Source organism: Phalacrocorax aristotelis, chromosome 1 (assembly GCF_949628215.1).
Source record: "Phalacrocorax aristotelis chromosome 1, bGulAri2.1, whole genome shotgun sequence".
Lineage (NCBI taxonomy): Eukaryota > Metazoa > Chordata > Aves > Suliformes > Phalacrocoracidae > Phalacrocorax > Phalacrocorax aristotelis.
In genome coordinates, this window is record NC_134276.1 from 69,517,183 (window position 1) to 69,661,361 (window position 144,179).

The following is a 144,179-nucleotide window of genomic DNA, read 5'->3' on the forward strand; positions in this document are numbered from 1 at the left end:
AAACCATGCTGTCAGTATGAAAAATGAAACTGCAACGTAACGAAGAATGAATACCCACTTTTGTGCAAAAAATGCAATCCTAGAAAGCTATAAAAACATTCGGAAACAACAGCTCTTTTATTTGGCCATAATACTGCCCTCATGTTTAGTCCAGTTCACCAAATAAGACAACCCTGTATCACTAGAGATGATCTCATCGAAAAGCAGCTCCTAGGAAGTTTTCTTGCATAGGAAGCTTTAAAAGCCAGCCCTGATGCAGCCTGGCTAGCAGCGGTGTTTGCTCAGCACATTCTGGTGGTTTCGGAGACAAAGCCAGCATTCCCAAGGCTCGAGATAATCAAGCAGATGAAGTCATGCACTCTGGGTGCTCCAGAAAGAGAAATGGATCTGGGGGGGTTGGGGGTGGATGGGGGACCACATTGAGCGTTACCACACAGAAAGGGAGGGGGAAAAAATGTTCACCTTTTAATGATTTTATACATGAACGACATGCTGGCACTGCCATTAAATAGTATTTGAAGGGATGGACCATTTAACCCCAGGAAAAGTAAGACACACACACAGCCCATCTAAACACGGGCAGTGCAATGGAGCATCCAGGCCTACGTGCTCTTCATAAGGGACAAAGATCTTTGGTGGCTACACAGGGAGCTTAAAGCGAGTAGCTTCTTATTTTAGGGATCTCAGTTAGTGTCACCTTATCATCCCCATCTCTTTCGAGGGAGGTACTGCTAATACCAGCTGACAACATGCAGAAATAAAAGATTAATTCCACACTTACAACAAACCCATCCATTTTGGAACCTGCTTAGGGAGGAGGCTAGGGCAGAGCAGGAGCGCAGAACAGCTCTCGGTAGCAATACTTCAAAGGCAGCTCAAAGTTGGGAAGAAGGCCAGGATTAGATATTGATAACCACAAACGTTTCTGAAAGCAACTGGGGCTTCAAAAGCCCGTGGGTTTCAGAGTTCAACTCCAACTGCTTAAAGGAAATAGATTTTCAGCCCCTTCTAGAAAATCCTGTACTAGTTGTTTAAAAACTGAAATCATTGTATTGACCTACCCCTGAACTCCTGTGCCTTCTTTTTATATTCCTTTCTGCCTTTAAGCCCTCCAGGGAGGGATCTGGCCTCACACTACAGCATATTCCTGGGGTTTACATTGCAGTTATTATAATGGACAGCTTTCTTTTCAGATTGGGGGAGAGTCTGGTGACAATCTTTTCCATTCGCATGTGTTTTCAATCATTTTTTCCTCCTTACACACACATCTCCTTCCAATTCAAAAATACATCATTTCCCTGCAGATAGCACAGCTGGATGGGTACAGCTCAATACTTTCTTAGGAGCTTCTTTTCTTCCAAATTCCTTATTTTTATTTTAGCTCTTGCTTTATCCTTTCTTCCACCTGGCTACGCATTATGGGCATGGTCTTTGCTGCTGGATGGAAGTGTACTATATTCCAGTTATCCGCTGCATGTTAGACACAGCCACCTCTGGATAAACTGGAAAACTCCCAAGGGGGCATTTGTGGAAGGAAAGCCCATACCCGGTGCCATGCCAGGAAAGCCCATACCCGGTGCCATGCCAGGATTTTTCTCTGTACAAGCCAGGCAGCTGCGGTCGGGCTCAATTCACTCCTGTTGCCACTGAAATGGCAGCACGAAACGTTAACAGCGAAAATAGTTTACGCTTAGGCATTCCAGCCATGGAAAAACATAGCTAGCATCCCTGTTGTCAAACATCCTGCCGCCTCTCACCGCATTGATTTCACTTCACGCTGAGTCTAGTGGCAAAATCCCAGCACTAATGAAGTTAATGGGAGTTTCACCGTTGGATTCAAGAGGATTGGGATTTCACACAGACTCTTCAGTCATAAAATTCCTCCTGCTCGCCTCTGAGCTTAAAGGCTGTGCCCGTTACACCCAGCACGGAGGATCTGGGGCTGATCCAATATCCTTTTAAGTTAATGGAAAGGCTCCCACTAACTTTAATGAGGACTGAGATAGATGGTTAGTGGATGAGAGCATTTGATTTGAGAGAAGATGTTGTTCTACAGCCACTCACATTGTCTTTTTAACCCCTCATGTACTTTATTTGTGCTTCTTTAATCGCCCATGTTGATCTCAGTTGTTGCCAATAACGATTTTTCAGGAGGTGGGGAAAATGAGCCTCCCATTGTCATCACTCAGGTTTTTAGCCTTCCCTCCTTCTACCATTTAATGTGAGCAGTAACTATTGAGGAAGTCTGAATATCAACAGAAGCATTCAGGAGAGAAAAATATAAAGACATAAAAACACACTAGGAAAAAAAAAATCTGCATAACCGTGGTTGAGAATATGGCACAGCCTCAGTTATGCCTGCAGCTTACAGCAACCTCCCTGCATTAAGGTAATGTCTTTTGTTAGGAGGAGACATTAGTAACCAAACAGCTGTGACAGCAGAGTTGTGCTTAAGGGAAAAGTATTACTTTTGTACCGATGCCAATCAATAGATCTGAGTTAATGCTCTTCCCTTTCTGTGTGAGTATCGGTGGTGACTCATTCCTCCTCCAGATCTTCCCCATCACCTCCCCATCCTTCTTGCTGAATCAAATGCTCAACTCCTGGGTACCTCGGCTTTCTCGTGTTCTACCGCATGCTCAGTTTTTCTCCAGATACCATTCTAACGGGCAGCTCCTTAACAAGGGCTTACTTACAACTCTTACTACTGCCCATTTGTTTTAAATCCCAATCCTATACCTGGGAGGCAATTTCTTTTATTCTGGATGAAGCATGACATGAGAAAAGAGATTGTGCTGATAATCCAGGTAAACTAGGTCTGATCCAAGTCTCCAAGCCTGTAGGAGGACTCTGGACGTCAGCGAGAGCTGGATGACACCAAAGCCCCTGTGAGCATTGTACAGACCTTCACTGTGTTTCCCCCCGCCCCCAGCCATGGGCAAGAAATAGGGCTTTTTCTTAATATTTCACACCTATTATTTTTTCTGCTCTCTTTAAGCCTTGTCCCCTGTACATGTCCCCTGCATGCTTGAAAACAGAGCAGCCGGTTGCAGGGCCACATGCAGGGCTGAAATGACAGTCAGTTACCTGAAGCATCAGGCCAGGGGTTTTAATTCCATGACTCTGGAGGGAAACGGATTTCAGTGCTCATCTTCCCACCTTCAAGCCCCCACATCCCCAGTTTTTTTCTTTTTTTTTTTGGATCCCGAGAGTACTCTCAGAGCAATGTATTCAAATGGAAATGAATAATCACTAACTTAACAAAAGTCATTAATCCCCTGTAAGCGTGCTTCTGCACGAATCTATTAATTCTAATTTCCAAGTCTTCAGAATTAAAGTATTTGATATAGCACGTGCTACCTGTTCTCTTTAATTAAAAGCCTCCCACTGTTGAAGTGGGTGAAATATTTCATCAGTCAACAGCACGCAGAGCCCTCATGGAGAAAGTTTCCGGGCTTGCCTGACACACAATAAACCACCGAACATCAGCTGAAGTTTCTCAGCTCACATTAAATCCCATTTGTGGCAGAAGCAGCGAGGGAATTAATTCCCTGGCATCTTTATGACATGTACCTTAAGAGAGAATTGCACAGTTCAGATTTATATTGAATACCCTCTGCACCCTTCTTCACAGACTAAAAAGTGCTCAGATCCAGAGAAAAAATAAATTATTAACAACATCGCTGATCACCTGAATGACAGCAAATCAGTGATTAAAGGAAACAGTTTTGCAGCACCAATGCCATTTCAAGTGAATGAATGTCCATTCACTAGCGTGATTTGCCACACGGCAACGCTGGCAAGGAATCTGAGTTGCAGAGGGACGCACTCTCTAAGCACTGCTGAAAAAGGAAGAGACTAGCTGTGTTTATACTTTCCAGTACTGCAAAGCATGTGGAAGAAGTGGGAGCTTTAACAAGCAGGTGGCAGAAAACACACAGCACCGTTTATTTTTCTAATTCTCTTTTTAGTCCATGTCTATTTTTTGGAGTATCCACAAAGAGTGTGTGCAGTGTACAGAAGTCATCTGGATATTTTGTGATTTGTTCTCATTCTCATAAACAGAGAATGGAAACGGCACTGTCAAGAAGGTGGACTTTCATACATTTGACACAAGCAGAAGTCTGTAGAGCTTTTTTTAATGGTGCCTCATAAACAGGCCCCAAGGTTGTGCTTTTAGTTCTACGCGTGATCGAGAAATCTCACATACTAAGCACACAGATACAAGAGAAGGCCACAACAGTGAAAGCTCTGGGGCACTATAGATATTGGGGGTTGTCTGACACGGGTGCCCCATGCACATGCAGGATCGTGACCCTGCTTGCACAGAGAGGAGCTCTAAGACTAGAGGAAAGGTGAGCAGGAGAGCTGAGCAGGGAGCAAGGGGACTCACCCTAAAGAGCTCAGGCACTTAAGTAACTCAGTTTTGGGGCCCAGAGCTCAAAACTGGTGATTGCTTTGAGACTTTTAAGCTTTTAGGTCACTCTGAACAAGCTTCCCTTCAAGTGTGTGCAACTCAAGCCATTCCCGAAAGTCCCAGAGGCTTGACACCATCCCCTTGATGGAATCAGATTACAAGGAAAACTTGGGTCATCCAAGAAATATCATCTAACAACAAAGTCATCTCTGGCAGTCCCAGTGGACCGCAGTGTAGGAGGCTGTGAATCACTGCAGACGTGGGAAAATGGCAGCAAGAGAAAAAAAAAAAAAGACCAGCTTGTAGCATATAAACAGGTGTAACCTCGCTAAATCCTTCTTGTAAGTAGTTGTCAGAACCTGATCGCTGCTGGGAAACTCTCTGCTCTTTTCTGTAAGTAGCCAAGCTCTGATACTAAACATCTTATAATGAATTCCAGAATAATTACTGCAATATTAAGCCTGTGAATCCAGCCAGCTCCAGCCAGTAGAGCAGAAAGGAACACCACTAAACAGCAAGGACTGAGAAGCTGAAACAAAGAGAACCCAAGTGGAACAAGCTGCCAAACGTTAGCTAAGGTTTATGTTATATCACTGTCCCATCGCAAAGACAGACATCAAAACCCATGAGATGAACGATCTGAAAACAACCATTCATAATTTACCCTTTGAGCTCATTCACATATTGATAAAGTTTTCACTACAGTGATGCAACAAGTGACTATCTGGAAAACAACATCCAAAACTGGGAGTATGCCCAGGCACTGTCTGCTTTTAATTCCAGAAGACCGAGGGAAAGTATGTTTCTACACCCAGAGTTTATTTTTTAATGCTGGCTTATTACATATGAACAAAACATGCAGAATCGCTGTGGCATGGGAACATAAGGTCCAAGAGCACAGGCACAATAATACCGTAGAGCTTCCTGGTGAGCTGGAACATTATTCAAAAGGTGAAATAACACAACAAGAAGGCAATAGCATGCTTTTCGTTTCCAACCAGGTTTCTAAGTCCAGAAGTCGTCTAATATTCTTTAAATTCTTAATAGTAAGAAGGTTTTGTCCACAAAGAAATATATCACTTAAACCACTTTCCTCTAACTAGGATAAAGCAACATTAGGAAATGGACCTTTGGAGTTGGAGGGCTGAATTTTAGTAAGCAGAAAATCTGGGAAAAGCCATAATGAGTCTGCAGCAGAAAAAGTTGGCAGGCAGGTTCAGTTAAAGAACAGTGCAATAGCTGACACCAAAGCAAGCATGAAATCCTCTTTCATATGACATTTTCTTTGCAGATTTGGCACCATCTCCACTTTTTATCCTTTTTGCAAGACTGGTAAAGTAAATATGCTTTGCCTATTGATGGTATAGAAAACACAGATGTATAATTCAGCCAGCTGCTCTGGAACAGAAGTTAACATTTCTGATCCCTTCTATCCTCTAAACTTAGGCCTCTTAAAATCATAAGGGTACGTGCCTTAATACTTTGATATTAAAAAAAAGTCTGTAGGAAATGAATTGTATTAGAGTTTGATCCAAAGCCAAGTGTAGTCACTTTGATCTTTCCATTAAATTTCAGCCTGACTTGGTATAAGTCCTTAGAAAACATGCAAAGTAAATGTTGATGCTCTTTGTGGTTATTGCATAATGTTGCAAGGCTCTTTCAAACGATTCTTCCCTTTCTGTGTCTCAGTTCATGGCCACTGCCCATTAAAACCTAAAGCATTATCAATGTAACAATCAGGGTGGCAGATACAGGATATGAATCTGCATGCCGCATCTAGTTATGGAAAGCAGCCATGTACACAAAGGACCAGCTAGAAGTCTGCAAAAATATGTTAAAAGTATTTAAAATATATATATGTAGAGGTACATGTGCGCTTACCAGTACAGACAGCATCACTGAGGGTCAGTGATTTTGTGCCTGTGCTTGCATAAGTATACAAGAATTTTGCTTAAGTATGTTGACAAATCTGTACATTCAACATGTGGCAAGTATAAACTGTAAGCATTTACCAGAAGGCAGCAGCAAGACTGGCCAGTTTCCTGAGTTTTAGGGCAAGAAACTAGTAAGGGAGGAATCATTGTCAAACTTCCCTATGGGCTGGAAAGGCCAAGCCTTACAGGAAGGGTGAATGACATTCAGAGAAAGAAGCATCTTCATTAACTCTTCCTATTTTTGCAGCAACTGGCAATCTGTCATCTTAGATGAGCATGAAAATCTCTAGCTGTCTAGATCACAATTTATCATAGCTTAATTTCAAAATACTGTTCTTTTTTATTTCTGCTGACACAGATCCAAGCTTTTGGGAAAATAACTCCACTTTCTTTTGCAGGCCAATAAAAGATGGATGTGGTTTTCCTCACCAGGAAGCTCAGCAGTCTAAAGCCCAGGGAAGAATTAGTTCAGATCACCATGCTAAAAGTTCATAACTCACTTCTACCCATCCCACCTGGGAGGAGATGGGCCCCATCCAGAAGTCAGAAGGCCCCAAAAGAACTGATGGGGAACCAGCAAAGAGACTGGGTCAGCCAATACCACTAACAAGAAGGGTGTATTTTAGTCCAGATTCACTGCTTTTGCAACAGTTATGTTCTCCTGCTTTAGAAATAGAAACACCACTGTGAACTTCAGTGCTTTTCAGGCCTTGCATCACCCTAACATATGCGTACTGGTAAGCCTACTAGTATGACTGTACAGTTATAAGAGGACCAGCACAGCCATTTAAGACCACTGCATTTAAAAAAGCCAATTCAGAATGGACACACACCACATTACACCTCTTCTCATCAAGTTTCACACATTGTCAGCTCCCGATCCAACTCATATCTATGTGGATGGGGAATGACATAGGCTCGACATAGAGCCTCATACTGCTTTTCCACTGGTGATGGAGCAATCCTTTATTTTCTGGATGCTGCTGGCAGGCAACATGTTCATCTGGTTATGGCAGTGGACAACCAGGTTCCCTGGCTGGCATGTGTACTACTACACAAGTGCAGCAGTTCTCTCATGTTCAGTGGGAAAGGCTGATGTGAGGACAAGCACGCTTGAAGGTGGTTTTTTTTTTTCCAAGTATCAGACTTAAAGTTGGAATAAATTTGAACAAGTATCAGGGCTGCAAAACAGATTGCAGAAACCAAAGGGGTACGTGTCCCCAAACAATCAGTGTGGTAGGGAAGGTGGAAGAGGACTTTTCATGCAATCATGGGCACAACTGCAATTGTTCAAATACTGTCTTTCCCTTCAGAAAGCACTGAGCTCATCCAGGATTAGTCACCCATGTGCAGTCTAGAGCAAGCCTACACACATGTTCAAACGTAACCAAACCTTTCCCCAGCAATCGACCAGCTCCAGAAAGGTGCACAGCGATTCTGAAACGATAAGCAGTTAGCCTGGGAACAATTCAAATTTGAAGAAATCTTTTCAATGGAGGGAAAGTAAACACATGCACACACGCTTCTATTCAGGACAAAGGGGGTTTCTTAGATGTCTTCATTTCCTGCTGCAGAAGCGGAGGCTGACTGCTTATTCAAGCCCACTGCTGTTTATACTCAGTCTCTGCATCTTGAGAGAAAAAAAGCAAGATCTGCTTCAGAACAAAACTGAAGTTCCTCTCCAGCCTGGCCCCGCGGAGCCTGGTCCCTCAGCAAGCGCCTTGTGCAATCATTTCGAACTTCCCTCCTGCTCACTGGTGCCAACATATGTATCATCGCATTCGTGTGGGTGAGCGCACTCCTAATAGCGTTATCTGTCACCAGGCCTTTTATGATGCTTCATTTCCATGGCTCCTCAGTGTATGATCTTTGTCTGCTCTCCATCATCATTGTACAGTGCACATCAATTATTTTGGCTGCTCTCTTTAGTTGGAGCTGTTCCTTCCTTTTGTACGTGGGCTGGGGGGTATTTTATTTTCTTTTTTAATTAAAAGGCTTTGTTTGCAGTATCAGGTTTTTGAATGAAGATTTATAGTAGACTCCATAATTATAATAGTCCCAATAAACAGCATGAACTGTCATTTACAGCTACAACTGTGTTATAGTTATATGCCAGCATAACATCTCCACTGTGTCAGCCTAACTATGCATCGGTGCACTTTAAGCAAACCAGATCTCACAAAAACTGCCACTGCTGAATCGCAGCTCTCTTGGAGGAATCCTTGGTATTTTCTCTCTTCATTACTGGAAAATACCACCCAGTAGGTCAGGGAAAAGAAATTTAGGCAAGCAGGAAAGGAGGGGCGGACAACCACCCCCAAATACCAACATAACTTAAGAATTTCACTGCCACTGTTTTGATGAGCATGCTGTATGACATTTGGGGTAAATATGCAGAAATAGTGCCCATGGCATTTTCCTCTCCCTATTTCAGAGTTGCAGCTCCTTAGCCTGTTTGAGCACCAAGGCTTCAACAGTGAGAACACATGCACTGAAGCCCTGAAGTCAAGCTGCTGATTTAGGCTGGGGTTTTATCGTCCAACAAATCACCTCTGTGAATGATAAGAACAGGTTTGCTCAAGCAATAGTCGTTTGATGGTCTATTCCTTGGTGTACCCACAGCACAAATACAGCTCCACCCAGGGAAGTGGGCCTGCTTCTCTGCAACGCGGACGCGTATGGGAGAAGCCTGGAGTACAGCAATTTTTCCTGACCATTAGGTAGGCTCTAAATATTAAAGGTTTATAATGGAGGGAGAAGGGAGACAACTGAAGAAAGGACGGAGGAGCTGAAAAACTTGAGCAGCTTTAGGGCGCAAGAGAGAAAACAGAGAAGGGAAGTAGAAAAGGCAGGGTAGGAGACCAAGTGCAAATGGGGGAGGAAAGCAGTGCAGGAAGAAGCACAGGACAAGCAGGATTCCTGGAAACTCCACCAGCTCAAATGGAAGCAATGCCAGACCACACGCAATTCACTAGAAAACATACAAGAAAAATTCTTTCATTTGAGTCATCATAAAAGTAAAATCATTGCAGTTAACAGAAAAATAACAAAAATTCAAGCTAGATGAGTGCCTGGTGCCCTATCCTCAAAGGTTCAGAACTATATTTAGCGTGCGCAGCTTGTGTTTCAATATGTTTCTGAAGGTGGTTGGGTTTGTTTTTCAAAAATTCTACTAATATTGCAGAATTAACATTCTGCTAATGCTGGGGAAAGCCATCTCGTCCTTCCATCTGTAACTGAAGTAGTTCCTGACATTGCACTATATAATGAGCTTCTCCTTTCTTACAGTTTTAAAATGGCTCACAAGCATTTACAAAGTGATTTGATTTAAAGCAGAACTCTAACCTGTTCCTTTTTTTTCCTAAAGAGCAGCCAGAGTTCATTCCATGAGCATGAAGTGCTCCCAAGAACTAGCATAATTTAGGAAAGCACCTTCAATTCTTACTTCTCCCACCACAGGATCATGCAGTTCATCAAGAAGGGTGTTATTTCCCATTAAACCAACGTTGGATGGAAATGCCATTGTTCCAAGCAGTCCACAAAGTTTCTAATGGCCAAGGAGACTTTCTGGGAAGTAACAGGACTGCCAAAGACAGATGCATGTGCATTTTTGAGGAAAAGGGGGAGGAAAAAAAAAAAAAACAGAAAGAAAAAAAAAGTGTGTGTTTGTGCGTGTAAGACAAATCTGATGTTAATTTTGGAGACCAGTCTCAAAGACCACAGCTAAAAAGCATGAGATACTGCCATCGAGGGGTCCATGACTGGTAATCTAACACTCACCACAGGGCAAAGGACTGAGCTGAGATGGCTAACTTTTGAAATGTTCAGACTTCTCATTGTTGCAGAAGACGTTACACTAAAGAGCATCATAAGGCTGACAATGTAGGTGTGCTATATACCGCATCAGAAATGCCAGCTAAAAAGAAAGGACATAATTTCTCTTAAACCATCCTGAATTTCACAGCAGAATGATTTCACAGAGACAAGCCAGAGAAGTGGCACACCTGATCAAAGTTACCTGTTAGCACAAGAAAAACTGTGCTTTACTAACACAGAACATCAAACACTGATAATGTCAGCACACACTGTTAAATTGGTAAGGGAAAAGGACAAAAATAACTGGATTAAAAGAATTCTCTGTGGCACCCATCCATTACTGGTGAACACTCATTCAACAACTTGCTCTTCGCCTTGAACTCTGTGCTTAGCCCAAGCACAAGAGCCTTGACTACATTATGGAAATCTCTTCTAACAACATCAGTTACCTCGTCTTCAGTGGACACAGGTTATGCCAGCACAAAGTCGGGCCAACACTGGTTCAAAACCAAGTAAAAGAGAGTATCCTACTTCTCATTGGGATATAAACCTGTAAGGATTTGCAGCAGGAAAGCAGCCACAAACACCAGTACCCTTCACTTTTAAGGACTCAACATCCACTTTCTCTTCTATAATGCTAATTCCTGGAATTTTTCTTTTGAATAACAGACTGTACGCAAAAAAAAGGTTAAGTTTTAGTTTTACAATTTAGCTGTGCATATTCAAATGAAAATAAACATCCTAATTCTCCAAAGAGAAACCATCAGATACTTGCTTCATGATCCCAGGAACCTGCGCTCTCTGTCTGTCTGCTGGTGCCCTTACCCGCGACTCTGTATGGCTGTATTATCATCATCTATGGATTTATATTCCAAACATACCAGCCACCCACAACTGAAGGGCTTCTCTGCATTACAAATTATAATTACACTGAATGCACTACTGGTTCTGTGACATAAAAAGGAACAAAAAAAAGCCAAACAAACAAACAAACAAATCATCAACCTTATTTTAACTCAACAGAGTTGAACCCAGGTGAAAAGCTAAGTCAGTAACCCTGGGAACCTACTCATTAATTACCATATAGATGTATGTATCCAATCTAACAGAGATCAAAATTAAAAAAAAAAGTAACCCATTATTCACCACCACAGTTTCAATTACAGCTGGGAGAATAATTCCAGTTAACCTATTCTCTGTGGCCTGGCTCATACCCAGAGAGACACTCAGAAGCAAAACTTGGCTTGAAAACTGGAGCAAGACATCTCTTTTGACATCTTCCCTCAAAAATCAAAACAAAAAAACCCACTACCAACAAAAAAGTCCCCAAAATCAGTTCTCCCCTTTTGAAGATTACTACTGTTTTCTACAGTAGAACATTGAGAGTAACAATTTTATCCACCCATTCCTTTATTAAGCTGGACCAAGTCAGCATTAATTTGTTAACCTGTGTGATACTTCATGCCCTATTGGCAAATGATGTCAAGCTAAATTCCAAACAAAATCCACTTAAGAAAATAACACTTTCTTAAGGTAAGAAAAGAACATTTCTTACCCGTTACCTTTTCCTCATAACTGTGGACTCCCACTGCTGAAGATAATCTGTCAAGGTCAAGAGTCTTCTTTTCCTTTTTCTTTTTTTTTTTTTTTTTAAAAACATCCCACTCCTAAAACATTTAGTATTACCACATATTAAAGAAAATGCAAGGAAAACTTGTCTAATCTGTCAATGGTTACATGCCGCTTCTGTTAGTCAGCTCCCATATGAGCTTAGATAGATATTTCAAATAACAGGAAGGGAAACAATCTATTTTATAACAAGAAAAGAAACACCAAGAATATGCCAGAGAAACTTGCATTTTAAAGTACAAAATTAGCATGGAGTTCCAGAGGCATGCAAAGGACCAGAAAATGTTATTAAGTATGTTATAGATAGGTTTTATTTCATCTTAAGTCAGTTTAGGTCAAAAAACATTCTGCATGTTGGATTTTCCAACAAACTAACTATAGCCAACAGCTATAGATATGAATACCCACCTAAAACAGAGAAAAAGACAGTAAGGTATTGCTTTCCCAAGACACCAGCACAAGAACATACACATATTAGGCATTGTTATCATATACTAAAATTAGCGCACATTTGGGTTGCAACTGCAGTATGCTTTCCGGAATAGTATTGCACAACCGACTCACTTGTTACTTAAAAGCTTATTCCACCTAGGAGCAGCTAGTGAACGAACTGCAACATTTGCCTGCACCCCCCTTTTACTCTGAAACCTTTCATTTATGCAGTCCAGGCAATCTATGACACTACTGAGGACTGCGCACCCTGTACTCTTGCTGGTTTACACTTTTCAACTTCTTAAAAAAGGCACTGAATTTTGCATGTACTAAAGAGAAAGGAATAGAACGATTCAGAGTCCCTTGTGCCTTTTAAGAGCTGAGAGTTACTTTAGCAATACACCTTCCACAGTTTATCAGTATAAATATGTTAACAAGTTTCCATTTAAAAATGAGCCATCCCATCCCACTGGATTAAGAACACAGAACTCATCAGGTTCAGATTCTGGAGACTGCACAGGTTTCATTTACCTCTAAACCACTTAACTAGTTTAAGACCAAGAAGGGATGAAAGCCCTCACAGTTATTTAGTAGCTTTTGCCAAGTAAATTGCCAGACTTAATTCAAAAGAAGTGCGATCCCTTTTCTAGCTTTTGATTTATAATTTATGCAAATCTGACTCATTTTTATACATAAAATTGTATAGTGGTCTTTTAAAAGTACTTCAACTTTGTGTTATTACAAAAGTTACCGTTCTAAGTGTGGAAGATGTCTATTTAGCCTTAGTGAAATCATTAAACCAGGCAGCAAACTTTACAGCATAGAAAAGCTACAGTAAAGACTTGGAAGAACAGCTGTAAACTTTATGATTTCATATAAATTTATGAGACAAAAATATGTGAGTAGAGAACACTGAACAGAATCATTCAAGAGTGGGACTTCACAGGCCATTCATATAGTCCATATCGACGTTAATAACCCAACTGCGCCTCTTCATTGCCTCTTCTCTCCTCTCCCCAAAAGCAAAGACTAAGCAAGCCCTTTGCTTTTATAATACAGTTGATCCATGTGGGTCTACCTATCTCTCCATTCACTCTTAGATTAATCCTTTAATAATTTGTCCCCACCTAATACGTGACCACCCTCAACACTAAAACATGTCAGCCATGGCTACCTGGTACCCGACTGTGATGTATTTTGCTGACTGACACTGCAAGCCAGCTGAACACCGCACAGCTGTATTAAGTGTTTCTGCTGTATTTCTTTGCAAGACACTCAGGCTGAGACTCAGCACCATGCCATGGGTTCACGCTTCTTCCAGTTTGGATCTGGCTAGCAGCTGCCTGGCTTGGGACTGTGCAGAACCTTGCACGCATTTGTCTGCAAACCAGTGTAAACCTCAAAGCTCTACAATGTTTTTGGCTGAATACCACCACCAGTAGCAGTAGCGCGGCAGTGTAGGCGCTTGTGCAAACAGCAGCGTCTCCCAGTTGGTGCGGGGCTATACACCACTAGAGTGACTGGTGTAACACTAGTTTCCCCACCCTTTGAAAAATGTCTGACACGCATACTTTTGTATAACTGAACATCATAAAATCTGGGACCAAGGACTATGCCGTAGATATTTACTAAGAAAAGCCACCACAGCATCTTTTAAATAAAACATCCTCAGAAAAGAAGCACTACAGAGCAGATGGGCTATGATGCCTAAGTTCAGAAGTGACAGGATTTTGACTGTCTTTTTGTGCCTACTCAAGGTAGGGCTATTCGGTGACACCACAAATGGCTGAGATAACTGGAAGAGGGAGCTCATCAACAAGCTCCCAGAGCTGAAAGTGAAAACATGGATCTCAGGTTTTTGCCGTTGCATGGAAAGTATAGCACCTGCTACTCATTCACATTCCTATGTAAACACCAGCAAGGCAAGAAAACATTGACAGCTGTACAGGAATAATACTTAAAGTACAACTTGTGCACCCATACAAGCCAGGTATGATGAAAAGCCAGACTGAATTCCATAAAGAAAAATCACCACTTCCACTGCATCAGAAATTATTTGAGCCTTTAATGAAAACTGCAGGTGAAGAAACCCAGGTTACCACAATTCCTCTCATCTTAAACAAAAAAAAACCAAAAAACCACACCCCCAACCCCAAGCTTTGACAAAGAGGCTTTAAAGTAGTCAAAAAATAAGGGTGAAGTTTTGCCAAACAATAGAAAGATATGTATAAAATAGGAAAATGAAAATAAAATCCATGTCTGTTGCCCCTTTATTAAGCAGTTAGTAGTCAAGATTGTTAATGCTTAGGCTCATTCCAGCAAATGAGGTCAAAAAGGCAGCAAAATTTGCAGAAATTTATCTCAATTAGTAAAGACGGGAACAACTGAAGAGCTATTAATGACCCTGTTGATTAAATACAGCATGGGCAAAACCAAAATGAGGCTTGTTTCAAAAACAAACAAACAAAAAAAGGCAAAAAACACCCTGAAAAAAACCCCAAACACCCCTCAAGCTAGTCATTCACATTGACGGGTCATAAATTCCAAAACAAAATACTTTAACAATTCACACCTCAATACACAAAGGCTATTTACAGAGGATAAGGTAACAAAAAAAATTTGATCAATCCATTAAAATATAAAGCATATGGTAAAAACTTCACTTGTATGTCTATTTGATTTAGTTCTAAGCTACTAGGACTAGAAAAGGGTTAGGAGCTAACAGAGGTTGTAAAAAGGAACTATAAAAAATAAAAGTGGAAAAAAGGATCGCAAGACGCACACAAAGGCTCCTGGAAGATAAAACACTGAGAACATTTCAGGAAAACGAACGAGTGGCATGAAAGAGTAATTGCAGTAATCAGTTTACTGAAAAGAAAAACCATTCCCATATATCATTTTTCCAAATACAAAGGGTCAACAAGACTGAAAAGCAATTCACTCAAACCTGAAAATGCTCATGCAACATATAGCTGACTTTCTTAACATCACTGCCATACTCAGCACATGCTTAGATTCACCTAAAGAAAGAACTAGGTATCAGAAGGCAAAAACCTACATCCTCTGCGGAATTCACTTACGAAGTTTAAGCAGCAGCCCACTGTGGAGTCCTTCTGTAGGTAGACAGTAAACAACTGATACTTCTCACCAACTTCCTAAGGAAAGCTTTTATATTCTTAGAAGCCAGTCACAGGTAGATGTTCTTCAGGATAATGAATGCATGACCATTCTGGATTGCTCTGAATCACTGCTTTCCTTCATTAAGCTGGACCAAGCAGAAGTGTCACTGCCCAGTTTTTTAGTTAATGCACGTACAGAAAAATACAGTTGTCAATTCAGATAACCTTACAGAAATAAGGTTTCAATAGTGGTGGGAAAATAGTATGCCTGTAGAACTTCAAAAACTGTACTTGCCTCCCGGGTCTGAGCAAGACTGCAATTCATGTGTGGATGTACCAGTGCAGTCTCCTGGCAGTGGTATGATTTACACCAAAGCAAGTCAGACAGCTTTGGTGTCTGCTTAACCTACACTGGAGTTATGCGTAGAGGTAGTTGTACTACCACTGGCTGAAATACAGACTAGGCAAGGAACATGTTTTAATAGCAAAAAAAGTACCAGGAAACAGCTTCACCTTGCAGTTTTCATTAAAGTTATGAAAGGACTTACTTATCACAGAAACAAGTAACACGGAGCTCATTAGACACTGCCTCATATCAAACTGTCCTCTGCTGTCACAGAAATTTTCTTTTTAGGCCACACAAATTCCAGGACAAACAAATTCATTATTCACTCTATTTCACCTTGCTAAAGCAACACCAGGACTACCACCCAAGGATGAATCCAGTACTCCATCATGACATAATACCTTTTTTATTACAATATCCAAAAAACCAAGTATGCAAGATTTTGAGATCTCACGATCCCTTCTTCAATCTCAGGAATGTGCCATCTAAAGACTGTATATTTAAACCATAAAGGAGTTTAAATGTAAAGAAAAGAGGAAAAATGCATTTTCTTCATAAACATTCTCTGTGTGTCTTCCTACCAACCACACCATCCTCTGTAAAACCCGAAGATTTCTTTCTGTAAAGCAAATATATATATAGTGTTGGTAGCCCGCCCCACCCTGTCCCAAGATCAGTTTTTATTAATCTTCCGTATTAGTGTCAACAATCAGCTACAGATACATATTACTTTGAGAATTAAATACATAATTGTTTAATTCAAACAAGCAGAAGGGCAAGAGGAAAAAGCATTATGTGGATGGCACATTTGGTTGTAGATTACCAAAACATTCAGCCTTTACAATTCAATGATTCTTTCTCTAGTAATCAACTTTCAAATAAAATTTCTCTTTGTTGCAATTACAGACCAAAATACACTAGATAGTTTTCTTTTACTACAATCTTACCATAGTAGTTTAAGAAGTACTATTACAAAATGCTTTTAATTAGTGTACTCTTTACAAAGAGTCGGAGAGGCAATGTAATAGCAGAGTACAGTGTAAAGAGTGCTTCTAGGAACTAGGAGGTTTTGTAATATACTACTCGGTAAGCGATATACCTACAGAACTCACAGCCACAACTGTTATGTCTACTCTCTCTCACTTAAGTAGCTGCAGCTTCAGTGCATTCAAACTGTGCCCGATGTCTCTGAACGGAGAGTTCTGCTTGCGTGAGCAATCTGAACAGATTAACACTGGTTTGAATTGAAAACACCCCTCCTTGATCTGAGCTAACTATGTAAACGTACACAGGAGAGGGGAGTTTTGAACTCAGCTGGGAAGGTGAGTGCTCACCACGGCCACCCAAGGGAAACTCTCAACCTGAAGAGAGGTGGTCGGAGATTAACAGAACTGGAACACAAAGAGGCAAACAGAAAAAAAAAAAAAAAAAAAAGGACAAATAGCAACTGACAGAGCAAACACTTTAGAAAGAGCTATTCCTTAAGCCTGCTTCAGATATTGCTCTGCTCTATAAAAGTGAATTTAGGACCTAAGGCTTGTAAGTTATAAGAGACCCAGGCGGCCAAGTCCATCTTCAACGTCACTGAAGTGCTTTCACAAGATATAGCTTTTCCCCGTGTTCACTGGTGAAGATGGGAGCCTTTTTGTAGTGTTCCACCAACTCATCCATCGTATTAAAGCGACGCTGCCCAATGCAATAGACATTGTCCACGAGCTGCACCTTGAAATGTTTGTTCTTCCCCGATGCCTTTAGAGATACTGAGAAGTCACTGGGCTGTTGAGAAGAATTTAAAAAGAAAAAAAAAAGAATTACATAAAAGTGAACAAAATAAAGGCGTAATTTTGCGGTTTCAGGAACAAACTGTGTCATACAGTTGATGGTAATTTATGCTAGTCTTTGTTCCACAGCTCGGTGCTTTAGCTACTTAAGAAACCCAATAGTCTATTATTCAATAAATAATTGCCATCATTATTAACATCCACAGTTAAGTCAGTTAAGTGAAAGCTCCCCAGATGCACAGTCTGAAGTTGCCAATTACATGACTAAATTGCAAATATTATCTTAGTTACTCAGTCTAGAAGCATGAGAATTTCAAGGAGAAGGGAAAAACTTTCATCATGTATGGCTTCCTTGCTAGAGAGTTCTGGAGAAAGCAATTATTGCAGTATTGCTTGGGTGAGATAAAGAAAATTCCCCATATTGCTTCTTTTAGAGTCATGACCACTAGAGGGCCATTCTCGCTTTGCATTGCAGAAGGCAAAAATACATTCACCTTTTATCTTCGTTACCACATGTATGGGGAATAATTTCTCCTATTGAACACACCTTTTTTGTAAAAAAACAAAAACACAGATAAAGCCATACAATAAAAACACAGTACAAATCTCACCATCAAACCACTGCCCACGAAAGACAATTTAAGCACTAATTAAGTTACTCAGGATAGAATAATTTCATATGATAAATCTCTTCGTCTGGGCAATTGGTTGCTTTAATGAAGACGGCACTGTCATCCAAACAGCAGGGATGAGACCATTCTGCTTTTTGTGCCACATGCTGCTGTAGGAGGGTAGAAAGGACACACTGTCCCTCGCTTCCAGCCAAACTCCATCTCTAGTCATCGACCGCTGCTGGCTGGCTGTAAAGATGGGAGTATGGGCTTTGCCCGGCGAGAGGTGGCTGGAGGCAGGTGTCACCAGCCAGCAGGAAAACAGAATACTAAAAAATACAAAGCACACACCAGAGTTTGCAGCAAGCACTTAATGGAGACAATTAACGCCTGACTCAACTCTGGAGGTGCCGCTGCAGGGTCTCTGCCCGCTGAAGGCATGGCTTCAGGCAGAAACCGTTGAAGGCGCCACTTGCCAGACTTCAGGTGCAGCCTTCCTGCGGTCCCTCCATCCTCCCCCTACCACGCTGCTGCTTTGGTCAGGCCAGTGCTGTAAAACTGAACTCGTCCAGGCTAAACAAAACCCACAAGGGACTATCTGGTTCACAGCGTATCTTTACAAACAACCCTGAGCGCAGCTGCGGCACAGCAGAAGACCAAGCAGGGGGAGCCCTCAGACGTTACTGTCATCACCAGACTTCGGGTTCACGAAACTACAGCCTGCTGAGCCCTCTACACTCTGGGGGGTCAGATACACACTGAGTACATACCCAAGTAAGCTGAAGAACAGCACTTTCTCAGGCATACTTTTTTTTTCTTGCAATGATGTGGGTCTCTGCCCCACACATCCCCCATGTTCTGCCTATCCCAAAATCTCATCCCTTGCATCTCCCCCTCACCTGTTTTAATACTGATGCCTTCTCTGCCTTGCCTTCTGACTCCATCTGCCCTGCCCAGAGCAAACAAATCTCCTGCTGCACCTGTTGACCTTGCTCTGGCCCAACTCCCCAGGCTCACACCTTGACTTTGGCCAGCAGCTAGCTCCCCACACCTCCGGACTAACCCTCTTCTACCTGGAGCCACGACGTTCCAGTTCCACAAGCATCACTTCTTTAAAAATTATTTTACAAAACACCCATAGGAGAATTACTACTTCTTCTGAGCCTTCACAAGGCCCAGTGTCACTGGGCCTTGGCTGGGTCAGTGAAGGCTGCCTTAGGCATTGAGCAGGTCCAAAGCCACCAGCTTAAGATACATGCAAGACACCCATGACTGCCAAGAGGAGAGGAATGGGGAGGGCAGGGGAAATGGATGGAAAGAAATGTGCATAAAAGCATATCCTTGGGATTTCCAGTGCTCCACCCAAGACACATTTCATGCCCTGTCATCCATGCCTAGCTCCAAGTTCAAAAACTGCTATTTTAAGCCAGGTGATATTAAACCCCTGCCTCAGGAGCATTGCAAACAAGGCTGCACAGAACTCGCACCAAAACTGACCTATTTTCAACACCGACCTTACTGGGTTACAGCTAACATGGTTGTACCAACACTGCGCTGTGGTTAAGACCCTGAACACCGTATGGACAAACACTCCGACAGCCACAACCACACAGGCCTAGGACCCGTTTCAATGGACATCTCCATAGCCCTAAGAAGCAGCAGCCATTAAACAGTAACAAAGCACAGGCTGCACAAACGAAGCTCTGCAGAAGCTCTGGGACCCTGGGCTCATGGAGGAGAAATTTAGGGGACGGGTTCTGGGTAGCGAGCTGATCGCTGTGTTCTAAACACAGGCTACCAGGCAGGTCGACAGGGTCTCTTCAAGGACAGCACTGAGGGGATTACTTATGGACTACCTGCTTTGGGTTCAAAAAACAAGATCAAGTCTTGCTAAGTTCTGCTGCTTCCATGGGCGATGCCTACGCCAAATGGAAACCAGTAGCCAAAAGGCCCTCATTTAAAATAGAAGAGCTTACAAACAGGGAAGTTCATAATCTGAACCAAACACCTTTTTTTTTTGTTTTAGGAACAGGAAAAGATGTTTTGACAAAGGTTTAAGAATAAGTGAAATAATCACTTCGCGCTCAGTGAAGTTTTACTGTGTTCTGACATAGCGCAGTTGTTTTCAGCATGTCAAAATTATGAATTTTCAAAGCTCCTTGTATCTGCTAAGAATCATTATCTTTAGACCAGAAAGGATATGCTAATGACACAGAGAGGGGCTGGAATAGGTCTTAGACATCTGATCTGCTATCCTATGTCCCAGGTGCTGGCCAGACTTATATCTTTCTGAGGTGATCTACACAATACATTAAATACTTTTCCTGCCATTTTAATTATAACTTTAATGAATGAACATTCTCCTGAACTATTGTCCATTCTTCCCAGCCTTCGAGCTGCTAATTAGATTGATGCATAAGTAGAAGACATTATTATCGCTTATTTTCTCCAGAATATGTTACAAAGTTTATTCTTTTCGTGACCCAATTAAAAAAATATAAAAAGGCGGAAAGGCCAATCTAACTCTTTTGAGAGCCATCATCCGGTGCAAAGAGAAAGAAAAGCTTGAACAGCTGTTGCAAAAATCCTCAAACCCTTTATTGGCCTCAGTGTAGTAACTTGTACAGGATTCAAGAACAACCAGCAAAAGCAACTGGACTTGCATTTGTTTTTATTTTGGTTCTTACCCACTCTTAAGAAACGTGCAAAATGGTTAAAAAGAGTATTTAAAAAAAACCCTCTAGATAAACTACTGCTCTTAACATTACCATTTCAAAGTATGCTGGTTCGATGCAGCTTGAATTGGTTCCCTGCTGTCCTCCTTGGATTTGCTCCAAGCCTGTTTATTTTATTTACTGTTTAAGCTATTTTGTTTCAACTGCTGGCCAATTTTTCTCCCTTCTCCCTCTTAAATTAATTGCTACATTTGGATGTTTGCACACTAACTTTTCCAGGAATAAAAGTCTCACATACACCAAATAAAGGCACATCAGAAATAAGCTTTAATCCCTTAAATCTACAGAGGAGCTGATTCCACAAGAGAATTACAGAGCATAGCTTTGTGGCAGGGAACCTGTGAATATTTCTGTACCGTCATAATTGGTAAGACTAAAACCTGAAGTTAAATCAATTCCTAAACCAGAAAATGGAAGATTAGCTGTTATGCATTGGCAGCATTTCAGTCCAAATGTAGCAGTACTTTGAATTGTTTCAGATACTTTTATTTTAACTCCTGCTTATGACTGAGATGACCATAAGCTAGCTGGTGCCTACAGCATGTGGAAGACAACAGGTAGGAAGATCTTCCTTCAATTCTACTTCTTTGGTTAGGAACTTCATTGTTTTTTTCAAAAAAGATGGAAAACTTTATCATGAGGACAACTTATAAAGTGATATAAAGGAAAACAAGTGAAACCAAACAAGAAGGTTCCCTCTTTACAATCTCCATTTGAAAATGAAAAGACAATTTTATCATAAATAGCAATGTTGGGAAAAATAATTCCTTCTGAAAGCCTTTTACTGATCCTGTAACTTTTTTTTTTTTTCTTTCGATCCAGTTCCACTTGGCAATGTCCCTCCTCTATGGAAGATGTTCTAATGCATTAATTCTTCAGACTATTCTAGACCCTTTGAGCTCCCATCTGTGAGCCTGGAGCTCCCCAACTCCTTCCACTTCCATTCCCACATTTTTCCTCACTCCTCCTACTCAGTCACCCAGCCAAAAAAAACAAGTCAGAGGTCTAAGGTCAGACTGGACAGCACCATCCGGGAGAGTTAACAATTCCTTTTTCCACCCCTTCCACCTCGTTTAGACATAAACGAATACCCTTCCTTTCTATGTAATGTTCACCATGTTCCAAAATCAACAGTACACACGTCAAAAACATGAATTGGCTCCATTGATCTTCAAATACAGCTCTAATAAGATTTCTATTCTTCAATTTAAAATAAACCACTAGGATATTTCCTTACGGCTGTTTTTAAAGATAAACTTTCTCCTCCTCTCTGCTGTACTCATCAATCACAGCATGTCACAGAACATGACAAATGCCTCAGTTTTTGAACAGTTGCCACGTTTCATTGCTTCTATCCAACACTTGCAGGATGAAAACCCCAGGAAAATATGGGACACCCTAAGCACTACATAATCAGCACCTCAAAAAGCATACAAACTCTCAACCTGTGCCTCCTCCCTCTGCTGTCGCTGTTGCTGGACAAAGAGCACAGAAGCTAAATGCGATCTCAAAGGACTGACGCAAATCCAGTTGTACCTACAATCCTCAGTATCACCTTAACAGATCTACAGTCGTCAGTATCATCTTAACATTATGCCCTGCAACCCCACATAGGACTGGTTACTATAATCTGATAGCTGTGACACTATTGACAGAAGGTAGCCATTACTTCCTAACGAATAATTGCTTCTGAAATTGTCCAAAAAATTGCAAAGCTCATGCATGCTAGTAAACAGAAGTGGTCTGAGAAAAATAACATCTTCCCTGCTTCATGGGAAGACATCACAGGGCTAGGAAGTAGTGGTATTTGCCTAATCACCAGTTTCGCACCCACTCACAGCAGAGTGCAAGGGGACTGTGAGTCCTAACAGAGGCTCCCTTTGAAATCTAAGGGTGTCCGCAGCAGAGGGTCTGCTCAGAAGCTAGAGGTGTGGGGTGGTTGCCCTCCCTCATCACCGGCCACAACCTATTACTGCTTCCTGTTAGCTACAGCGCTAGCAAGTACACTTGTTTCCCAGGGTGAATCTGAACAAAACCCCCTCTTCCTTCCAAATTTCCTTCTCTCCCCAGAGGAATCTTAGATCTTCAAAGCATGACAATCACCTACCCAACCCAGGCCAACAGTGTCAGCCAAGACTTGTTTGTCTTGTGTTAGGTGCTACGCAGACAGAACAAAAATCTGACCACCGAAGAGCCTGCAATTCAAAGAGGGTAAGAAGTGGTTGTACAGAGACCGCATAGATTAAATCTGCATCATTTGTTCAGGAGCGCTACTTAAACGAGACAACCAACTTCATTTTTTACCAACTGAGCAGCCTGCAACAGAAAGAACAAATCAAGCAGTACTTCCAACTTGGTATGTTGCACTTCAGTCTCCTCCTTTACATCTCCAAAATTAAGGTGACATTACCTAGGTATAACAGAGTTGGCAAAAGTGTTATCAGGAGGTAACCGTGCCTGTTACATAAACTATAGGCTTAAACAATTCAAACAAGTTTATGGTTCTAAAAATAGTATTTCATAATTAAGATAATCAGGCCTCTAGCTACCCGACAGAGTTTCGCCTAGGATATTCTCCACTATGGCAGCATCCCTTAGATCTAAGTGTAACTGAGGACAGTATTTTTGGCTAAAGGAGTCTAATCGTGAGACAAACATCTCGTAAGCTGAATCTAGAGACACATTGTAAAATCTTGCAACTACTAAAATTTGAACTGGAAAAACACGACACATCAAGTGAATGCAGAATAATACAAACCTTCATCTAGTCAAGGAGAGCTTTTCATAGCTCAGTAATAAGAATGAAACTCAAAGAGATCGAAGGAAAACTTTTATACAGATGAGTTTTTGTAACTATGGTGATGCTATAGAAATGGGAAGGCTATAGAAAATCCTAAAACAGGTCAAAAATCAGGCACAGAACTAGCAGGATGACTCATGGTTTTATCTATGGGCCTTTTCAGAAAGGAATAACCCTTGCATCCATGGATTTAATAGGTGGGTTCATAACACAGTGTAATGGGAAGTGCTGGTCTGGTGGAAAGATGAGCAAACCGGAGAGCTGACAACTTTGGTCTGTTCAGTCCGGTCTCTCTAATCGAGGTCTTTTGTTCTGATCATGCCGACACTCCTAGTGACTTTTAGCCACAGCACGAACAGCCTCTGTAGTCACACGTGAAATATGACAACCATCAAGAATTTAAGAGTTATTTCTAAAATCTTTCTTTGTTCCATACATAATAAGCTTGAAATATATATTTTATGATCTTTTTCCCAATACTATCAAGTATGCCGAATCGCTTATTATATCATTCCTGTGCTTCAGGAAAAAAAAACACACAACAAACTAGCAGTCCCCAATGCTTTTATAATTCGCATACATAAACAAATTATATGATGGTATGATACATAAAGATTGGGGAAGACAAAAGTTTGAGATGCAGTAAAATATTTCTTTAAACTTAATAAAAAATAAAACTATCAAGCAGTACTACAACAAAGGAGGCATTTATATGCATAACTACAGTTTTTCTCATTGCTCAAAGAACACCCCAAACACAGGATCTGCAAGACCAGATCAAGATTACAAAAAGGAAAAAAAAAAAAGGTAAGTTCCTCTTATCTTCAGCACATTTTTTGTTTGTGTGTGCGTGCAAAAAGCTTGCTGTAATATGAATTGAGTAAGTTTTCTGGGATTCCAGTAAGTATTAGATACTGGAAACAACTTGAGGACCTCATTCTGAATGAAAATTTTGGTGCTCCACAAGCAACAACTTCCCCAGCAGCAATGCAGGCAGCAAATTTGAAGCTGCTTTGAATAAAGTGCATTTAGTGGTAGGATGTCGTATTAAATTAAAAGGTTACTGCTGTGTCCTTTCAAGGAAATTTGTCTACTCCGAGGTAATGTACATTCTTAAGAGCAAAACAACAAGCCGTAACATGGCGGTCACTATGACATGGCATGCGCTGAGAAATGGCTGCGTATTTTTGTATATTAACTAATTTATTAATTTTCAAGCTGTCCTTCTGGCACTTTCCCAGAAGACAGAAGCAATTTGATAGCTCCTGTCTTGTGATAACCCAAAATGCAGCATCCAGGTCTGAAAGTGAGCTCCTATATGCTGGACGGACACACACCAAGGGTACACCATATCCAGTATACCCGCCTGCTCCTGCCAGACAGGTGCTACCTTGAAGAGACAGCTGAACTACTTAATTTAATGATTACCATAACCCTCCAGTGGCTTTCTACATTTTAGAAGACTGTATGCAACACCTCAGCCTTTTCTTCTGTTGACTAAACAACCTCGATTTTGCTCAGCCTCTATCACTCAGCCATGTTTCCTACATTTCTATTTTTCTTCCCGTTCTCCTCTGGTTTATTTTTTATTTATTTGCACTTGACTGCATTTAGTGATTGCAGTTAACTAAGAGCAGAAATAGGAAGTCAACAGCACAGAGCTTCAAAGAAAGGATAGTTTGACAGCTATCACATCTTCTGCAGAGCAAATTCATCAAGGAAAGATGTCTGAAATTTAATCAGGCAATACTGTATCCAGGAAAAAAAATTTTAAAAATATTCGGGACTATTACAGAACTATGTTTTATCAATATTACACGAGGTAAAAATTTCAGGGAATAGCAAGAGTCATAACTTCAATAATGATACTAAAGTAGTAACGTTTTCCAAAAATTAGAATGCAAAGCTTTATTTGGATTTAGAAAATCCTAGAGTTCACAATTTCCTTGTCTTTCAGCTGTTGTTCCGCTGTCACTACAAGCCTCTGTTCATCTCCCTTGCCAAGAGCCCACACACGCCAGCCAATCCCAAATCTTATTATTGCATACGAGTAACACGTGAAGAGTCAGACTGAAGCCTGAAATATTTAGTTGCTTATCCACTAAAGACTATCCTTTACACTACCTAATGGATCTGCCTCAGTACCACCTCAGATTTTGACTTCGTTCTGGGACCTCTTCTGAGTAGCTGAAATTGTAACTTAGGAAGAACAGAATCAGAAAATGAAATGCAAAACATTCTTCCAAAAAGTATCGGGAGCTAAAACGATCTTTACTTCCAGATTTGAGCTCAGGGTTAATTCTCCCCCTTACTTAAAGCAAATTCTTTCTTTTCCAGCATGCAGTCATGCCAAGACCTACTACTGACTAGTTACTGAGATAATTTACACAAGGAATAGTATATGGGAACAGTTTTCCCCCAATTTATAGACATTTATGATAAAGACTATCACAAGTTCTAACCAGAAGTGATATATACAATCAATACAGCCTTCTGAAGACATTAGAGTCAGGAAATATTTTATAAACCATATTATGCCTCAAACTATGTGCAGTTGACACTGCTTAAGTTTTTATTTGCAATCTATGTTGTAAAGCAGGATAGCCCACAATATAGGCACAGTGAAATCTGATACAAATATGGCATACAGACATCTGTAGCTGTAGGAGGTATACTTATTTTAGTAGTACCATACCGTCAAATTAGAAGACTGAGCTAGTATAGCTACATTAACTTTGAATTTTTATACACGAAGCAGCAAAATACTTAATGAAAACATCTCCTAAACAACAATTTGCCCTACAATTGAAACTTGAAATTGAAATGCAGAAAAAATTCAGGTTTGATTTTTTTTCCTTTTTGGTAGCTTTTGAAAGATGTATTAGGGAATTATTAAAATCTGTCACCTTTTCAAAATCACAATCAAGGAATAATTAAATTTTGAGTGCTTTAACTATAAATTCGCTGGCCTCAGCATACATGAAAGGCCTTTCAGTGTAATTTTAAATTTGAACTTTTAGAATCCCTCTGATGCCATCAAGGCTCAATTTACAAAGCATATGTGCTGCTGACTTGACTCTTTCTGTTGTGCACCATAATCTTAACAATTAGATAAAATAACTACTTTACTGTATTACAACCTCAATAATTTAAGTAGAGCAGAAATACATTAAAGTGGAATTTTAAGCAATAGTTTAAAGAACCTATGTTATTATTCAATTAAAAGCAGAACAAAACTGACCAATGCAAAGATTCCATTTGAAATTAGCTTTAAAATCAGATTAATGACTGGATTTGCAAGTCACAAGAATTTTTCTACCTCCTAGCGTCATAAATTTGAGGAGGATCGCATATGAGGAGCACAACAAAAGTCAAATTGAAGCCTGAAACATTTACTTGCTTGCCCACTAATTAAAACCCCTGGATAATACAGACCATGGCTGTTAAATTTCAGTGTAAATGTCACTGCATTTCAGTAACAGACCGAGTCTCACAAGCAGAAAGCATATCAATAGGTAATGCTGAAGTATTGCTTGCTTGTTTAAGGGTGAAAAACCCTTTACTACAGATAGGGAAGCTATTAACTGTCATGCTTGCTAACCCAAGCATCGGGTATTACAAAGCCTGCACGGCTGAGTACCACTTACCGAAGATTCACTATCTCTAACAAGGAAGTCTCCTTCCACTCCCCTTTCGTTCAGGGCACATTCTGCTTGGTGTCGGGTAACATTCCCGTAATACCACTCTCTTCCAGCAAACCGACCTGTAGAAGATGGTCCCGTGTAGCTTATCTGAGGCGGATGGGAAGTGTTAATGGTAGGACCATCGCTAATGATTACTACATAGTTTTTAGGAACAAGACCAATTTGACCTCTGGAATTTTTACATTTCCACCATTCTGGGTCATTTTCTGGCTTTTCAATGACTTCCATCGTTTCCCCTTTTTCAAAATTGAGCTCTTCTTCTGTGACGGAGCTGAACGGATACAGTGTCTGAACAACGTGGAGTACTTTGGTGCCCTGGCCGTTACTCATGGAAGCGCCTTTCCTTAAGCTGAGAAAGCTGGGTGAATCTGCAGTTGCCTCCTCAACCTCCTCTACCACATAGTTCGAAGGAAACCAGCCAATCTGTCCATTGTAGCTACCTCTCCACCAGCCGTCACTGCACTTTTCCATGACAATCACTCGGGATCCTTTAACAAGGGACAGTTCATCCTCCCTCTCTGCGACATAGGCAAACTTCACATAAGCTGGAATGTTGAGATCGTAAATCCGGTCAGCGCTGCTGCCGTTGGATGGGTATTCTGCATCTGTGCTAGGAGTGGGTGAGGCGTCTCGCGCACTCGTCTTTCTCTTGGTTTTTCCCAGACCTGTTAAAGAGAGAAAACATGAAGTGGTCACTCAGAATGCTTGCTCCCAGACTGCAAACGTTGGATTTGGTGATGTGCTACCTCCGTCTTTGATAACACTACTAAATGGAGATCTCTTCTGTAACACTACATAGTCAGGAAACAGTAACATGTTCAAGAGATTATCTTTTAACATCCAGCTGATGCACCATTAAGTAAGGTGCAATTTGCATTATAATGTCTCTCTTCCCTTCCCAGAAGCACCAGTTTTAACACACTTAAAAACAGTAGTTTCTTCACTACAAGAACAGCTAATCACTGGGACGGCTGCACAGCTTGCTGTTATGTCTCTTAAAATTCCAGCCAAATGATCATGCCTTTTAATTTTAGTGATGACTTTAATTTGGCTCAAGCAAAACATGAAAGAAAATCTACAAAAATAAACTAGCACAGTGATAAAAGCTTTGCAGATTACATTTTGCCTTCTTCATTCTTCAGTCTCTCCCCAGGCAGCTACAGCTCTGACTCCTTCCAACTGCAAGCCCCCTTTTAAAATCCACACCCCTCTCATCTACATTTCATCACGTACTACAAATGCGTAAACCTGATGGTGAGGAAGACCATTTGCATATGCTCCCCTATAATCTGTAAATTCTCAGGTACTGTCATGGCTTTAATTATAGCATGAAATACAACATACAGAAGAAATAACAACATCAAATAGATTTTTTTTTTTTCTTAATTAGAGGAACCCCGCTAATGTCTGTTTAAATATGGAAGAAAAACTGCACACACAACACACTTGCTGTACTTTTCAAACTTTTCTAGCAAGGACTGCTTAAGCTTATATATAAACAGAAAGATAAAGTGAACAAGTAGCCCTCTCTTGTGAAATTCACTTATGAAAGTTCTGAAAAGAAACCAAAAGATGAAGTCTCACTATAGCACAAACCAAGCAACAGCCAAAATATCATGCAGGGCACAGAAAGCAAAAACCAACACAGAAACAGGAGCTTTTGTACATTTCTCCATGCTCCTAGAGCCTTGTTGGCAGGCGAGATATTTACTTGAGACACAAAGAGTACATGCTGATTGTAGCAGACTGAATAGAAAAAAAAATAGGACTTTGCTTTTGTTTCCTCAAATAATCTGATAGAAGGAGATGCATGCTATTTCATTTTTAACAATTCAAGACTATTTAATCTGGCTACTCCACTGCTGAAAAGTGTGTTCATTTTTTAAAATAAATACACGATTAATATCTTCAGAGCTGTTTGTTCAGTGCAGAACTACCTGGTTTATTTCACAGGGTTAGCTGTACGGCACAAACAGCGCCACACAGCCACGCAGAGATTGCTAACTAGAAGGGTTAAATACATTAATTAATACCGCCTGGAGGTCTCAGAAGACAGCAGAAAATTCCAATGATCCTGAAGTGTTTCCTGACCTTCCCCAGCAGCTCCTTGCTTCCTGTCAGAGCCTGCTTACATCCTAATGTCATTCTAACTACATCATTTCAGCCAAGAGCCAGTGGCTGCACTTTCAGGCAAAATGAGGGAGAGCAGCTTATTGTACTGGGTGAGACAATCGCAGGAAAAGAGTGTCCAAGCAAGCACTAATGAGAAGCTGGCCAGGTTCTGATCTCTGCCAAGGCTGGAAATTTTCATCAGTTTAAAGATAATTTTCAACCAAAAGACAAGGATGTATGAGAACCAAGGAGCATTAAGTTAGGGAGATATAAACAAATACAACTTAAGGGTCGTTCTGTTCGGAAAGGGGGGAAATTACTTGTTATAACTTCATGGAAAACAACCAACCATAGTTCAGTAGATTCACCTATATAAAGCCCTACACTGAGACTGAACCTTCCAGATTAAAAGCTTAGGTTTTGATGTGCTTTGTAATGGAGATACGCAGCACCACTTCTTGGAATTACAGCAGAAGAACTAATAAAATAAAAAAGCCCAGCAGATGATGAAGTAGCCGGCCAGGAGAAACTAGTTGAAAATCAGAGCACAGACATAACTGTGAGATATGGGGATGTAGTGTGATATGAGAATGCCGTAAACTGAAGTATCCAGAGAAAAAATTGCTGGCAAACAGGTGAAAGAAACAATTTTCTAAAAAAAAATATAAGACTTTAAAGTTTGATAAAGGTATCTAAACATTTAGTAAAATGTTATCATCTAAGCACTTTCTTTCACTTAGAATTTCATAAATTGCGCCTTTTTCCACACACCTTCTGATGTTTTAAATGTTCCTTTTTATCCTCCCCATTCAAGCCAAACCACAGCAACAGAGGAAAACAGATCATAAAGAAAAAAAGTTTATCAGTAAAGGCTGTTGGAACTCTTCAGTTTTAGCTTAACATTTAACATAACTGAACTTTTTAAGGCTGATAGTGTGGTAATGATTAGCCTCTTGCAATAGCAGCGATGTGCACCAAAGATTGTGTTTCCAGCTGGTTTGACCAAGGTAACTAACTATGCAGAGACCCGTCTGCAACCAAGCACAGCGAAGTGCACGCACAACATTAGCTAACGCTCTTTTTTCCTGTGAAGTTACAACATTCATAACTGCAGCTATGATAGAAGAGGAAACAAGTTGTTCCATGAGCAGAATGAAGGAAATCTGTTCCTGTTTTTCTCCTTACACCTCCTGCCGCACTACTCCTCCCCTGCCTCCCCCATATCCTGCAGGATCCACAGTAAGCCCCCTTACCATATGACTGACTTCACATCCCCAGGTCCTTCTCATAACTCCAGCTCCCCACTGTATACTCCATCTCCCCTGGTGTTGCCCTCCCTACCTTTGTTGGGCTGGCCAGCCAAGCACGATGCCCGGCGCCCTGCTGCCTTTCAGCCCTGCCTGGACTGAGCAGAGAGCTGGGATTGCTCTGGCTTCTTCTCCAGTGAGGGAGACCAGCAATGACCCTCCCAGGCACTGAGCTGGGGAAAACTAGTTAGTTTATCTCTGACAGTCTGTCAAGTTTGCTTAAAATTGGCTGAGTTATCGAGGGTGGACAGATGGACGGACGATGACAGCTGACTCTGACAGCATGACTAGTGTAAGCTTCATTTCCTTAGGAAGCAAGTCTAAAAATACCATTTAGCAGGATAGCTGGTCTTAGCTAAGCAAGAGTAAAGTTAGGACCATTATAAACTTCATATACATCTATGACAAAAACTGTAACTCCATTAAAATAAAGTGCAATCTACGAGTCACCTCTGGAAGAGTAAACACTGCCATTACTTGTTACTAGCAGAAATGTTCTCTTATGATGATTTGTAAGGGTATCCCCATTCTTATGTCTGAATAGAATGGAACCTGTCTAAGGAATTCCATGGAAAACACCACATTCAAGCACTTTGGGAGTAACATTTCAAAGAGTCAAATATACTTGTGATTGCAGTCATAATTTTGGCATTTTCATTGTCTTTGCTTTAATGAAAAACTTATCTACTAGTGAAATACAGCTGTATTTTCCCATTCTGACTCACTGGTTACAGTTCAACTACAACTAGTTGTTGTAAGGAGAAACCTAAAGCAATGGATTAGCTTTCAAGTGAGGGGAAAAAGAGTGGGAGCAAAAGCACTGCAAAGGAGCAGAAAGCCTGTTTTATGTTATGGTGTCTAGCAGGAAGTAACACTGTTCACAATCTACAGTTGACCCGTGCTAAACTAGTTCATTTTCATTCTTAGAAGTGAGTTGCCAAGTAATGTGAGTAGGTTTAAATTTCAGGCGGATATATTGCTGAGAAAAAAGAATTGTTAGCATCATTCCCACAGAAGGGATCCACTGCAAATCCTCCTCCTCTCTGCAGTGAAAGAAACCCTCTGGCCCCAAGGTCAGTCCTAGGGAGACTTGAAATGTGCCTCCCACATTACTTCGTGCCCTCTTCCTTTCCTCGCTCAGTTGCAGCTCTAAAGAATGGCTTGTTTTGCAAGCAGCAGGCCGAAGGAAGACCAGTTTCCTATGACTTTGCTTCCTGTCTCTTAAGTCCCCATTGTGCAAACCCCAGCTTTGCACCCTTTCGTTACCAGCTTGTCCCCGTGAGGGCCTTCCCATCGTACCCATAAGTCCACCAGTTCGCTCCTCTAATGCCCTCTCCCTACAGGACTTCCAGCCTTCCCACCTCAGGCTCCTTAAGCTCCCTCAGGAAATTACTTTAGTTCCCCCAACCCCAAACCTCAAAGTGGTGGAATTTCCTTCTGATCACTCCCCTTGGGCTCAACACTTCGATCCTGCCAGCTCCCCTACTCTTACCTACGCCTTCTGCCGTGCTGGCCATGCTCCTGGCCCAGAGCTTGGCCGTCTGTCAGACAGCACACCCGCCCCGACTGCCCAGCCTTCTGCTAAAACCGAAAGAAGGGTTTTTCTCTCCTCCTGCCTCCAGTGAAGGCACTGAAACAAGGCTGTGTAGCAATGATCTTTAAGAAAATTGGTGCTTAGGATAAAGAAGTTTAATAGTCTTTAAAACTTTATTCTAATACATACCTTATCAAATACATACATAACACTTGCACAGAAAGGGATTTTGTTGCCACTAGTAAAAATTCATATTCCATTTTTCTAATTATGGTTTGTACTACATACTAGCTTTACTAGAAAAAGCCCATTTACAAAACAAATATCTTTTTCTAATTTTAGGAAGACTTCCTTGATGAGTCTCTCCATGTTTCTGGGAGCTGCTGTCCTTGCCTGAAACTGATGAGCGACCACATTTTGTATTTTAACCGCTTTTGCTCATCCCCAGAGGTATAAAAACAGACTCATTGACGTGGCTGTATAATGCTTCTCCGTAGGCTTATCCATACTTACATTTATTTTACTAAGTTCTATTTAAGAATAACATGCACTAAACACTGAAGATATTTGCAGTCAAGTTGTCTAGCATCCCCAAGACTGCTCCCTAAATTTATCACATCTCGTACGTAGGTTAAATAGATTAAATACAGTTGCACTTCTTTTCTAAAGACATTTTAAGTTTATTTGATACCTCAGATTACCGACTGTTCCATTCTCCCATGTTCTGCATACAAAAAAATAGGCAGTGAATACCCAAAGCCAGTTTCTGAAAAATAGTTGGCAAGTGAAACTAGAGTTATCTGAATTCTCCCAACCTATCTTTTCTAAAGCCTCCTCTGATTTTAATACAAAAGTCATGAGCAAAACTATTTTCTGTAGCTTACCTGTGCATCAGTTCGAGTACAAAGGTCAAAAAAAGGCCTTTCAGAAAAAAAGGTGCAATACAAGAAAACTGTATTGCTTTGAAAAATCATAGAGGCAACACTAAATTTCCAAAACACAATTCCTCAATCCAGAACTCAATGAATGAGACCATGACACTAAATAAGCCAGATACAACTGCTTGAAGCATCTCCAACAACTTCTAATGTCCACTTGGAAAGGGAGGCAGGGTTAGTGAGGACCCCTGCCTTCCTACCTCCTGGCTCCCCGACAGCCCCCAAGTTGCCCAAATCAGCCATGCCTTCCCCAAAGAGACTTGCTCTGCAATCAGGTTAGTACCCCCCCAAAAAAAAAGAATCAGCCCGTGATGCACTGTTCTGTCGAAAGCTGACTAACTGGTGTGATTTTAGTGAGACAAACACAATGGTGGGCTGATTTTGATGCATCAGCAGGAGCACCACGGTGCCCCTCGGCACCTGGCCGCAGCACTGGGGTTTGCGGGGCTGAGGGCCTCCTTCCTTGCAAGTGGTAACGCCCTTGCCCAGCTTCCCAGTTTGCGGTGGATGGCAACACCTTTCAGCACGATGCTCAACTTCAGCACTTGAGTTCACAGCTACTCGGTGTCAAACTGGCTAATATATATAAACAAAGGTATTGAAAAGAGGAGGAAAAAGGGAGAATATTCTGGAAGACAGTTCCTTCAGCTTCTGCCTTAAATCCTATCCACACTACCACAAGTCTCATGCAGGCTGTCAAAGCATGGGTTTTAAACATAACATGAATGAGTATTTGAAAATTTATTTATGGGAAAAAAATAATTTAAAGCCAGGATCTTTCACTTGTGTTACAAATTACCCAGTAACTGAAATTTTTTTTACATTACTATCCATTCTTCTCTGAATAAAAAAAACCCAAACACCCCCCCAAAAAAACCACCCAAAACCCCCACAAACAAAACAAAGCAGTTACTTGTAAAATTTTTCATACAAATTTTAATGCATCTCAATTTGTCTACCCTCCTTCTAGAGTAAAATGCTTTAAACAGTACTACTAGCTTCATGGTTAAAAAAAAAGATCATAGAAGCCACCTCGAAGAACCTAAGTACAGTATGTTTATTATGAAAATTTTAACTGGATTTTTAAAATAATGTTTTTCTTCTCTAAAAATAAACCTATTACAATTCAAATTGAAACAAGGCACTCCAGAGCTGAAAAATTGAACATTACTATAATCTATTAAGACAACTTCTATTAAACAGCTGAAACATTCAAGCAAAACAAGTGTGAGGCTGACAAACTTAGGGAAGTCAAACAAATGACCTAGGAGAAATCCCAGTATAAATACCTAGAGCAAGAGCTCGTTAAAATACTGAATAAGAGTCATCTTTGAAAGGGTTAGAAAAACATTTTTTAAATAATTTCTGTTAAGTTTTGTGATACAAAAAGTTAAGAAATTTATTTCAGCTGAGATGGAAATACTTCTTAGTTCCCCCAAATCTAAAACCAAAATTGAGAAAACAGCTCTCCAAGTTCTAAAAATCTTCAAAGACAAGGTAAGCAGAAAATCCCACTCAATTTACTAATCAAGTGTTTTATGTTAGATTCAGCAGAAACAGCAAGTTTATCAAAACCCATTTTTATTTAGAGGAAACATTTATTTAATGTTTTAGCCAATTTTTATTTAAGATACTTAAAATCATTATTTTTCTTGTGCATTATCCCACTCTACTCAGCACTTGTCAGGCCACACCTGGAGTACTGTGTACAGTTCTGGTCCCCACTATACAAAAAGGATGCGGACAGGCTGGAAGGGTCCAGAGAAGGGCCACCAAGATGATCAGAGGACAGGGAAGCTGCCATGTGAGGACAGGCTGGGAGAACTGGGTTTGTTCAGCCTTGAGAAAAGGAGGCTCAGAGGGGATCTCATCCCCATGTACCAGTACTTCAGGGGTAGCTACAAAGAAGACTGAGACTCCCGTTTTACATGGTGTCCCATGGAGAGGACAAGGGGGAATGGACACAAGTTGCTCTTGGGGAGATTCCGATTAGACACGGGAGGGAAATTTTTCACAGTGAGGACAGTCACCATTGGAATAATCTCCCCAGGGAAGTGGTTGACTCGGCCACGTTGGACACCTTCAAGAGTCGTTTGGACAGGGTGCTGGGCCATCTCGTCTAGACTCTGCTCTTCCCAGAAAGGTTGGACTGGATGATCCCTGAGGTCCCTTCCAACCTGTGATTTTAATAGAACCGCAATTTCATCTGGCTTTGCACATATGCAGTTAAAAAAATTGATCCTTTTCTGTTTACCAAATAAGTTACTCATTTCCTAATACTAAGGGTCTGAATTATATTGCATATTAATGCATACAGTTAATAAGTATGCAACATTTACAGTGTCTTTTTTAAAAACAAAAAATGTATTAAGAAAGAAGTAATTAACTTTTCAGGAAAATTCTTAAGAAAAACCATAAAATTATGTAAATTAAGTAATTCATTCCCCCAATATAGAGATAAACACATGACTTCTTGACAGCTAGAATGTCCAGATCAGACATTCATTTAGCTTTATGCTGTTTATCATTATTATTTTTATAATTTTAAAATAACTTGGGGTTGCTGCTTTATTAAAAAGGAATTCAGCAGACTTAAGTTTCTTCTGTTACAGAGAAAGAAAAACCTAATGTTTCTGCACATTTTCAGTCTGCAACCTCCCACCCTTCCTTCTCCCCTCCACCAGCACGTCCAGTTTCCAAGCAAACATTCAAAGGCCAAGATCCATACAGGATAGTTGGTTTTAGAAGCAACCTCTCCATCAACAGAACTCTTTGCTATAAATTCCAGACATCTTCAGCTGCATTTATGATACACAAATGAAGCCTTACAGCTCTATTAATGACTTTTTGTATCTTCTTTAAGACGCTCAATATCAAAAAAAGCCACACTAGAACAAATCAGAAAATGGAAACTCTTCTTTAAATGTCAAAGTGAAATTCTGACATTTCAACGACCAGGCTGCTTTATCACTATGTTTTTCAAACACAGGAAAAAGTAGCGTCAAAGTTTCCCATACATCAAACACTATTTGGTCTGGAAGCTTCCATAAAGAAATCAATTCACCAACCCTACTAAAAACAAATACTGCATTAACTCTTGTAATTTAGACTGCGTTCAACATGCCTATCTATTAGCAGGAAAGGTACATTCAAATTCCAGTACCAGATAATGGATTTCCTGTACCCAGAGCATTTTAGAGCAAGAGGTTAAAATGAAAGATTTTACTACAGGGATGTATGTGGACAGAGTTTCCAAAGGCATCAAACACACAACCCAAAGGCTTCCACCAACCACCTCATGTATGTTCTTACTCCAATGGAAAAGTGAAGTAGATAAAGTCTTACGAGGCAAATTTAAGACGGCCTTGGGATTCTCAATACTCTATGGAATAGGCAAACAGCTGTCTCGGTCTCAAATAGAAGGCGTATAAAATGCATGGGGCTTCTCAAGATCTATGGTTTCAATTTCTGTCTACAAATTTAAATTGAAGACAGCTTACTTGAAATACACAGTCTTTGCTTTCAAAGAGACATAATTTAAAGATATTTCCACCTACTTTGTAATCTTATTAATGATGCTCTCTTGATTTTGTAGGATAACCTGATAAGAAAAATTAACCAGGAATACCTTAAACCTAGGCTAGCCCTGTCATTCTAAGAACAGATTTGTAAGGTATGGGGAGAAAGCACAGTAGCTCTGTAGGACTTCACAGTGCCTTCTGTTCCCTTCATGTAGAGAAGGAAAGCTACACCATTTTGCATCTCCTTCACAAACACTAACAGAATATTAACAAAGAAATCCTTAATACGCATGAGGTACCCCAAACTACCTACCACAATACATGCTCCTGTTCCTCAGTAATATATAGCAGCTTATGTTCATCCTCCTCCTCCAGCATTTGATGGAAATATGATTTATATTTAGCTATCTCGCATTTATATGAATTAAGAGAGGTGCAAAGGACAGCTTTGGATACAAATACAGCTTGTAAACATGAACCCACTCAATTTCTACTTTTTTAAATTCAGTACAAAGTAGACTACCATGAATGTAAGATGATGACCCTCCAACTTTAAGACTCTTCTAGATAACTGAGACGGAATCATTCTATTCTGGATACGGGTGATTATAGCACTACCGTGGTCTTTTCATTTCTTGCTTTCTCAAATTTGCCCTCAATTCTGTGCATGAAAATGAAATGCTTAATAGCTGTTAACAAACACAGACTGAAGTTCAGATCGTTAAGCAGATAAATTACCGAGCAGTAATTAGACAGTCCCTCAACATGAAGAAATGCATTAGAAGACAATGATGCAAACACTGACTAAAGAAGGGCAATCTCTCAGCATCAAAAAGCTCAAGATAGTCCTTCCTGAATGTCACATGGTCAGCTACCTTTTGAGGTTATAGCATTTTATTATAGTTGGCCCACACCAACAAGAAGCATGATGTAAAGCCTTAGTAATTCTACTGTAAGGTCAGAATGACAACGCTATACCATACTAACATTTTGAAACATGAAATACCATGTTACAAGAAAACCCAAGGTGTTTATTACTTTTTTCTGTGGAAACCTCAGGACTCCTCAGAAGCCTGTCATAGATATGGCAATTTTATTCAAAGCTCCTTTTAGGAAAGGAAAGAAAAGTAAATACCACCTTTTCTTTACTAAGTTCCTCTCTGAATTGCAATGCCCGTAGCTTCGTTAATCAAGAGCTCTCAGGTTATTTGCAACTACATACACAAAACCAGACGTCGCCGTCACTGAAGGGGAAGTAACGGGAAAATGGCTCACTTAACAAAACAGCCTGTCTCCGCTGAGGTTTGGCCCTCACAGCCAAAACACAAAACCCCACAACTCTCACACAAACTAAAACAATTTCTTCTGTAGATTATAACTCAATAATGAATTAGTAAGTAATATAGTAATAAATTTAGCTCCTGTTCCAGAGAACAACTTCCTGAATGAGCAATTAAAAAACATCTTACAGGTTTGTCAATTGATAGAGCCCGTGTACAAGAACAACAGTGTTTTCACTACATCAAAATACTTTTTCCCTTTCTTTTTCTTTCATTTTCCTTTTTGTTTTGCTTACAGTCCCACAGACTCCTAAACAGGAGCAATGGCAATGACCACATATAGTTTAGATGGTCTACAGCCAAAGTCCTAAATTACTTTTCTGGTGCAATACACAGCTACAGTCATCTAGTAGAAACAGCACCCCTGAATGTCCACCTGGCCAACCTGACCACCCATTCACATTAAGAACGGTGTCTGTCCCAATCTGTTTGCTGAGACCACAGTAACTACTTGTCAGTAAACAATCATGTTTACCATTGAAGTGACTCTCAGAGAAAGCCATCTCTGCCACTGGAACCCAACTCCTTAGAAACAACACAGGTGGACATTTTCTCTCACATAGCAGGTTTATGCTGGGTGTTTGCATACATTGCATGCATCTTAACTCCTGTTTTATGGACGCATTCCACAAAACAAAACATTTTTCAGACTCAGAAAAAGGAAGGAAATATTCACCTGTACATTCAAGACAAAGCCCTTTTTTTTTTGCATGAATGCTAATTTAGAAATTTTGTTTGTGTGGTATGAAAACATATCACAGAATGGCCACCTGTGGTTCAGATCTTCAAAAAAACTGAGGAACAGAAAGCAATGGAACCCAAGTGGGACCACACAGAGAAAAACAAATAAATTAATACCCCAAAAGACGACCCTGGAAGATCAAATGTTAAGACAGCCCAAGGCCTCAAAAAGAGAAACACAGTAATATTAGAAGAATTATTTAGGGATGTGTATTGGAGGAAATATCCACGTCCAAATGAGAAGAAATCCCCTGATGATGCCAGGATGGTAGGAAGAACAGCCACTGTCACTTCAATATAGAAAAATTGCTTGGTCCTTTGAGTCACTGGAATTCTTTGGAAAACGGTGTCCCCGAGAGCACATACACAGGCTATTGATTTTTGCCAGCCATCTTAGATTGGTCTTTATACGGGTGAGCCAGGTATACACACCAAACATTGTATATGGAAGATCTCAAAATCAGCTACTGTTGACTGTTTCTTCTCTGCTACCGCCTTCATGCGCTAGGACGTGAAGCTGAAGGACAGGACAGTACGCAGAGCGCAGAGAGACCACATTTTTCTGAAGAGCTGTGGTCACTACATCCACATGCTTACAGGAAGGGCCCAACTCAGGCAGCAGGGTGCAATGCGGTGACCCACACCGCAGCCCTAGTTCTGCTGCCTCGGCAGACTTGGGTCCTCCCAGGGAGCTGGGGAAAGGGAGGACAGAAGGGAACACAATGCAAGAAGTCCAGTACAAGATACTAGGAAAAAAAAAACGTATTCTATTTTCACTGTCTCAGAAGAGGAGACATGATTAGCAGATTGCTTACAGGGTTTTATTCTATGGAAAAAATGAAATGTCAAAAAAGCTGAGGGTTCAGACACAATCCTTTAACACTAAGAGAGCAAAAGGCTCTGCCTCCGTGGCTGGGACTGGGTGTAGGAAGAGCTACAGGCAGTGGGGTGACTCTCTTTAATAGGTAACGATGAAAATACCTTGGGAGCTAGTTGATGGGTTGCCCTAAGGCAAAACATGATTACATGTTGAAACGTAACTGGCTCAGAGAGGGCCAAAACCAAGGGTCCTCAAAGGTGACAGCTTGGGGAAGTAACACTACCAAAGACATCAGTGCACACAGCCACGTTGAGTTAAGGCGATCCTTTTATCTTTTTGAAACATAATTATGACTAAAATAAAGGCTCATTCTGTCATCTGTAAACGTCAAATTGTACCTCCAAGCACACACACACACTGCATGGGGAGGGAGGAGAGAAGTACCCATTACACAAAGCTTCTAATACAATAATACAAAGAACAAATTTATTCACTCCACGTGGAACCCAGCAAGATTTCTTTATGCCTTCAGCCTTGCAACATTTTACTGCAACCGTCGTATTAGAAAAATCTGCTGAAAGGTAGGACACATCACAGTTTCCATTATATGTTTGTTTCAAACTCTTGAAGCAGCAAATCCTTTAAATAATCCGCCCAAACAAATAATTCACAGAAGACAAACGTTCAGCAGAATATAACGCATGCAACTGTAAATTGAAAAAAAAAGAATAAACTTCTGCTCCCATTGCCAGACAGCACTGGAGCTGAGGGGCATTGCAACAAGCTGCAGGTTCTGCTTTTGCTGCTGCTTTTGGCTTTTTGCCTCGGATCAGATAAAAGACCTGATGTATATATCCGGCAGAGAAAGTCTTTTATCAGGCTGTAAAAGAAGCGTTGTTCTGTACCTTGAGTTCTCCAGAATATCTACCAATTTTCTTTGCTTTCAAGTCTTTCTGCTGCAGGTAACAAAAAAGCATTAAGGTTGTGTTTTATTTTGTTTTGGGGTTGGGTGTTGGGGTTTTTTCTTCTTTTTTTCCTCCTCCTTTTTTTTCCTCCGTTACTCTGCTCTGTATTTTCAGGTTTTTTTCCTTCTTAATCACACATTCCTTTAGTAATTATAACACGGTATTTTTTCGAAAGTCTGATTTTAGTTCCACGAAGCAGAGACTTCAATTCCTTTAATACTACTTTCACTGGACATAGTTGATATGCATAAAGTTAATTTAAATTTTTATAGGCGTACAACAGGTCCATAACCATAAATTTGTGAGTTTGTTTTGCATTTTGGGTAAATATTTTATATGCATAACAGTAACACTAATTCAAAATTAATATATTCTTCTGCCATTAAGTACCTATCAAATTAGCAGACCCTACCATGTCAGCAATATCTTCTTGTGTCATTTTCCATATACAGAGCTACTGCTATTGAAGATGTCTCTAGATCTTCGGAGATCATCAGTGAACTGAAACCAGCTGTTTAAGCAAAGTCTAGGTTTTGATGATGATCATGAGGCAGATACACTTCCAGGAAGTAGCAAAGCATTTGAATTCCTTATACAAATCCTCTGTTACCACCCCAGTGGTATCAGCACTGCCAGCTCCTAACTCCACATGCTCTAGATGGGAATGAAAGAAATCTCTTCCCTGTGTTCTGAAATCATTGTGAGCATCTCCCATTTAGCCTTTCTCTGCATCTAGTGACAGTAGCCCATGCAACCAGGCTGATCTGTTATTATTGTGAAGATGGAAGAAAAGCAACAATTGCACCAAAGACACCATACGTAAATAGAGTTCACATCAGCTTCTCTCGTTACCACAAACCCATGTTCCTCCATTTCATCACTGGTGAAGAGTCACCACTGTTGCTACCCTGCCCCACAAACAAACATGCTTTGAGCAATATAACTAAAAAGCAGGATGAAGCGCAGCAGAGAAAGTGCTTTTGCTGAACAAATTCAACCATGGAATAAGCTATTTTAATACACAGATTCTAGGAAACTGAGTAAGAATGTGCTGTACATAAAAACTTCAACTACTTCCTCTCTGTAAAGATGAGCTTAAATTCCTGTATATCGACTGCTTAAAAGTGCCAATACAGATGACTTACCCTCATCCAGTCCACCAACAGATGTGCCACTACTGCCATGCCCACATTTGCTGACAAGCTAGAAAGCTTCAAAGCAACATAAAGTAACAAAGGAAAGACACTTTTATTTGTGTGGAATTCCTACAAGGGGATTTTACCGATAATTTCAACTAGAGATGTTTGACTAAACAAAAGACTTCATATCATTCCTTCTTAGAAATTTTCATACATTATAAATAATCTGACAAGTTGCTACTCAGTGTAGAAAGTTCTGAAGGTTGGTAGTTTTTGTTTGTTGTTTTTTTTTTTTTCAAATCAAATTTATCAAATGCCTGCTCTTGAGTGGAAAGACTAACATTTCTTATAGGTCTGTGACAAGGAAGTCCAACAACATCAGGAACTCAAAGTTCTAAAGAGATTAAAATAACTTCTGTTTGCCTTATAAGGTAGCTCTTTTTATTTACATGAGCTCTACAAGGCTTAAGAGGTTATGCTATACAACAGTGTACTTATAAAATTACACCATATTTATTCTTATTTCCACCATTCTTTCATTCTGTAGTAAATTTTACACCCACATGGTGCCCATAAAGTAGTAAAAAAGAAAACAACTAATTAAGAACTAATAGAAATATTTTCAAACTAGTACTCGTTCCTATTACCAACTTAATGTGTTTTCTGTGATCTTGTAGCTCATAAGGCTACGGCAGTTCGCTGATAAACAAACACAATTCCTCAAGCAAAGAGTATGGAAGGCTCAATTTATAGCTATAACTGTGCCAGAAATACTGTGTACACTTCTCATGATTACACTTTTAAAAACTAGCACTGAAGAACTGGAAGAAATTCAATTAAAACCCACAACAATTAGAGTCACAGAAGCAGCTTTCACCAGTGAGAGACTTAAGTAGTCACCAAATTTCAACGCAAAGACCTGATGAATGTCAAAATACCACCTTGTACAATTAAATCTACTAGACATACCATGTCAGAACTACCAGAATTGGGCCACAGGTATTTAGAATAAAAACTCCTCAAAACCAAAACAAAGATAAATAAAGACCACTAACCCACACACCAGAAGTTAAAGGTTAATTACTTATTTGGAGAATAAGATTTCATGACCGTGTTATACAGAACTATGGTGGTAATAGTGTAAGTTTGAGTTGAAATATTTGTATCTAAAAAGGAAGTACACCAAACCCCTTAACCAACAGTATTTTCCAACATTAAAGAAAACGTTGCATTGTGAAATGACCTATTCCACATTTCTGCTTGTTACTAAGCAGTGGCTGTCTAAAGAAAAAAGAGCTCACTTCCCCAGCAATTTCCAGAAAGGCACAGTGAAGGGGTATTAAGTAGCTCTCAAACGGGAAAATGTGAAGTTATAAATGTGAAAAAACCCTTTTCATATAAATAAAATAACCACAGGAGAACGGGAGAGGTGTAAAACTTGGTTCCTGGAAGTGACAGTGTACGCAGCACTCAGGAACTGCTGCACAGGTCTACAAGATTGACCCAGGTAGACACCGCGGAGGTTGACAAACACAGGAAACACTCCTGGATGTTCACGACACTTCTGAAATAACGTGCTAAGAACAGAGATTCAAGTAAGGACTGCTTTCTGTACTTTACATCTCACTTGGCAATTCTTACTTTCCACATGAAAATCTGGCACACTGAATGAATCAAAACTGAAAACCTACTGAAATGTTTTGCTGACTTACAGAAGCTTAATAAAGAAGTCATTTGAAGAGTCTCTTGTGAAACTTAAACACCTCTGTGAAATGTTACTGAGATTACTGTTATTTCCCATCATTGCCAGCACTCATCTCTACCGTTTCTATTGTTCCTACGCATTTTGCAAACCCATCTCCTGCATTCTTGGTGTCCGATCTCTCTTTCAATACTTTTTAATAAACCTTTGTTTTGCTGGGCATCTGTTCAAAAACTCACACCAAGAACTGAGTGGAAATGTCTTCAAGGTTTTTTATGTGGTTGTTCACTAAAGGGAGCAAGACTGAACACCTTTAAGAAATCCCTATTATCCAGTGCTGGTTGTGAAGCAAAAGCAGTAACATTTAGAAAATTGTGGATTCTCATGAAAACGGCACCCTGCTGCTGGATCACACTCGTCAGTCACCCGTGGCACGCTGCTGCCTGGGGACTTGTGCTGTTGCCAGGAAAATGACTTGCAGAGGGATGGAAAAAATGCACAAGTTTTATTTTGCTTACACAAACAACTGACTTCTTAATTATTTTTGCTTCCTTCAGATAAGGTTTCTGTTCGATGTGACAGAGATGAGCCAGCATGAGTAGAGATCATCTTTGCTGCAGAAGGGGAAAGCCGCGGAGCCACACTCAGAGGCAGCTCTGGGGGTGGTGCTGGCAAACACCCACTCCATACAAATGAGTATGGGAATTCCTTCCCACCCCCAGTGCATGGGAAGAATTATATTACAGAAGATTACAGTTTAGAAGATGCATGCTGGAGGTCTCTTGCTTAGTAAGACTTAATCAAAATGTATAAAAAATACCCTCGCCACAAAAGAAATACTGTACAAGGAAACTATTTTAAAATTCATTATAATGAATGAAGATGAAATTTTAATCACTGGCCTGGAAGCTGGCTTTTGCCTTAAGAATAGTAATAATTACCAGGTTTCATTCAATATGAGCAAACAGAAGGCAGTAATTTGAAATGCCTAAATTGCCATTAACTTCTTACTTGGAGTAACATCCAGTTAAGACAAAAAAGGGAACAGGAAGATGAATCATTTAAAATATGTAGTAAGTGGCCTATACACTACATTTCCATAATTAAAACCGGACTGTTGTAGCTATGTATCCATTAGAGTTTACTCCAGAAAGAGATTTAAGAACATAGAAGTAATGTATATCAAAAGGAAATATCATAAAAACAGACAGCCATCAATAGCAAAATTACAAACCTCAAAATGTCTCCAAGTCACTTAAGGAAAGCTAAAAGTTTTGGGAAAATTCCCTGATGACAGGACTCCAAGAAGTATAACACAGTAAGCCCTTAGAAGGTGAAAGACAAAGTGAATGGTGCAGAAAAGGTTATTGTTCTGTAAAAAGATGCAGGATGATCCAAAAGTATCTCTTCAGAAATTACTGGCGGTATTTGAGATTTGAGGTGAGCCCTTTTTCAGTCCACACGTAACTGATTTAATGAACATATGCTAAATAAGCGTTAATCAGCATTTTAATACGCATCCAACACATTTAACAGAGCTGGCTCTGAACACGTTATATTAACTGATGTTCTTTTCCAAAAATGCTGAAATACAATGGAAATTCCAGAAGACTTAAGAGACTGCCAAAACCAGGCTGATGTTTTAAACCATCAAGCTGCATGTTCTCAATACCCACATGCCCATTAACCTTCCACCAACCCCAAGCCAAACAACAGTAAAGCTGATGGGATTCTATTAAGAAAGTATTCAAGGGATGAGATTCGATTAATGACAGTCAACAGAGTTCCAGAAAAAAATAGGCATGACTTCATTCTCTGAAGAGATTAAAAGTTTTCCCGATAAAGACAGCTTCATAAAGGTACTAAACTTTCATGGTGTATTTGGCTTTTTATGTATGAGACACCGATGTATTAACTGGTGCCATAAACCTTCTTTAGAACACAGACGACACGGATTAAGAACTATTTAGATGATGTATCTTCAACAGCCGACTATGGCGACCATTAATTAAATAGTAACAGCTTTTATGGGGTCTGCCACAATCTGAACTATGGCTGGCACTTTTCATGTTTACTGAACATCTGGAAGTAGAGTATAAATCATCCACTGCTGTGGATAAGCAGAAGAGTGGCAGATAGCTATGGGCAGTCACACAGACAACACACTACATCATTTGTGAGATAACAATCCTTTCAGATGAAATCTGTTTGAATACAAGGAAAAGTAACTGATTAAGGAAGAGGTAGAAAAGAGTGCATCTCCATGGAAGCAACATTTGCTGGAGTGCTGCAAGTGTGAGAGGCGGGTCCAGGTGCGTCAGAGGATGCCTGTCTTTAAAGCCCACTAGCCTCATCACTGGAAGTGGCTAAGAGCCTGCTGTTTCTCTCCTGGGATTTCACAAGACTTATGATTAATTACTGACTGATTACTAAATTACTACTTTTTGTTCGTTTGTTTAGTACCTGATATTTTGGTAGTAGCTTCAACATCAAAGTTGGAAACAGGTTTGGTTTAAGGACTAATACTCATGACTGCCATCCCCATCTGTGCTGGGTTAGCGGGTATTTTAATGTGAATTTTCTTGTGATCTTAGGAGAGGCATGTTTGATGAGACATTAGACGTATTTCTATAAAGAGAAATTAAGAACTTGTTTCACTGGGCGCAGCAAAACTCTCAAAAGCTGTTTCACTAGATCAAGCATCGGCCTTGCAATTTGTAAGCCTTTGTTTAAAAAAAGAAGAGAGTGCATTCTTGATGGCCGCACGGAACAAAGGATTCTCTAAGGAAGGACACATGGTCTCCTTGTTCTGAAAGGGAAATTACTGTGCCGCAAGAAAAGCAAGGCTTAAAGACTATAGTTTAGTTGAGGACTCCGATTCAGGAAAGGTTAAAAGAAAATTGTACAGATACGTGGTGCATATCATAGACATAAGTTTCATTCTGCTAAGCAGTTCGCAGCCCTTAAAACGATAAAAAAAGAATACCATCAAGCATCAACTTTTTTTGGAGGGGTGTTAAGAATATCCTGAGCTAATTTGTGGGTTAGGTATGGCTCAGGCAGTTTCTTACTGTCACAGGATGTATGAGAATAAAAGAGCACGAGGTGCTTTGCACTCTGCGTGCTTCGCAGGTACATGTGGTCACCACAAAAAAAAAAAACTAGGCTCCACTATGTGGTATTTTCTGCCTCAGCCGAACAAAAACCACACCCAGAAAACTTTTAGAAAAGGTACAAGAGCATCAGTAGATTGTAATAACGGTCCTTTAGAACTTAAAAAACTATGTGCGTGCAAAATGCTGAGGTTTGGAAGATGTGACACCAGCCACAGCTCAGCTGTGAAACCATCGAGCTTTGTTCAACTGTTTCGTTGGTCACCACCATAGTTAAGTGAAACACCCTGCAGCATGCACCCTTGTTAAGATCAAGGAGGTAAACATGCGTATGTGCTAGGATGTGCCTCTGTTCCTTCACTTAAACACATTTCTATTGGCTATAAATAAAAATATGTGTGTTTACATCAAGTAAAGAGTGTCCGGATTTTACATGAACACTTGATATGTTTTGGCAACAGAAACACAATCCTTTCATCAAGTAGGATATATATATTTTAAAAATATATATCCAAATATTTAAAATATGTATTTTAAACATCATAAATCCATATAAAAGGAGCTTAAAATCACAACCGGGATTTTGATTTTAACCGGTTAATTGATGTTGGAGCTTATTCTTTATACAAATCTTTGAAAAGGCATAATCACATTTGCTGGCACTGTAATGAGTATATTCTAAGAGTATCTGTAGAAATGCCTACGGTTTTAAATATCACCATCGTAAATCTTGTGATAACCTTGTTTGCCTGCCACCTGTCCTGTATTCCTCAATTTCCACATACTACATGGCAGCTCAGGAATGGAGGACACGGTAATGAAGAAGTGACCAAGACACCTAACATGTTAGACACAACACTAGCACATGACACCTGCGATAAACTTAAAAATAACATAGCAATAGCTTGTGTAAGTGAACCTTTTTATTTTCTAACAAGTCCAATCCCAAATTCTGGTTTTTCTGTTAAGAGTCAGTATTTTCTACAGCAAACTGCAACAGAGTAAGTTTTCCCTATGTAAGGCTTCACAAAGCACAGGCAAAAAACAGAACACAAGCCAAAAAAAAAAGCAACCTCAAAACACCTCCAGGTGCATATCTGTTTCTGTTTTATTCATTACATCCTATAATACCACTAGTAGAGTTTTTCTGGCCTCTAAGTAAAATGATCACTTACTGCTGTGCTTAACCTTTTCCAGCCATAAGCAAAGCCTTTTTTTTTTTTTTTTAATTTCATCTGTCATTAAAAATCACTGCAAAAATGAAGAAAAAAATCATTTAACCTGACTTCCAAATCATTTCTTCAAAATACACTCAAAATTTTTCAAAGGTATATTATTTTATATGTATGGTACACTGTTGTGAAGAATTCATGTGCAAGTATAAAACAGAGTACATATTAAGGACTTGGAAGCAGAAGGAACATCTTGGACCACAGAAACTTAACCCCTGACCTTGCACATGGCCACATCACATAATCCCATTCATAAAGTGATTTAGCTTTGCTATGATAGCTAGGCCGAACAATCCAGTTTACATCCTTCTATTTCAGAGTGAGAGGACTTGGCATGAGAGGAGAGGATCTCAATGAAAACAGAATTCTTAAGCCACTAAAAATACACAACCTCTGACAAACTGGACCAAAAATAACATCTTATTCTCCTGGATGTGAGGCAAGAAAACCTGTTACAGATTTTTCCACATGATTCTCCCCACACCCCGACTCCCTCCCTCCCTCCCTTAATCATCCACCATGTCACCTCAAACTAAAGTTTAAGAAAATCCAAACAAGGATGTTAAAAAAAATATTTATATGCACATTACATTCCCAAACTGAAATCCATCAAATCTACTAAACTTCTTCCAAAATACAAAAGGACTTACCCAACGTGTCTTTCAGATTTTTAACCAGAGAACCTTTCTTCAAGCTGTTTTTTCGCTCCACATAGTTTGATGGCACATATCCCGTTTTGTTGGCCGCGTTTCTTACCCTCCACCATGTCTTGGAATCATCTAATAGCCAAAGACGCTCATTTTTCTTGATGTCAAGTTCTTGGTCCTGCTGTGCAGTGTAATCCCACTTTGCAATAACAATAACTTCTTCTGTCATCTTTCATGGAGTCCTTCTGCAACAAAATATTTAGACATGTTCATCAGTGAATTATATCACGCAACTCTTACTCAACTTTTTCTTTCAGTTCTTCTGAAATAAGCAAGAAAAGGGTAGGGGAAAAAATGAGAAAGCCATACAGAGAAAAACCCCACAGATTGGAACTCCTTTTTTAAAAAATAAGAAGTTGTATTGACCTTTCTTGCTTTTTCTGCCACTAAAATATGACAACACCTTGATAGTAAATTCTAGTCATTAATGTACTACATTCACTTCCTCTGAACATATATAAAATATTATTCAGATATATATTAACAAAGGCTAATTTATAAAACCCATTTAGTTTCTGCATACAGCATTATAAAACTATCCCACACCTGGTATTCAAAGTTCTGATCTGAGGAAAAAAAAAAAATAGCAGCATCCCAAAAATCTATTTTCCTTCTGCCCTAGTTCCTTATCCTCATACTAACATATTATTTATAACTTTGTTTAAAGTTATCTGTCTTTTTTTAGTTGGAAGTTAAAAATATTTCAAGAAGTAACGAAACGGAGCAGGGAAATCTGCCATCAAGAAGATGGTACTGTCTTTAGTAAGCCTTTATTCACAATGTTTTGTGCAGGCAGCCCGAGACTGCATTTTAGGAGAAGCCTTTGCTCCTCCTCTGCTCCCAGGAAGGTCCCAGCTCACCACAGTCCTGTGCCGGGCACAAGTCAGCCAGGTGGAGAAGGGTATCCACTGCGCCTCCCCCGATTGCATTTAATTTCTTCCCTAACTGAAACTTACGCAGAGTTCTGTTACGACTGAATAAGTTGTCTTTTTTGCTTACCTTTAATAAGAACAATCTTTTCCAAAGCTGTGTCAGCTGCACAAAAGGCAGCTGCATGCCTCCACGTTTTCCTACGCATCCCAGTAATTACTGGGAACAATGTGAGGGAGCATAAAAGTGTGTGAGGAAGAGAAGTCCTATGCCAGCACCAGTGACATTCACACATATTATATTGCCAAGCAAAACATGTTGATCTTATTCTCTAAATTCTGAGAAGTTACCTAAAATTTTCTTATCACTGCTGGGGGTTTCTGGGGGAGAGGAAAGTGGAGGAGGACAGGAGAGAGTAGGAGGTGAGAGTATATTTGCAAATTGATGTAGCAGATTTTTTTTTTTAGTAAAAGCTGTGGATTTCCTTTAAATTACAGATTAGTAGAAACAGGTCCCAGAGTACTTCAAACTATTGATGTCCAAGGTTCTTTTGAAAATGATTTGACTTTGTTGCCTAGTTCTCAGCAGTCTACAACCCTATGAACTCCAATACCTGATCGTTTACGTGACAGAAAGGTAATTTTAAAAACCCAAAACCTCATTCAGAAATTCTGTTCAGCATGTAAGTTACATCACCTATATTCAGAAGCAGTTCCTTCTGCAGTCTGTAAACACACACACACACACACTTTCTCCCCTGAGCTACAGTACAAGCTGTGAAAACTACATGCCAGACAGCCCAGCAGCCTGCTCTTAGAAAGAAGTAGTGTTCACCTTACCTAAAAAGTTAACCCATAATCATAAGACACCGTAGTGGACTCTATCATTTAATAGCCTTCTCTTATAATAATTTTTGTTTCCAGGAGAGCATCATATAGGCTTGAGCTACGGTTGCTGAACTGTTTGACAGCAAAGCTCCTGAAAGCACCAGCAACGTCACCCCTCGCGGCCAAGGCAGGACAACGTTTTTGAAAGTCAGAAGCTGAAATCAACAGGCTTAAGTTCTCGTTTTCCAATTAGAAAACACAAAGGAACAAATGACAATTAAAACATTATTCAAATGTGAGTTTGCACAGCTGAGAGCCCCAAGATGAATTAAAAAAAGAAGTTACGATGTTTTGAACCATTGAGAAGAAACACAACCCTTCCAGTTCAAACACACTGTGATTTATGCAGGTGGAATTGATGGTTTTACAAGACATAAGTCACTATACCCTTCAACAGTTTTTTTCCCCTAAAATAATAATCCTGTCTGACAGTGACATAGGAGAGCCTGAGCTTTGGACCGCAGACTCCAATAAACTGCCCTGGTTTCTGACTCACATAAAACGGACAGATAGCCTACAGGTCGATAAGCTGATGTAGCCACAGGGGGACAGCAATCAAACATGTTCTGGAGGCCAGCGTTGCCAATATCATCTCCCTCTCCAATTTAGATCAGTTTATTTTGTCTCAGCAATTGTAAAATGGTCAATTCTTACTATTCCTGGGGACATGGAGAACATGAAGAAATAGGCCACCGTCCGTGCAGTTGGATGATGTTGCCACTACACAGGCTCCACTCCTAAAAAAGGTTATTTCCACAGCACAAGCAAGTTAAAATTATCTATCAATATTATAGCTTATTAATAATAAAAACCCACATTGACTAGTGGCTGTCGGAAAACTATTAAACTCTTCCTATGCCCCTGAAGGGGGGCGGATTTAATTGGCCCCTGTTGTAAGAGTTGCCAAGTGTTTGCCCGAGGTGCTGGGCAAGGACGGAAGCCCAGGAAGAGACCACACATCAGGGCTGACCGTATCAACTATACAGTTGCCTGACATTCACACAGGAAGGGGAGCCCCAAGCTACCAGACTTCTACAATTCCAGTTATTGTCGACATGTAAAACCGCTGCCTTAGAAACAATGTCATTTCACAAGCAGACCCCTTGCCATGATGCAATTTTGGCACAAGTGCAGAGAAGCCAATGTTCTCAAGTAGCATGCTCACGCACAACCCGAGTCAGTAAAGTACTCCAGGTTTTGCTGAATGTTTAACAGCACAAGCGTTCTTACCCAAGTGGGGACAGGATTTATAATGAGTCAAAATACATCATATAATTGTAGCTAAGCACTTGTCCATTTAAAGTCGTATGCATGTGTGTGGAGTGTGGTCGTGCTGATCTTTTAGTTTGGGGTTTTTTGTTTGTTTTGTTTTTTTTGGGGGGGGGGAGAGTTTTTTGTTCTGTTTTTTTGGGGAGTCTTGTTTGGTTGTTTTGTTTGTTGTTTTGTTCAGGTTTTTTTCCAAATACGGGGAACTAGTATTAAAGTTCTTTAAATTACCTTCTTCTGGTTACATCATTAAACTGGCTCCGTCAAGAACAATAAGGTTTTTCCTGTGACATTTGCAGAGCTAAGATTTCCTCATATGTGAATAAGGACACATTTGTTCCCCAGAAGGGGGGCTGTTGTATAGTATAGTTCAGTAGTATAGTATAGTAGTATAGTTTTAAAATGCTTCTGCAACACAGCTGTGTGCCAAAGAAAAGATTATAAGCAAACGACATAGCTAGATTTGGGGAAAAACATAAGAAAAACCCAATAATACAACCTTCCAAAGCATCCGGGTGCCCCATAAAAACTTGACATGCACTCAAAATGTGAAGTCTCTGCTTACAGTGCTTACAGACCGCACAAAACACACCAGAGTCCCCATACATTCTAATGCTGACACAAGACTCCTTCACATCAAGGAAATGAAAATCCATTACTGCTAAGAGTGTACAACCTTCTGGAACATCCCTCCTCGAAGAGCTCAAAAGTCTTAGCACTGAAATAGAGTCTTCTCATACCCGACAGGATAACACCACCCACTTTAAAAAGCAGCAGTGAAAAGCTTTGAAATACCTATGCAAGGAACTGTAAATATATGAAATTCAACACAGCCATTTCTCAGCACAAGATTGTTTCGCTTTAAAAAGTGTATGTATGGCCTTGGTTTTTAGCTTACTCTATCAAGCAGTCACTTGCTTTACTTTTATGGCAATCCATATTGCAATTTCCAACTGCAGTTTTTAAAACAAACAAAAGAAAAAAAAAACCAAAAAACCTTCTCCAACCCCAAAAACAAAGACACCACACTAAACAAGCAAGCAAGCAAGCTCCACAATCCAGACCTTCAAAAAGTAATTCTTATATTAACTACGTGACCAATGCACACTTCTGACCCCTTTTAAGCCAGCATTTCCTTCATTGCTAGCAGTGGTAATAAGCTAATTTATTTTACCAATATTGTATTTTTGCCAATATTGTTTTGCTGAAATGTTACAACTAGTTAGTTTAGATTGAGCTCAGGTATTTTCAGCCACTTTGTTTCTTCCCTCCAATTTAGGTTTTGTTAGGAGAGAAGCCTGCCTTCAGTAGCAGCTGCCCTTCTGAGGAAGCACACGTGAAAATGTTGTAACACAAAAAACATGCTTGAGAGAGAGGGAAAAACTGAAAAATCTGCCAGGCTAGGAAGGTAGTAAACAAAAACCCAGCCAAGGTAAAGTCAGTCGTAAGAAGACTGCACCAAAAGCCTGCTCAGACAGGTGAGGAACATTAGCTAACCCTAAGGCAGAGCAAAAGCAGACATCAGTGGAATATCTAGTACTGTAGCTCCTCTATAGACTTTATCAGAAGAAAGTCCAAAAAGGAAACATTTAAGTCTAATAAACTATCCAATGATTCAAGAATTTATCAATGGCAGGAAAAAACCCAAAGACAACCAGCCACTTACCAGCCATTTTGAACCAATGCTTAAAACTGAACCATGCAAACAATATTTGAGATTATGAAAACTTAAATGTAAAATAAGAGAATTTCCTCCCACAAACTTGTAAATCTGCCAGTGATTTTTCACGTGAAAAAATTTGCTCAGTTTATGTTATTTTGAATATCAAACTATATATGAATGTTACACAGACCTCATTTTACTGGGCCCAGATTATTCCCCCTCTCCCTCTCCCCATATGCATTTCTCACACAATGATAAATGAGAAAGGATCCGTTCCAGGATGCCACCCGAACCGGAATCTTCTCCTGTAGACTGACATAAGTTAGCACTCCCACTGGTTTAATGCCCTGACCCGATGGGCAGAAAAGCAGCATCTCTTCTTGCCTTCAGGAGGACGTTTCAGGGTTGTGTCAGGGATACAGTTACTTAGGATAGTTCAAACAGGGGATATGGTCGAGCTTTAAAGATGCGGTGAGAAAAGAAGCAGTTGCTCTCCCTGTTCATAATTTATTTTGCAAAAAGGAAACATGGTTTAAAAATGACTGACTGTAATGCTTGTAATTTAATCCTTCACCAAGGGAACAAGCAAGAATTCTATTAATAGGAAGTGCCAATTGATATAACAGACTGTTCTGGAATTGGATGTCCTCCTAAGACACACTGAAAGAAAGGTACTAAATTGATACGGAGGCTTTTACATGACACTGATGTGCATAAAACACAATTGCTAAACGGTGTTACGTAAGACATAATTACCATACAATATTTAGTTCATTGTCTTGGGAGAATGAAAAGATAACTAATGACATATCACGGTTTCCTCTGAGATTTGAAGGCTGAACAACCTCTCCTTCTGCCCTCAAACTCTGAAAATCAAAATGGGTTTTGAACCCCATAGCATCTGGTTTCTGGTATCTGGTGTCCACCTGGTTAATCTTTCATAAGATATAGCAAACAGGCAATATTTGGTTCTCTAAGGTAACTCAGTTGTGGAAAATTTAAAAAAAAGTCTCTTTCTATCAAGGCCTCTTTCATAGTAAGCAGATGTGCTTACTGTATTCTGTAGTTAATAACTTGTATTAGATCACTTAATCTGAACTACACTCTAAATCTGAAGCTTTGTTATTTATGAAGATGCAATCTACGTGTACTGTTTCAGGAGGTTTGAAGCTTTGTTTTCACTTACACAGTTGCCTTCTTTGTTGCATGCGTGGGTGTGGTTAGTTTTTTGGTTTTTTTTTTTTTTTTTTTTAAATCAGCCTGGATGAATAGTTTTGACATATAGAAAGGTTTTTTAAAAGTGCATCTCTACCTTTGAGATTGTTTCACTTGATTCTTGGGGATCAGTAAAGCACCAAACTCAAAGACAGAATTCATAAGGCATTAAAAAGAACAGAAATGTGAACTCAAATTAAAACCTGTGAAAAAGAATATACTTTTTGGACACATTTTTAGCTATTTCCAGTAGAACACAGCATTTTTGACATTTAGAGTATGTATGTTTGAAAAAACAGGAAAATACCATCATCTTCATGCAAAGGCCAAAGTTAACCTAAACCAAGCAAAATATTGTATTTCTAATGACAGCTGCATGAAAATCTCAAAACACAGAGTTAAAAAGAGTAAACAAGCTGACCCAAATTATGGCAAATCGTTGCCCTGTGTTAAAACTAGTAAAACCCCTTCCATGCTTTGTTACATGGGCTTTTTGTGGTCCCCAGACAAATGGAGATGGATCACATAAAGGCCACCTTGGCTAACTGCTTCTGCAGTTTAACACTTTAATGCTGCATATAATACGTATCAATCTACCCCAAGGGACACATTTCTTTGGAAAGAGGTCACTGCACCAAAATTATTGTAAGATATCCTCCCCCGCCCCCCTTTAAAGAAAATTAACTAAATAGTCACCAAACATTCATCATCTGTCTTACAGTTCTGAAGTGTCAAACCGATACCTGTGCAGAAAAAAACCCCACGTACCTGGCTGCCTAAAATTGCTGTCTGTTTTATCACAAACTTGACAATTAATTTGGGGTGTTTCGCTATTAGGTCTCATTAGGATGCATTGGCTGCTGAACTAGAAGTGAGAGCTGAGTAAGTGCAAGTGATTTTTACCTAATTCACTTTGATGTGCAAACTGAAGACACAGTCACAATCAATAGAAGCTGCTGTCGGTACTTTAGGAGGGTCAGTTTTCCAAAGTTGAAAACAAGGATGAGTGGAAGCTGTACAGATGTGAACAAAGATGGAAATAAATGGATCCACTGCAAAGGAGGAATGTTTTATCACATTTCCCAACATACTCTCACAATTTAGCATTTATGAAAGAAGTACTACATGGTTAAAAGAATATCCTGTTTAAAAAGTGAGGTAAAAAGCTCTAGAGGTTTTCTCTGTCCCCTCTCCCTAGTAATTTATTTGAAAAGGAAAACTGACAAGCAACAAGCTCGAGTCAGGAAATGCAAACTGAAGGTATCAAAAGAAGTGCAGTTCAGCTCATTAAGAACTATAAAAAGTTAATAAACTGCATCTAGAATAAATTAAATATTAGCAATAGAATAAGTACAGAATTAGACAGAACATTAAGTTTCCTGCATGTGATGTAAGAAAAAATGTTGAATACTATTTCTATGCTGGAGGATTATTTTACAGTGACAACCATCATCATCTCTGTCATTAACCCCAGGGTATAAAAATAATAAGAAAAATTAAACACTTTTAATCTTCAAATGCACTCCAAGACAGCAGAACCGTCCACAAAAGCTTTTACAGTTTTAGCATCAACTCTGAGGAAACTTTAGAGCAACAAAGTAGTTCTGGAGAGTTTACAGTTGTGCCGCTCATTTGAAAGCTTAAACTGGATGTCCTTGATAACACCACCACGTAGTCAGATGACGTCTAATCCTAAAGAAAAATAAAGGAAGGAGACAAAGGACCCCTCCAAAAACCCACATACCATACCAGTGGATTATGGATGTGCAATTAGTACTTATTAAAATAGCTTTAAGGAAGATAGGCACGAACAATTTTTTTCTGTACATTTTTCACTTCTTTTGAGCTCCTAATTTAGGTCTATCCACCTACCCAAGCCCACACCCATGCTGGACAGACTAACAACCAGCTGCCAAGCAGGTGCAGCTGCAGGGGCGACTTCAAAGGCAGGCTCAGCAGACACCACCAGCCTTTCTGGCAGGTCCCAAAACATGTATTCTTAGGTGCAAAAGTACTTGGTTTCCTTATGAGTCACTTAGGGAAAGAAAAAAAAAAAACACCCAATAAAAATGTGAGGGTGATACAGGCCGGTGGAACGGTTAATCACATCAGAGGCGCTGCAGCCTGTGCGCCACAGGTGGGACTGCCCTGCCACAGCCCACTTCTACAGGCGCTGCAAGCGTGGTGGTTTTAGATGATACTCCTTGCTAAAATACAAGCGGGTGGTATATCTTCAAAAAAAAAAAAAGTGAAGGATTGCTCTTAATAAACCAGCAATTTAGAACTGTCCTAGCTAAGTAACTTCATCTTGACGCTACCCAACAGCCTGCCCCCGCACACCTCAAACCCTCTTCCCCTCCATGTCGGCTGTCATTGTTTCGCAGCTGCGAGGTTTGGGGTTTTGTTTCTTCAACTGGATGCCTCTGACAGCTTCTAAGCAGTGTTTGCTTCTCTTGGCCCCACAACATATCTGATATCCCAATCTCTAATACAACAGCAGCTATACTCCGGCGCCTTGTATCCTGCATTACAGAACAACTGCAAACAGGAAACCTCAAGACTAGTTTAGTGGTAACGAATTTCTGCGTAGCTCCAATAGAGCACAAAAGTTTGTTTTCTGTATTATAAGTGGCTTAGAAGTCTTTTTTAAAAGACACACAAAGAAATAAAGGAGAATACAGATTAGAAACACCCAGAAATACACGCTTCCTGCTGAGGAGTCGGTACAACACTTTACCATTCGACAAAAAAGAAATTTCATTTTCTATATAACAATATATAAAAGGGCATCGGTAAAAAAATTTTCCACCCAACATTTTCATGAAGCCTATCACACGAGTCAGTCTGCCCAGACGAAATAAGCAGGGACTGCTTCAAATGATCTTTTAAAATATAAACTCGCCATTTAAGGAAAAGGAGTAGTTTTAATCACAAAGCATGCATCTCCTTGGCGAGACTCACGTATGTTTTGCATGCAGCCCCAGAGTCTTAGTGATGACCATCTCTGATGGCTGTAGGTGATGGCAAGGCCCTTTCCAGCTCTCCAAGCCCACTCCAGCAGGAAGCACCTGTGTAGCACAGGTGTAGCACCAGCGTCGACCAGGCAAGAGCAGCGGGGATGCCCTCAAAGGTAGAGACTGCAAGGCCAACGAACGCAGTGAGAGCAATTCCCCAGCTCACATCTTTCCGCCTTTCTTGTAAACCAAGGTCACCTCACAGCCATGGCTGCCCATTATTCAGGCTAATACAGCTTCGTAATATGAGGCATACAGTTCCAGAAAAAGTTGAAGTTGCAAGAAAAGGACGCAATGCTGTCACAACAGTAAGAGTCTGGAAAATGTTATTAGATAAGAATAAAATTGCTAACATTTATTTGAGAAGGTAGCAGATACTTTAGCCTTCTACATCTCTGGTGGTAGAAAGAGAAAGACATCAGGGCTGTTGCAAGGTAGGCTGCTGCAGCACTAAAACACACAAATCTGAGTTCTGGCATTCTATTAATTCATGCGATACCAACCTAATTTTATATGACGTTCATTCTGTTTCATGTTGTGACCTTCACACAAGCTAACCTTCCCAATTTCATGTTTTTTAAAATTTCATTAGTAATACTGCTGTGCCACAAAATTTCCTGGTCTGGGGCAGTTCAAAATACAAATGCTTAATCAGTGTGACAGTCTAAAACACATAATACTATCTTCCCTATTTATGTGATAAGCACTCTGATGTTTCAGGAAGCTAAGTTTGTAAAAATCTTTTGATGTCTTACTTAAAAAGAAAAGGATATTTCTATGCCATTTCTGGAAAGGCATGCCTATTATAAAGTTGGTAGTGTTCTTAGCTTCTGACAGATGATTTAAAATTCTATTTCAAAGGACAAAAAGCTGGTATTCTACAGGAACAAGCTGGTATTATATTAACATATGTTAAAGTTTAGCAGTACTAGTTAGGAGCCTTATAACTCACCCGTGCTTAAGAGAGATAATGATAACAGAAGTCACAGAGAAAACACTCTAATAGGTCTTTAGCTAAGCTGAAATTGAGCATGGTCACCAACATGCAGGGCAAAGCACTTATAATAAAAACCTGGAAACCTGGATCAAGTCTTTCCATAAATATGGGATGACTATTAAGAAATCTCTTAAGGACAACCTTAAGGGATTTTTAAAAACCAAGCAAACATATCTCAAGGGGGGGGGGGGCGCCAGGGCAGGTGGGTTAAGAAATTTGCATTTTTATTTGGTTCACAAAGCAGGACAAAGACTAACAAACAGTACTGGAAACCTTCTAGATACCAGACAGAAAACTGAGGGAGGATTTTTGTAGTTGGATGATTCTATTAGTGCTTTGCCCAACCCAGATGGTATTTTTGGGAAAAATGTATCTCCCCATATCTGTGAGACTATACAAAATTCCATCTTTTCATGCCCTTTTATTATACACTTATCAGAAAACACAAGGAGTGTGAATTATTAATTTATCATCGCTGGTTTCAGTCTGCTGAAAGAAGAGAAAATAAAAGAAGTCTGCGTATAAAGCAACTCCAACCACAGACAGCTAGCTAACATCCCTTCCTACCAACCCCTTCCTCCAGCCTCTAGGCCCCACACGCTCATGCCATCTGCCCTCAACCTCCTTTTCCTGCATCTGTTGCTGCAAGCTCCACCAGTAGGCAAGATTCAGTCAAGTGCCAGCAGCGGCTGTAGATTCTCATTCTGCCTCCATCAGCAGCCTTCGCAGATGCAGTTACTGCCGATGACCCAATCCATGGTGACTTTTTCCACTATTAGGGCAAAAAGCTGCATCTTGCTTTATTTTGAAGGCACTACCATCAAGAGCAGTGCTCTTCCACGTTCTAGACAGCAATGGTAAAGCCCAGGCAGGGAGGACATCTTCAGACCCTTCAGCTGCAGAGAGACAAACAGGGATGAGGCAGCTTTTTTGGCTTGTTTCCTGGCTGCAGAGAAAACACACAGAACCCCAAATGCTGCCCCACATTTAGACAAACAGAGTGAGAGGGTCAGAAAAGAGTATTGGCTCACCTTTTCCTGAATTCTTTTAAAAGCCGTTTCAGAAAAGCCACCCAGTGAATAACCAGCTCAACTTTGCTAAAGCAAACTTTTGGGAAAAGAGACCTCATCTCACGTCTAAAACAGCAGCAATGATTAACGGCCACATCTCCGCACGGTTTATAGGTGTTTCTACTAAGTCAGAGACACAGATAAGCTTAGTGTTTGTTGGTGTTGCTCTGGGCTGTTATCTCTCCATTCCTCCCAGCAGACAACATTTAAGCTTACCTATACATTTGGAAATACATGACAGCAACAAACAAACAAAAAAGACAGAAGAGAGGGGAAAGTCCAGGAACAATTCAACGTACATTAGGTGTCCAGACAAGACAAAGTTAGAAATCGTTTTACACCTACCAGCCTCTCCACAGTCCCTTACAAAAAAGAGGTAGGAGGGAGCCAAGCACGCAAGATCACAGAAAAAAAACCCAGACACCCTACTGAGAGGACATTTAGGTAATATTAGCTATATGATAGACTGGTGAAACATGCTCCACAGAAGAACAAATTAAGTCTACCACTGTGCATGCACTTTCATCCTCACAATAAACTTTCCTTCTTGCCGTGAAATTAAAACAGCCAGCCAACTCAGGATATGGTGAACACCACGAAATTTTATGAAGGAGACATCCTTGAATTTCTTTCAAGATTCAAACAGGAAAAAAAAAAAAAGCACATTTGAATTGTTCGCTTCCATTGCTGCTTCTTTTCCCCTAGCTCAAACATTCAATAGTCTGCAGGTATTATACTTCACTGGAACTGTTAGTACGTTTATGTATTGTATAAACAAAGAACAGTCCTCAGACATAAGAAGTTTAACCTTGATCTTGCACAGAAGGACAAAGCTCAGAATCAGTGTGGATTGCTATGTTTTACTGCTAATCCCTTGAAACACTGCTACCTACTTTTCAAGGTATTTCACTTTAGACTGTCTACAAAATTCTGAAAATAAAATTGAACTGCTGACCTTCTGTTCCCCAATAGAAAAATCATATATTCACTTTTTAACTAGAAAGAGGAAGAGATGTTTGTTCAGTTCAAAAACGCATTTATTCCCAAAGCTGTTTTAAGAAAGGAGAAAAAAAAAAAAATAGAGTACATTGTCCGTTTCTCGACAATGTTCACTTTATAGTCTTAAGCAATTTGTCAATTGCTTTACAAAAAACCCCATTCAATCTACCTCATGACAGTAGGAAATGTGAACAATATGTATATTAAAACAATTTTTAACTTTCTAGCCCACAGAGCACTAAGTATTTTAAGGGCCCTATTCAGATTCTGTCCCTGTGAGCTTTCTAGTTTACTGTCATTTCAAATACTGAATAAATTCTTTGACTTCTGGGGTTTTTTTACCAGGTCATCTGGACCAGGATTTTCATCCAACATAAAAAGGTACATATGGGCAGCATAAAAGAAAACCACCCAAAAAACCAAAAAAACACCATTAAGATACTTCTCAATTTAAATCTCAAGGCAAAGTTCCACAAATTTTTACCTAAACTTGGGGTTACTGAATACCTATTTCTAGTATATAGGAGACTGCCTCAGCCAAAAAGCTACTTTATAGAAGCAGGGTCTTTGAATAGTACAGGTAAAAATAATCACCAGATGCAAGATATCGTTCTTCATTCTGTGCTTATGTACATATCCAAAGAGGCAGCTTGAAAGATACAGTATTAGATTTTCATTAAGAAACAGTTAATACCATTACATTTATTCCTGTATGAATTTGTACATCTTCCTGAAGACTGGATCACGACAAGTACTCAGAAAGCTATCCTTTTAACTTTCTTATGGGGCACGTACGAAGAGAAAGCACAGTTTAAATGAAGAGACACTCTTGGATCTTGTAGGAGGTTTGAGTGAATGCTGCAGCTTCCCAAGTCTCCTGTCGGTCAGACTGACTGCTGTGCTAATGCTACACAACCAGGAAAGTATCAGCCCAGGCAAGAAAGAGCCATCCCAGTCTCCTCCCTAAAGTTCTCTGTTCTCTTTCTATCTAACAGCTCTTCAGAGTCAAGACTGAAATCCTCTCTTACTGCTCCCAAAACACATGTGCAGAGGAAACTCTATCCCTCATACTTTTCCAAATAAAACAGGTTTGAAAACAACCTGTCCTATAGCTCTTAAAAATATTTAAATTTTAAGTCAGGACTGCATTTTTGGTCTGGAATATTGGCAATATTATTTTCTTTCAATCAAATTATTTCTTACATACCCTCCTCCAGTTCAAACGAGGTTCTCTTCTAAAAAGTAGTACTGTGAGTGCTCTGCCACACGATTACAGCAGCAAGCCATTGTTAATTCCTCAGCCAAAGGGGAGGGACACAAAACCAAGAGAGAAACAGCATTCACCGAAGGGGGAAAAGGATGAAAGGGGGTTACAGAAATGCTTCTGCCAGGTACGCTCCAGAGAACAGAGGCTGCTGTCAGGACGTTAGGAAGATGCTCCTTATTCTGAACTCCTACCTTGCAGTTCAGGTGTCAGCTGCTTTAAGATGCCTTACGCAGACAACCTAAGAAGTTGTTCCACTACTATTACCCCAACATAATTTTCCACTGCACCAGAACTGCTGCTTAAAAAGATAAGCTTCTGAAAGTAAGCTTTTACTGGATAAAGACTAGGAATATCCGACTTTTTTCCATAGAAACAGTTACCCAAAACCAAGAATAGCAGTTATAAGAGTCTATACGTCTATGAGCAAAATACATTCAATAGAGACCAGTTGTCCTCTTTTATTCCCACTCTCAGCTCCAGTGCTTGAACAAAACTGAATCTTTCCAAACTCCTAAATCTTCTCCTACTCTTTTTATCTTCTGCCAGACATTTCTCCACAGCTAACTTCTCTGAATAAAATCTCCCTGCAATAAACAAATCGGTTTGAAATTAAACATTTGGCTTTGGCTGCTATACTACATTCCCTTTGTTCCAGAAATGTTATGTACTCTTACACTGATGAGACGTTCTATCCTCACACGCTCACGGACACATTTTCTTCCTCAGTCTCACAAGATAAGAATAAAATGCATCAACAGATATGAAAGGGACATAATAGTAGCCAAATAATTTCCAAGCATGGAGAGATACTATGGGGATTAATACCTGTACTGGAATCAAGATTTAATAAAGGAAAAATAGGTTCAAAACTACAGGTCTGAAATTTGGAAGTTTAGCCACAGAGTTCCCATTACTTCTAGATTAATACAAATTTTAAAATTTATATTGCTACAGAGTTTCAATAAAAATGACTATGCCATCATAGTTTCATATGCTAGTTGAGAGCCACACAAAATACTTAGCTTCTTGTAGTACCTTAGTACTACTTGTAGTCAAAATTCAAGGGTGACATGCCACAACTCTGTTATAATATTACAACAGAAGTAGACAGTATCTTCATCATCTAAATCAGGCCTTACTAAGAGAAGCCAATAGTGTTACCAAATCTGCATCAGGCCTCAATGATAATTCATACACAAATACTGGGAGCCCTTCACCATCAAAAGTAGGAGCAAGTATACAAAAATTCACAAATTACCTCAAGGTGGGGAAGAGAATAGGGAGAGGGGGGAAAACACATGCATCCCCTCTCTCCCTGGACCTCAGGGAGAACTTCCAGAAGAGAGATCCCTTTTCCTTTCCTGCATCACAGAATCTCTGAATCCCTCAAGAGACTAATACCAAGCATTTTTATTTTATTTATTCTTGTTCTTAAGCTCCCTGTTGAAAATTAAGTTCTAAGGAACAGGTCTTGGACTGAAGTGTTACTTGACACCTTGCTGCTGCTCCTCTAGTGTGGTGTACATTGAGGTTCAAAACCTCAAACCTGAAACCAAGCTTTAGTTCCAAAAAGGTAAGAATCACTGTGTCATTGCCTCAGATGCTGCCCTAAGTTTTTGTTACTCTTATTTTTAAGGATTCTACAGAATTAGTCAGGGTACTGATTCAGGATACAGAGATGCCCAGCCACCATTTACAGGCCAAAATCCTTAGTCCGACCAGTGGCCTGCTTTGTGATGTCATTTTCCTCTGCTCCTCCTGAACCACAGCCAGCGAGCAACCTACTGATCCCTCTGCCACCACCTTTTTTCCCCCCCCAAAGAATACACAGCAGCAGCCACTCCTCACACAGCTGGCATAAGCCCAGCACACATGGGACACCTCCGTTTTGGCCACATGATGTTGTGTTACCAGTTAAAAGATTACAGCTCACAGGTCAAGACTTCCTGAAGTTTCAGTAACTTACTGCAGTCAGAAAGTATGTTATAGCAGCCATGCATCCAAAGAGTGCCTGAAGTGCAAGGCAACGGTTGAGAATGCGAGATTCCATTATCCCTCTGATGGTAAATTCAATTTCTAAAGAGCACAACTGTCAAAACATTGCTTACAAGCTAGTTCCAAAACCAGTTTTATAAACATACGTACACACACCAGGTTTGCAGTTCTAGTCAAAACATTTACGTAAACCCAAGGATGTCACACCCTTTTCTTTTGAGATAAATGCTTTAGCTTACCAAACACCCTGATCATCTTCATCATAAACCAGCAATCTCTCTAGCAATAACAGAACAGACCTTTCCAGATCCTATACAAATCCAGAGCGGGTAGAAAATGCCATTCTTTAGTCCTGAGGGAGAACTAAGAAAGGAAAAGTAATTCTCAGACTGTTTAATCTTGAAAGACAAATTCAGAGATCAAATATAAAGAGAGGTCTAACCCTCATTCAACAGCATTTTTGGGGCTGGTATGTGATAACTTGAGAACTAATGGTATGAGACAACCCTGCTTATCAGCAAATGTGCTAAGCACTGAAGGACGAAAAACTACTGATTTTGGGGCAGGATAAAGAATTAAAAATCAGCCTCTTGTGAAAATCTGGATTCTCCAAAATACCTGCTGCTTCAGGCAAAGGATCTCTCTGACATCACCTGCGATAGCTTGCTTGCATCAGAGGCAGATACTTAACTTGCATATAGGAACACTCTGTTAAGATGTCAGTATTTCACATTAAAAAAAAATATCAGGCTACAGGTAAATTTTATAGAATAGCAGGAAGAGGTAGAACAAGTGGTCACAGGGAAAAGAGCAGCTAAGAAGAAATGCAAGGACTTAGACTAATGAGGAAAAAAATCTGTGAGTCGCAATGACAGCATCAGGGATTTGCTGGAAGGATTTCACGTACAGCTGCTGAATCAAAACACAGGATTAGGTTCATTTAAAAGGGGCGGGGGGGGGAAGAGGGTGATAGAGAAGGTAGAAAATAAGCTGCACAGAGGTTCTATTATGGGGAACAACTAAGCGCAGCTGACACAGACAACAGCCTCCAAAATAAGGAGGTATAAGATGAGAGCTGCAGGGGATCCCTGAAACAAAAGGGTGTGAAGAGAGAGCACCAAAAAAAAGCAGGGGTTAAAACCAGGAGAGCTCAAACAAGCCTGAAGTCTTAAAATGAGACTCTCAAAATCAGGGAAAGAAAAACAGACTGTAAAAGGTTTGTACCTGTATGCATGGTATTCTATGCTTCATGTTCAAAAAATAAACACGACAACCTCATTTTCTCAGTCCTCTCTGCTTAGTACAATGCAAGCTTTGTTGCTACAGTGCAAACACTAATACTAATCCAAGATTAATTAACAAAGTCATTAGAAACAGAATTCCACAGCAAATATACCGCACTAACCTTTAAATATTTTCTGTTCTGTGAAATCCACCAATTTCAGCAGTTATCAAGAACGCCTCTGGGTAACACACACAAAATCATTTGCCAGATATGAAATGAGACAAGCTGCATATAGTCTCTTCCCATTCATTAAAAGGCAGTATTTTAGCAAGCCAAACTGTTGTTTAGTATCATATTTGCTGTAAAATATACCATTTGAATATGATGTTATATGGAATAAGTTAAGAGCACTACTGAAAATACACACGGTTACAGTTTTAGCTATATTTCTACTACACACCAATTCTAACATGAGCAATGCATCATTTAAAGTTCCCTCAAAGCCTCCACACCAGACAAACCACCTTCCAGCCATTATGAAATGGAGGAACAGGCCTTCAACTGATTTTATAAGTGACATACGCCAATGCGCCAGCTGCATCCTACAAAGCACCAGCTCAAGCAGTCAGCCCTAGAGAGCTACAAAACAGGCACGGCACTCCTCAGAAACCTGAAGGAAGGGTATCTCCAGGAGGCATTTGCAAGCAGGGTATGACAACAGCTCCTTTACAGGGCAGTTAGGTCTTGGAGTAACTTGGTGACCTCAGCTGCTAATCTGCTTCCTCCTTAAGGAGGGTTTGCGATCACTGCCCTGCCCTGTGCCGATACAGCCCTATTGCACAGTCCCCACATCCCGAAAGCCTCGAGCTGACTTTCCCTGACTTATGCCTCTGCGTATAGCACCCAGCTAAGCCACAAACGCTTTCAGCATCCCAGGGAGATACACCCTCCCTGTGATGTAGCTCAACTGCATAAGCTATCTTGAAGAGTTTCTCAAGATCCTATCTCAAAGCCTCATCACTCATCCCTCAAAAGTGCAGGACATATTGAAATCTTCTAACTGAACCTGGTGTAACACAGGATTATGTTTACTTAGAAACCACAGAAACAGGGGCTCAGTAACCAGTCCTGCCAGTGGCATTTCTCTGAACACTGGTCAAGTCACTAAGATTGGCCACTGAGTGTTTTGTGCTCAGTTCACAGATATACTCGGGCACAAGCTTAAGATTAACTTACTCATATGTATATATTTTATATATATATGGCTTAACTCATATCAGTATGAGCAACATGCCAGATCCTTTTCAGCAGGCAAAGCGCTTTTTGGCTCAGAAAAAGTGACATGCTGGATGAGAAGACAGCCAAAGTCCATACTGGCTATCAAACCACACAAGTACTTCCACCAGGAAAAACGTGGTCATTGTTTTATTTTTACTGAGCTGAATTTTCATGTGTCGATGAAAGCTGTACAGTGTTCTCTGATGAGGAATCCACACGGACCGCAGTTAAAGTATACTGCAAAGGCCATTTCCAGGCTGTAACAGGTACCATTGATATCTACAAACTTGAGTTGCACTTGAAGCTACCAAAGCTGGAAAAAAATTGTAGACAAGCGATTCTTAGTAATCTATTTTGATATTATTAGTAATTAAAACCATGCCTGTATTTTCATGCAGAGAAATACAATTACTACAAAGAGAAACAACAAAAATGTAATTAAAAAAAAATCTAAGAAAGGGATGTACTAAAGTTACATAATTCAGGGAAGATCAATTTATTTGGGGGGGTATACCTGTGGTTATGGGGGCGTAGGAGTGGGATGAAACTGTTCTTCCCTACTGTCCACAATTACAGCTTAGAAAGTATTATGACACTAGCATAACATAATAGGCAGTAATCTATAAATTCATTTATTATACTAAATGTCTGTAAATATATTTAAGTAATGCTAAAGTTGCATTCACTTTCAGCTTAAAATTAACACTTCAAGCATCTAGGATAATTGAAGTAATTACAGGAACTTTGGGGTTGTTTTTTTTCTTTGTTTTTTTTTGTTTTGTTTTGTTTAAGGGAAAGGAATCCAGACATCCACTCAGTACATACCTTTCATTCTCTTAATTACTGTCAGAATAAAAGTTTTCCATAAATAACTCCTACGAAATACTAAGAATAGGTACTGTTTTCCTTCAAAAATCAACAACTACAAACATGCTAATCCACTGAAAAATACCAAAAAAAATATTCTGATAAGGCATCACAGACAATTCCATCAAGTTGAAATGTCTGCGGTGCTTTTCCCTCTTTAAAGAAGGAGGAGAACCAGTCTTTCAGAAGCTGGGAACAGGTCTCGCCACATGTGTAGCACACTTGGGTCGTGGTTGTTCTGAGTACCTTTACAGACTAGGCTCTCCACCAAATGTTGTGGTACTGTAGCCATTGACATCTGACCACAGTTTGGCAAATCTGCTGAGTATTAAGACAGTGATAACTTTGCTTGCACCTGTTTGCTTCTGATCTCATCCATCTCCCTTCTGTGTACAGAGGTATCCCTCAAGAACCAAAGAGTACACTCCATAAAGGTGTATGGAGTCTCAAAAAATTATACTATTAAAGAACATTTCCCAGAAGATTTTATCTAAAATCCATAAAAGAATTGCTCAAGGCATATTAATATTGCCATCACTTTTCAAAATATTCTATTGTGAAAATACAAGATGCAATTTATTTTTTGATTCAAAGATTGTACATGAATGATGAACAAGTTCAAAAGTACGGAATACCACTACATACAATATGATGTTCTAAAATAGGTTAAATGCTTTTCGTGTAGTTTCAGATTTGCAACAACTGAATGACTGCAATAAGTTGCCAGAACATTAGACTTCGTCTGTAACTTCATACTAATTTAACTGCAGAAATGGGGGGGGGGGGGGGAGCGGAGCACGAGCACGCCAGCTTGCCCAGGTAGATAAAAGATGAGCTGGCAGATCTTGACAACCATATGCTAATTACACTGTAGTTCTGACTCAACAAAATCCTATAAGGACACATTATTGTCTGCAGTTCAGTGAAGTTTAAGAACATTTTGAGTGTAATTTGTGAATATTTACTCTGTTGCCAATTGCATTTCCTTTTCAAAGGGCAGAAGGTTTACTACGTTCTCGTTCAACACAGCATTTCAAGCGAGGCTTTATTGAACCTATGCCTACACATTTGCCTACTTCCTCTCAGGAAAGGCATTAGAATGCTCTGTGTTTTGCAGAATAACATCTTTACCAAGTTGAATATAGTCCACCAGAAACATGCACACAAAGGATAGGAAAGACAATATATTAATAAAGAAGTTGGATTTAATTTTATTACTGAAAGTGTTGTCTAATAAGACACCCCTACACCCCCGCCAGCTGAGATGTCCAAATAGTTCTTCCTCTCCCTTTTCAGTGAGCTATTATCTATTTATTGCCTTTCTGGGAAGTATATAAAGCCTTCACCTGCTGTAAACACCTTCACTTTGGGCATGTTTTGGTCCCTTCCCCCATTCTTGTCTTAAAGGGTAGAAGAAAAAAATTACTCAATAAGCCAAATATCACAGAAGTTCAATAAATAAAGATGACACTAAATCCATAACCCAGATTCCAAACAACTATTTCCTTGAACAAAGCAGTGGATTTTTCATTAATTATTTTCACTGAAGAGTTCACTAAACAGTTTTATACTACACATTTGAAATAAATACAAAGTCTGTGCCATAGTCAGTAAAAGGCAAGCTTTATTTTGAGTAGAAATTTTAGGAGAAAAATTAGAATAATTTTACTATGATTAAGCCTACAGTTTGATGAATCACTGGCTTTAGGATTGTGTGTTTGTTTTGTTTTTACATTAACAGCCCTTTCAAGAACATTTTAATTTCGCTACCTACATGACACACAAAATCAGAGAATCACAGGTTGGAAGGGATCTCAGGGATCATCTAGTCCAACCTTTATAAAGAAAACCTACTGCAGTTTCCACTCCAGAAAATTATTGCAAAAGATTTCTCATTATTAGTCTTTAAACACAAATACAAAATGTTCAAGGCTATACTCTGATCTGTTGGAAAGGCCAGGGTTATAAATTTGTCCATTACATTTAAGAGACATACATCAGATGACTTTAAATTTTGTAGTGCAAAAGCAAATTGTAGTATCTCAGAGTTTCTATCCTGGTACTTCAGATTTTTCTTTTCAGTTTGAAAGAAACGGAATCATTTGCAAAAACATATGTAGATGTTACACTTAAGATTGGATTGCATTTATAATACTAACTGGTTCACCTGCACTTTATTAAACAAATTAAGTCTAATTTCAACATCTGATAACACTTCATTGAACAAGTATTTAACAGAACTCACAACAAATATCAAGGCACACAAGGACTTCAAACATTGCTTTCCATTTGAAGGCTCAAAATGTCAATAATTAGCCATCAGAGCTTCCTTCTGAAGAGGTAACATTATTTTTACTTTATAAACAGAGAATTTGAGTAAGAAGTAATAAATCCACCTGGTGAAGTAACGAATGAAACTAAGTTTCCCAGCTTTCTGCTCTGTGCTACAGCGACTACAATGCTGAATTCAGTGTTTGCCTTTTTACTTTTATTTTTTGGTACAGTTGTAATGAAGTTTCATTTTATTATAAGTTTCTGTTAATAAATCTTCTACTAAGCCACAGAAATCAACTACAGTTACTAGAAACAGACAACAGGGTACATGAATCAACAGCAAGAAGACAGCCAGACTCCACCACAAAATGGATCCTATGGAAAACATCAGCTTCATTAGGTTACTTCAGGTCTTCATAGCCAGGCCAGGAAGATATTCTACATATACTGAATGCAATGCTGTTCTGCTTTCACAGAAAACCCACGTACCTTCTTTCCTCTCAATACTTTATAAGCTATTACTTAACTTTTTAGAACCCGGTCAAAGAATCATGAAAGCCTGCTCCACCACAGGCTATGGATGGCCGCTACTCGTCTATACCTCCCACGCCACCATGTCCTGCCTAGAGCACCTTCAGGGGAAAATGCAGCAAGTCAAAGCAGTAGGTAATAGGAGACAGGAGCCAAAACACAGTGGTAGCAATATCTAGTGCTTAATTAATAGTCTGAGCCTATCCTTTTTTTTTTTTTTTCTTAAAGAGCTAATACTGCTTTGTCTCAGATCACTGAGGGAAAAGACTTGCTATTTAATCATCCATTCAGCAGTTTAAAAAAAAACATAAAACAAAAGCCAAACCCACAAGTACTACACTACGTAAAGCAAAAACCAAGGAATACATCCAGTTCACTCGTTATCTTTAGTTATGAAAATAACCACTGAACTTGAACCACTCACCTTTGGCACACTGTTAAAAGGATCCAGGCAGTGAAAGGCAGGACTCTCCAATGAAGTTATGTACACCACTATCTGAAACAACAAACAACACGTCCTTTAGTTTTAACTCTAAACTTGGAAGACCTTTAGCTAGGTAATTTAGTTTTCGTACTATCAAAACGCCCTAAGAGATCCTGAAGAGCAGGAAGAATGGCTCTAACTTGATCTACCTGTTTAGCATAAATAGGATCCATCTTTATATTTAACTTTTTTCAATGAATACAAGGTCAATTTAACCACAATCCAAACCATGTAGGTAAGAAGGTGACTACAAACCCAGTCATCATAATACAGAGAAAAATCAGTCAAGAAATGGAATTAAAAATTTGGCCCAGTTTTATAAAGATTACATTTCACAAAGCACTATTATTTACTGTTTCCTTCACTTTTACATTACTCAGTTTAACTTGCCCATACTTCCCAAGAAAAGGGAAATGCTGTTACATGTGGAAAACTGAGGTACATCAGCAAAAGCACAGCCAGCAGTTGTGGGACATGACTATTTCCACCCAGGAGGCACTCACACAGATTTGGATGTGTAATCCAGCTGGATTACTACCGCGTGTGGTTTGGGCCAACACAAGTGAGCTCTGACCGAGGGTGTGAAGCGGGTCGTAGGGCTGCAGAACTCTGTTAAGGAAAATTCTGACTGGATGTAAAGAAGCCAGGAGGGTGTCTAAGCACAGCCACATGCCCCCTGAGAAGACCTTCTTCCTGGAAGAGTCTCATATTCTCCTGGACATGGCCCCAGCTGTGGCCTTAGCCCTGCCAGGAGCTGGATGGCACAAGCCTCCTGAGTTCCCTCCCAGTCTCCATTGTTCTGTTAAGTATTTCTAGCCACAAAAGTAACCTTTCAGAAGCTACTTCAAAGTATTTAGACATTTGTTTCTGTTTTCTAATGATGCTTCTAACTGCCTGACAAATTCAGACAGTGTAAACCCATTAAGATCCAATTCAAAGACAACGGAAAAATTCTGAGCGTCTTCCTGTCCCGCAGTCCCTAGCTCATAAGGACAATCAATATATAACAGCTCCCACTCAACCTGAGGCCACTCGCACACAAACGTTTCTGTTCAAAGTCTTCTCTGAACAGATTCCAACCACTTGCCACTCTACAAAAGCATCCAATAAAGAAAATCAATTAAAAAGAGCAATTCAACTGACGATCCCAAGCATCATAATGAAGGGGAAGAAAAAAAAAATATTGACAAAGGTATTACAAAGACCATACATACATGCTTAAAAGTGAGATTTAGACTTCCACCCATTAATAAGTGGAGTAACAGAAACTAAAACTACAGTTTGACAAACATTCAAGCATAAACATATTGTTAGAGGGTAAAGCACGAGAGAGTCCCTACTTCTCTGCTCCCTGGCGGATTAACCCTTGCTCCCCAGCAGCTGCAAGGGGAGCCAGAGCATTGCTAGCCCTCCCCAAAAAACACACAAGAAAAAAAAAAACACCACACAATGGAGGAGGGAAAACCGTGAGATGTTATCCAAAAAGAGCAGCCTCCCGATCCAGTCCAGCGCCTGAATGAAGATATGCCTGTGACAGCAGAGAGCAGATGGGACTAGAGGGTGACCTACCCCCTCCTCCTCTGCCAGGGTGCTGGCTGGAATGCCTGCTGCCCCACCACCCAACCTGGGTTTTGAGCTTTCTGCAGACACAGACCATGAGCAACCACACCTTCCTATATCAATTTTGATACCCAGTTACAGACCTTAACTGTGTTCTCACTGAAAACTGCTCTATATTTGAAATTACAGGACAGATACCAAGTAAATGGGAAAGATATTTTAATAAATGAAGTAACATTTAAACCCTGAGGCAGGGCAGATCTATTTTCCTGCTGGCTGAATGTTTTGTAGTACGTGCTCTTCTCCTGCCAATAATGCAAGAACATTAACATTAAGGGGAAAATGAAAGTCACTTCATTTTTTGTTACAAGATCTTCTGAACAGTACCATCTTCCCCCTTCCTACCTCACAAGTCATCTATTGTCCATTACCATCCACCACTGATGTACTGTACCAAGCTTCTGATTTTTTAATTTTTTTTATTCCTTAAAGAAAAACTCAACACCTCTCTCAATTATTGCTTCCACTTTTGCAAATGCACATTTGCATATAGAACTTGTATTTGACAATGAGCTAAAAACAATACTGTTAATCATCAATGCCTGAAAAACTAACCTTATATTTATTAGTCAACTGGAAAGGAAGTACAGTTGGGGAAAATTAGAGTTCAAATTCCATCTAAACACATAAGAAAAAATGAGTCATGTGTTTATTTCAATATAACAATGCTAACTTCCTTCTATACAGCAAGAATGGTTTTATTTTCGTGGCTCAATTAATATAGATTAAAAGTAGCCCAGAATATTAAAGGTGATAGTGCAAAGAGTCAAGGGAAGAAGATGCACTAGAAAACCTCATTCCTACCAACACTTTGAAATAACACTTGTTTATCTAATAGGCACACGAGCACAAGATGCAGACTGGGGTCTGTCCTCTCTGGACTCAATTCCGTTCCAATGTGACCTGCTTTTCTATTTTTCTGTTGGTAAAAATCTTCACTTTGCTGTGGAAAAGCCAGAGGAAGTTTTCTGCTACCAGTCATACTAAGAGTCACTTCCCCAGAAGAGTAACCTGTTTCCATCACACACCCCCGCAGCCCAAAGCTTCACCTGCAACGTTGTGACTTGCAGAGCAACTCAAACTCAGGATGGAAACCTGGACCGCAAATAATTCACTTATACTTTAAATATGTTCCTTGAAACAATCTTTCAGTTACAGAAGTTCAAGAACTTTTTTCTCAAAGGGCAGTAAATGGAAACAGAAACAGTGTTTAGGGTTTGGGACTATCTGCCCCCAGGCAAAGGGTTTGCACTGGATGTGAGGCTTTCTAGTTCTGCTGCTGCAACCTTCCACCCAGGCAGGACTCCAGACAGCTGTATTTGATAGCAAAGCCAGGCTGGGGAATGAATAGTTGAAATAATGTCCATCAACCTTCAAAAGTCTTGGAGCACACATGGCAAATGTTTACTGCCCACTCAAAGGACAAATTGGCACAACATTAGAAAACTTGGGAAATTAAGCCAACAACGTTTTTGAAAGGCAGCAAGGCAAACGGAGGCACAGAGCTGGGCAGTCACATCCCTCGGTATCACCAGCGCCTATCACTTCTGTACCATCTAATGTGACGTCCATTTGCCATACCTCAATCCTAATACCAATATTACCGCAGTAATGCCAGCCCCGCTCAATGCAAAATGCCACTGTTCCTTACCACTCATGACTGCCTTTATATCCCACGCTAACCATGAGGCCCAGAGCAGAGGAACAGAAAACAACAAGGAACAGGAATGGCTGAGTACAGGAATTGGACGAACACATGATTACAAACACGCGATGTAGAAAGACAAATTTGTCTGTCTGAACAGCAACCTCACTCATCTGTCTTCTAGAGCAAGGTCCTCTGAACACAAGGACTATGCAAGCCCCACTGTAAAATGCACTTCTGAATAGTCAGGGTAAAAGTTTGAACTTGATACTTGCCAACAAGCACCAGAAGATAAATATCAGTAACATCTAATATAATAAGCACCTTATATTTAACTGTGTAATCTTTAAAGACTACAACCTTAAGAATAAATTAGAGCTTTTGTAATGATTAGATTACAAGTAACATCCGAAGTTATTAACCACCTTTCCTTTCACTAACAGCTCTAATGTGCCTCATTTTCTTTACCCTCATGGCTAAAATCCAGATTCAGCTTTCCAATGACTATTTCAATGACAATTCTCTCAGGCTCTCTTCCCAACACCCAACCACCTCCTATTTAAATTCTGACAGGAAACAGCTAAAATAATCTCTTTGATACTTAATATGCTAATACACAAGAATGACCTGACCATAAACCTGTATTCCACAGAGTGGGAATTTTAACTCCAATGGTAAGGCATTCAAGTGACTCTGATAACTACGATAAAATTCAACAATTGACATATTACTGGTGACCTTCTGAAGAACAAATGAAAAGCATCACATTAACACAAATTCTCCTGTGGAGAAGATCATGCTGGCAATCTGCCAGTTCATTACACCATCTAGCTCCACTCCAACCTTAAATATTGCCTTCCTTTGTAATTGACTGAAATACGCTGGAGCAATTGCAGGTAACCACTTCAGGCTATTAAAGTACTCCATTAAGACTTCTCCATTAGGCAGATATTTCAAATGAAGTTACATCAAAATAGGCAATGTTCAAAATATTTTAACTATGCAGACAATTGGGCAAGCACATTCCAGTTCCACTGAGCAGGAGACAGATCAGCCTAAGCACTCAAAAGCTGAATGCCTGAATTTGTTTAAAGGGAAAAGAAACCTACCAAGTATATTCAAGACTCTAGTATATGTTTAGTATTTTTACCTCCTAGTCATATACATCATCCCAAAACTCACTTAATATTACCTTCTTCTAAAGCAAAGAAAATGGTAATATTAAAACACACAACCATTCTTTAACTCAGATAAGCCACAGCATTCATTGAATACTATATTTTAAAACCAAGTATGAAACACAGGGAGTAAACAAAGCAAGACTGGATTCACATTGTATTTAAGATTTCAAAAAGGCAGCAAATTGCAACATTGCATTACAATGTGTATAACATTCTGGGGGAAAAAAAACCACAACAAAAAAATAAATCCTTTCATACTACATACTCTACACAACAAAGCTTTTCCTTCTTAAGACTGCAGCTCCTTAACAGCAAGGAAGCAAGTGAAATGGGGCACAAGAACAGGTTCACCTCCTTGCATGCAGGAAAGACTGCTAGATACTTAAAACACTGGAAAAGATCTAAGCCTGTATGCCAGCTGTGAAAGCGAGACTAAAGAAAAGACAAACTTCTGTGTTTAAATGGGCATTTTTTTAAGAGGTCCAGGTTTGGAGCCATCACCAGAGGCTGTAAGGGTTAGCCTAAGAAATTTGGGTCTCTTCTGAACAGCGCACGGGCAGGAGGTTGAGTATCTTCTCTGCGCTCCTATCTGGCATGCAAGAGCTCTAGTACACCTCCCGGCAAAGCTGCCTGGATCAAAGAGGAAGCGATTAAACATGTATCATTGGTCACTCAAACAACTTCTTATTTAAACAAACAAACAAAAAAAGATATACTTAGCAGGGGGCACAGAGAGGCGAGTGCAGCTAGAGAAAGCGTGCAATGGCTCACAGTTTAACCATATGCAATCAAAGCGGCTACATTGACTGATATTCCTGCAGTCAAATGCACATCATCTGCAGACTCTGGTGTATACGTGATACATTTTCAGAAAAAAAAAAAAAAAAAATGTTTTTTACATCTACTTGCACAACCACCAACTCCCAATCTACTCATGAAACACAAGCAGTTGATCTTCTAAATAATAAACACTCACAATAAATACTGCATTTCAGAAACCAACTTCCACTGCCAGCTTCCTCTGTAGTTGTAATCCAAATACGTGTATGACTACCATCTTTTTAAATTGGAAAGAAATGAGGAGGGTTACATCTGCTAGTGACTGCATCTGTAAGAATTCTACAATATATATTGTACAGATTCACATTATTTTATTAAAAGGAATCACATGCTTCTTACATTCTCTCAGGTAGAAGTTTCCCCAAAAAGTCTGAGCTATAAAAACCCAATACTGATACCAAGTTACTACGTAAACTCTTTGTACTATGCAAATTTTTTTAATTCCTGGCTTAAGCAGGATTTTCCACCTTGATACTTACTGACACTGACCTAATTCAAATTTGATTAGCTGAGCTGTAAACTTCCAGGGCAGTCCCTGCATGAGAAGGAGAAAAAACCCACAACGCAGAGTGGAGAAATCACAAATGGGAGGCCAGGAAGCCTCCCCCAGCAAGGCTACAAAATCTTTGAGAGGACATGTAATATTGCAGTCTCAAAAACAAACAAAACCACCACGACCAACCACCACCACCACCACCACCTGTCTTTGCAAGCTGTGTCCAGACACCCTCTGCAAGCTGAAGGAGGGTCGCAACAAAGGTACCACACCACCAAAATAGCCCCAGGCTTTTTTAAGCACTCCTATTCAAGAGCCATCTGTGAAAGGTGAAGTATTCAAACTCCATTTTATCTCAATTTCTCTGTTTTTTCTTTTCTATTTACAATAAGGAATAGGAACTCACAACTTTTCTAAGTTTCCTTATTTAAGGGTTTACAAGCTGGCTAGGTAAGCACATGTATAACTAACCCTAAAGCTCACATAGGAGAAGCAACAAAGGTCTTGATTTATGCTTAGGAGAGCTCTAAGCACCTCAAGAACCCTTACAAATGTATGTTGAAAAACCTGAATTACCAATTATAATTGCAGACAGACAAGCAGAAACAGAACTATATGTACCAAGACTGTTCTTAAACTGTTTCAGAGTATCTTTAAGGAAGGGAAAGGACTAGACTTCCACCTTAGGTAGTGCTTAACTAAGCAAGCTTCTCAGGCCATGGTTTGAACATGAGATAATTATTTTGGTTTCCTTAATAGGATACCTCATTATTCAAATTACAGATTTCATTTTTAGAAACATCTTAGCATTTATAGTTAGATAACATTCTTTAGCACTTTGGAAATTAATGTTTTGTATATATAGTTTAATAATTCATTCCAGTGGAACTTCAGCCTTTTTCTGATTGATACTCTAATTTTTTGTTTGTAAAAACTGCACAAAGACAGTCTTTTCCATTAAGTAAAAGCAGCTCAGAATCTTTGAGGACCTGAGTGGTTAACAACTCATCAGCCCAAGCAGCTCCTTCACAAATCTGTTTCTCCTTTGCCATTAAAATGTTTTACATGAAGGCATATAGGACTCACTGAATCATACCAGTTCTTCCACAACTCTCTACTAGAGTCAGAGCTTTTAATTCAATACTTGTGGATTTCAGGGCTGTGAAAGATTACTACAAACAGCATATTAATATACTCTTTACAGTAATCTAGCAATCTGCACATGTAAATTACCGAAAATGCACACCTCCGCTGGAAAAAGGCATTCACAGATGCCTTCTGGAGAAGTGAAAGCCACAGATTCCGATGAATTAGCTACCACAGAAGGATGCAACATTAACTCACTATCAGAGAAACACTAGGCAGAGGCACCTGGTTACCACTCTTGGCTAGGGAGACTAATGTTTAAAATAAGCAAATAACTCTCACATCTACACAGAGAAGATTTGCTTTGGGGTGAGATGTTACAGAAAATGGACTGTAACAGGAACTACAGAGAGACTACAGGTCACTAACAGAGTCAAGTAAGGCAGACTTAGCCCACTGGCAATGCAAAGTTAAAGGCTGACTGCAATCCTGATTAGCGTTCCTGTTCTGGTAAATTATTCACTCTTTCTTAGTCTTAAGAAAGTCTTTCCTATGCATACGTTCAACACAGCACTGTCTGAATTGAAATAATAGTGCCACTACTGTCTCGGTGCTAAAATATATGGATATGGTGATGTTAAGAGGGATAGGTCAAAGTCAGTGGTTGTCTTTGAAACTACCAGGCAGACAGAGCAGATCCTGACTGATGTCTTCAAGAAAAATTTGTCAGAAACTTCTTGATAACTCTCAAACTGCCAAGTGGCAACATGATACGATACACGGGTAGAACAAGGTCTGGTCTGGGCACTCCCCACCTGCTGTAAAAGCTGTCATCACCAACCGCTGCAGCAATCACTCACTCCCTGCGCCTGAGCCCATTTGCTGAGGGTGTTTGGGTTTTACCCTTCCTCCAGGTGCACAGCCACCGGGTATATAAGGATGCTGTAGGCATTACTGTCCAAGCAGAATATATTATCCTGAAGAGTATGTAAGCTCTGCCCTGTTCTGTTCAGGCAAACTGCATCTGAAGTACTGTCAGCATAAACGAGAGCCATTTCATTTTGAAGGGATGCATCTTGGCCCTCAGGTGAAGAAATACGTAATGACTTCAGCTGAGGGAGCACATTGAAGAAATCTCTCAACCACCACCACCAGAAAGAGTAGAAAGATCTATTGTTTACTCAAACTTGCTATTTCATTTATAATGTTGAAAAGCACAGGGCTGTAGAACTCACATAAACAGACATTAAACTGGAACCCATTAGTAAAATTGAGGGAGGGGGAAAAAAAAAACCCAAGGAACACAACACAAAATCCCTTACTGAAACTGGAATACATTCAAGTAATACCTGGAGTTAAAATTCAGCAATGCACTGATGAAAATGATCTTCCTCGGGAAGAGCAAGACATATTTCTCCCAGTATATTTGTATATCAAAGACTGGGAAAAACTTGCATTCCAGATTTAAAGCTTTTCTGAGTCTCCTCTGATGATCCAACTGAAGAAAAACAACAAACTTCATGCAGTTCAAGTACAAAACTACCGTAACAAGGGGTTCATAACTAAGAGCCGAAAGTGGAAGACAAACACTTGGAAGTTTGAAACGACTTTGGTTCCTACACGACTTTGTAGGTGGTACATGCTAGTCAGTGACGTATGGTACCCTGACCACCCTCTTTGGACATGGCAGAACAGCAGTCCCCAAAGTCAGCACCTTCAATGGGCAAGTCAAAACAAAACCACCAGGTTCCTCAGATCCACAAAAACGATTCAATCCCTTAGTTGCTAGGATCACTGCTTCCCAAGAACAGAGCCCCTCAAAACACCTCATTTTTCTTCCCAGTTAATCATCAGAACCTGCCTGAACTGCCCCAGAAACTTTGCTTTAGGTTGACTACAAGAAGAGAAATGTTAACACAGCTTTGGTTCCGCCACAGCATACAGCAGCCCTAGCCGCAGGCGCTGCTATTATTGCTATTTGAAAGATAACTAGATATTCCAAAATCTCATAATACCCAAATAAAATTTGGCAACAGCCTACCTTCTGAGGTTTTCAGCACTGATTTTATCCCTTTCATGTCTTGTACACATTCAATGGTTTCTTATTCTACCCATTTTAATCACGTCAATTCAGTGGCAGACTACAAATGAAAATGCAATAGAAACATTGCAGGCCCTGTAACAACAGTCAAAACAAAGATTTCCTATGGCAGCTGTCAAATTAATGACATCTCCAAAGCTATCTAAATACAGTATCTGGGCAGAAATCCAATTATGTCAATTCTGTCTGAATACCCCAAAAGAGAGTCCTACTGGGGTTAGAAGTGGAAATAATTTTAAGCGCAGATTAGCTACATAAGCAGCTCCACACTTGAAACCAGAACAAGGGAACAAAAACCTAAAGGCATGACATTTATCTGGACACAAGGGAGAGGGGAAAAAGAACTGTTAGACATCTGGCAAAAGGTCAAAGCCAATTACCTTGTCCAAATTTGCCCCCCAAGGTAATAGCTTCCAGGTTCACTTCTTCAAAAAAAGATGTATTGACTCCAGTAATTAAAAGTTCTGCCTACCTCTACAACTTCTACTACTGCTTTGGCTTTTCCAAACCTTCTTTTTCCCAACAAAATATTAACAGCAGTAGTAGAACATGCCAACTTCCCAGAAGTACTAACTAAATTTATCTAAAACCTACAAAAAAAAAAAATTCTCCCTCACTTAAATACTAGGCAGCAGTGACAAATGGTATTCACAGCTTTTAATTCAAGAGTATGATTTCTTGCTGCTTTTACTGCTTTCTGTAAACCACTGTAACCACTGATCTCCCTTTTGCCTTGGAAGTGTCTCTGTTACTGCTTAATTATGTGGCAAATTCAGTTTGCTGAACCTTGCCACAGGATTCTGTTTATTTGTGGTTTTAAGGCAGACAACAATCAAGATGGGGAGAAAATAGCTTTTTAATTCAACAAAGAAAAAATACAAGGATTTTTGTTTTCTTTCTTTGCAGGAATATTAAAATAACTGCTTTTGAAACCACGGATAAATATAAGTTTATCTGTTTTTTAACTAAAACTATCCAAGAGACTGCTACAAAACTGAAGAAAAAAACCCATATGTGCCAAATAACTGAAGCATTATATATTGGTTAGTAACTATATTCAAACAAGAAACCTTTATCTCTATTATGAATGGATAAATAAAACTTGAAATAAATATACATGAACGATGATGAAAAATAGCAGACTGATTCAGATAAAGTGTCTAACCCTGATCTGTCCATACGCTGGAGAAAACACTTTCAAAGGTAAGGATATAACTCACTGCACATATATTGTGAGTGCTTCTGCTATCAACAGGCTATCAAATTCAGGAGAGAGTAAAGCATTCATTATGAATGGGCCTATATTTAGGATTGCACATTCCAGGCTGCGCTTCTTACAAGACTCATACAGTCAGAGGCGGGGGGGAGGGGGGGGTTGTTGCTGTTGGATTGTTTTGGTTTTTTTGTTTTTTTTTTTTTTCCTCCTGAGCACAGTCATTAGGGATATTCAGAAAAGTCTGAAAATAAGAAGCTTTTTTGGTCAAAATCTAGTAAGTTCTAAAGCATACAGCTAATTCAAAAAGAAATTAAAAGAAATGGATAATACACAAATGCAGGGTTATACTCCAGAACTTGAGATGGCCTCAATGCAAAGCAGTGCCATGAAGACCAGCTACTGTATTCATCCACTCAGGGCATATAACCTCAAAATCATTTTTAGAGGCATGCAGAGAGATCCCTTTGTAAGCCAGTAATTTTGGGTATTACCAGTTTGGACCAAATTCAAATCAGTAACCCACCATATTTTCTGCTGTTAAAGCATAGCTTAGAATATCAGACAATAATTTTAACTAAACTTGTTAGTAATATACTTTACTGTGAGTATTTTCTTACAATGAAAAAGTACAGCATTTATTTAAATTAGCTTCCAATTGAATCATGCAGTCGATGAGGCTGTCAGAAGCATTTTGGCAAAGCCTAGAACAAAATTCTTCAGCTTCAATTTTTTTTTTTTTTTAAAGTTTAAGAATATATACAAGGAATCCATTTGTTGCCAGTTCTTTATTACAAGAGATTTCATTTTTTTATTTGCTCTCTAGAACACACCGAGCACAGCACCATGAATCCTCCTTTGTGTCACACAGGCACTGCAAATCCAATTACTAGTCTATTAGGTCTCATTTAAATCCCATACGGTATGACAATAAACTGAACGAAATGAGCATCAGCACGTTTTTCAACCATCTTTACAGTACGACATAGATGGCAATCACAGCTACATAAAATTTCATTTACAAAGAAGGTAGCTCTGAGTTTTCTCTTTCTCTGCCAGGCGTTTCAGAGAGACTCGGGAAACGCCTCTAGTTCCCACCCTCCCTCGAAGAAGCCAGCTGGCCATCACTATTTCCTGCTTCTCAAATGCCCGAGCCTTCTGCTTGTGGCACAAAAGTTTGTCCTCGTGCTCAGTGCTTAACACACACGTAAATCCTACCAATCATCACCTACTCAATTCATCATTTATTTACTCCAAAGGTGTCACAGGTCGTTTGTTTTCTTTTTTGGTTTAAGATTTCCTGGGTAAGGAACCCTTTGACACAGGGTAACGTCAGGTTGGGAAGCAGGGAGGAGAAAGCAGAACAAAACCCCACCAGTCTGAAGGGTACTGAAAAGATAATGGCATTTTTCAGTAAGTTCTTATCCTATCTGGATATAAAAAACTATCATTGCTAAATATTGCAAAGTAAAACTGCACAACTTTCAGAAGCTTTGAATACTTCACCACTTCAGTGGAGTTAATTTACGGATATACTATAATCATGTGCCCCTCTACCTTCATTACAGTATTTCCCAAGCTTGTCTCACTTCTCAGCAGCTACTGTTTATAGATGTTGAAGTCTACCCTTTCTTTTGGGAATTTAAAAAAAAAAACACATAGAAAACAAATAAAAATTCCCTCATTCGTGGTAAGCAGTCGCCACAGTCAAAGCTCTCTCTGAATGTCGCGTAAGAGCCTCGTTGAACAGGCAATTTCTTAATAGCTGACCTGACTAAATCATCTTCCTGGTGCAGGCTAGAAATCAAAATGTCATGCTGACATTTAATCACATGATCCGTTGTTAAGGCACAAAAGCCAGGAAAACATACATTGTCTACTTTCAAACATATTCCCCAGATACTTTGCTGCTAGGACAGAAAGGTTCAATGTTTCAAGAACAAACCTTTAAATATTTTAGTCATCCCATTAAATGAGCTGTAATTTTTAAAATTTTTGTCCTTTACATGCCTACCACCAATAGTCAGTAAAACTATGAGAAATAAGTAAGTTCCAGGCTGAGGGAGAGAGTATGCTGATGGGGGAAGGGAGGGTAATTAAGTCATTTCAAGGTTTGTGCTCCAATTCTGCAATTAGAATGGAAAGATTTGGGCCAGAGCTTTCTCTGTGCTGAGGAGATTATAAAGACAGTAACATTATTGATTTTTTTTTTTCCTTTTTCTAGAAAAGGAAGCAAAAGGCAGAGGCATTTTTCCATGCATATTACTCAATCACATGGTCTTTTCCAGTGTATTTCCATGAGTTTTTTCTACATGCTCTAAAATGCCTTCCCTGCTGCTTTGCCTATCTTTTGCTCCAGTTTAAGTCCTTTCCATTTATCTTCCTTCATCTTATATCTAAAAAGTTAGGGAACAACATAAGCCAAAGACCACAGACCCTGAATTAACTCTGCCTGCAACATTGAGCAACATAACAGACTTTAAGGAACATAAGCTTCACTTACAAAAATATGAAGACGCCAGCTTCATGATACAAATGTCTTTGCCCAAAAATGAAGCTAAGAATATAATCTCTTAGTTGTTAAAGCTAATGAAGAACTGAAAACACCAAATCATACTTGTATACTTACATGATTTTGAAAATTCTGGTTTACTTTCACAGAGGTGGAATGATTTCCCCTCCTTTCTACAAGATTTTAATTATATTTTCTTTCATTGCATTTTACCATTCCCTTCAGTAAGCTATGATGGCAAACATGGATCCTACAACAAGAACTCATCTTCTAGGGAAGTTACACTTCTTGAGCTGCAAAAGAGCACAAACATCCCACATGCTTCAGAACACAAAGCCTATTGCCATGAAACCTAGGAGTAACAGCCTCAGAAACCCACTGTCGACTGCTAAAGCATACATCAAATTTTTCTTAAAAAAAAAAAATCAGTTATAGCAACCTTCCATTTAAACAAGCAATATCACAGATGCCACAAGTGCTTTCTTCTTGACAAATATAAAGTAACAGTTCCCAGTAAAAATCAAGAATTTTCAGAACTAGAGCCTAAATACAGACTATGAACATACCAAGTGCTTAAATTATAGCTACTGTTTTTTTTAGAAGCACTAGGTACCTTAAGAAAGCAGGGCAACAAGCTTCAATTTCTTAGCACATTTGACATATGGCAGCAAAAAAATTATTAAAAAAAGAAAAATCAGTCCAGGAACAGACATCCTGTGCGAACAGGATTAAAAATTCTGGTGATGGTCCAACAGTCAGAAACAAACATACCACAGTGAAGCAATACCAAGGACAAAAAGCATGAAGCATCATCTCGTACCGGTTCTGCCCCCTTACAGGGTTCACCATTAATTCATTCCTTTGCCAAATAACGATTCTTACCTTACATTTTACTGAGTTGTAGTAACTTTACATGTATAAACTTACTTGTTCAACTAGAATTACTTTACCCTTCCTGCTGATGACGAGCATCAACTATCTCAGGAACAGTCAATCAATATTCAGCATTTCAAAATATATACAGAACAAAGCAATTCAGGCCTACTTATCTTTATTACAGTCAGATTACTACCTCACTTTATGAGATGTAAAGGAAAGAGACGACAGGAAAACAGCAACTCTGCAGAGCACATACCCACCGAAATTCCCTGCCATGGGTTTCTGTGACTATTACTGATCAGTAAAGAAGTTCTGAAGAAGACAGTGCTGCACTTAAAAAACTGTAAAGCTAAATGTTACATGCTTTGCATAACTTATGTTTCAGAAGCCAATATTAGCTTTGCCACCTAAAAAAGCTGGCTGGCTTCACCACAGAAGCATGACTCCTCTTTTCTGCAGAGTACAACCTGATGGGAGCTTCAAATGAGCACCAAACTCAAAGCTGTCACTGAGCAAAAACGCAACCTGTTTGAATAAAGCTTCAGATTCTTGAAGGAAGGATCACCTCAAAGAAGGGTAGTAGTTTCTTCTTCCAGCCTTTTAATACACCCACAGGCAAAAAATTTCTCTTTCCTATCAATGCTTTCCTCAGAGCTGAGAGGCAGGAGGACTGCCTGGACCTGCTACTTGAAGAAGAGTTATACTGGCAAGCATAAGAGTAAGCAATCCGACATAAACACCAGCTTTAAAAAGTTCTTGGCACGTGTCAGTCAAATTTACGATGCCAAATTAAAGAATGAGCCATCAGACTAATACATACATGTCTGCAAACTCTGAAGGCATCTTGCGCACCTATACGAAAGCTTTACTGAAAAACAGAGTAAGACTGTGGCGTCCTCAAAAATCAACCATAGAACTTCTGTAATTCTCAACAGGGCAGGATTTCCCCCACAGCTCAAAAGACTGACTCAGGCTAATTACCACCAAATGTTACGAAACAATTCTTCACCTAAAAAAAAAAAAAACACCCAAAAATACCCACAAAACAAACCAACCCAAAACAATCCAACCCCCCCCCCCCCCCCACATCTATGGTTTCAAAGAAAACTTGCATAACTAAAAGTATGTGTAAATTGATGGCCTGAGGGCAGCATGAGTTCTGCTTCAGGTTTAGAGAGCTTCTCCAAAAAGCATCAACACATAAACGAGAGTACAAATCTAGCGGGGATATATCCTGGTTGCTAGACCATGCTATCACATCTTCATTACTGCCATTACCTGCAATATCTAGATTAAAACTCAGATGGGCATGCAATCACAACTTAATTTTATTGCAGACAGATTTGCCAAAATGCTCCTCACTGGTGTCTTCAAAAATGAGAGCTTGGATAGCAGATGTAGTCTTTTATTAAGTGGCTGATAAAGACGCCACGCCTTGCGTACAATACGGAGTGGGAGGCTGGTGTGGTAACTCACATGAGAGGGTTGAGCAGTGCAAAAGCGGAGGAAGCAAAAGGACAAGAGCAGCCAAAATGTTAGAGGAACAACACTGAAAGAGATGCAGAAAAATGTTACACAATTAGCAATTCCCTGCACCAACGGGGAAGGAAAAATACACACAGACAAGCTGTGCAGCGTTGTTTTCTTAATTAAGCTGATGACAAACAACTATTAATAAATTGTAGCTGATTTTTTTAAGTATTCAGAACAATTTGACAGAAAATAAGGGTTGGCTGGTAATAGCCTAGGTGCAGACATCCTTTTTGATACACTGAAATTTCAGAGATAATAAATTTAAGAAAATTTCTAAACAGTAATGGAAACGCACATCATCTACACTGAGTATTACACCAGAAGATCTCAGGTTTTAGTTAAGGTTTTGTATTTGGCAGCTTAAACTCTAATCCTGAAAGATAAAATAAAATACTGAAGTCAAGCCAGTCTTTCAGAAGGGGAAGAATTGTGGAGATTTCTGTTGTTAATTCTGATCCAAGTCAAAGACACAAGATGAAAAGGTTCAGCACACAGGGATTCTTCAAATGTCCGACTACATGCTCATTTTCTGACTTTTTTCAAAGTTTCTTTCCAAAGTTCTTTGAAGGTTGTGAATACACACAGCATTTCTAGAGCAAGTGGGAGAAGCATTTTCAAATGAAGATATGAAGAAAGAGGTCTAACTAACAAATCCACAACGTACTGATACACCTCTTAAACCATTTCAAAACCAGTTTCTCTACAGACAGAAAACATAGAAGTACATTACAATTCCGACGCAGCACACTATGCTTAAAGATGTTTTATGTGTAAAACAGGTAAAGCTAAAGACTCTAAAATGTTTTTTATTTTATTCCTATTAAAAAAAAAAGTGTTGTATTTCAGAAATGCCAAACTCTTGATCACAAATAAGCCTTACACTGAGTACGTGCTTAACGCTACATATGCTGTTACAAAATTTCAAAAGCAAAGAATGATGTCTCATTATTTTGGGGGTTTTTCATTTGTACTCCAGAAGTCTCTCAGTGGAATACAGATATGAACTGAGATTCTCTACTAAAAAAAGTGTTTGCTTAAATTATATATTAAAAAATTCCTTCATTTCAGAGAGGAAGATAATTTGAAGATGGATTTCACAAAAAAAGAAAAAGCCCGTTCAGAGAGAAAGCAAGGGTATCTTTTTCCCCTCCTAGAAATCTCCCTGAATTTTCAGACCGTTACCCATTTCCCCCCACAAAGAACATGCTCTCAGCATCAGAACCCCCCACCCTGCATCAGTTCATGCTCCTGACCGTGACCTCTAACCGGAGAGAGCTGGCCTGTGGCCCAGAGCAGGAACGTGTGCACCCAGATCCCAGGAGCAGCTCCTGGCCCTCCTGCCCGCCACCAGTGAGAACAGCAGCTTCCTGCTTCATGACTCTTAATAAAAGATCCATCCTCATCAAACTGATTTATTAATTAATGAATCGGTATTTTCCAGGAGGAAGGAACACATTTTTCCACCAGAAGGCTGTGTGACTAAGAACATCAGAATTGTTGGTAATTATAAACACATGTAAAACCGCTGCTTTACATCACTGAATACCATCCCTTTGCCGTCACATTTTAATTCCAACTGGAGTGCACAACGCACACTTTCATTCAAGGTCAGAAACGGTAATTAACTGGCACACATCAAGTTGAACTGAACCATGGAGATGATCTAACATGGAGGAAACCCATAATTTTAGCAAAAGCCTTGGGGTTTCATACAAATCAAATAGCATAAGGGCTGTGGGTTGGAAGCAGTTATGAACAAATACTGCATCAAGGTACAACACTTTTTAAAAGGAAAATGCGGGGAAAGGTTTTAGTAGAGTAACAAGATTTCCCCTGTGAACTCTCTTATTGCCGTAGGAAGTCAAAAGTAATTTTAACAAATACTACCAGCTAAGCAACTACTATGGCAAAACATTAATCATTCAAATGATCTATTTCCCCCCCCCCCTTCTATACAAAGAAAACTTGAAAATTAATTGTCTTTGATTCTGAAGAAAATTCACAGAATTTGTGTAAGTTTGCATGAACACAACTAATCTTAATAAGGAACTATGTTATTAGTTTGCCCTTTGCAAGGAAGAGATGCTTTTTGTAACCAAAACCTGACACAAATTCCCCAAACATCTTTTCTGCATTTAAGTTTTCATAGAGCCTCCATGATTAAAAATAACCCTGGTACAAATACCTCCAGTAATGCTTCCTCAGCTTTTACTAACCCAACAAAAGCTTAAGAAATCTACTCATGAAGCACAATCAATACAGAACCTTTTAAGGAGACACAGCATATATAAAAATAACAGTTCAACAATACGTAAGAATTAAATTCAGGCATTAAAGCCTGAAAGAGAGGTTTAGAACAAAAAGGGTTGGAAATGAAGGATTGCAAATGGTAACAGAGTTGCCAGTAGCAAAAGGATGCTCAGTACTTCTTAGCATCTCCCAGAATAAACACGGCAGCATGTAGACTGACAATCCTGCTGAAATTAGTGCGTATTTTTAAACATAAATTACATCTACACCTTGCTGCATTAGGACAGTGTCTCAGAAGTAAGCTTGCAAACCCTCCAGCAGAAATTACTTCAAAGCTTCCCCCCTCCTCTGCCTACAGAGCAATAGATAAAATTGAGAATGTGGTTTTCATTCATTTCTTCCAGGCACTCTAAAATTCACACATGCACCTCGGAGTGGCTTGAAATCTGGCATGCCATATGGCAATGCATTTGTCATTTCCAGAAATATGTTAAATAGGGGTTCCAGAGATACAAAGCCCCAATATAAAAATTAAAAGAAAAAAAACAACAAAAAAAAACCTCCCTGAAGCCAACGGATTCTGCTCAAACGCCACCAACTTTATACTCTGCACAACTGGAGAGCCTGGGCTTTGATCAGGCTTCAAAGAACCTCTTCACTTGCCCCAGAAAATAAATCTGATGCCTTAGCTTGTGGAGGCTTATTTCCCTACTGTTCTGCAACTCTGTAAAGTTATTTACACTTGCCTTAAGTGAGACTGAAGTAGAAATAATACATCAATACTGGAACTATACAAACATGTTGCACTTGGAGCACAAAGTAAATGATTTACAAGCTGCAAAACAGCAGAGAACCAGGTTCAAGAGTTTTATAGCTATTTCAGTGTGAACCAACTGAAGAAGAAATAATTACTTCTTCCCATTCCTGCATACAAAGTTTAATGGTGCACATTATGAAGTAACATTAAAAAAATAACACAATTAGCAAACAGATTTTTTTAAAATCTGAAAAAGAAATAAGGCTCTTCTGCTGGCTGAAATAATCAGAGTCTCCAAACTCAGCAAATTAGAGCAAGATTTCAAAAAAAAAATTGGCGGAGCTGAGCTAAACATCTTGCTGCTGCCAAAATGCGCAAGTCTTGTGCTGCAGGTAGAAAGCAACTCAATCACCCTTCTATTACAATTTCTGCCTTCCAGTGATGTCTACTTTCCACTATTTGCAATCTGTGATGAAATTATCCTTTTTCTTTTTCAAAGAAAGAAAATGCAGATTAGTAAGCAGCAATCAAATGACATTACATGACCAGAATGACTTTCCTCCTCGCTTTTTTCTTTCAAGGCTGGAATCACAAATCATGGTATTTTCCGACACAGATACAGAGAAACCAAGAATCATTCACCTTTTTGCTGGCATGCTCGGTTTTACCTTCCTCTCTTTTCTCCTCATGTTCCCTCTTGAAACTAAGTTATCTTAGCACACATCTTTTTACCCCAAGGATGAAAATTAACAGCAAGTAATGACTCTGTTGACAAGAACTACTCTGGGGGTGGTACTTTGTTTTGAAACACACAGAAATCAAGAAAAAAAAAAATCTTACTCCAGAGCGATGAATCCTAGAGTCTCTGAAGAACTTCCCGCGCACATACTTCATAACAAAATTTGTTCTGGAGACAGTGTATGTATATTATTTAACCAGAACGTGGAGATGAATGGAAGGACAGCAAGGAAGTACAGGTGATTCTGTAATCAGAATCTAATCCAAACCTACTGTAAGGTTTCTATGCATACGGAAGAAAATCAAGATCATTTCCGCCCTAACTGGGAAAGAACACTTGCAAGCACCTAAAGCAGCTATGGCAGCATCAACTGGGATATTTAACATAGCACAGACATTGTTCCGGTCTACTAATCAAACACGTTCATCCAAGATCATTCAGCTGCTTCAGCCGATGAGTGTTTCAGCCATCCAGAGACAAGACTACTGCATGTCTGCCACTCACATCGCCTAATGATGGTGGAGTATCTGCTTGCTGCTGCTGGAGGCAGTGAGCTTTGAGAAAGCCAGGGCTTTCTCCCAAGGCGTAACAAGCACAGAGCTGCCAGCCGCTGGTGTTGCCACCTAGGGAAGCTATTCCTAGAAAACCAAGAAGAATGTGTGGGCCGAGCTGGAAAGGCAATGTAAAAACTAAAGGAAGCAAAAGAGTCCTCTGTAATAAAAGAGGTGAAGAAAATCCTCAAGTCTGCTAAGATTTAGGCTGATGAGCAGATCCCTCACCCCCAGCCAATAACTGGCATTTTTAGGTATACTGAGCTTGCAGATGGGATGAAAAGCTGCTTTCACATGCTACAGCAAAATTTTACTGTGCCCAGCAGACAAATAAAGTATGCTAAATTTCCTGAACATTTTAATATTCATTGCAAGGCAGAATAAAAACAAACAAAAACCCTAGAAAATCTGTACTTTACAGCACTCTGTTTTGTAGGTTGCATGGAAACCACCTGCTGATGCTGCCAGAACAACTCAAGAAGAACCCAAGTCCCTGTTTGACAGGCCTAGACCTGCTGCAAAGAAAGGAAAATCCCACATGGGAAGCCTAAACGAGAGAATTACTTCAGTCTGATATGTGGTGGTGTTCCTGCATAATACAGAATAAGTTTCTTCTTTAATTGTTCTTACAATAAATATATTGACCATCAGTTTGAAATTCAACTTCTACCATATTCTTAATTGTAGGTCTAGAAAACAGGAAAGTCATCAGCTATTGAAGTTGCACACACTCTACCATCCTCCCACAGCTATTACTACACTGGCAATGAACTATCCTAGACAGACAAAAGTGTCTAGAGTAGCAGTTCTCACATTGTCACAACTAAAATGCTAAAGAGACAGAACTGATTCTCAGCTATGCACACACTTCTTTTAATCACAGTTTTCTTCTTCACGTTATGTGCTTTTCTTGCCAAAGTCCCAAATCTAGGCCTTGGAAAAGTTAACTAAACATATTCCTAAGTGGCTTGAGTATCATAACTGTTGATAAAATATTTGGAAGAGTTTACCTGGTGGCTTTGAACCAGAGCAGAAGACCAAACCAGAGCTCTGCAGGTAGTAATGCACTCCTTCGGGATCTATCATTAAAATGGTAGCAATCCTTTAGCTGAAGCTAAGCCAAAAAGACTCGAGATGGGAAATGAAGCTCTAAACAGTAAAAGTTTACTTCCTGTGCCCAAGCTTAGCAAACTATTACCACATCAAGGTACTTGCCAGTAAAGCTATTTTCCTTTCTTTCTTACAGATTTAGCCTTTAAGGTGTTCTATGCACTTTTTCAAGCTCTCGCTGCATATTTTAATTTTATACTTAAAGATCTTCCTGCATTCCGAGACAATTCTTATTATTTTGCTTTGATGTTTTTTTTCCTTGGATGTTTTCCAGATGAAGCTCTAAATTGAAGTTCAGCAGAAAAACGATCAGAGCACTACATTTCAATAACAGAAGCACTGAAAGTGTGGCCTTCAGTGCATTAAACTCATTGCTGGAAGCTACATATGAAAATATATTACCCACCTCAGAAAACTCTCCATTGTTATAATTTGGTCATTTCACACACCAGTGATCAATCTCAGCTGAGCACATTCTGTAAGTCCACACATAATGATAAAAAATTGGATGTACCAGAGAAAAATTAAAGCCCTTCCTTTGTGAACAAGTTTATCCACCTAGTGATTTTATATAAAAATCACTTTCTACTGCTTCTTAGTATGAAGCTAAACAAGCTGAAGATATATAAATTGTTGATTGCAAGAGTCAATGACTCAGCAACCTGTGTTATGTCCACTTTGCAGCATAAGCTAGTAGGCACAAAAAGAAAAATTGACTTTAAAAAGCAGAAGTATGGCCAAATGAAACTTTTTTTTTAAAAAAGGCTATAGCATTAAATGCGTATACTAACCATAACTCCTGCATCCCTTGTCTAACTCTCGGGATTTCTATTCTCCAACACACTTTCCTCTACCTTCGCTTACAAATTTAAAAGTTTCAGACTGGTGTTGCATATAAAAGCCTTGGAATTGGCAACTATCGCAAAGCATATTAGAGTACATCTACAAGCTGAAAACCCCGTGCTACATTTCAGTACAGAAGAACAAAGATTTTTCATAACAGCAACATTCTGGAGAAATATTACTAAAAAGAGAATATCGAGCTACTGGAAAACAGAAAAACCTAAGCAAAACTGCTTCTGCTGTTCCCCCAACTCCCTGTCACACTGAGATCCAGCACCAGACCTCATCACACGTTTCCCACTACAGCGGCTCTCCCTCTCCCATGAGAGAGAGTGGACAAGCAGGAAGACAATGCTGCTTAGGGAAGGGAAGTACGGTGGGGTTTTTTTATACAATTCATTTTAGTCCAAAGCCAGTTCACACTGGTAAATGCTACCCAAATTGGGACCACTGCGATATTCACAAATTCAGTTCATAATTAACAAATCATTCCCAAATACCAGGTTGCAGGCATATATATATATGTAGGTAGGAAATGAAAACACAGTATCAACAGAATAACCTGTAAAGCACCATGTTCTTACTCCCAGCCTGAGCAGATAAAGCAAGCAGACAACCTCATTTCTGTGACTGGTGTGCAACTACATGCTTAGAATAGTGAGCCAATAAAACAAGAACAAAAATATCTTCATCCAAATCCTATTCACAGCTGTTAATTCAATGGAGAGACTCTTTCGGCATGAAGAAGACATGAGTAATAGCCTCCACGGTAACTTTTTTAACAGCAGGCCATTAGACAAGGAGCTTCATAACCCAGCAGCCGGATGCTATTCAGCTACCTGAAAGCCTTTAAGTCGCTTGGAAAAAAGTGAATTAATCAGAAGACGTGCATTTCTAAGGCAATGACCAGTGCCTGCCCTTGTACTGCAAAGGGAGCGGAAGGGAGACGGAGAAGGCGGTGGATTCGGATGCTTTCAAAGAGGGATTAGAGCAAGGGGCTGTGTGATCCAAGGCAACGTATGATGGTCACTCTCACACAGCAGCTGCAGGAACATACAAACTTCTCCACAGGACGGTCACATACCACAGCATTCATTTTAGCCTTCTGTAAATTTACAGCATTTTAGACAACTGCACTGAAAATGATACAAAACTAACATGAAACATTCACAACGTTTCCCAATGTGAAAATGCTTCTTTTTGTTTAGTGAAAGACATTTACTGACTGAAACACGTAGGAACCCACCCCAATACCCTAACACAATGCCAGAACGCATTGATGGAGAAAGAAAGTTTAAAACAATTATACAAAAATCCTGTATGTGAGGGTTCAAAAGTGTGGATGATCTGTCCTTATTTCAGGAACCTCATCACCTGTGTTTCTGAACATCACTTTCAACCCCAATGATTCAGTCAAATCTTGCTCACTTTATTCCCAAATGAGTGTAATCATGCCAAACAGGATACCAGGGTTTTTCATTTTTAATTTTATCTAATTTTTTTTAACTGCTGAAATATTTCTGCCATATGAATGGATTACAGATAACCCAAAAACATATCCACACACAATCAAGGCTATTCCTCCCAATCCTAACTATATACAAAACACTGCAAAATGGAAAAGGAGGAGGGAAAAGTCTAACAAAGCCACAAAGCAGAGGTAATCACAGTCTGCTTAGATAACAGGAGAATCAAGGCACGCACCAACTAAATTAAATATTTGATCTTTATTCTAGAAAAACTTTACAAACTTCATAAAATAAAATGGCATTTCCCTACAAAAATCTAAACATGCATCTACATAACCACTGAAACTATGAATTAGATTGATACCAGGTGCAAGTATTCTTATTGGCTTTGGGGTTTTGATTGTTGTTGGGTTTTTTGGGGTTGGGCTTGTTGGGGTTTTCTTACATCTAGTTGGTACCACAATTTCAGAAGGACGGTGTCAGCAATTTAAACAACCCATTGAAATCCAGCTGCTTAACACCAGGCACTGCATCTTGCTGGGCACATCCCTTACATTCAAAAGGCCAGTCCCAGGAAAATGGGGCAAAAACAAGAGCCAAGGGCTGCTGCAGGTCAGGCAGGCAGCAGGCAGGCAAGAGCCGACCAGCCACGTGGCAGAGGGAGGTCACGGCTCTCAGCACTGCCCAGGCAAACACAGCAAGGGCTCACCTGCAGGCAGGACGATGCTGCCCAAGGGTTGGGGCTTGAAAGGCAACACCTGATTTTCCCCTCACACACACCTGTCTGGGATGAGAGCCGACCTGGGGACACGACTGAAGTTGTTCAATATAGCATTTCATTTTCATGGGTTTTGAGCCCCTCGCTGTTTCCAAGTCCTGCCCTGCACTTTTACCAGCACCTCCCCACGTGGCTGTGGAGCACAGGAGACCTCAGGGGACATGCAGCCCTCCCCTCGTTGCTCATCCTTACCAGCTCCTTTGCCAAACACATTCAGTTCATGCACTGAAAAACAGTTTCTAATCTGCCAAATGCACCTGGAATTAGCAATGCCAAGCTGTTCTCTACACAACCAACAACAAAAAGGCTTTACGATCACAAGTCAGTTGATGATTATCTTGCTGATCTAGGATCGAGATATATATACACACACGCCTCTAGAGAGACAGTCCTCCTAGGTTTTTCTGTAACTAAAGTGACTTAATATAGCAACAGGTGTTGCACCTCCACCATCAGAAAAATTACCTTCTCTAGTCTAACTCCACCTCAACTCACCTGCATTCATGATTCAATGACATCAGACTCAAGATTGTTCTTTGAAGAATGAAACATTTACAATTTTACTATCTGCTTTGCAAGCACAGTATAATCTACTGAATACCAACCTGCTTCTAATGCTATGTACACTTAGTAATGGTATATATGCCATTGCTGCAGAAGAGTAAGGCAATGCCAATTAATGCAAATTGCATTTATGTATGGTATCTTCTTTCTAACCATGAGTATGTCACTTATATTGTCTCAAAGGAATCCAAATGGCCAATACTTAACCTCTAGAATTATCCACCTGGAAAGAAGGAAAAAAAAAAAAAATCAAAGAACAGAACAGATAAATCACAAGGACAAGCTGAAAAGACTTTTATCATAGAAAGACTGAAACTAAGTCTAGTTGCACCATTAAACAACATATTATAGTTAAAACATGGGGAGGGAAAGAGTTTTAAAAAGTGTTTATTTCCAGTATATTAATGCAGATCATTATCTTCAAACCTCGATTCCTCCAAAACAGACATTATAACCCTCAATGCATTTCAGGGCTTTTCTTGCATTGCATTTTAATTTTGCCTTTTTTCTGCTTTCATACAGTCTGGTCTTCTGTTTTAAATTCTAGGTTTCCATGTCTTAAAATTAAACACCAAACTAAATCATTCCTTGTTTTTCCCGTGAGGAACTAAACTAACTTCCTTCTTCCATCAACTTAAGCAGGCATTATATCAAGCACTGTCTGATCCACTCCCATTCTTTAACATCTCAGTATTATCATTCATTACACAACACTAACTACTAGCAGTCCCACTGGCTTTATGGGACTGCTGACAGAATAATGTAATACACAATGTATAGGTGTAAAGTCTGTCTGTAAAAATAAGCTGGCTATGTGACACTGCAGGCAGAAGTTCAACATGTAATTTAACATACATGCCGTGACAAGTTAAAGAACGTATAACTAAAAAAAGAGTTGACCTGCAATGTAATTGTGGTTCTTGTCTTGGAAGAGACCTACTTATGGCTCAGCTTCGTGTTTTGTAAATAAGAGACACTAGTTCCAATAGGACCACTAGCAGTACTATGCACACACTTGCACTTTCACAGGGCCACAGCGGGAAAAGTTGGGATATAAAACAAGGGACGAACATTTTGGCAAAGCCAAGATGTTACATCTTCCTGACATTCCAGAGAGATGAAAGGAATATCTGAACAAAACGCACATCCCGGATCTCCTGTCAGCAAAACCAGAAAAGATCCTAAAGGACACAACCATCAGTATTACAAGACAGGACTAATGGCAGAAGACACACATTGCTGCAATAACAACATTACACAGACTTTAATAGTTTTCTGTCATAGGAGGTCTATAACATTTCAGGTCATTACGAATCCCCATGCATCCCTTAAGAGCCTCAGAGCTCATAAAAACAATGTGTCATATTTTGATACTTGTGCTAAACACAAGCTTTATTACTACCCATGTTTAAACCCAATACAATCCACACAGCCCTTACTGAGATATCTGATTAAATTTCTAATATTCATGAACTAGAATTTTAATATTGAATGCTCAAAATGATTTAAGTCTTTTGATGTAATGGAACATAAGTCATTCAGTGTCAAGTGGAAGGCAGATCCTTTATTATAGCATTAATTATTTGGGATATTAGCATTAATTTATTTCTCTATTTGAATTAAATGGAATTCAAAACAGTGTGAATTTATGAATAGTCCACAATATAATTATTTCTATATTATCCCTGCAGCACTAGCAGAAAGACCGCCTACAGACTGAAAATGTAAAGGAAGGAGATTGATCATCAATTTTTCTTTTAATCTTTTTTTCTGAACGACAGGAAAGGTGAAGCTCTGTTTATACTCTAAATGGCTTACACTTCTTTTTGATGCAAAAATGTAGGTCTTTATACCTATAAACAGCATTTACATGTTTTTGTAATCAACATGGGATGACTAAAGGAAAACACATTTAAGCAAGATATACCATAGCCAAAATCTTTTACAACTGGAACAAACACATTCTTAATTAAAACCACAAAGCTGCAAAAGTATCAGGAACTTTTACAAAATTTGAGTACTTGCTGGGAAAAACACTGTGTCTCAACTTACATTTCCAAAGTTGCTACATCCACAGGATTTCGAGGAGTTCTGGTAGGAAGGACTAATTAAAGATACAAACATGGTACCTTTTTTCCAGCAGCTAAACAGCACCAATCTTGAATTCACTTATGTTACAGGTATAGCCAGACAGTATTGCTATCAAAAATAATCCACAACACAATAAATAAATACAACATAGCACTCACATAAAACTGCTGTTGGCAGATCAGAGTTACCAGAGTGCTAGGTACTGAAGGACTGTAACCTAGCATAACATTCCCACACAAAACACACAAAAATCAGTATTTACAGGTTTTTATCCAACTCCACAAGATGTCTGAAGTCTGGTTAAACCAGAAACAGCTGTCCAACTGAAAAATGTAACTTTACAAATAAACAACAGCCAAGGCTAAAAATAAACCAAACAAACCATCTGTGCCACTGCCCCTGCTCACAGCCCATCTATACAGGTGTCAGGTCCTGTCCCTGCCCTCCACAGCAGAACTAGCATGGGGTGTTTGTATCATCACTGACTGATGGCACTAACACAAAATGAAAATCCAGTGAATAAAATCCCCACGTCCAACCTAAAAAATACTTAACACTTATCCTTTCACTGAAGTTCTTACTAAAAACTCTGAAAGCATCTGAAACATATATACCTTTATAGTGAGTGGATGAAGTGCAACTACCTTTTTTCTCCTGCTAATCTGGCAAACTTTCGATCTAGAATTACCAATTACTTTTTCAACAAACACTAAATCTGTTAAAAACAAACAAAAACCCAAAAGGCACTTGCTTTTCCACCTGAACTCAAAACCAAGGAAAAGCCTACAGTGAGTTTTGCTAGGCCAGGTGGCAGCGTGCATTTGCAGCAGCCCAAGTCTCCTGTGCTGGAATCCAGAATCCTTGACATGTCATCATTCAAGACCTGTCAAGTCTGATCACACTCCGTGTGTGTCTGGAGGGACACCACCCATTCAGGGAAACGAACGTGTGTTTTGTTGTCATGACAGCTATCAAAATTCAGCCCAAGAACATATCATACAGCCATGTATCTCTCCTTCTGCATTAAAAAGCTGAAAAACACTTTCCCTGTTGTCATACAAAACATCATTAGGATGTCAACTAAGAAGTCAACTCCCTTGGAACAGCAGTAGCCCAGGATGGCACTGGTAGCCAAGTCCAACACACAATGGATGCGGGAGAAAACAAGTGTGATGAATACACTGCTATTGTAAGAACAGGAAGGAAAAACCCTGCAGCCATGCTATGCTGAGGGTGTTCCTATTGCATTAAAACCAAGAGGTCAGTCCAATCGATGCTTGGGACTCCTCTCCTCCGGTGTAAGTGCCAGGGTTTGCTAAACAGGAGGCTTAATTTATTGCTCTTCCTTGAAAATGTTTTATTAGCCCAGAATGCCCTAAAAAAATTCTGAGTAATACATCAATTTAACCCTCCATATGCAGAGTAAGTTTTAACAGGATTTAGTGTTCCTCTTCTCTCCTAAACCTGTGAAGGGACTACATGAACTGCTTTATTTTACTATATAGTTAACTAGAAACTTAATTGGTATACAAAAAGGATTATTTCGTCCTTCCTGTCAAATTTAAATTGGCTGAGTTAGAAAATTCCAATATATTTAATTTATACTTTGTATGCTTAATGAACACCACCATTCCTTTCTAAACCTTCCCACCCCGCAAGGATCTATTCTCATTTTGAAGGAAAGGTTCAAACACAGCATTTAATGACTTTTTAAAAACAATATAAAAAAGGACAATATAGTTAAATCGGAAGAGGACTGATTTTTTTTAAAAACAGATTACTTTTATTTTCTTAAAAATAAAAAACATTTTTTTTAAATGCTACACTGCTATCAGAACCCAGAATCTCAGCCCAGCACAAGCAGAAAGCACCTGCTTTTGTTAACCCTCCTCCCATTCTCCTGCAGGGTCTGACAGCTCCTCTGTATTTGCATAGAGCTGGATCCAGTGTAACCTGTAGGGAAAGGCAGCCGAGAGACAGCTCTCAGCTAAAAGCAGCTTCTCACACCGTAAGAGGACATGACCCAGTTCACCTGCGTCAGGAGAAGCGTCCACAGCCTCCAGCCTCTCGCTAAACTTCAGTATCCTCTTTCACACCCATCACTTCTCCTTATTGAGGCCCTCACAAATATTCTGAACATTTCTAGAACTCAGAAACTTTAAACGTCTCAGAAAGCTAAAATCTTCCTTTCGATCAAAGACGTAATAATCTGAATCCCTGCTCATTTATTTTTGGTTACTGATCCATTTTGGCTAAACAGTCCAGCGCTGGCCCAGCAAATGCTACCCACACCACTTCCAAGGACCACACGTTAGACACCTGCTGAAGCGACAGAAGAAGAAAGCCCTCTACCTATCAAAACAGCACAACCTGCTGAAACATGAAGGTAATGAGTTACAATCTAACTGCACTGGGCTTTTTTTTTTTTTTTTTCTCCCATTAAATACCTTCCTGGAAACTTTGCTTAGGAAAAAGAAAAAAAAGGAGGTTGCCTAAGAAGGTTATTACCTGATTTTGTAAACATACTAAATATACCAGGTTTTGTCTAATAAAGTTTCAGCTATACTCTATCTGCAGTACGTCTCACTACCTGTTTTTGCCTCTATTTCTACAGTTGTGTGTACTCTGCAGACAATAACTTAGTTGAGTTGAGGAAAACTGGATCAGATTTCTTCAGCCTAGATTAAATACGCACCTGTACTGCATTTTATTTTGCATCCGCATTTTGTCGTGTTTCTAAGAAAGAAACAATGTTTCTGAGAACTCAGGTATATCACTCCACTGCCTGCTTCACAGAATAATCAATATTAATACTTGTTAAAGAGATCAGGACCAAAACAAGCACAACAAACCTAGAGAGTAAAAAAGCCTCTACGGCACAAAGTTTGTTTCTATGACTTTGAACAAACACTGGCTATACCAGCACGTCTGAGTTTCCACTCTAACAGATGTTTTTCTCAGCACGAGTATTTCTAAAACTTTACTGACATTGGGTTATTATGCGTAGCTGCAATAATTTAAAATGTAACGGGTTGCTATTTTCTAATCAAGATTTATTCCTCTGCACCTGAATTCTTAAAATTTACAATACTCTATTAAAGCTTAAAAACATACACTGCCAGGCCACCTCACTGCACACAAAGTTATTTATGCTGGTTTTAAAATATGAACTCACTTCATTAACGGTGAGAAACAAATTCATTTGTTGTGTCACATATATTTAATGGAATATAAAAATATATATTTCATATTTCAACGCACTTCCAATCTACTCATTTCATTAGCATTTATGAAACAATTAAGAATCCTTATGATGGGGAATAAAGATTGCTCCAAGAAAAAAGAAAAAAAGAACAAACTTATCACTTGAAAGAATTACTTCACCCACCACCGAACAGAGCAACGGTTTAATTGGGCAGAACACCGACTACGTTATTACGAGGGAACTAATGGGCCTAATTGAATCTGCAAGAAAAATTTAAATGGAACTACCCAAAACAAAAATGAGTTTAGGATACCTGGGCCAACATTCATAAATCGGCAAAGCAAAACAAACAGAAAAGTCATTTTTCAAAAAGTGTAAGTCCCCAGGACCCCACGTAGTACGTTTTTCGGAAGACTGGACAATGGCACAGCGGTTAAATGACTAGCGCAGGCCTCACTGGCACGCTTTAGGAGGAAGAAACAACACTATTTCCCACATTACGAACACCACCCCAGTTCTCTCTGAAGGTCTTCCACTCTGCAAACTAATAAGGATTTGTGACATTCACTCTGTGGAAACTATTGTTCTACGACATTTCTGTATGCTTAGTAAATACTAGGATAAAGTGTATTGCCTTTAAGTTTATTGTTTCAGTAGAAGTAGAAAGCAGCTTTCCTGCAGAGTGCCTCAATTTTCCGCCTCTTCAACATGCCAGATGACCTACTTCAAGGGAGCAGGGCATCCAGCGACGAGCGCCCAGCACCTTACCCCGGGTCTGACTAAACTAATCGAAACACAGCATCTGGTTTCATAGACCGTTTTCAGCTATCTAAAAACTCCTTCAAAAATCTATAATAATTTGCAACCAACAATCCACCTTCCTCAGAACACAGAGTGGGAGGTGGGGGGGAATACCCACAGCTTAGAAACCCTCAGTCCCTTGATGCAAACAGGAAACATTTTCTAGAACATACGCTTTGGATTCAAAGGTACCTTGGTTTTGATTTCAAACCTGCAGCAAGTAAATTGATACAGCACCTGCCTGCATGAGCCTGGAAGCAGCTTTTATGCTCAAGGAGCACAAAAAACACAAGATACTCCAGGTAGTTTTGCTGCTTCTTGACCATGACCAGCAAACAAAGCTCTCCAGGCATCACTTTTTGAGTTGCTCCTGTTACAATTTCTACTGAGGAAAGCCACAAGCATCACAAAGGAGTAATGTACCAACGGTGACACAAGGTACAAAAAAACAGAGGCTGGGAAAGAAGCAGATGCTGCTGACCTTGTCCCTCTTCCTTAGCAGACAGAAGGTGCAAGGTGGCACATAAGAGAGCAAACACCCTTCCTTACGCTCCCACACAGCTAGCCAGGAAACCATAGAAGAAAAGACAGGAAGGGCAGATAACAAGTTCTCTTTCCACTGCAATAAGAAGCCAAAGGCCAAAGTTTTTAATTTATCACATATTCAGTAGCAAGGATGTAATAAAAAGGACCATCCGGACAATCAACGACTAACTCTGCTGTTAGTTTTGGAAAACTATAGCAAAAGAGATTTTGTGTATCAATATATCACAACAGCAAACAGAAATGTCATCTGGTGGAATTAAAAGGCCAATACAACACCTAATATTGCAATGACAGAACAACGGCAGCGAGAGCTAACATCACAGTGAGTCTGTATCTGTTTCATGGCCTATATAAAAATATTTGCTAATTGCTGTCTTGATCTTCATGGTAGAGCTGCCTTCTATCTCTACATTTATTCACTGTTCCCGAAAGCACCTCTCCTGTCAAAGCCTCAAGAAGCAAGTCAGTTACAAAGACAAAGCGATCTGCTTAACTGCTAAAAGTAACTTGGGTCAGACAGAGGATTTCCAGAGTTGTGAAATTGGTATTTCTAAGAAGCAACAACATTATTTCACTTCAGACGCTGTAATCCTAAATGTGAACACAGAACCATTAACATCATCTACGTGGTACTGACTGCTTCAGATTCCTAAAAAGCAGTGGCAAAACAAGTACTTTGGGACAGAAATTCTTCATAAGCTCCTACCCAGTGAGCCCTTTCAAATTCCTCCATATTAAGTTACCAGTCCAAACTCTCAATGATACAAACCACGCATGGTTAGGCCATGAAAATTTGTTTTCACAAAGGGCACTACCACGTTTCATGAAAGAAAAGTCTGATTCTCCTACGCTGAGCCGCTACAACAGAGCGGTACGTTCCTCAGAAACAAATACTGCTTCACAGCAAGAGGAAGAAATGCGGCTCAGCTAAAGAACGCTTTAAATTTTGCCGAGGTTCAGTCGGCATTCAAGTTTTAAAGTAAAAAAAGAACAAGACAGTTCGGAGTGAAATTCTGCATGGAATTCACGGAATAACCCTGATACACGCAGAGGGCCACATGCACTGTAAAAGAAAAAACACAACAGTGAGAGATGTTAGGGTAGGAGCTAGAGCCGAGAGGCACTCACAATTATCCAGCCGCAGGTCAGACCTGAATCGTAAAGCTGAATCCCGACCCGACAACTTCTTCGGAGGTGGGCCACGGCGCCCAGCCTGCCAGCAAGGGGTATCTGTTAGCGCCGGCACGGTTTTAATTAAAAACGGGGGGGAAAGACTTACAAACCTCAGTAATTTTCCTCCCAAAACACCCAGGGATGCGCTTTACTGAGCGGTCAGTACACGAGGTGTGATTTTACCTTCATTTTTTTTGTTGTTTTTTAGCTTTACGTCCTTTACCTACATCAACACCCCCCGGGGGCACAGTGCCCCGCGCTCCTCAAGAAAACCCCCGGCTTCGGCTCTAGTAAGTCGAAAGTCGGGAAGGGAAAGGAAGCAGAAGGGGAAGAAGGGTACCCGGGGGGCCGCACCCCCGCCGCAGCCCGGCCTGGCCGCCGGCCGGTCCCGGTCCCGGGGCGGCGCTCCGCACGGCGGCCGCTCCCGCCCGGGAAACTTTCCGGTTGCGCCGCGCTCCGGCCGGGAGGCGCTGCCCGCCCTGCCGCCCTCCCCCGCCGGCTGCCCCCGCGGACGGCCCGTACGCCGCCTCCCTGCGCCCGCCGGGCCGGGCTGGGCCGGGCGCGGAGCCCCACGGGGTGGGTGGGGGGCGGGGGGGGTGTCCCGGCCCGCCGGTGGCACAAAGCGGCGGCTGTCACACACACACACAAGCGGCAGCGCGGGAGGATGAGGAGGAGCCGCCCCCGACACCACCCCCCCCTCCCGCAGCTGGACGTGGCATACAAACACACACACCCCGGCGGTCCCCCCCCGGCAGGTACCGGCTCCCCACACACACACCCACCCCCGGGGTGGCGACGGGGCCTCCCCCGCCCAGGTGACACCCGCCCCTCCCCCCGCTCCCGGCGGCCCTTCCCGCCCCCCCCTCCTCCTCCTCGCCGCTCCCCGCGGCCGCCACAAGTTTACGGCGAGCCCCGGCCCCGGCCCCGTCCCGCCCGCAGCCACACTTACCTCCGGCTGGGCGGCGGGCGGGGAGCGGGGCGGGTGGCTGCGGGCGGCGGCGAGGAGGCTCCCAGCCCAGGCGGGCTCCGCTTCTTTGTCTCCTCGGCGGCAGCGGCGGCGCCCGCTCGCTCGCTCCCCCCTCCGCTTCCCTCTGCCCTTCCCCAGGCGGATGCGGGTCGCGTCCTCCGAGAGGGGCCGGCCGGCTCCCCCCCTTCCCCTTCCTCCTCCTCTACTCCGCGCCGGACGCGTCCAAGGCCCCGGCCCTCGGCGGCGGCGGCAGCTCCGCTCCCTGCCTCCCCTCAGCCTACTGCGCCCGGCGGCGGCGGCGGTAGCGGCCCCTCCTCCGCCAACCGCCCGCCCCCCCCGGCACAGGCACAGCCCCAGCCCCCGCCCCCGCCCTGCCCTTCCTGCCGCTGCCGCTGCCGGGATCGCGCGGGAGGAGCTCCCGGGGCTCCCCCTCGCCTGCCGGGAGGGCGGCCGAGCCCGCCGCGGGAAGGCCGGGCCAGGCGGCCCCCCCCGCTTCTACGGGTGGGGACCAGGGGAGTGGGGCAAGGGGTTCCCTGCCCAGCGGGAGCGCCCTGGCACTCTCCCCCCTCTCCCCCCCCACACACCCCCCCGCAGCCCTGTCCCCCGGGAGACGCGGCACTCCCGGTAAAGCTCCCACTCCGGGAGCGGAAGCGCCTGGGGAAAGTACCTACGAGCGCTTAAAGCAACCGGGATGGGGGGGCCGGGGGCGCGCACTTCGGGGCCGGGGCGGGCTGGGGAATGCGGCGCGGCGTGGGTCGATGGGACGGGCAGGGGGCACGGAGCCGCCCCCGGGGAACTTCCAGCCGTGGCAGCGCGGCGCTTCCGCCGCCCCTTGGCGGCGGGCCCGCTCCGACCTTCCCTTTGCCTTTCGCCCCGGGGCAGAGCTTCAGCCTCAGCGCCCCGCGTATTTGCCGGATTGGGGGTTAATTTTTACTTCTGGTGGTCGGTGTGTACCTGCCCCGGTGGCGTTCCCTCAGGAGAGGGCGCCGGGCACGGAAACCACCCCAAGCTCGCCCCGTTCTTCCAAAATCGAGACCCGTCCCCGGGCGGGTCCTAGCCGCCACCTTGCGCTCCTCAACTCGTGGGAGAGGTCGGCTTCCCCGCGGGTGGTTAAAGAGGGCAGGCAGAAGGCCCTTCCCACGGGAGACCCCGGCCCCCAGGGGAAGGGTCGACATGCCGGCCTGGCCACTGGCCCTGGCTAGTCACAGTCCCCACTGGCCCCGGTGCCATCCCCGGGGTGCAGCCCCTTGGTGGGCATGAGTGTTCCTGGGCTGCGGGGGATCAGAAATGTCCTCCCCCTGGAGTAACCCAGAGAGTTTGGAGTAAAACCCACTGCTTCGGGGGGAGGCTGCTCTGAAACCTTCTAAAACCATTAGCCCTTTCCAACATGGTGGCTTCCAAAGGGAGGAGGCTCGCGCATTAGCCAGACCAGTTCTGTCTCTCCTCAGGACGCGTTTCCTGGCTTGGGAGGCGAGGCTACGCGAAGCCACCTTTTCCAAATCTGAAATAAAGTCAGCAGCCCCACTGTGTTATTTTCCCTGACCAAGCTAAAGTGGCAGGGAGAACCTTGGACAAAGTTTTTCAACTCTTCAGTGATTAAAGAATGCATGCTCTGAGATCTTGCCATGTTCCTACTTAAAATAGTTCAGAAATCCTCTAATAACGCCCTCTTCCCCATGTTGACTTTCACTAATTCTTCTTGGGAAGCCCCAAGCACGTGTCACGTGTCTGTGAGATAAACCTGAAAGGAAAATGCGGCCTCTTCTCTCTTCCAGAAAAGGCGTTGCATGCACCTCAGGGAGGAACAGAAAGCCCCTTTCCTTTCCAGGCTTTTTGTGCACGCATTTCAGTTTGGTTCAGTTCAATCTTCCTTTTGAAACAATAATCTGACCATGATTTTTTAGAGCTGGAAAAAATTTGCAGTCCCTGCTGCCTCCACCTTGCCATGCGGTCAGGCCTTGCTCCAGCCTGCAGAGGCTTAGGCTGAATTCAGATGGGATCGGCTGTCCAAGGACTTTCAGGTATAAGTCTCTGTTGTTGCTGGAACAAAATGCACCATGGGAGCGATAAAGGAGAGGTGAATTATCCCTGCTCTCCTTTGCATTTCTAATACGCAGTTAGGTTTCAGTCTCAGGTTTGTCCCTTCTTACCACACCCTTGCTAATGCCATCATACAGAACCCTTCCACTTTGTTGTTTGCCCTACAGCGCCATTGAGTTGGGGATGTCCAGGGGAAGGTGATACGACCCCGCAAGGTTTCCAGGCTAAATTAGGCCTCCGAAAGTGCTCGGCACCGTAAGACGCTGAGTGGGCGGTAGCTCTCAAAGCTTTCCAGGTATCTGAAAAAATTATGAAGCACACCTAGCCTTAGCAGATTAATGCTAATAGGATTTACAGAAGAAGAATGTTTTAAGGAGGGATTTGGATGAATACATTGTCTTCAGGCACAGGACTAATTTAAGGACTCTGAAGCACGCTGTTGTTAAATATATTTAATTACATTAAGAAACGATCCATTAAAGCTGTTTTTTCAAACTGTGGCTTATGAGGAATAGAAGACGCTGTAGAAAGGGTTTGCAAGGGTATGTTAAAGGGTGTGTTAACTGTCTGCTGAATGCATCCTTATGTTTCCACTAGGAAAAAAGACCAAGATGTTGCCCCAAGTAGTATTTCAAAACGTTGAGCCTGCTGAAATATTGATGTACACTTTTTGAAATAACATAATTAGCTGTTATCTCTGGAATAACTTACTAAGAAGAGCTGGCTGCTTGTGATTTCAGTGAGAATTACATTCTAAGTGTGAGAAGATGATCAATTTGGGGGAATCCGCACAGAAGTGAAAGTGGTGCGTGATGTGGCGGGAATGCTATTTTGTATAAAGAAAGTAAATATGCAAAATGTGCACTTTTGCATACGCATCAGAGTGGTGCAGTCCTTAGAAAATATATACCCAGGAGAGAAGAACATGAATATTTCGCCCAGCCTAAGGCTGTAGCTGTATAGTAAAAATAAAAGGAAAAATGGTTACGCAATAGACAGATGCCTCTTCGTCTTTGGTAAAGGAACAGCCTGCCTCACACTGCTGCTTCGAAGAGGGTTACATGCAAACAACAAACCCCAGAGGCTGCGTGATGAGCTTATTTCACAATTACGTAATGGCAGTCAATTCGTCTTGAAATTTGTATCACAGAATCACAGAATGGCAGGGGTTGGAAGGGACGTCTGGAGATCATCTTGTCCAACCCCCCTGCTTGAGCAGGCACACCCAGAGCAGGGGGCACAGGAACGCGTCCAGGTGGGGTTTGGATGTCTCCAGGGAAGGAGACTCCACAGCCTCCCTGGGCAGCCTGTGCCACTGCACTGGCACCCTCACAGGGAAGGAGTTTTTCCTCATATTCAGGTGGAACTTCCTGTGTTCCAACTTGTGCCCATTGCCCCTTGGCCTGTTGTTGGGCACCGCTGAAAAGAGTTCAGCCCCATCCTCCTGACACCCACCTTTCAGATATTTAGAAGTATTGATGAAATCCCCCTCAGTCTTTGCTTGTCCAGGCTGAACAAACCCAGGTCTCTCAGCCTTTCCTCATAAGGGAGATGCTCCAGCCCCCTGATCATCTTGGTAGCTCTCTGCTGGACTTGCTTGAGCAGTTCCCTGTCCTTCTTAAACTGGGGGGCCCAGAACTGAACACAGTACTCCAGGTGTGGCCTCACTAGAGCAGAGCAGAGAGAGAGAGGATAACCTACCTCAGCCTCTTGCACAAGAGGCTAAAAAAATCATGTACCTTTTGGCTTGTATTTCTTTTTTTTTCTTCACCTTTCTTTTTTCATGACTACCCATTTTCTGTTCCCAGTGCGATACTGCTAGTGCTTTACCACCTACCTGGCCAAGCGGTGGCTTCCACAGGACAGGTGCACTGCTGTAATCTCCGCCACAGATCCCAGCTGTACAGGTCCAAACCACGCCGATGTATTTACACCCCGTAGTGGCGAGGATATGACTGCCACCTCCCAGACCCGCTCCTTCCACCTTCTGTGCAAATACCTTTGTCTTCTTCCAGGTGCATCGGGTTTTCTCACCAGCTGTTCTATCTAGAGTGTGAGCTAATAGCCACTTGCATAGACCAGTGGGAGACATTTTAGCAGGGGCGTGAGAAGGGGGGACTGGAAAGTTGTTTGAAAATCTGAAAAACAGTGTGGTCCAGTTCAGAGGTGGACAGCAAAGGCGTTTGGTGTCTCTGTGTTAGTTCACTGAGGAGAAAATATACCTACATCTAAATTAACCTGTTTTAAAAATCACTACTCCTGCTTTTTTAAGCTGTCTTTTAAAGGCATTGGTAATGTAATAGAATTCATTTATACATGTGGGGTTGTAATACTCTGTCGCTAACAGATGGAGAGGTAAAGAAACACTGGCTACTCTGGAAAAAACAAGGTGGTGTTTAGTTCTCTCCAATCAGAAGAAAAATGTTCATTTTAGTAACACCTTTCAGAAAACTTCCCAGCTCACGATTCAGTTAATTTAAAAATGTTGAAAGGAATGTCTGTGTCTTTTCTCTCTCAAAAAAAATCTCCTTCTTAAAGGGTTTACTTCACCACACATCATCTAGTTTCTGCTTAAAGCATATGCTCAATTCCCATGTAGATGAAGGGGAATTACATGACCGCTATCAGGGGAGAATAGATCCCAAATACTCAATTAGTTACTGCTGAGTCACTTAAGTATATTTGCACAATGATTCTAATTCAGCCTGACGGTAACGCAGCTGCTTTTCTCACTTGCTGCATGGCTGCTGCATCTTCAATGACATTTACGAAAAACGTTGAGGGGGAAGAATGTGTCCTTAGAGCTCAAAATACATCCAAATTCTTCTCTTCAATGGACCAAAGCTACCCAAAGGTGCTGTAAAACTGCACAGTAAATCTATCAGCAGATCACATTTTATTATGACAAATTCTATCGTTATCTTTTGTAGACAGTTGCTAAGATTCAAAGTATTTATGTAAGGAAAACAAACCGGTGTTTTGGGCTTTGGAAATGTCAGGGCCCTTGATTCTCCTGTTTGTTTAAAAGTGAAAGTGTGCTGAGGGACATCTTTTGAACTCCATTCAAAGGTTAAAACTGATCTTTCATAGAGTTTTGAAATTCAAAATATTGCTGCTAAATGGCTTGACTCTGCAGCGTAATCTCCATTTTGTATTTAAATACCAAATTCTGTCCAGAGCTGGCTGTTCCGCGCATCGCAGACCCGGGCGTTTCATCTTCCAGCCATGAGGTGCAGCCCTCTCAAGGGAGGAGCACAACCCCCTGACACGTGGCAGGGCCGTGCAAGAGTTCAGAGCGAGTGGTGCAGGATATAGTGTCCCACTGCCAAGGAAGGGTATGTCAGCAAAATGCAATTACCCACTCTGGACTTTGCTCAGGACTTCAACCTGATACTCCCCTCTCATGGGGAAAAACATGGAGAGAGAGGCAACAGAAGAGAAACAGTGGAGGTTATCTTTTACTTGGAGATCCAGTAGGCTGCATGACCAATTTACAGATTGCATAAGCCCAGGGACCAGTGTTTCTTAGCTTGGAAGGACCATTTTTCAAGTGTATGTAGTTGTTTATCCCTACTGATAGAGGAAAGCTTAACCTGGTGGGCCCTCAGCCTCATCAAGCTCCGTGGCAGCTCCATGGCATCAAGCTTCCTTGGGGATCCACCAGCCACAACCTTGCAGCATCTGTTTGCATGGGCAGGACTTCTCCTCTGGCCAATCCCAGCTTGGCATGGCAGCCATGGTCTGGGGAGATGGGCAAAGGGACTTGCTGCAGATCGACAGTTATGTTGGTGGATCCAGTCAACCCAAGACCTTGGGCAAACGGAGTGGAGGGACGGTGGCACTGATTTGGGCCAAGAGGTTGGAAAAGCAGCTGCAGGCTGTGAGTGAAGGCAACACAACAATCCTGTAACGTGATGCTGACTTGGGTTTAATCTCCTACTCAACCCTATACTATGTGCCTATAGCCTTAATTACCAACTTCATATGTGAGAGGTGACTTCACCCTTAAGAGCTCTAGCTGGTGTCAGAGTTTCACAAGCTAACAATACTGTAGCTGACTGCAGAGAAGGAAACAAATGCTCCTTATTAACCTTCCCATTTCTTTTATAACTGATGACTAATCACAGGCCCTGCCTTTGTGATCTGTATTGCCAATTATTATAGTATTGTCACTGTTATACAGAATACTTGGTATCTCTTAGAGCACCGATTCCAAGAAGTATAAGGCTATGCGAGAAGCTCAACCTTCAAACAGTGTTTTCTTCCGTCATGACTGCCAGGGAAAGTCTGGAAGCCTGATCCCCATAAACTTAGAAACCCGCAGATAAAAGAAAAATCAATGTGCTTTTAAATCAGGATTTTACATTAATTCAATGATTGGTGTCCTGATTGAATTTTTGAATGTTTGAGGTTGGCAGTTCTGCATTGGGTCAGATACTGTTAGTAGTTTTCTGCTATTATATGCTGGCATGAAGTTTACCTTCTTACCACGTTTCCTGTCTGAATAGGTAATGAAGACTGTTTTCTTCAGTACGGTTTTAGTCTACAGTCTACACAGATGTACAGTCCACACAGATCAAACATCGTTTACGATCTACATGGGTCGTAGCCAAATCTGCTTTGTCTGGCGCAGAAAATACGAAAGTCTAGTCTGTATTTTACCTTTCAATCTGGAATTAAAAGACAAAAAAGACCGTAACAGTAGAGTGATCAGTAGATGATTTTCCCTGCATCTACATGATCTACAATAATGGGGTGTAAAAGACAACGCACGTACAATAGCAAACCAAGACTCCACCCACTCCTGTTGAAAACCTAACTTCAAGATGCTTTGTATGATCAGTTTTTAAAATTCCTTCTTAATGTTACAGAGCTTGTGATCTCTACACTTAACAAATAAAGTCATTCATGTTTTCTAATGAGAAATATGATTAAAAAATCTAACTAGGTGTGACTTTAGAATTAGCATTTGGATATACAAGATGATGGACCACAGTTTCCAGTAGAACTGGTACGTAATTATTGTAAAATCTGGTGTACTCTGGTATTTTGCTGTCACTCAGCAAATAACCTCAATCACCAGCATGGAATTAATTGAATAGTACATCAGTGCAATCAATTGCTGCTCTAACTAATTAAAATTAGAATTAGCTGAAAGAAAAATAGTGTAAAGAACTAACATGATTGAAAGAGAAATTGTTGTGTGACTCCATCAGTTATAATTGAAATTGCTGAACAATTACACATGGTAGAAAAACGGAATACAAGACAGCAATACAGAGATCACTGGTCAAATACAAATATTACATAAAAGAATCTGGAAATGCTGAATTGTTAAATCAGATGGAGAAAATTTTAACTATACGAAATTATAAATATAGGTTGTTAACTGAAACCAAGATAAAGTAAGATTTATTTAAAATATTGACTGTATTTTACACAGAACTCATGTTCTGTACAGTTAATTTTCTTAAGGAACAAACTTTTTAATTGTGACAAAAGAGCTGGAAAAAAATAATGAGGTTGCAAAATACAGTTACAGGTTTCTTGGGTTTGGGTGGGTTTTTTCAAGTTTAAAGCAATCCATTTTTAAGCAGCTATTGCAAAGACAGCAACCTGGCAATAGCAAATGGCTGAGCATATCTAACCTCAGATCTGCTCCGATACCATTCTTTTAGCTGATCTCTATTGCGTACAGGTATTGTCTAGAGACAAGAGAAATAATTCAGAAATCAGTGTTCCCGGCCTCTTTTTTTCTATCCGTCACTGTCGCCCAAGTGCTCTATAGCTTTAGCTTAGTCTGTAAAGCTTTGGCAGTTTAGCATTCCCATCTTTCATACAATTACAGTGATAGTTTGCTGGGATGATGGAGGGCTAATTTGTAGGCGTAAAGAACGGAGGCCATCATATACAGGTGGTGTATTTTAGTGTTATGACTTGCAGCAGCGAAGTCAGTTCTGATTTAGCTGAAAAATCCAGCACTCAACTGTAACATGCTGGGTGCTGGTTTTTTCTTCAACAAATTTTGGGTGGATCTGTTGTATTTATAGTGTTGACACTCATTAGACAAATACCTTTGTCATATTAACGTAAATCAAGACATACTAACTATAGTCTGTGGACATACATGGGCATATGAAGCAGAGGAGTCTGGATGGGCGTCTGAGCCGGTGCCATCTGCCAGAAGTGGGAGCAATTCCTGCTCCTGGCAAGAAACAGGCTATTCTGGACAAAGGGTACGCATAGTTCCCCGAATTCCTGATTTGAAATATCGCAGCTTTTTCAATACCAACCCTCCCTTGAGTGGAGACTGCCCGCTGTACCCACGAGTGTATGCTCTGCTGTGAGGCACAAGGCATGAGGAGCGGGTGGCCACGCGCTGCTCAGCTTCCCATACGAATGTGCAGTGGCCCAATGCATAAAGGAGCTGTTTGACCTAACAACCAGTTCTATTCTAGGTTTTAAATTACCTACACATTGATGTTTAAATTTATGTGAAATGAGTTAATTCTTACATTTTTTTACATGCTGTTTTCCTCCTTTTCTCCTGGAGGGTTTCCTGCAGAGCTCACCACTGTAATACCCTGCTGCTCTCTGGGGATTTTACATTTGGTTGGTGAAGTCCCTAGCTGACAGGGCAAATTGTGTGAGCAACCTTAATTGCAGCTCATTTACTTTGTGTTGATACTGGTAGGTCCCAACTGTCCTTTTGCAGATCTGTCAGGAAAACAACCATTTCCTCTGCCTGCAACCCACAAAACAGGTTCATTCACCACAGGAGTTTCCTAGCAGACCACAGGGAACCCTGCGGATGGTCAAGGCTCAAGGTGCTTTTCCTCTGCAGCCCCCCTCAAAGCCCCCACCAGCATGGCCGTAGCTGTCTCACCTGCCCATGCCAGCTACTGGCTTTAGAGCTCCTGCGAAAGCATCAGGCTGGGAGAAGAGCTCCGCATCGTGGGAGGGTGGGTGGGAAAAATGATAACGGGGAGTGGTTGCATTCTCTCCATTCCTGTCCCAAACCTCATAGTCACTGGGCCCTCTCCACCAAAATACCCCTGGGAGGGGAATTCCTGGGAAGTATCCAAGCTAGAGGGAATGAATTATGCCTTTTGGTCGAGATGTTACAGTTCAAGTAGGATGTTATAGTTCAAGTATATATAGGTCAAGATGTTATAGTTCAAGTAAGGACGTTGTGAACCGAGCTTTGTGCTGGTCTCCCCGCACTGTACTTTGCCAGGTGCAGCATATCGCGTCGCAGTGCAGTGTGTTTTAATGGTACCTTCCCCTAACGGGTGCCTAATACTGTGCTGCCTTGTGCTTTGGTGTCTGTAACTTTGAAATTGTTTATGGAAGATCTCATGTCTCTCACTGATTTCATCTGCTCTTGCAATTTCACCATGAGTCATCCAATATAGCCTGTACTTTGTTTTGCTTACAGACCAAACTGCCCAAATCGCATCGTTGCTTAGATAGTCTACTCTCAGCTTTTTTAGGAAAATAAAAAAACAAGCAAATAAAAAGTTTCTTGCTCTCAAAGCTGTGGAGGTGCTCTTGAGAATGTGTACTCCTAAGCTCTTTTTTGCTACGTGGTAAATAAAAATAAGTTCTGCTGTTGCACTTTTAATAGTGCCTGTTTGGGGTCACGAGTTATGCATACCTGTGGCTGGCAGTTCTGGGTGTTTGGTATCTCTGAAGCTTCCACGTATCACCATGTGGGTGCCCAGAAATTGCATTACCCACCCTTGGGAAAGTAGCGATGTTATAACACCGTGCAGGGCAGTGGAGAAGCTTGAAGAGTGTTTGTAAAGTGCTTTGAGATCCACACAGGCAAAGAATTGAAAGAGTAGTAGTCCTGTGGTTTTTAAGTACTTCTAAATAGCCTAGGTCTACTTTCAACCGCAGCGTATTTTGTCTTAACTGGGCTTGCACCGCACTGCTTTGCCTGTGAATCTCTACAACGGGGGTGGCACGATTGCTACAGCAGTGCAGCATCTACCCATTTATGTTTCAGTCTTATACCTGACTTGATCTGTCAAGGGCAGGTAGTGAGAGGCAGCCCACAAGCAGCAGGGATCTGCTGAGATGGGTACAACCGCCTGGTCCCCTTCTAGACCAGAGCTTCACTTCGTGCCTCTAACCTGTGGGGTAGAAATAAAGTCAATCATCTCCCACTCTTCTGCCAAAGCTGAGCCTATTGAGAGCACCGATCATAATGAAAAACCTTAAACTACACTTGCAGGGAAAGGCTTTTGCTTTTATGATTTGCTGAAGCCAGGAAGTCGCTACGTGAATGCAGCCCACTCCAAGCAGGGATGCTGCTAATGAGCAACATCAGTGTTGGTTTTAAGAATAACACATTCAGGTGCACCGGCCAGGCTAACAGAACAGAATGTTATTTCTCCCACAGTTTGGCTAAAAGTGGCATAATTATGTCCATTACTTTATCAGAGTTGTTACCTTTGCAGTTGTAAACAAGAAAGCTTTGCCAATTTTCCACTCAATGGAAAAAATTCTGTATACTTTGATATCAATACACCAGAGATGGCACATAATGGAAATTTGTCATGGAGTGCCAGCTCAAAAAGAGAGGAAAATGGCTGAAGAACTAAATCTCAAAAGACTTTTTCCTTTCTTTTTCTTTTTCTTTTTCTTTTTCATTTTCTTTTTATTTTTATTTTTATTTTTATTTTTATTTTTATTTTTATTTTTATTTTTATTTTTATTTTTATTTTTATTTTTTGTTCTATTTTTAATTTTTCCTTTTATTTTTCCTTTTGTTTTTCGTCCTTGTCTTTATCTTTTTCTTCTTTTTTCATCTTTTCCTTCTTCCTCTCCTTTTCCTTTCTCTCTTTCTCTCTCTTTCCTTCTTCTTTTCGTTCTTTCTCTTTTCCTTTCTCTTTTTCTTTTTCTCTTTCTTTCTCTTTAATATAGAAACACATAGAGAAAAGGATTTCTATCTCATATAGGCTTGTATGTCTTTTTGCTATAATTTAAGATTTAGAATCCACTTGGCTTCTCAGCTGTAATTTCCCAGCCGCTCCTCCTTATGTCTTTTATCAGTGCTGGTTAAATATTGGAAAAATAGACCTGCAGGCACGCAGATATCATGGAATTAAAGGTAACATTCTGCATAAATAGAATAAAGCAGTTTGGGGAATATATCTGCCAATAAATTTTCTCAGTTAGAGGAATGCTGTACCGTTTGTATGTATCTCTGGGTCAAATTATGATCTGCATATGTGCCCTCACCTGGCAGTTCCTTGCCTTCTGAAGGGTAGGAATTGGTAAGCTTTAAATCTGCTTGGTCTCTGCTGCCTACATACATTAGTTTAGCTAACACCAAGAAAGAAGCAACCTGTCCCATTCGGAGTTATATTTTGGTCTCAGTTCTTTTCCTGCAGCCACGCAGAAGTGTGTGTGTTTGATCTGTATTGCCCGAGTCCTCTTTAATTCAGATTAATTATTTGCTGACCAACAATAATTGATTATCTGAAACAAATGTAAACATTAATCTAGAGATTTGTGGTTTCCCTAAGGCTAATTCCTAGCTTAAATCATAAATGTTTATACTCTGGGAGAAAATGTTTATTCAAATCTAGGAGAGCATGTATTAGTATGAACATACCCTCACTGGCCACCGTTTAGGCTATATGTGATTATTTGGACAGCCACCTATGTTCATCCTGAATAATCTTTTCCTAATGAAATTATACCAATCTTTTTCATTCGTTGGATCTTTGCTAATATTTTCAGAGGTGTTCATTATGTGCAAGCAGGACCCAAGCCTGGAGCTATTCATGGTGCTCCCTGGAGAGCACACACGGAGCCTGTGGATGCAGCCACCGAAATGCTCAGCTCAGGACCAAGAGGAGAGGCTGCACATCTCTCTCCTCCTTTCCCAGCCCTGCATCCTGCTTACACCAGCTCTGGTCCTGGCTGCACCACCCCCGTTGACTCACTAGTGTGGCATAAGGCTATGTAGGTTTCGCTGCAGTTTGTTTTCTTCCAGGTTGTTGAACTGAGGTGGTTCAAGTACAAAGCCAATGCATGAGTGCCAGTGTCACTGTGAGGTACGGAGTGGGACTGTGTGGTGGCAAGGACGTGAGAAATGGGTGGGACCTCTAGCTTTGGGATCACAATGTGGTTATTTGGCTCCCCAGGACTTGCGAAACAAAACCCTTGGGGCAAAGAGGTCAAGATAACAACACCCTCATCCAGCACCTTCTGCAGGGAGCGCCTGCAGTCCGGTGCCAAGAGACATGGTGCACACAGGTCTCTCAAAGATCCCACCCCTGTTCTTCTGGCCAGGACAAAGGGATCCCGAACTTGCATTGCATTGCATCCAGAGATGGAGATCTCTGGATTTTACTGACTCCCTTCTTTCCACATGAGTGTCTGAAATATTAAGCAGTGACGATACACACCCTTTCTTCAGCCCCATAAGCCTTGCCTTTACCTTTAACAACAAAGGTGGAGGGTATTCATAGCCAAAGCTGCTCCATAACCACTGCTGCCTCCTGTGCTGGATCCATCCTGCTGTTGCGTGCCAAGGCCACTCTGGCAGGCCCTCAAGGCAAACAAGCACTGTATTTTTGGGTTCCCATCAAGCACAGACACGATGAGAGCATCAGGGACAGTCCCAGGCATGTTCAGGCACAGAGTTGGCGGTGTTCAGAGATTTATGAAATGAAACAGGAAGGTATGGATTTGCGATGTTAAGCACAGGCATCTTAACAATACATAAGTCCTTTGTTAGTCACTTAAACCTTTCATTGGGTCAAGCCCTAAGCAGCTCATTAAGTTGCAGTCATACAGTCAGGAAACTGAAGTGATGTCACATAGAGCCACTGCCCCCACATTGTCCCTGCTGAACAACTGCAGGAGTGCGGTGAGCCATCGTTAGCCATCTAAAAACGATTCCTGCAAACTATTTCATGGCTACTCAAAAGTAAAGTGTACGTTCATGATTTATGAGTGACTGGAGAATCAGCCTTCCAGTTCTCCCTAATTTTCTTGAATATTTGGTTTACTCTTTGAGCAGGTGTCTAATTTCTTCAGATTAAATTGTTACATGTATTTAGACAAGAAAAAGTCTAGTACAAGTGGCGTGTTTACAGATTTTTATGTATTAGGACAAATCCTTTACATACCTTAGGTGGAAGTGGATTTGATGAAGAAACAAGTGTCTCCAAGTGTCAGCCTTAGGCAATAGCATTTTGTTATTAAAAATAACAAATAAAAAACAGCTGCAGAGAGGGAGGTAGAGTCTATATTGGGAAATTATTGGAAGACTGCAGCCAGGGAAGAGGGAGGCTGGGTGTAGGATTAGCGAATGAATTCCCCTAACTCCTCTTCCACAAATAAATCAGTGGAACGTGGACAACCCCAATTCTGCTAGGGAGAGGCAGCACGCAGTAACCCTGCCCTCTCCGCCCGGCTCCCCTCACTCCCAGTAACACCACCGGCCCTGGAGAGCAGAACCCCCGGCTCATCCTGCCCAGGCAGTGCCAAACACAAGAGCATCGCCTCTGCGTTCAGCTCCCAGACTGAACTGCTCCTCCTAAGTTTATGTGTTTGCTATTATTCCTACATGCCCTTCCCAGTGTTCATTTCTCAGAGAAGTGGCTTTAGTCCAATCCAAATGCTTTGGTGTATTTTAATAACACTTCCATTCATTCACTGCTTGCTAAACGAACAGAGTAATCAGTATGTCTGATACAGGAAAGCGTTCAAGGGGGATGTTCACACTAGGACAGATTTAAAAGAAATAGTATGTATGCAAAAAGCAATTTACTTTGGCACATTTTTAGGTATTTTGCTTCCTGTTGCCAATGACGCAGTGATGCCATTTAGAATGTAAATGACTAATCAAATATGATTACTGATTTCTTCATTTTCATTAAGTCTGAGGCAATAAAATATACCTTCTATAAAACAGAACCGTAAATTACAGATGCCTCTCATACCACCCAGGCAGGTAAAGAGAGAGGCATCTCTGCATTGAGGATATATACTGGAAGCCTGCATCTCTTATTCATACACAGGAAAATTTTGCTTCAAGTTGAAGTGCTCGCTAGTTCAGATATTAGGTTGTTGAACTAGGTCTAAAATGTTAAACCTATCAATTAGAATAAACATGTACATGTTGAAAATGTAGGTACTGGTCAGAATGTCAGCCGGACTAGCCTGGCCCTGTACCGCTGCAGCGCTATAGAATTGATGATACGAGCACAGGTCATGTTGTCTGGACAACTTTAAATTACAGACCCACTCAAGGCAATAGTGTTCTTCATGATTTCCTGTAAAATGTCATCTATATCCATAGCAGCACTTGAGCAATAATAATGCAATTACTAGTGCAGCACAAATTAATTTCTGAACAACTGTGTCCTCATATGAAAATCCTCTTGGAGGGAAAAGGTAGATCAACAGGCAAAATCCACTGTATTTGCACAAGGCCAGGATGCTTGGGCTGCCCGTGCAGCTAAGGACTTGTAACCCAAATCCTCTCTGCACGTGACCAGAGCGAGCTCGGGGCTGCTTTGCTGGGCTCTTAAGTGTAGTCTTTCCCAGAGAAGAACCCAGGAAAAGGCTGCTGGACTCGTTGTGGCCGGACTGCGAACGGGTTTCTTTGGGCGCCGAGCCCTGCTGCCTGGCCTGCTCCCAGCTGTCTGTGGGCGAGCAGATGGCCTGGAAATGGGGCCAGGGGAGACAGGGTGCCGGGGTGCACATCCTGGAGGTGGAGGCCAAGCTGCTGGGGAAGCTGCAAAGTCTCAGGGGTCTTGACTGTCCCTCTAAAAAAACATTTTATCAAAGTGACTGGATGCTGGTGAAACATAGCTGTCCCCTTCTTCACCAGAACAGCCGGGGGTCGCAGCTGAAACGGCATGAGGTCCTTGGGGAATGGCAGTGCACCCCAGCTGAGCTGAAGGGGTGGTGAGGGGCTTGTGCAGGTCCTCTGCACCACAGGTGAGGCCAGGGTGACTGGAAGGACAGGCCCAGTTGACCTTGCCAACAATCTGTCCTCTGGCTCGGTCTGCACGGTGCAATTATTGCAAAATCACAGTGCGGTCAACCCTACCTTGCCTGCAGCTAAATTGCACAGCACTTGCGAGGGACATGGCGGTAAGTCCCCATGAACTCTGCCTTTCCCCAGTTCACTGAGCCCTCTGTGCAGGGGTCCCTGGCCCTGCTCCCATCTCCAAATTTCCCTCTACAACAGAGCGGAGCATCTGGGGAAATCACATCTCTGTGTGTGAGTGCAAAGGAATGGGCGATGGGGGCTCCTGTGCATCCTCCCACCTTAGCACCGCTCCCACGCACAGCCCAATGCTCATGGTACAGGTGGAGTTAGAAAACACACAGGTAAAAAGACCAAAATAAACCATCCTCTCTAGTACCCATCTAACACTTTGGTTTAGTCTAAACCATTTAGCCAAACCACAATATTTTGAGAAAGAGAGTAAATGTAAGTACTCATGTCCTTACAGCCAGTAAAACAAAATAAGTGCAGCAGGCAGCCAGTTATAATGGACAAACAGTCCTTTGGGGAAGAATTTCCCAAGCCAACCATTAAATTCAATACATTTTTCCCTGGTTGCTCTGGGCTCCTAGAGAAAGAGTAGAGCTTGGGGGATGACAGGGGAACTGAGGAAATGAGATAAAAAAGCTACAGAAATTGAATTTCCTCACAGAGTAATTCTTCCATACGCTGAGTAAACTTTCCCTACCTAAATAAATACTCAGGGGCACACAGGTTTTTATGTTTCCAGTGTGAATCTGATGGTAGCCTTTGCCTATGTTGTGACTGCCCAAGAATCTCAGAGAATAGCTGGTACGTTTGCAACTTATATACTGTCTTGAGCTGGACAACAGTTGGGAACCACAAAACCCTTCCGAACATTTGAAAATACCACAGTCTTAAAAAAAACCTCAAAACCCTAAACAAAGCAAAAAACCTGCAAATGCCAACTCCCCCCGCACCCCCGCACCCCCCACCCCCTCCCATATCTCCCCCCTATCCCCTGCTCTGGCTGCACATGATTTTAAATATATAAAGAAAAAGGTGGTGCCTTGACCATAAACACCTCTGCCTCCTTCCTTGTCACTGCTTAATTGATTCCGCCTGGACAGGCCGCATATAAGCAGAAAAGAAAATAATGAGGTAATGAGAAAACTGTTTCAGACACAGGCTGTAAAATATCATCCTAAATATCAGCTATAGTTGCACTATGTAGTACTTTCAATATATACAGTTCTGTTCATTGCTGGAGTATCCCATGAGGCAGGTATGCTTTATATACAGCTACATTTAGGACAAAGAAATTACAGCAGTTAGGAGACTTGCCTTTGATCAAAATGCAGTTTATTATCAGAGACAAAATTCAGCACAAAGCTTCTGATTCCACTGTTCCCACCCACTGTCTTAGCAGGAAGATAAATATTTTTGCATTCATAAAATAAGAATTAAAATTATTTTGCTTCAAGTGCTTTTGACATCTCAAAAGTATTCAAAAAAATAAACACAGCCTTCAATTTCTTACCTTATCTATAATCCAAATTAATTAAAAAATCCATCCCTTAATCACTGGCCCCACAAATGTGCTATATGGCAGCATAGGAACTAATAAGGAAGAGACCAGCATGGCTGAGTGGAGACCTGCTGGTCAAACTAAAGAGCAAGAGGGAACTGCACAGGCAGTGGAAGCAGGGACAGGTACCCTGGGAAGAGTATAGGGGTGCTGCCTGGTTGTGTAGGGATGGGGTCAGGAGGGCCAAGACATGGCTGGAGCTCAATTTCGTGAGGGATGCAAAGGATGACAAAAAAGGCTTCTACAGGTACGTCAACCAGAAAAGGAAAGTCCAAGAAAGTGCACCCCCACAATGAACAAGAATGGTGACCTAGTATCAACAGATGAGGAGAAGGCTGAGGTATTCAATACTTCTTTGCCTCAGTCTTCACTGGTAACCTCTCTCCTCACCCCTCCCAAACCGATGGACCACAGGATGGAGACCAGGGGATAAAGCCCCTCCCAACTGTAAGGGAAGATCAGGTTCGTGACTGTCCGAGGAACCTGGATATACACAAGCCTGTGGGACCTGATGAGATGCATCCCGGAGTCCTGAGGGAATTGGCTGATGTAGTCGCCATGTCACTCTCCGTGATATTTGAAAAGTCATGGTAGTCAGGTGAAGTCTCTGGGGACTGGAAGAAGGGAAACATTGTGCCTATTTTTAAAAAGGGTAGAAAGGAGGACCGGGGGAACTACTGACCTGTCAGCCTCACCTCTGTGCCTGGGAAGATCGTGGAACAGATCCTCCTAGAAGCTATGCTAAGGCACATGGAGGACAGGGAGGTGATCCAAGGCAGCCAGCACGGCTTTACCAAGGGCAAGTCCTGCCTGACCAACCTAGTGGCCTTCTGTGATGGAGTGACTACATTAGTAGACAAGGAAAGAGCTATGGATGTCGTCTGTCTGGACTTCTGTAAGGCCTTTGACACAGTCCCTCACAGTATCCTTGTCTTTAAACTGGAGAGGTACAGATTTGATGGGTGGGTTGTTCGGTGGATAAGGAACTGGCTGGATGATCACTTCCAGAGGGTAGTGGTCAACAGCTCAATGTCCAATTGGAGATCAGTGAGAAGTTTTGTCCTCCTGGGGCCCATACCGGGACCGGTATTATTCAGTGTCTTCATCAATTACATAGACAGTGGGACCAAGTGCACCCTCAGCAAGTTTGCAGATGACACCAAGCTGAGGGGTGCAGTTGACACGCCAGAAGGATGGGATGTCATCCAGAGAGTCTTGGACAAGCTGGAGAGGTGGGCCAGTGAGAGCCTTATGAGGTTCAACAAGGCTAAGAGCAAGGTGCTGCAGCTGAGTCAGGGCAACCTCTGATATCAATACAGGCTGGGGATGAAGAGATTGAGAGCAGCCCTGCAGAGAAGGGCTTGGGGGTACTGGTGGATGAAAAGCTGGACATGAGCCAACAATGTGCGCTTGCAACCCAGAAGGTGAAACGTATCCTGGGCTGCATGAAAACAATTGTGGCCAGCAGGTCGAGGGAGGTGATTCTGCCCCTCTACTCTGCTCTGGTGAGACCACACCTGGAGTCCTGCAACCACCTCTGGGACCCTCAGCGCAGGAAGGACATGGACCTGTTGGAGTGGGTCCAGAGGAGGCCACAAAAATGATCCGAGGGCTGGAGCCACCCTCCTACAAGGACAGGCTGAGAGAGTTGGGGCTGTTCAGCCTGGAGAAGAGAAGGCTGTGGGGAGGCCTTATTGCGGCCTTTCAGTACTTAAAGTGGGGCTATAGGAAGGATGGGGACAAAGTTTTTAGCAAGGCCTGTTGTGACAGGGCAAGGGGTCACAGCTTTAAACTAAAGGAGGGTAGATTCAGACTGGATATAAGGAAAAAATTTTTTACAATGAGGGTGGTGAAACACTGGCACAGGTTGCCCAGAGAGGCGGTAGATGCCCCATCCCTCGAAGCTTTCAAGGTCAGGCTGGACGGGGCTCTGAGCAACCTGGTCGAGTTGAGGATGTCCCTGCTCACTGCAGGGAGGTTGGATTAGATGACCTCTAAAGGTCCCTTCCAACCTAAACCATTCTATGATTCTATGATAATAGCATCAGCTCCTGACAGGTGGAGGTGGGTAAAGTCTTACCTTCTTGGTCTACCAGACCAGCCTTTGAAGAGTTTGTTATTAATCTCACTTTTCTTCCTAGTAAAAGAACTACTCACATCAGATGGAATGCCTAGAAAGGAATTAATTTTTTTTTTCTCTATAAGACTGTTATAAAGATCTTTTCATCCTTGAAAGGGAAAAGCCATCTAAATAGCAGCAAAAAACAAATAGTAGAGCGTAAGCTGTGATTTATTCAGTCCTGCATTGGAGAATCAGTTCTTCACTCAGAACTGAAGGTGGAGAATTTAGAACCAAATCTGCTCCTTTCATTCACAGACAAGACCATGAATCAGTACTTGTTTACATACAGTGTGACTTACTATACTTTGTGTAGAGGAAGTGCTTTCACCCACACATAGCTCTCCCTGACCTGTCCTTGTTCTGATTTCATGTGGAAATGTCCTTGACATCAACAGTTACAGGAACTAAATATAGTTTTGTAGCATTTAAATTGTTTCATCAAGAGTTTCAATTAAAAAAGACACCTTAAAGTTAACCTGCTAGGAAGAAAGAAGATAAAATCCATCACCCATATAGATTTTTTTTTTCCACTCTTCAGAGTGGCCTTCAGTCCTGCATCCCTGGAGTTAATTACCTTTAACAGAATTTTCCTATCCCCTCAATTTTATTGTTAAAAATAAAGTCTTCCATCATAAATTAAGACCACTATAAACTGAATCACAGACCTCAGCTTATGATTATTGCTACCACTGATAATGAAAAAGCTCTCTGCCATACTGGAACAAATCCCACAGCCTTTTAAGTTACCTGCATGAATAATCTGTGATGTCCCCTCTTTTAAATCTTTACTAAGATTGTCTCCGAGTTTTGAAAGCCTTGAGAATTTGACAGGGCAGTTTCAATTTATTGCAGCCTAAAGATCTTTGCAAGACCAGGAATAAGAAGAGTCCTTGTATAAGTGCCAGGGAAGAGACAGCTCCAGGCCCACTTGCAAACCCTGCAGCAGGTGATGGTGCATACTTCCACACTGCTTTTCTTCCTCTCTTCCCCTCATGCATCATCTCTTGGGTGACTAAAGACAATATTCTCAATAAAATGTTGTCATTGAAGGTACGGGAAATACAGCAGAACAAAAGGTCAAAGTACATTTTTGCTTCATTGACCTGAAAATTCAAACCAAATCAAACTGATTCATTTATAGTATAAAGAGATTTATGTGGCTGATGCTGGCTGCATGTGTTCTTCTTCAGTCGTCCTGACCAAGAAAATGCCATCACCCTCATAGCTTGGAATAGTATAACTGAATTTTACAATTAGAACAGATTTATGCAACAACATCACTCAGATATAAAACCAGTTGCAGTCAAGGGGAAAATGCTTTTTCATATTATTTTAAAAGAAGTCATTTCCTTTGTTGCAAACATTGAAGAGTGTGCCAGAAAAGGTGCTTGTGCCGTCTACCTAAATTCCTTCCATCTCACATAATAAGGAACAAAACCAATGGGAAAATAGCTTTGGGGAAATCTATGAATAAAGGTAATATTTAAATAATTCAGTTCTCTGGATTGCTCTCTGAAGTCTTTTTCCCATCTTAGTGAAAAAGGTAACATCCATTTGTGTCAGCCTATAAATGAGGACTGTATTAAGAGACATTTAAATCAAGATGTGATTCCAACAGTTTCTAACTTCCCTTACTTTGGAGAGCACTCTTTTGGCATGGACTGAGGTTACAGCAGTTGTAATAAATATGCAGTTTTAAAATGCCTTATATCATTTTTAGATTATTTACTATCTAGTAGCAAAATAAGGCCTTTGGAAGAACAGAACTTAAACTAAGGACTGAAACAGAGCTCTCCTGCAAGATTTCCCTCTCCGCAGGATCTGGGGAAAACAAAAAATTTTGCATTGGCTGCCCTAAGATGCAGATGTAATGGAAAGGATTGGAGCAGAGACATGTTTTTAAATAGAGATATCCCCAGAGAGAGGTGGCTCTTTGGACCACAATATTCTGGCATCGATGCTTAGGGACAGGGATCAGAAAACCTCCAAAGCTCTTCTTATGGATGGCATCTGTAAAACAGATGAAGCTTAATGCACCTGCATTTGGGGCAGGGGGCTGAGCGAGAGATGCCCATGTGGTAAAAGCTCCTTTCACAGGTCGAGTGACAAATGCCACATGTAAGATCTGCAGCACCATTAGAACAGAGGGTTTTGCAGCTCCATTCCTTCCCACACAGTTCCATCTCTGGACATAAATGTCAAAGAATGAAGACTGCCTCTTCAAATGCAGTCTAACACAAGAACTGCATTTTGAAAAAATATATATCCAAGCAAACCCTATTAGAATTTTTTTTCCCCAAAGTACAAGGGCAACAATGTTACAAAAATAGGAAGAGAAAGATGAATTGGAATAAAACATTTGGGTGGAAACACTGAGTTGTTGCCATGACTAAAGGGAACTAATTTATTTACTTATACATTCTTTGTAATCTCATTTTCTCCCATGTGACAGCCAATGACTCATCATTTGTTTACTGATGAAGAAAACATACTTTCTGAAATCTCTACATGGAGGGATCTTCTCCGGACAGCCTGCATTCCTCCCACACCCAAAAGCTGGCTGAGCCTCCTCCACAGCACCCGTCCTGTACAGCCCCACAGATACCAGCCCTCAGCATCTCGGGGCCAGCAGGGCAGGGAGAGGTAGAGTAGATGTGCCCACACGGGTGCTGCCGGTAGGGACCACTTAGGGCAGGTAAGGCATCTTGGGCTTGCTTGGCTTTCCCTGCAGGGTTTCCCAGCCTTGGTGGTTTGGGGACTTTCTGAGCAGAGAAATGTAATGCTGGCAACGCCGCTGGAAGAGCTGTAAGGCTGTTAGTTTGGAGCCAGCTCTGGTGTGCTCTGTCTACTGTATTTCTGGGTTTGATATATACCAGCTCAGGCAATGCTACCAGGAAATACACATGAAGAGATGTTTGCCTTATTGTTTCCTTCCTCTCCCCTTGCTTGCATCCCCATCCTGATAAAAATGAGCAGAAACTGAAATGGAAAGATATTTCTGGGATGCTTCTTCAAGTCAGCAGACAAAAGAAAAAGATCTCCATTGAAGAAAAGAAGATAAATTATTAATTTTTGAGAAAGCAAGCCAGCTGTAAGAACCGCTGTGGTAATCTGCCAGCATCTTAGGAATGAGGACTACTCACCTGTACGTGCATCATGTAAAAGGCTGTTACTTCATTGCTGTTGGTTTGCTTTTATCTCTTCCATTGCCTTTCCTTTGTAGAGACTCGCTGGACCTTTCAGAGCAGTTGTTAGCTGGCTGTGTACACCATCTGCCAGGTGGAACAACGTGGCCTCAAATGGCAGGGCTTGCCCCAAACCCCAGTGCCTTTCCCCAAACTACAGGCCCCTCTACCATTTGAGGTGATGGACAGCTGCCATTGTTTGATGCAGTGCATTTGAGTCATTCCAGGCCTCTAGTTATTAAAAAGTAACAAAACTGCTAACAGATAAACATATGAGATCATCAACCCTCCCATTAATTAAAAGGGAGTGTTCCAATACGAGCAATAATTATCTTAAGCAGATAGAATATGAGCCTTGTAGTAGGACTGACTACAGCAGGGAAGCCTTTAATGCCAGGAGGTAACGTTAGTCATCTGGGAAATCATGAGAGAGCTCTCAAACAGCAAGACTAAGCTACCTGTCTGCAGCTGGAAAACAAACTATGTCCTTTGGTCCAAGCCAGTGCCTGTCCCCAAGTCCACAAATTCTGCTCGTGGCTTAGTCATAGGCTTGTCTTTGATAGTCTGCTCCACAGGCCTGTAGCTCAGTTTCTGTAGTTATAACATCAATCATAAAAAGAAAGCCCCAGATCTGGAAAAAAAATTGCTCAGCCAGGTGGCTTCAGGAGGGAAAGGCAGCAGCTCATCACCCCTCTTGCTGGAGCCATGCCTTCAGCAAGGAAAAGGTGAAGCCATCAAGGAGGTACAGAGCCCAGCCATGCTGGGATGCCAATGGCTGCATGGAGGAGGTGTTGCTGCCTGCTCCCAGGTGGCCAATGCATTTTCAGTTTGAGATACAGAGTCAAGGCTCCAGACTGCCCCTCCGCAGGGAGCCCACATCGCATGGGGACCTGTGGGCTGCACTGAACTGATGCTGCTGAAGGGCACCAAAACCCCTTGAAGCTCCTGAGCCTGGTGGTGAACCTTCCCCACCACAGCTGACTGTGGCAGGGCTGGGTGACCCCTGTCCCAGTCACTCCATTGATTTAGCTCGTCGAGTCTGTGTATCACTGTTAATATTTGCTATACTGCGGCAATGAAATAGATTTTTATAAATATTTTTGGGTAACCCCGACTCCGGTAGTAACCTTATTGATGCTTTTATGTCGCCGAACCAAACTGCAAAAGCACGGAGCTCTGCCTAGCACAGCCCTGCAGGAAGGACACCCAGAACACCCGCAAACCTGGTGATAATTGAAAAATTTTATGCATATTCATCTCTGAATCTTTGCTTACATGAAAATTCAGATGGACATATAATTTATGTATCTCTAACCTAAAATACTCCAGGGTGATTGTTCAGCTTGTAAAATATTTAGATGCAACACACCCACGCATGGCCCAATTTTTTAAACTAGGTTTGTATAGCTGTATGCCAGGTTTGTTTGTCCAACTTCTGTGATTGAATGTTCAGCTAGCAAATGGACATGCAAGTGCTTAGATCTACAGATACCAAACTCACTGTTTGCTCGTTTTTAGGTGTAAACAGGATAAATGTTAAGTACAGCCTCCTGTCAGACCCCAAGCAGACAGCAGTCCATGCTGCTTTTTAAAAGGAAAGTGGGCCCAGGAAGAAAAAAATCCAGTTACCCCACCACTAAATGCATTAAGCCTAAAATAAGTAGTTCTATAAATATATGTACTGAAGCTGTAAGTGGGAACTATTCATGGTGGATGGTCACATTCTTAACCCTACTGTGTGTCGCTTGTCAGATAACTACTGGAATTCCCAAGTTGCATTTATATGTACTGTATTGTATTCCAAAACCACTTGAAAATAAAGTTATGCTTATTGTAAAGAGGTACGCCTGATTTTATTTACTTGCTAATGCAAAAAAATTAATTAGAACATGCCTCAAGCACTGGTTAAGTTAAACTTCATAAGGGTTTTACCAGGTGCCGTACATAACTCCTAGGGACTATGCCAGAGAAGTTTTAAACTTGCATTACAGGGACAGATGAAAATAATGTCATAAGCAAGGTGTATATATAGCCTATATACAACCATATGGTATTCATGCATCAGTCAGTGCTGTGACTCATGTTAAACTATAGTGTGAACACTACATCACTGTAATACAGCTATTACCTGAGAGATCCCGTGCCTTATAATGCACTGTTGTTCCCCTCAGCGCTTAAGAATCAGTGTTTTCCAAATTCCTCTCTTGTTATTTTGTAGACGTCATCTGTATGGAATTTCTGCTCTAATGTTCACCTTAATCTCTGCAAATTTAATCTCTTCCAGTTGCATGAGGTATAGCTCTTGGAGGAATTGCCTCCCTCTCCTTGGCATTTTATTTGCCCTCTGCAGTGGTGGGAGTGGTAGAGACGCAATGCTGTATTTCATCAGGGCACAGAACTGTCAGCAGGGAGTATTCTCCACTCCCCCTCCAAAATATCACCCTGCATTTTCCCAACTCGCCAGCCAATCCAACTGTGTTGGTGCGGGCATGCTTCCTGCAACCCTCACCCACAAGGAGCTGGGATTTGTTTCACCCCAAGAAGACAGCAAACAGAGAAAGCCACAGGCCAGGGCTGCTGTGCCATGGTTTTAAGTGATGATGCATTTACAGACTGACACAGGGTTTGTTTTTAAATAGAGCTACCTCTGCCTAACAAGCCCTGCATAGGCCATGGAAGATGAAGACAAGTGATTGACTCATTTCCTGAGCCTGGTCCCTGTCACTGTGACTCAGGGTGGCCAGTCTCGCCCCGGGTGTCACATCCTCGCCAGTGACCCACGCTGCACCCCATGGGGCGTGGGTGCCTCTCTCCATGGGACCTGGAGTCTCACAGGTGAGCTGGACATGGGGCAGTCACTGGGAGAGACACAGCTCTGCAGGAAGGGGAGCTGAGGCCTCTATTCACCAGGGAGCAAACCGGAGCGTGTTACAGTTCCTCTTTCATTTTGCCTTATATAATTAGCCCTCCTAGCATTTCTTCAGGAGAAATCACTTCCAAACCCTGGAGAAAAAAAAAAAGAACTATTATTCTTTTGCTTGCACCAGCAGAAAGCTAGCTTCATCACTGTAAATGCTGAGAAAAATCACTCTGCAGGATCAACAAACACTTCTCACTTCTCAAGATTCCCTTCAATTCTCAAGGGAATCCCTCCTATTTCAGGGGCCTGCTTTGGAGTGAGGGGGATTGCACCTCTGTGCCTCTCTTCATCAGCTCTGGAGGGGGTAGCTTGCTCCAACGTAAACCTTTCTAACAGAGACATCTGAAGTGAGACCAGGGTAATGAAGATAACTAGGAAGACGCCTCCCTGCATCTCAAGCAGTCCAGCCTTGAAGCTGTCTGCTGTGCCTTCTGTTCTAAGTGCCGTAGGTGCCCATGCTTTAGGTTGGCTGACATGATCTTTAGGCACAATGTCTAGATGCCAGTAACTATACTGAACTGTCTGTCCGCTGGGCAAATATGGTAGGACCTTTAACATCTAGCTTATGTGTGGAGATGAGCATTTGGAGCCTTAATTTGGAGCTACCTCCTGCTCTCAGCTCCTGATTTGGCTGGTTAACCACAGGTGCCCAGTGCATTTTGAGATGCCCAAGGCCTGTCCTGTCCTGTCTGGCCTCCAGCCTATACTCCAGAGAGTTGTGGGTTTCCTGTGGTTCCTGTGATATATCTGTCAGTCCCCAGTGCCTGTCTCATGTTCCCTGGGGCCATCAGGCTATGCCTATGTGTGAGCAACTGAACGAAGCCCAAAATTGCCACCCATTATAATGGGACATTTGATACCTCCATCATGTGCAGATGCCTCCCTGTTTATGGGTGTCTTAAATCAGCAAGCTGAGTCCTCCCCTACATTCTTTACCCCTCTTAGTGTATGTTCCTGTTTCTCTGAGACGTAAGAAATAATATGTAATTCAATAATAATCCCTTCAATAATATGGATTCATTTAGTCAGGGCAGTTAATTTACCAAATATTTTCTCACATGCTTTTTTTACCAACAAATTAAAGTGTTGTCGATACTTCTTAATTGCCAGCACTCTGTCTTCATTTTTCTCTCTACGAAACAAAGTTTGAAAATAGTTCTGCATCATTCCCATTGTGTAACAACTTATTTCACTCCTGTAAAAGGGTCCACTTCTTTAGCACAGCACTCCTCTTATCTGATGCCCCTTTGGCTACCTTTCACTTGTTTTGTTTTCTTGCTGGTTTTATCTTTTCCTGGGGACTTGAGCAGGGCCTGACAAGCAGGGTTTCTAAAGGCACACTGCCTGCTTCTTCCTCTGTTTTGTTTTCTCTCTTGGGAGGGAACTGTAAACAGACATGCTGCAACTGTGGTTTCTTTTAGAGTTCTCCAACTTTCTTAGAAACTCATGTTGGTTGGTTGTTCATTGACATATGCCATTGCATCATAGTGACTGATTTTATTAACACCTTCTACATTTTCTTCCACACCTCTTACCTCCTGCACTAAACATCTAATCCAAAAATTCTAGTTATCAGCAGCAATCTCCTGTACAATGCCTTTTTGGGGTTTGCTTACTTGAACTTGAATCATTGTCAGTACCAGCATCAAACTTTCCTACAACTCTTGTGTGCCTAATTCACTTCTTGCTGAACAGAAATAAGTCTGGGCTAACATCTTCCTTGACAGAACACCAGCTTCACCAAACCCAAAAAAATCAGAATTTCCAGATCAACCTTCCTGTCTACAACTGTGATATTGTTAAAAAAGAAAAAAAGAAAAAAAATGGAACATGCAAGGTCAAGAAAACAGGGAAGGAAGTCAGGTTTTGTTTGTGTTTCAGTCCTTTGAGCATGTGGGGTATCCTTTTCACAGAATCACAGAACAGTAGGGGTTGGAAGGGACGTCTGGAGATCATCTTGTCTAACCCCCCTGCTTGAGCAGGGACACCCAGAGCAGGGGCACAGGAACGCGTCCAGGTGGGGTTTGGATGTCTCCAGGGAAGGAGACTCCACAGCCTCCCTGGGCAGCCTGTGCCACTGCGCTGGCACCCTCACAGGAAAGAAGTTTTTCCTCATGTTCAGGTGGAACTTCCTGTGTTCCAACTTGTGCCCATTGCCCCTTGGCCTGTCGTTGGGCACCGCTGAAAAGAGTTCAGCCCCATCCTCCTGACACCCACCTTTCAGATATTTAGAAGTATTGATGAAATCCCCCTCAGTCTTTGCTTGTCCAGGCTGAACAAACCCAGGTCTCTCAGCCTTTCCTCATAAGGGAGATGCTCCAGCCCCCTGATCATCTTGGTAGCTCTCTGCTGGACTTGCTTGAGCAATTCCCTGTCCTTCTTAAACTGGGGGGCCCAGAACTGAACACAGTACTCCACGTGTGGCCTCACCAGGGCGGAGTAAGGGGGGGAATAAGACTTTTACACTTTTCACTGCATCAAAGAGAGAAAAAGAGAGAAAGGTGAGGTAGGGGAGAGAGAAAGAGGGAAAGGAAGAGAGAAAGAAAGAAAGAGAGGGAGAGCAGGAGGGATAATGGGGGAAAAAGGGAGGAAGGAAGGCAGGAAGAAAGGAAGTAAGGTAGGAGGAAGGATCTTTTGTGTGGCAGGATAACTCCAAAAGTGAGTTTTTAAGACAGCTCTTAGGAAGTTCCCATGAAAGTTAAAATGCTTGGCAACACTGAGGCACTATTATCTGAATCACAATGCAGCTGCATCTGCAACTTAGAAAAGCCTTGATATTTGCAGCAGCTATAGTTGTCATACCGTGGATGTCAGGGTTGGGTGGAGTGGTCCCCAGTCCCTGTATTCCCAGGCTGTGGGGCTGTTGGTCCTGGGATTGCTTAGATTCCCTTTCTGCCAGGCTCTCACCCCCTGCACACGTTCTTAATTTTCCCTAATAAAAATAATCTAACTCCCCATACCCCGCTGCCCCCATTCCTCATCTGATTGCACCCAACTGCATTAGTTTCCTCTGTCCCACCTCTGTCTGCTGCAGCCAAGCCTGGACCTGCGCAGCTGGCAGCTACCCCGCGCACCTACAATGACAGCTGTAGGGGCTCTGTCCTGTGCTGGCACCCTCCGACACTGTCTGGGTCCTGCAAGGAGAGGTTGGGGTGCTGCAGCAGGGAGGGTGCCCTCCAGCCAGGCCCCCGCTGCCAGGAGCTGTGCTGGAAAACACACGACTCTTGCACAGCCAGGGGCCGTGCTTCATGTGGCCTGATACAAGTGCCTCACATGCTGGAAAAGAAGAAAATTAGAAGGTGGGGAGCTATCAAAACTAATAGCAGGTTTGTTCTGGAAGCACTGGACAGAAGAGGTGTGAAGAAGAAAAGAAAATGCAGGAAAACAAGCTCTTCCCACAGGAGATCAATATTGTTAATATAACTAAGATCTTTGCAAAAGGCAAGGGCACACATTTCCTACATGAGCTGTTGTATTAGCAAGTGCCCCTACTGTTCACATTTAAAAATTGACCTTTTCATCTTTCATTACTGCTACAGAGATCAATAATCTCATGCGTGAGGAGAGACGCTGGTATCTGTAGGATGTCCGGAGGATAAAAAAATAAGGTTGTGGCACTCAGTCCACTGTCTGCCTAAATGTCTCTTTCTGAATGCCCCAAAACAGCCTGCTTAAATTTCTTCTACAGCGCAGAGATTGAAGATAAGGCGAGAACTCATCATCATTCATTCTACATAATTAATCAGCTATGATAAGAGCTTGATGAAGCAACATTTGTAGTAATGCAGACTTTAAAAATAGATTGTATAATGCCCTCCGTGTTTTCAGTTTCAGTCTACATTCATGCGGGATTCATGCAAATCCATAATCATATCCTTTCTTCCCACACACATGTGCTCCTAGGAAGGCTGGCTGATACATACAGAAATAAAACACACGCTCCCATGTAAAGACATGCTTGTGTTGAGGTGTATGCATTAATTTTAAGTATGCTAACAAATATTTACGTTATTTTCAGCATTCTTTTCAGCTGCATGTTTCTATGTGTGCTTACGTACCATACCACCATAACATGTCATGTAATCACAGTGGTATCCGTACATTAAGCTGCAGAGACATGGGATGAACATTGCTGGTGAGAGACACAGAGTACATGTTCAGATGCATCTCCGTTACATAGAAATGTTCTAAATATTTGTGTCCTCCCTGAGTATATCTCACAAAACAATTGCTGCTAAGGCATTTTTAGTCTCTATTTTCCAATGCATTTTAACAGGAAGGGGAAAAAGTAAGCAATGAAAAGAAGGAGCAAAACACAAAAGTAAAACAAGAGATAAAGGAGGGAAGAAAAGAAGTCAAATGTATTTTCAGTCAGCCTCTCCATAACAAAGATTATAATGTGTACAATCATTTTTACCAAAGGAGTCTATGATAATTATAGGTACACTGTCCTACATCTGAAACCTGTCTCATATATATATACACACACATACATATACATATATATCCCTATTTTCATATGTACTTGTACCTATACACATATGTATGTGTTTATATATGGTATATAAATGCCAACCCACCCCCAAAACTTTTGCAAGGGGAAGAGACCAGCAAAGTGGATTCCTGACTGTCTGACAGAGCTGGGGAGCCAGCTTATGTCATTTCTGTCTCTGGTTTGCTCAAAATACAAAGGACAAATTTCTGCTTTACGTGCCACTTCTGCAACCAACGCCTTACAGGCAGATTTACAGCACCACCAACATCAACAATGGCAGAGCGGGGATAAAGTCACTGAAATCGCTGACACAACTCCTCAGCTAGAAAAAGCCCTGCGGTGGCCCAAAAAAAAGAAAAAACCAAACCACCCCAGCCAATTTCTTTCCTCATCATGTCCTAATATACACTGCTGTCATGTCTTGGAAGAAATTCAGGGCTTTCTACTGCAAGAAATAGCAAAAAGGAGGATAAATTGCTTTATCTTTGGCAGAAGTGGAGCAGACCTTCTGTCATATCCCCAAAGCTGCTCCAGGGAGAGGATTTCCTCACGTGGATTCAGGCAATTATTTCACATTGAATGAGGAGCAGAAACGTTTCTGCTTCTGTGACTGAGCCTCCTTGGGGGTCCTCTGCCACCAACAGCCGGGTTCTGCAGCTCCTGGGAGATGGGTCCAGGGGCTGCTGTGGTTTCAGCAGCTGGTGTCTCACTGGGCTGCTGCCTCCCCCAGGTTCATTCCAGAGACATCTCCCTTCCCATGGGTGGAAAGGCGGCAAGCCACCCTTCATCCACATCCCAACCCCAGGACGACAGAAACCGGGACACCAGCAGCTGTATTTCGGACCTTGAGCCCAGCCTGGCCACCTCCTCCTTCCCACAGGGTCCAGCGGCTGGGCTGCTGGGCCTGCCTCCCTCCAAACCCGAGCAGGGGATGTAATCACATCCTGCAGAGCTCCTGCCTGTGGATTAGCGTGCCACCAAGCTTTCCTTTTCTATTAAAAAAATTAACCTTAAAAAGAAAAAAAATAAAACCAAAAAACAATATATATATGTACAAATCCTACTCTCAGGAAAGCTGAGAAGCCTAAAAACAAAGGCTTTCCAAAAAGCACAGACCTCGGCAGAGGCTCAGCGAAATTTTCCATGCTGGGCAGAGGCCTCCCGACCTGGGGGTGGGTGGGAAGGAGCTTCCTGGCAGCCCCCCAGGCACGGGGTGTGGGAGGGACCCATGCTCTCCTTGCAACGCAGCCACCTGGCAGCCACTGCTCCCTTCCAGGTACTGCCGAGGGAGCCCCGCTGCTGGAGCACTGCCACGCCGTGCTGGGCAACAGAAAAAACACATGAAAAGACACCACCCTGTCTGAAAGGTGATTTGTTGCAATTTCTGTTACAATAAATTAAAGGGATGATTGCAGTAAAGTGTTTTGCCTTTCTGCTTAGTTTGTTGGCACAGGTTTCTATAAATGCAATGGGACAACCAAGGATGATTGCCTCCACAGAGCGGCCAATGCTTTTCTCAGCTCTGTGTGGATCCCTTGTAAATTCGTCGTTGTAATTAGTGGCCAAGCACAGCCCTTGTTATCAGTGACAACATCATTAAGTGAGAGACAACTGAACTTTCATCACCAATCTAGTTTTAATTTAGGACACAGAAAAATTGTTTTCCAAACCATCTGCTTATATTTATGGGCATCAGAATTTCAAATTTACTGGAACACACCCGCTGTGAATACTATTTTTTGCAACTTTTTTTTTTCTGGAGAATGAAATAAAACTGGACATGTAAACTATATGGCCTGAAACCACACATCTGTAATTGAAATAAATATTTGGGTGGTTCAGTTCTGCTTAAATGAAACTCACACTGATTGTGATGGTGACAAATACCATTTATCAATCTTTAATACCTCTAAATAGGCATGATCTTCATCTGATTTTTCATGCTAATTTGTAGCTTTGAAAAAGTGGGAACATCTTCACTTAACATTTAATGTTCCCAGGCAGTGGCTGAATCTCAACAGGGATTTTTACCTAAAATACAGTGTCTGACTGACTGCCACCTTACTTTTAAGTGTAATAATTAGTTTCATGGTGTATTGAGAGCACTTGGGGCATAGTTCAGGTGCAGGGGGAGAGTTACTCTACTCTCCCGGAGTAGAAATAAAACAGATTTGGCAAGGTGTGTGGAGTGGCAGGGTTGCCAATATTACCACTAGTAATCTGTGGATGAAAGGCTCCTGCTCAATGCTTTTTTTTTTTTTTTTTTTCCAAATGCGTTTTGCACAAGCTAATCCCACAAAGAAACCAAGTTTTTGGTACGTAGTACTGAAGAGACAGAGAAGCTATTAGGGAGTGTTATATGTAGAATGAGCAAAAGATACTTGCCCCTTTCCCAAGACGTGAGGCTTTGCCGAGGAGGGGTTGTGAGCAGCTCTGTTAGCAGCAACCATTAGAAGAGATTAGGAGAGGCCATTTCTGAAACTGAAGGAGGTGGAAACAGCTTCCCGAAGAGCAAGATGCTTCAGTAGCAGGGATGTGTCTGTGACAGCCATGCCAGGCTTGTCCAACACAGAGGTGTCGGGGGGCGTCTGTAACACCCAGGGCTCTGGAAAAAAAACAGCATATAGCAAAGGCTTCAAACTCATATCAGGAGTGGGAATGGCAGAGACATTGGCTGGATGAGATGCCCCTGTGTGACACAGGTGTAGGTAAGCAGGCATTCCCCTTGCACTGTGCACGTGGGCATTTTTGGTCATTCATCACTGAGAAGAGTCATTCTGACTTAGTGAGCTGTCGGCGTCCGACTCCATCTCAGCACACTCCCCCATATATGCACTGCTGCTCGCTCAAGGCACGGCACTTGGGGAACAGCAAGAGCTACTGGGGTTTGAGCTGAACAGCAAAAGTCACGAAATGCGTGACAATAAAAAATCAACAAAAAGAGAAAAGACAGGCTTTGGAAACAACTAAGCCACTTAAAAGCTGTGTGAGACTCTCAGGGGGAAAAAAGGAAAAAATGTCTTACAGTCCTCAGCAGGGGAGTGGAGAGAGGTTTGTGCTGCTGCTTCTCACAGTGCTGCTCCACTGAGCTCACCTTCATTTAAGGTCAACTTTCCGGTGCTTGAAGTTGCTAATCCTGCTGAATAGTCAGGCCCTGAATGAGCTGCATCCCGAAGGGAGCTGTCAAGCAATACTTACCCACTTAACTGATTAAGACCTGTTCCTAGTTTTTCACTGGTAATTGATGGATCTAGTAGTCTTCCCCATGCAAGATAGATCAATTGACAAGAAAACTATTTAATGACAAAGCTTCTAAATGCTTGTCTAAGTTCTTTCTGTGTTTTAATAGTGGAGACAAGTTATTCAATCAAGCATGGCACTTAGCACAGCAGCATCTAGTTGAAATGTATCAGCCTCGCTGAAGAAAATGCTTCAGGTCATATTGTGGACAGAACATCCAGAGACACATTTAATGTGACAGGCTTAACATCCAGTATCTATGAGTTTGGGTTGGAAGCAAGCTTGCAGAGCTACTCTAAAATGCCAGCTGAGCTCACAAACACATAGCCCTGTTTGTTGGTTTAACCCCCAGGGGCTCTGCTGTGGTTCCAGAAGTGGTGTGAAGGTGCAGATGGGCAGTTGGTGCCTGGTAATAGCCCCGTATTTGTCCTGCAGTTTCTGGCTCCAGGGTCTCAGCTTTGTTTCACATCTACACGAGCATTTCTCTGGTCATACTTTTGTTAGGCAGTGCTTTCTCACAAGGTTTCTGTGTTTTCCCTACCTTTACTAATTGGAAGCACAGTAGATTGCACTCCTGCTGAATAGACTAATTTATTTCTAAGTCACTGCTCTTACACATTTATGAATTGGGCAAGGAGGAGATATTACATTAGTCTGGAAAGTTTTCGACCATTATCTGCCTAATTAATAACCCATTTCATAATTAATTTTGACTGATTTTATACTTTTCGTACCATTTGGGAGTGTACCAAACTTTCCAGCACTCGAAGAGGCAGTGTAAACTTGCACATTTTGCTGAGACTGAGTAGTACTTCATTTCAAGAAGAGCCCATCTGGCCCCTTGTAGTGATGGCTCACTGAGAGAGGAGGTGGTGTAATCTGGTCTGCTTTTAGCTGTTCAGAAACAGAGAGAGAAGGTAAGAAACTGTTTTCTGTGGATTAGATCCTGCTTGTCTCATTCAAGCCGTGTTCTCATTTCAAAACTGAACTTTTCAAGCCAAGGAGGCTGCCGCCTGCATAGGGTTAGGACAGTGGGAGAACCCAGTCTTTTGTGCACCGAGTTATCTGTCCGAGTGTTGTCTTACGTGCATTGAGTTATGAGTTCACTGACAGCAGAATTGCACTGCAGCACCCTGCCCTTGTTTCACAGAAATGGAAGAGTAAAAGCAACCCAGGAGCAAAATCATGCCTGGTCCATGGGATTTTCACCGCTTCTCCTTGTACCTTCTGTATAAAGCAGGTCATGCTTTTCAGTTTTCCATGTTTATGGGTAGTCTGAACTAAAGACCCCAAAATACAGCCTGCTCCAAAGCTGCAAACTGTTAGAAAGCACAGTCTATTGCACTGGTCCGAAACACAACACTCTCTTGCCTTTATCCATCTTTCCCTCTCTTTCCTTTCTGGCACTGGGGTTTGTTAACAGAGACTGTCTCACCTTTTAAGCATTAACATGAAGTTTCTTTGCCTGAAAGACAGGATAAGTCTAGTTAGCATATGATACTGCACTCTTCATACCTGGCTAATTGAAAACAACCATAATTTCCCTGCAAGTTTATCTGACCAAGGAAACCAAATAGTCCCTTTCATGATCCCCCGGCTATGTTACTCATGTGATACAGGACAATAATGGGTCTAGAAAGGACTGCTTTATCACCACTGGTGGGAGGCTCACGCTCCAGCGCAGCCTGCTGCTGTGCCACCATCAAGTTTAGAAGTACTGCGAGTATCACTTAATCAGCCTTCTTACACCAAAGTTTTGTCAGCCACAGATTCCCCACAGAGCACCAGCTGTCTCAGTATTTACTCTGTTTTACAACAAAAAAATTAAGGCTGCCAAAAAATTGCCAGACAACTTCCCGTTTTTGCACATGTTACAAACACCTGCAGCTGTATTCCCTTCAAGGCATGAAAACTCATCTGAGAATGAATTTTGGGTTTGGGAAGACTTTAGGAAAAAAATATAAAACCAATTCTTTTGCTATTTTCGAGGTAAAAGAGGGTGAAAGAGTAAATAAACTGAGCAAACCACATTTCTGTGGTGTGGTTTACTCAGCCTTCTTTGGAGGGGAAAGGAGAAAGGCGATGGTTTGAACACATCTAAGAATATGTAACCCAGTTGGGTGCAGGCAGGTGTGCTCCCCTTCCATCTGCATCTGAGAATATGCAAAGTGAGTGCACTCATCCGCACCTGTTTTTGTAGACACATCCTGACCTTTGAAGCTTGAAATTTGGTATAAAAAATAATCCTTTCTGTGCGGAGCAGGTGTTTGCAAAGTTGCGTACAATTCGTTTGTAAAAGAGTGATTCTGAAAGCTGGGCAGCGGGTGCCAGCCCCATAGAACGGGCTGCAGAGTTACAGCTGCTGGTTCACTCTGAGTGCACGCAGAAACTGCGTGTGTTTGTGTCTCATTACTTATCCTATAGCTGAGATCTAGCACGTCAGCTTCTTACGTTTCAGGGGAAGTCAAGATGATAGTAATGCTGACAGTAACGCATTAATTAACCACCGTCTACTGGGGCTCCCTGTGAACTTCTGAAGTGTGAGATCTCGCTAGAATTACTGTTTGTGTGCAGAGCTGTAGATGCTCAGCCTGTGCACCGAGGGGGTGCAAACAGCCTTGTTCAAGTCATGGTCCTGTTCCCATCCTCCCCTTGTTGACTGTCATTTTGTGTAAGAACCTCTTTTGATGGCTTGAGGCCCCAGTGATTTCAGCTTTCTATCCAGAGTGTTATGGACAAAGCGGGATCCAAGTCATCATGCTTACTAAACCACGAAATCTTCATAATGACACACCTACACTACGATGAGACAAAGGAATGTCTACACTCCTAAGAAATTGCATTCTTCTTTCAGGCTGAGTTTGTTCAACCACACTGTCCCAAATCTTTTATTGGCAATACTGAATGCTTTCCCCATGAGGTCGCTTTTCCATCCATAAGTACTTACAGAGGCTGGCCAAGATGTCATTGAACCCCCTCAGTGATTAGCTGGCAGAGGATGAAATCCCAAAGTCATCAGAGCCAAGCACTGTGATCTCTTTCCTCATCCTCATTTCCACTGGTTTTCAGTCTTGGATCAATTGGTGTCCTTGCTTTGACAGCCTTCAGCATCTCCAGTGCAAATATCAATAACAAACCTCCACATAACACTCCTCAGAGAGGTTTGCTAATGTGGCATTCAGAAGTAAACCCCTTGTCCTACCTTCCTCCTTAAGATGATTTTAGGTTGTTAATTTGTGTAAATATTTTTCCTCTGCTCTTGTATATTATCTAGCCCTATTCATAATGCTTTTTTCCCCCCCAACTTGGGAACACCTTGCTTTTCTAGTTGAACTGATATTCCACAACTCTTAGCGTTTAGAATAGATGAGTAACATGAATCCTAAAGGCTTTCTCTGCAGTCACTTGCAAGGTGCCTTTAATTATCCTGAAAGTGAATGTTGCAACATGACCACACCACCTGCGTGGCCTGGGATCCAGAGCTGTGCTGGCTGCCTGTATGGTACTGGCAAGGCCTTGCTCCACAGCAGCATGCATACATACGCCTTTCTGCAAGACAGGGATTGCTCTGTCCAATGCACGCCGTGCCATGCTGGAGCTCTCCGGGCTACAAGCTGCTATGTCTCAGCGGCACAACACAGCTTTGATCCCAGAATCACTGTTATTATGTTACCCTATTGCACCCTCCAAACTGCTTAGCTAAGCCGAGAAGCCATCTGCAAAATGGCTTGGGTTGGATGACATCTTGCTCCCATATCACCGCTGTGCATCAGGTGGTAGTGCAGGCTTGCTCCCAGCCAGCCCTAGACCTGTCAAGCTTCACTCAGCTGGCCCCAGTTTCAAGCTCCCCAGCTGTGGCTGCTGCAGCGCCCTCATTGGCACTACAACACGGCCACCGCTTGGCTTGTCAACCAGAACTAGATTCCTTCGCTCTGCTACCGGCTGCTCATCTGTGCCCGGGCTGCGGCTCACAGAGCAGGGCGAGACTGCAGGGATGAGCGGAGCTGGGAATATTCCTGCCATGCTGGACAGTATGTTTCCCCCACCACCCAAAGTACCAGCTCCTTTTCCCAGTCTCCTGTCCCAGGGATGGACATTTAAATTGGATTTTAGAAATGATGAAGGCTCCAAAAGGCATGGCTCTCCATGGTGGGGTCTTGCATGCTACATAACTGGAGACTACCCAGTTCCTATGCACTTCTGCAAGGATAATATTTCTTTACCTGCTCAGGTAGAGAAACTGAGCCAATTAAATTGTCAATGTCTCATCCCTGCTTTGAAAAGCTCACTGTGATGATTATCATCAGGACAGCACCTGAAAATAAACCTATTGTTTATCTGCCTGTTGAACACAGGCAGACTACATGAGGGTGAGCCCAGATAAAGAGGGGATTGTTTGGCTTCAAAATCCCAACATGAGAAACAATAGAAGGAATCTGGGGAACTGCCGATGTTCAGCCAAAATGCTTTCTGCCTTAGACAGAGAAGAAGAGAAAGAGAGAGAAGGTGCATAGAGTGGGAAGAATTGCCTTGTTGCTGAGGGTCTCAGGAGCTCTGGCCTCATTTCCCAGCTCTGCTCAGGCTTCTCATCTAACCTTGGTCAAACTCACTTCATCTCTCTGTGCCACCACTCCTCCACTATTACATGGATTCCCTCTCTGTAGCACTACCCCATCTCCCTCTTTCTCTATCCTGTGTCTGCCTCACCTGCCAAGACTGCGAGGTACAGGCTGCCTCTGTTTTCTCACTTCTCTCTGTTTGGATTTGATTGTCCCTGATTTGATTTGTTTCTGTTTGTACTGAATCCAGCAACCTCAAGCAGAGCCTATGGGTGATACCATGACACAAACAAAATGCACAACTGAGTTCTTTAAAGCTTCTGTGTTAAAAAAAAAATCACTTCTCAAATGTTTTGCTTCTTATGAGCCAGTAGTAAATTTTAAGGAAGATTGGCTTATTGTAACAGAGTAATGGGTTTGCTGTAATGCAAACACTAACTGGCAGGTTCCTATGGTGTTATTATATGGATTTTTACATAATGTTTTTAAAGTTGTAAGCCCTGTCTGGTGCATTTAAATGTTTGAACAAAGTCCTATGCTCAGGGACTGTAAACTTGATTTTGCTAACAGTCAGCAGAGCCGTCCACAGGTGAAATTCTGGTGTAAGCAGTAATCCCTGATATATGGCTGTTATCTCCATGAACCGGGTGCCAGTTACCTCACTGACGATAGCTTTCTTCCTGGCAAGATGCAAATTTCCATAAAGTCAAAACATATCAGTCAGAAGATTCATACATTCTCTGCATTAGCGATGTAATTTTGGATAGTTAGGATTCACCTTAGCAGCAAATAAAAATTAATTCAGAACCTAATGTGCATTGGTAAACAAGGGATACAAAAATTAGAAAAACTTATTCTCTTCATTTTCATCCAGAGTGTTTGTTTTCCATTATCAACAAGCTCACTAGCAATAAAACTTGATGGTGTTTCATTAGGGAAAGAGAAGATGTAAATCAGAGTGTGTGGGTACCTACGGTTGTCGCTGAGATTTTATACGCTATTGTTCTGACATACCAGCAACATTTTCCAGCCAATAGCAGCTTTATTTAAGGTGAATTTTATAATGACCTTTGCAATTGGGTAGAGCTGTCACATCTGCCCGGAGACATATGAGTTGTTCTCACAGTAGCCCATGTCCCCCCAGCCAGACCACTTTGGCACCCGTGGTACCTCTGGGCTTCCCCACCATGCCAGGACCCAGCTCCGCGCCCATCGCCGCTCGCTGTTGTGCAGCAGTGGGATCCCAATGGGTGAATGGGGCAGATGTGGCTCTGCAACCTCATGTTTCAAGCTGTTTCCCAGCTGACAGGCAGCAGGTACTTCCAGGCTTACCTCCACCAGGGTAAGAAACAGGGTCTCAAGATTTTGATCTCTGAGGGATTTACCCAGAGTCTTATTTCTCTTATTCTTTATTTAGCACTGTTTAGGTCTCCTCCTACTTTCCTTAGGTCAGCAGGCAGGTGAAGAGCTGAGTATAAAGCCTCACGTTTACATTCACTCTCCATTTTCAGCTGGGGAAATAGTTTCTCAGTGGAAGATTGATCAGACTCATGGCACAGCCAGAGAGGCTGGGCTTGAAACATTGGGCAGAAATCCTGGGAGCACGACCCGAGGAAAACTCCAGAGACTCTGCTATTCAGCTTTTCTCCAGCTGATAAGCAGAGAGACCTGGCTCTATGGTCTACAGTGTTTTATTACTTCTGTCAGGTGGGAAAGGGATCTAAGGGCTGCCATGGCTTTCCAGTCTTGGAGAGAGAACAATACTGTTCACAGGCCTCCTGAGCCAATGGCAAGGGCATCTTCACCAAAGCCACTTTATAGTACTTGTTCTAACACAAACCTTGCCTGAACAACTTAAAAAGAAGAGAGATAAACCAGTCCCTTTTATGTGCTTTATTTATTTATCTATAGATTTGAGATAAGCACTTGGCCAAAACAAGATCTCGCATGGCCCAAATTCAGCGTCTCAAAACAGGAACAGGTGACAATCCACCAATCACCAGTGCTGGAGTCTCCTTGCCAGGTTCATAATTAAATATAGATACACGGTAGATGAAAGCGTGCTACAGTGCTGAGGCAGTTTGCTACCACGGCACTGAGACATGAGAAGCAGCTAGTGCAAAGCCAACTGCAAAGAGTCAGTGAAGCTCATTTGCAAGGGAAATGCAAATACAGAGCTGATTGCATTCCCTTAAATGGGAAAGTGTGTTAAATCTGATAAGCGTGCTCTGAGTGTCTCCTAAGCATGGGCTTGTCTCAGCGCTTAGTTTCTGTTCTTCAGTGGGCAAAGAATGAATGCTGTTCTGAAACCCTGCACAGGTGAGAGACAGCAATTATTTCCCTCTACTTCTTCCACTATCTGCATAAATTAACATCTAGATAGCCTTTATATCTCCAAAGCACTCCACATTTATTAACTAATTAATGCTCGCTATATCCCTCTGTAAAAGAAAAAATTATCCTCATTTTGCTAATGTTGAAATTCAGGTAGGAAGATTAAGTGCCTAGGAGTGAATCCAGCTAAGCAGTTTAGTCACTGAAGTCAAAAGGACTAAAAATTAATCATATGTTAAGAGCTTCGGTGGACTGGGACCTGGGTCTTGCACAACATCGAGCACCTTGTAGGATCAGGCGCACCCAAAGCCACAGAGGCATCAAGTAGGAGAACCTGACATGAAATTGCTCTCTAGGAGCTCAGATCTCAGTCCAGTGCATGAAACCAACATACGGTTTCTAAAAGAAACTGAAAATGAGCTGTCTTCAGAAATATATGGTCGTATAGGGTAGATATCAGAAAACGTACATGGAACAAAAAGGCATTACCCACATATAAATGGTGCATGTTTTCTTCGCCACCGCCTTTCCAATAGTGTAATACACAAGCCTGGCACTTTCTAAAACCACACTTCTCTCCGTCATAACCTGCAGTGCCTATGGCAGAAAACATGAACTGCCTGTTACGTACATGAACACGAACCTGCCTGTTACGTACAGCTCTTGACAAAAATCACCACATCTCCTCACACTTCTGAAAACAAAGAGGCTCTTCTTCTGGAATTTTGAAATCAGTTTTCCTGGCTTCATTACCAGCAATGTTTCCTGGCTGAAACATTAACAGCCAACAGATCTGACAGTCCTCTCAGGAAAAAATTCATTGCAAAAAGGCTCTAGAGGAGCCATGCAGACAAGTGGGGTTTGATTACCTTCATTTGCATATGTGCAGAAGAACGTTTTTAGAGGCAAAGAGGGCAGAGCTGGACCTGAATCTTTAGCAAGTGCCAGTTCTATCAAGTTCAAGTGCAGGACTAAGCCCAGATCAGATACCCAACAAAATTTACATACCATGTTCCCAGGGCTGCTTGAATATGCCTTTCTCTTACAGATTTGCTGCGCTTTACTGATATTGCACAAGATTGCAAGGTACTCTTGCAAGCAGCCCTCAAATGCTCATATTAAACATGATCTTGATAAAGAGGGGCCTTATTTGGGAATAATTATTCATCAGCACCTGAATATGTTGAGTGGGGCATTGGGGCATTTTCCTTTTCTAAAGAAACAGCTCTTTTGTTGACAGAAAATAAACTGTGAGCCCCAGAACAGGCTGGTCTATTGTAGAGTTCCCAAAATTAGGCTAAACGGCTGGTGACTCATTGTTGGGATATTAATCAGAGCAAGATAAA

At 41.4% G+C, this 144,179-nt stretch overlaps 1 protein-coding gene across 1 annotated transcript; it reads right to left on the reverse strand.

Moving 5' to 3' along the window:
• Positions 1 to 16,083: 16,083 nt before the first annotated feature.
• NCK2 (NCK adaptor protein 2) lies at positions 16,084 to 103,644 on the reverse strand. The gene is made up of 5 exons (XM_075092298.1): positions 103,330 to 103,644; positions 70,338 to 70,409; positions 48,439 to 48,680; positions 27,268 to 27,989; positions 16,084 to 17,469 (listed from the first exon to the last, which is right to left on the reverse strand). Exons 3-5 carry the CDS (start codon positions 48,662 to 48,664, stop codon positions 17,275 to 17,277), a joined length of 1,143 nt encoding a protein of 380 aa, XP_074948399.1. The 5' UTR covers positions 48,665 to 48,680; positions 70,338 to 70,409; positions 103,330 to 103,644; the 3' UTR covers positions 16,084 to 17,274.
• Between the last annotated feature and the right edge of the window lie 40,535 nt (positions 103,645 to 144,179).

Excerpts from the sequence above, each read along its gene's own strand:
- NCK2 (XM_075092298.1), bottom strand. The coding sequence starts at position 48,664 with ATGACAGAAGAAGTTATTGTTATTGCAAAGTGGGATTACACTGCACAG. Across the intron at positions 27,990-48,438 it reads AAATCTGAAAGACACGTTGG|GTCTGGGAAAAACCAAGAGA; the intron begins GTAAGTCCTTTT and ends TCTCTTTAACAG. Across the intron at positions 17,470-27,267 it reads TTAGAGATAGTGAATCTTCG|CCCAGTGACTTCTCAGTATC; the intron begins GTAAGTGGTACT and ends TCTTCTCAACAG.